This window comes from Heterodontus francisci, chromosome 5, assembly GCF_036365525.1.
Source record: "Heterodontus francisci isolate sHetFra1 chromosome 5, sHetFra1.hap1, whole genome shotgun sequence".
NCBI classification, from domain to species: Eukaryota; Metazoa; Chordata; class Chondrichthyes; order Heterodontiformes; family Heterodontidae; genus Heterodontus; species Heterodontus francisci.
Genome location: NC_090375.1, coordinates 60,479,290 through 60,623,468, shown reverse-complemented (window position 1 = coordinate 60,623,468; position 144,179 = coordinate 60,479,290). Strand labels below are relative to the sequence as shown.

The window sequence follows — 144,179 nt, the reverse complement described above, 5'->3', positions numbered from 1 at the left end:
CTTCCCATGGCACCTTCCCACTCAAGTAAGGAAATTTATTTAAGACAAGGTGCAGGAGGTTTAGAGGGGATTTGACGGAAACAAAATTCACCCAGAGGGTGGTTGGAATTTGGAATACACTGCCTAAAGAGGTGGAGGCAGGAACCATCGCAATGTTTAATAAGTACTTAGATGAGCGCTTGAAACACCATAGCATACAAGGCTATGGGCCAAGTGCTGGAAAATGGGATTAGAATAGTTAGGTGCTTAATGGCCAGCACAGACACGATGGGCCGAAGGGCCCGTTTCTGTGCTGTATAACTCTATGATTCTAAGTGCAGGAGATGCCTTTTTACCTTCACCCTTCCTACCGTCCAGAACTCCAAACACACCGTCCAAGTGAGAATGATTTGCATGAACTTCTTTCGTTTAGTATACTTTATTTGCTGATCACGATGTGGTCTATACACTGGGGAGACCAAACACAGACTAGATGAGGCTTTGCAGAACACCGCCATTCAATTTGCAAGTGTGACTCTGAGCTTCTGGTCACGTGTCATTTTAGTTCTCCAACCTATTCCCACTCTGACCTCTCTGTCCTTGGCCACCTACATTGTTCAAATAAAACTTATTGGATGCTCAAGGAATAAGACCTCATCTTTCAATTCAGTACTTTACAGCCTTCCAGACTCAACATTGAGTTCAACAATTTGTAATGGAATCTGCAGTCTGCAGGACCCTGGGGAGCATTTGTGAACTGACCCTGATTACAATGATTGTTTATTTTTCTTGTAACAGACTGTCCTAACAAAAATTGAAACCCCAAAACTTCAAGTTTCTGGGGGAATTAAAACTAGTTGGAACCAGATAAAAAAGACACAAAGCCATTGAAGCTCAGATGGCAGGAAGGTGCATTTTACAGGCAGGGTGAAGAAAGTGAAGACTGGATCTAGGAGCAGTTTCTTTAATTTAGAGGAACTGATTAACCAGACTTGGCCATACAGTGCACAGGGTTGTCACTGAAGGGCATGGAGAAGGGTAATGCTGGTGGATCCACACCATTAAGCCTGTCGTGAGCAGAACTGAGAAGGTTCTGATTTTAGTGAAGACTCTACCTGTGGAGTTCAGGATTCAAGAGGTACTGCTGTCAGTTGGGAATTGGTGGCTGCATCTTGGAAGATAGAATTTGGAGATCTACCTGAGGAATTTCAGAGTTATGAAGAATGTGTGACTGTAACTTGGTGCCATACATGCTGAGTAAATCTGAGATCCATCTTTGTCGTATCTGATAGCGAATGTGTAATTTGTCATATCTTGACCATGATTTGTCTTGTAATTCATGTTTAATTTACGTTGATTTTGATTTGATAAAGTAAAAGTTATAAAAGTGAAATCTTGTCCATTTTTTTTTATTGGGGGTCATTCGGTAAATTCAGATTTTTTGGTTTGTTGATCTCTACGGGAAGCATAAATTTCAGATCATAACCCTGCTCCCATTTTTCAGATAGCAGCTGTTGATGATCATTCTGCTATTCCCATTTACACCTTCTGTCAACCCATCTTCTTATTTCTTTAAATATTCCATTACCACCCCCTTTTGCCTTGCACCATCATCCCTTTTGTCATTTAATCTCTCCTGCCTTCCACCCCATTACAGGCCTTCTGTTTGTTCTTTCCTCATCTCTCCCCTTTCCCTGCCTTTGTAATCATTTAAAACCTGTTGCATCACTTGACTTTTTCCAGTGCTGGTGAAAGTTAAACAACCTGAAATGTTAACATTGTCTGTTTTTCCAAAGATGCTGCCTCTCATACCTGCTGAGTATTTGCAGCATTTTCTGTTGTTGTTTTGTCCAAATCTGTTGTCAGGTTAAAAGCTAGGCAGGTAGAGTCCTGAGTCCCTGCAATGGGCATATGTGATCAGTGCAGTCATGTTGTGGACGAGCGATGCAGAGGTCATAGAGTCATTATGGCACAGAAGGAGGCCATTCAGCCCATCAAGTCCATGCTGGCTCTCTGTAGAGCATTCCAATCAGTCCCATTCCCCAGCTCTGTCCCTGTAGCGCTGCAAGTTTATTTCTCTCAACTGCCAATCCAATTTCCTTTTAAAATCATTCATCATTTCCACTTCCACCACCCTCGGAGACAGCGAGTTCCAGGTCATTACCACTCACTGCGTAAAAAAGTTCTTCCTCACATCCGACCTGCATCTCTTGCCCAAAACCTTCCCCTAGTCTTTGTACCATCAGCTAATGGGAATAACTTTTCATGGGATTAAATTTCATCCTGTTCAGTTGTGTAGTTGAATTAAATAAATCTGGTCATTTGTGGGCTGATAGGCAAAAAATGAAAACCTGTTGGTTTGTTGCAAAAACCCAACTGAGTCAGAATATAAAAGGAAGGGAACATGACGCCAATAACTGGTCTGGACTACATATGATTCTTGTCCACACTAAACAGTTGATTTGAAGTGGTCCAGCAAGCCACTTTGATATAAACACTTTTTAAACACAGTCGAGAGTCATAGAATGGTGCAGCACAAAAAGAGGTCATTTGGCCCATCATATCCGTGCCAACTCTCTGCGAAAGCAACTCAGCTAGTCCCGCTCCCCCGCCTTTGTTCCATAGCTGTGAAAATCTTTTCTCTTAAGATAAGATGGGAAGGTCGTCCAGACAGGAATTTTCAACTGGGGGTCCATGGCCTCCTTGAAGTCAAGGAGAAGGTTTCAAGGGGTCTGCCATAAATGTATAGAAAAAAATGACTGATGTGATGCTAGAATCATAGAAAGGGTACAGCACAGAAAGAAGCCACTCAGCCCATCATGTCTGCACTGGCTGGAAAATGAGACACCCAGAACAGCATTTGGTCCATAGTCCTGCAGGTGCATAGCCAGACACCTTTTGAATGAGTTGTGAGTTTCTGCCTCCACTGTCCTTTCAGGCAATGAGTCCCAAACCCCCTACCGCCCGCTGAGTTTCCTCATCTCCCCGTTAATCTTTTGCAAGAGGTTCCTGCTCCCGTTGCCCGCCGCGCCCCCCCCCCCCCCCCCCCCCAGCTTACTGATAGTTCTTGACTTTAGGATTTTATAAAGGACAAATTGCACAGACACAGGGTTGGGCTGAACCACAAAATTGTTTATTCAAACCCTCCTAACACCTTGAGATAAAGACCTCTAAACTGATTTAAAGGACATCACACAACACCTTGATTGGTTAGTCCGATTTAAATCCCTCCATGATTTAATCTCAGCTCCCACCCAAACACACAAGTCACCACCACTTTTAAGACGCACCTTTTCCGAAAACCCACAAGCAAAACCCCACACTTCTGCCCCAAACTCACTCAATTCAAAACCCCAAACCCTCCCAGGATTTCTTTGTCACACTTAAAATTGCTTTCAACTCTCAGCCCCAAATACCCCTCACATTTGGCTGATAACTTACAATCCTCCATGAGGTGAGAATTTGTAGGTCCACGAGCCAGGTTGACTCTTCCTGGCCCTCCTTCTTGACTGCAGTGCCAAACTCTTCGATCTTGTCCTTTTCATGATGATCCTTATCGAAATATCATAAACACATCACCTGGAGCCATCCTGCTGGATGGTGAGCGCTTAGCACCTTTTAATCTCTTTCGTCAGTTACCTGCCTGGTCCAGACAGATCCACTTCTGCTGATGTTATTTCCATGACCAAGAACAATAAACTCCACCAGGGTGAGGTATTCCAGGCTCCAGAGCTGATATCCATGAAAAGGTTTCTCTCCTGTCTTGACCAGAGTGAATGCTGTGGTCTGGGGCCGGTTAGTTGTAACAATGGCCTCCCAAATTAGAACAAAGAACAGTACAGCACAGGAACAGGCCATTCGGCCCTCCAAGCCTGCGCCGATCTTGATGCCTGTCTAAACTAAAAACCTTCTGCACTTCCGGGGACCGTATCCCTCTATTCCCATCCTATTCCTGTATTTGTCAAGATGCCTCTTAAACGTCGCTATCGTACCTGCTTCCACCACCTCCCCCGGCAGCAAGTTTCAGGCACTCACCACCCTCTGTGTAAAGAACTTGCGTCGCACATCCCCTCTAAACTTTGCCCCTCGCACCTTAAACCTATGTCCCCTAGTAACCGACTTTTCCACCCTGGGTAAAAGCTTCTGACTATCCACTCTGTCCATGCCACTCATAACTTTGTAAACCTCCATTATGTCGCCCCTCTACCTCCGTCGTTCCAGTGAAAATAATCCGAGTTTATCCAACCTCTCCTCATAGCTAATGTTCTCCAGGCCAGGCAACATCCTGGTAAACCTCTTCTGTACCCTCTCCAAAGCCTCCACGTCCTTCTGGTAGTGTGGCGACCAGAATTGCACGCAATATTCTAAGTGTGGCCTAACTAAGGTTCTGTACAGCTGCAGCATGACTTGCCAATTTTTATACTCCATGCCCCGACCGATGAAGGCAAGCATGCCGTATGCCTTCTTGACTATCTTATCCACCTGCGTTGCCACTTTCAGTGACCTGTGGACCTGTACGCCCAGATCTCTCTGCCTTTCAATACTCCTAAGGGTTCTGCCATTTACTGGATACTTCCCACCTGCATTAGATCTTCCAAAATGCATTACCTCATATTTGTCCGGATTATACTCCATCTGCCATTTCTCCGCCCAAGTCTCCAACCGATCTATATCCTGCTGTATCCTCTGACAATCCTCATCACGATCCGCAACTCCACCAACCTTTGTGTCATCCGCAAACTTACTAATCAGACCAGCTACATTTTCCTCCAAATCATTGAGATATAATACAAACAGCAAAGGTCCCAGCACTAATCCCTGCGGAACACCACTAGTCACAGCCCTCCATTCAGAAAAGCACCCTTCCACTGCTACCCTCTGTCTTCTATGACCGAGCCAGTTCTGTATCCATCTTGCCAGCTCACCTCTGATCCCTAACAATTACTTAATTGTGTTTCATGATGGCAGTTATGCTGTGTCACTGTTCTGATAATGCCCCAAATTCCAGTCCTTTAACAGTATCAGTTCTGTTGTGATGTCGGAATGTTTGAAATTGACCCATTGGAATGCAGCCTGCCTCTGTCTGCTTTGTGTTGTGTTTTGGCTCTCATTCACAGTACTATTGTCCATGAGGGTTGGGGTTTCTTCCCCATACTCCACAAAGTCCAGTTTTAAAGTCTTGTGGGGGAGGAATTCCGATCCCACACTTTCTACCAATCACTTTAAATCTATGCCCCCTTAGTCTCTGCTAAGGTAAATAGGCTCTTCACCTCCACTTTATCCAGACCCCTCACAATTTTGTACATTTCAATCAGATCTCCCCTCAGCCTTCTCTGTTCCAAGGAGAAGAACCCCAGCCTATCCAATCTTTCCTCATAGCTGCATTTTTCCAGTCCCGGCAAAATCCTGGTAAATCTCCTCTGTACCCTCTCTAGTGCAATTACATCCTTTCTGCAATAAGGTGACCAGAATTGCACACAGTACTCAAGTTATGGCCTCACCATTTATTTATACAGTTCCAGCATAATCTCCCTGCTCTTATATTCTATACCTCGGCTAATAAAGGAAAGGATTCCATATGCCTTCTTCACCACCTTATCGAGCTGTTCTGCTACTTTCAGGGATTTGTGGACATTCACTCCAAGGTCCCTCACTTTCTCTACACTTCTCAGTGTTCTCCCATTAATTGTGTATTCCTTTGCCTTGTTTGACCTCCCCAAATGCATCACCTCACACTTCACCGGGTTGTATTCCATTTGCCACTTTTCTGTCCATCTGACCAGTCCATCAATATCTTCCTGCAGCCCACAGCTATCCTCCCCACTATCTACCACACGGCCAATCTTTATGTTGTCTGCAAACTTCTTGATCATGCCCCCTACACTTACATTTAAATCTTTAATATATACCACAAAAAGCAAGGGACCCAATACTCAGCCCTGCAGAATGCCACTGCTAACAGCCCTCCAGTTGCAACAACACCTGTCAACAATTACCCTTTGTTTCCTGCCACTAAGCCAATTTTATATCTACCTTGCTACATTTCCCTGGATCCCATGGGATTTTATATTTTTAACCAGTCTGCCATGTGAGACCTTGTCAAAAGCCTTGCTAAAATCCATGTCGACCACATCAACTGCACTACCCTCATCAAGCTTCCATGTTATTTCTTCAGAATTTCGATCAAGTTTGTCAAACAAGATCTGCCCTTAACAAATCCATACTGACCATCCTTGATTAATCTGTGCCCTTCTAACTGACAGTTTATCCAGTCTCTCAGAATTGATTCCAGTAATTTGCCCAGTACTGACTGACTGGCCTGTAATTATTCGGTCTATCCCTCGCTCCCTTTTTAAACAGAGGTACAACATTAGCAGTCCTCCAATCCTACACCTGGATCCAGTGAGGACTGGAACATGATGGTCAAACCTTCTGCTATTTCCTCTCTTGCTTCTTTTAACAGCCTGGGGTACATTTCATCTGGCCCTCAACTATATCAACTTTCAAGGATGCTAATACTTCCTCTCTCCCGATGTTTATCACATCCAATATTTCACACTCTTCCTCCTTAACTAAAATATCTGCATCATCCCCCTCTTTTATGAAGACAGGCACAAAGTATTCATTAAGAACAACACCAATATCTTCCGCCTCTACATATAGGTTACCTTTTCGGTCTTTTACGGGCCCTACTCTCTCCTTAGTTATCCTCTTACTCTTAATATATTGATAAAACATCTTTGGGTTCACCTTGATTCTTCATGCCCTGTCTTTGCTTTCCTAATTTCCTTTTTGATTTCACCCCTCCACTTCCTCTACTCCTCTCTGCTTTCAGTAGTATTGAATTCTTGGTGTCGGACATAAGCTTTCCTTTTCTGCCTTATCTTATACTGTAGGCTCCTTGACATCTATGTGGATCTACATTTGGCCGACCCACCCTTTTTCTTTGTGGGAATATATTCACTCTGAACCCCATGAATCTCCCCTTTGAATGCTTCTCACTGCTCTGACACTGATTTACCCTCAAGTAGCTGTTTCCAGTCCACTTTCGCTCAATCACTCCTCAGATTAGTAAAATTGGCCTTGCCCCAATTGAGAACTCTAACTCCTGTTCTATCCTTGTCCTTTTCCATATGTCATGCAGGTCCCCACCTGCCAAGAATGAGGCATATTAATTTTGTCATATGAACATTGATTTTAAACTGTTACTGGAGTGAAGGAAGGACTCGTTAAACAAAAATCACCACAGACACTTGGCTGAAAAAACATTTTTGCATACTAACAGACAGTGCTTGGAGGGACAAAGGAGCTATTTCCTGCTCCAATTTAACACACAATGGATTTGGAGCACCAGGTATTGCATGGAAGAAGAGACATTCCAGGGTCGGCTAAGACAAGAGAATCCACAAACAGACATGGTCAGACCAACTAGTCACATGACTAACCTGCTTGGCAACCTCAATTTTTCTGAATTGTACGAAGATATTTTGAACTCAGAAAGACTGTTTGCTCCTGAGTGAGAAGACCTTTCCTGTCTGGTTCCCATCTCTCTCTCATAAGCCTCTAGACCCACTGAGGACACATGAACTTCAAGAGAAAAAAGTCTCCTACATTGAACAAGGTTTAAGAAGAATACTGGGCCCCAACGAAAAGCAAGACCTACCTACAATCAAGGACTTTACAGCGAGCTCGAAGAACAGTAACCAAAACCATCTTCAGACATTGCCTCAAACTTTTCCACTTTATTTCTTGGGCTCTTTTCTATCTCTATCTCCATGTGTGTATCATGTATGCATGCAAGCGTGGGCTCGTCAAGTATCCGTCGGTGTTAACCGAATTAGAGTTTAAGTTTAACCTCTCTTCTTTAAACCTAAGACAACCTGTTTGGCTAGTTTATTTGCCTTATAATTGGAATTTAATGAACAAGAATTCACTAAGGGGGAGCTAAAAAAACGGTGTGTTTAAAATTAAACCCAATTATGGTAAGACCAGGTGAAGGCTGAGACCCCTTTCTCACCTGGCCATAACACATAATTATGTTAAAACTGACTGAATTATGATCACTACTACCTAAATGCTCTCCCACTGCCACTCCTTCCATCTGCCACCTTCATTTCCTAAAACTGTGCCCTCTCTTGTTGGACTTGGTACGTACTGGCCAAAAGAGTTCTCCTGATCACACCTCAAAGAATTCTGCTCCCTCAATTCCTTTCACCCAAAAATATCCCAGTTAATACTGGGGTAGTTAAAATCCCCCTACTATTACTGCCCTATTGTTTTTGCACTGCTCAGAGATTTGGCTACATATCTGCTCTTCTATCTCCCTCTGTTTGGGGGTCTATTGTTCAGTCCCAGCAGTGTGATTGCCCCTTTTTTGTTTCTTAGTTTAATCCATATGGCCTCATTCGATGAATCTTCCAACATATCCTCCCTCCTCACAGCTGTAAATGTTTCTTTGACCAAAATTGCCGCTCCCCTTCCTTTCCTATCCCCCTCCCTATCGCATCTGAAAACCCTGAAATCAGGAATGTTGAGCTGCCATTCCTGTCCTTCCTTAAGCCATGTTTCTGTAATAGCTATGATATCATACTGCCACATGTCTATCTGTGCCTCGGCTCATCTGCTTTATTCGCTATACGCCTTGCATTGAAATAGATATCCTTGAGCACTGCCAAACTCTTTCTTTTATTTTCTAACCTTTGTTTCCTCTGCCTTCCAGACATATCCATTAATTTTCTGCCTTCCATTTTCATTTCTGATGTTGTCCCAATTGAATCTGCCCTCAGGTCCTCATCCCCCTGCCAAACTAGTTTAAAACCTCCCCAACAGCACTAGCAAAACGTCCTGCAAGGAATTCAGTCCCGGCTTAGTTCAGGTGCAACTCATTGGGCCTGTACAGGTCCCATCTCCCCCAGAGCTGGTCCCAATGTCCCAAGAATCTAAAGCCCTCCCTCCTGCACCATCTTTCCAGCCACGCATTCATCTGTCTTAGCCTTCTATTCCTGTACTCACTTGTGCGTGGCACTGGGAGTAATCTGGAGATTACTACTTTTGAGATCCTGCTTGCTAATTTCTTACCTAGCTCAGTAAACTCTTTCTGCAGGACCACATCACTCTTTCTACCTAAGTCGTTGGTACCAATGTGGACCACGACTGCTGGCTGTTCACCCTCCCCACTCAGGATGCTCAGTGACCTGGCACCAGGGAGACAACACATCATCCTGGATTCACGTCTGCGGCCACAGAAACGCCTGTCTGTTCCCCTGACTATTGAATCTCCTTTTACTATTGCTCTTCCAGTCTACCTTGTGCCCTCCTGTGCAGCTGAGCCACCCATGGTGCCATGGCCTTGGCTCTGGCTGCATTCCCCAGATGAACCATCACCTTCCTCAATATTCAGAATTGAATACCTGTTGGAGAGTGAGACACAAGCAGGGGTCTCCTGCACTACCTGCCTGTTTCTTCTAGACTGTCTGGTGGTCACCCATTCCCTCTCTCCTTGCATACTGTTAAGCTGCGGGGTGACCACATCTATAAATGTGCTATCCATGAAGTTCTCATCCTCGTGAATGCGAGTGTCACCACCTGCTGCTCAATTTCCGAAATGAGGAGTTCAGGCTGCTGCAAATGATGGCAATTCCTGCACATCCAGTTATCCAGTCTATGAGAAGCATCCTGGAGATGCCACATAGCACAGGATATGCACTCTAGAGGTTGGAGCGGTCCTGCCATTCCTTTATTTATTAGTTAATTACCTTGCTACTGCTGATAAACCTTTACCAATACTAATAAACCTTACTACTATTCGTAAACCTTACTAATGTTAATAAACTTTATTAATAATTATAAACCTTATTACTCCTTAATAAACCTTATTGGTCGTAATAACCATTACCATTAAAAAACGCTAAGACACACCACTTTATTTTTTAGTTTTGATAACGAGGAAATACTCACCAGCCAATCACCTACCTGCTTCTCTGTGATGTCACACCTCAATTTTTCTCTCCAAGCGCCGGCAGACTGACAGCAGTAACAGCAGCTAGCCTCGCTCCTCCCTTGCTGTTTCCTGCTGTCTTGGTGAACTCTCTTTCTCACTCCTGGGCTCTTTATGCCCCGCTCCTCTCTTGCTGTTTCCCACTCTCTCGGTGAACTCTCTCTCTCTCTCTCTCTCTCTCTCCTGGGCTCTTTATGTCCCACTCCTCTCTCGCTGTTTCCCGCTCTCTTGGTGAACTCTCTCTCTCCTGGGCTCTTTATGCCCCGCTCCTCTCTCGCTGTTTCCCGCTTCCTCGGTGAACTCTCTCTCTCTCTCTCCTGGGCTCTTTATGCCCCGCTCCTCTCTCGCTGTTTCCCGCTCTCTTGGTGAACTCTCTCTCTCTCTCTCCTGGGCTCTTTATGCCCTGCTCCTTTGTCGCTGTTTCCCGCTCTCTCAGTGAACTCTCTCTCTCTCTCTCTCTCTCCTGGGCTCTTTATGCCGCACTCCTCTCTCGCTGTTTCCCACTCTCTCAGTGAACTCTCTCTCTCTCTCTCTCTCTCCTGGGCTCTTTATGGCGCGCTCCTCTCTCAATGTTTTCCACTCTCTCGGTGAACTCTCTCTCTCTCTACGGGGCTCTTTATGTCCCGCTCCCCTCTCGCTGTTTCCCGCTCTCTCGGTGAACTCTCTCTCTCTCTGCTGGGCTCTTTATGTCCCGCTCCTCTCTCGCTGTTTCCCGCTCTCTTGGTGAACTCTCTCTCTCTCCTGGGCTCTTTATGCCCCGCGCCTCTCACGCTGTTTCCCGCTTCCTCGGTGAACTCTCTCTCTCTCTCCTGGGCTCTTTATGCCCTGCTCCTCTCTCGCTGTTTCCCGCTCTCTCGGTGAACTCTCTCTCTCTCTCTCCTGGGCTCTTTATGCCCCGCTCCTCTCTCGCTGTTTCCCGCTTTCTTGGTGAACTCTCTCTCTCCTGGGCTCTTTATGCCCCGCGCCTCTCATGCTGTTTCCCGCTCTCTCGGTGAACTTTCTCTCTCTCTCCTGAACTCTTTATGCCCCACTCCTCTCTCGCTGTTTCCCACTCTCTCAGTGAACTCTCTCTCTCTCTCTCCTGCGCTCGTTATGCCCCACTCCTCTCTCACTGTTTCCCACTCTCTCGGTGAACTCTCTCTCTCTGGGTTCTTTATGCCCCACTCCTCTCTCGCTGTTTCCCACTCTCTCAGTCAATAGACCAAATAGAATTGGAGTCTGGACAAGTGGTAGCAAGATGTCTTGTCAATCAAGGGATGACATTCAATGAGAGTGAATCAGAGCTAGGGTCACTCTGTATTTGAGCAGGTTTTAGTTGAAGTGTGGAAAAGTGTTAAAACTCATTTCCCAATCCCAAAGTATCCCCTTGAAATTATCAATAAACAGCTGCCCTAGTTGATAAAACTTTTATTTTTATGTTATTCATAAAGCAGCAGCTGACAAAGGCTAGATCTGTGCTGGATTGTTACAGCCACTGCACGAAAGCCTAAAGTTTGTAAAGTGTTTATATGTCTTTGGAGTCAGTGTATGCTGGTGCCATTTAAGTGGAAAAACATTGGTCAATATAGGGCTTGCTACAAATGCTGTGCAACTAAACTGTATTAAACTAAATCATTAATGCAGATATTGTATCTGTATATTATGATTTTTGTAATTCCATGAGTGAATTTTCAAGAGTTGGAAAAGTTGCAATTGAGTGACTGTCTACTGTACCACTGGGAATTAGAATTGTTTCCAGAACCATATTTGTACAGTATTTAAAAAAAATGCTTGCTTAGGTGTTATGAATGCTGGACTTTGAAGTATGATAATGTTTTAAAAACTGATTTTAATGCAATGTAAAATGAGGTCAGAGTGACCTCACACCAAGTCTGCCCGGAAACAAGCCAGGGTCTTGCTTACCATGCAAACAAGAAACCCAGATCAAAGACCCTTTTGAAGGCAGTGTACAAAGTTGTAACACCTGATGGACCATGGGTTTTGGTCTCCCAGACTCTCAGATTGTAAAAAGGGAGACAGGGGCTCAAAATGCAGATTCGAGTTGCAATTGCTAACACTTGGAAACAAAGGAAGGCCCAAGTGGTTTTGATATGGCCAGATTTATGGACTCTGAATATTGGAAAAGGAAAGATCATGCTTGACTAATCTAGTTGAACTTTTTGATGAAGTAACAGAGAAGGTTAATGAAGGCAATGCAATGGATATTGTTTATATGGATTTTAAGAAAGCATTCAATCATGTACCACATAAAAGGCTGGTTAACAAAATTGAGGCTCATGGAATAGGAGGATCAGTATCCAATTGGATAAAAATTGGCTTAAGGACAGAAAAACCACAAAACGTAGTAAATGGTTGCTTTTCAGACTGGAGGATGGTAGACAGTGGTGTTCTCCAAGGATCAGTGCTGGGACCATTGCTTTTTGGCTGTATATAAATGACTTAGATCTTGGAATATAGAGTAAAACCTCAAAATTTGCTGATGACACCAAACTTGGAGGTGCGACAAACAGTGAGAAAGATATTAATCGCCTGCAACAGGACATAGATAGGTTAGCGGAGTGGGAAGACAGATTGCAGATGGAATTTAATACTGACCAGTCTGAGGTGATGCATTTTGGGAGAAAGAAGAGGGAGAGGAAATATATACTTAATGGCACTGTTCTAAAGAGTGTGCAGGAACAGAGGGACCTGGGGATGGATGTGCAGCAGAGGGACTTGGGGATGGATGTGCATAGATCTTTGAAGGTGGCAGGATATATTGAGAGAGTGATTAGTAAAGTATATGGGATCTTGGGCTTTATAAACAGAGGCATTGAGTACAAAAGCAGCGAAGTTATGCTGAACCTTTATAAAGCCTGGTTAGGCCCCAACCTGAGTACTTGAGGAAGGATGTGACGGTCCTTGAGAGGATGCAGAGGAGATTTACCAGGGTAGTTCCAGGGATGGTTTTTAGTTACAAGATTAGGTTGGAAAACCTGAGTTTTTTCTCTTTAGAACAAAGGAGATTGAGGAGAGATTTAATAGAACTTGGCAGGGGGTGTGGACATCAGGAAATAATGCAAGAGAGGAACACCAAGGTCCATGGAGAGTTGGAAGTGACAGATAGAACTAGAGTAGGAAACAGCAAAGTATTAGGTGGGGTCAGAGTGAGAGTGTTAGACAGTACTAGAAGAGTTCTGTATTGGATGGGAGTGGACTGAAGGATTACAAGGAATAAAGACAGGAATACTATGCAAGTGTGTAAACGCACTAAGTGTGGTGAACAAGGTTGGTGAGCTACAAACACAAATAGCAGTATGGGAATATGATGTAGTAGAAATAACAGAAACATGCTTAAAAATGGCAAGGACTGGGTACTTAATATAAAGTTTAGTTTTTAGTTTAGTTTAGAGATACAGCACTGAAACAGGCCCTTCGGCCCACCGAGTCTGTGCCGACCATCAACCACCCATTTATACTAATCCTACACTAATCCCATATTCCTACGACATCCCCACCTGCCCCTATATTTCCCTACCACCTACCTAAACTAGGGGCAATTGCTAATGGCCAATTTACCTATCAACCTGCAAGTCTTTTGGCTTGTGGGAGGAAACCGGAGCACCCGGAGAAAACCCACGCAGACACAGGGAGAACTTGCAAACTCCACACAGGCAGTACCCAGAATTGAACCCGGGTCACTGGAGCTGTGAGGCTGCGGTGCTAACCACTGCGCCACTGTGCCGCCCCATAATAAAGTATTCATAAAAGTTAGAGATGGGAAAAAAAGAGGTGGGATGGCAGTCCTGATTAAGGAAGGCATTGCAGTGCTGGAAAGGGAGGATGTCCTTGGAGGGACAAGGACAGAATCCATTCGGTTAAAGTTGAGGAGCAAAAAGGGTATGATCACGCTACTAGGGGTATTCTGTAGGCCTCCAAATAGTGAGAGAGAGATAGAGAAGCAAATCTGCAGGGAAATCACAGAGATGTGCAAGAAATATAGAGTTGTGATATTGGGGGACTTCAATTACCCAAATATCAATTGGGATAACGTTACAGTAAAGGGTTAGGAGGGGGAGGAATTTCTAAAATGTGTTCAGGAAAATTTCATTGATCAGTATGTTCTCAGCCCAACTAGAAAAGAGGCATTGCTGGATCTGGTGCTGGGAAATGAGGTGGGCCAAGGGACCAAGTGTCTGTCGGGGAGCACTTGGGTAAGAATGATCTTCGTATCGTAAGGTTTAGACTATTAATGCACAAAAGCAAGGATCAAAATAAGGTAAATGTCTAGATTCGAAGAGGGCTAATTTCAACACAATGAAAAGGAAACTAGCCAGGGTAGAATGGAACCAAAGACTGACAGGAACAGCTGTATCAGAACAATGGGTTACCTTTAAGGAAGAGATGTTTCACGTACAGACTTGGAACATTCCAACAAGGGTGAAAGGTCGGGGAACCAAGAATCGGGTTCTTTGGTTGACGAGGAAGATAGAGATGATGTTGAAACAAAAAAAGAGGGTGTACGATGCATGTCAGGTGAACTTATCAGGTGAGAACCAGCCATATATAATAGGTTGAGAGGGGAGGTGAAAAGGAAAGTAAGACTGGCAAAGAGAGAATATGAAAATAGAATGGCAGTCAAGATAAAAGGGAATCCAAAGATCTTCTACTGGAATGTAAATAGTAAGCAAGTAGTAAGGGGAGGAGTGGGGCCTATTCGGGACAGAGAGGGTAATATATACTTAGAGGTGCAGGGCAAGGCTAATATACTTAATGAGTATTTGTATCAGTGTTCACTAAGGAAATGGAGGTTGACAAAATATCAGTAGAAGCAGTGAGAGTAGAGGCAATGGACAGGATACAAATTTAGAGGGGGGAGGTATTAAAAAGGTTGGCTATGCCTAGGGTAGATAAGTAACCTGGTCCTGATGGCTTGCAACTTATTCTGAAACTGTGCCCGCTAGTTCTAGATTCCCTCACGAGGGGAAACATCCTCTCAGCATCTACCCTGTGAAACCCCCTCAGAATCTTATATGTTTCAATAAGATCACCTCTCATTCTTCTAAACTCCAATGCAACCCGCTCAACCTTTCCTCATATAAGACAACCCCTTCATCCCAGGCATCAACCTAGTGCCTCTAACATAAGTATATCCCTCCTTAAATAAAGAGACCAAAACTGTACTCAGTACTGTTGGTGTGGTCTCACCAATGCCCTGTACATCTACATCTCAACTGTTATTATTCTGGTATGGTGTGATGTTTATAAGCTTATCTTTCTTCTTTGGCCTCCTTGTCTCGAGAGACAATGGGTAAGCACCTAGAGGTGGTCAGTGGTTTGTGAAGCAGTGCCTGGAGTGGCTATAAAGGCCAATTCTAGAGTGACAGACTCTTCCACAGGCGCTGCAGATAAAATTGGTTGTCGGGGCTGTTACACAGTTGGCTTTCTCCTTGTGCTTCTGTCTTTTTTCCTGCCAACTGCTAAGTCTCTTCGACTCGCCACTCTTTAGCCTCGCTTTTATGGCTGTCCTCCATCTCTGGCGATCACTGGCAACTGACTCCCACAACTTGAGGTCAATGTCACAGGACTTCATGTCGCGTTTGCAGATGTCTTTAAAGCAGAGACATGGACGGCCAGTGGGTCTGATACCAGTGACGAGCTCGCTGTACAATGTGTCCTTGGGGATCTTGCCATCTTCCATGCGGCTCACGTGGTCAAGCCATCTCAAGCACCGCTGGCTCAGTAGGGTGTCTATACTGGGGATGTTGGCCGCCTCGAGGACTTCTGTGTTGGAGATACGGTCCTGCCACCTGATGCCAAGGATACTCCAGAGGCAGCGAAGATGGAATGAATTGAGACGTCGCTCTTGGCTGACATACGTTGTCCAGGCCTCGCTGCCATAGAGCAAGGTACTGAGGACACAGGCTTGATACACTCGGACTTTTGTGTTCCGTGTCAGTGCACCATTTTCCCACACCCTCTTGGTCAGTCTGGACATAGCAGTGGACGCCTTTCCCATGCGCTTGTTGATTTCTGCATCGAGAGACAGGTTACTGGTGATAGTTGAGCCTAGGTAGGTGAACTCTTGAACCACTTCCAGAGCATGGTCGCCGATATTGATGGATGGAGCATTTCTGATGTCCTGTCCCATGATGTTCATTTTCTTGAGGCTGATGGTTAAGCCAAATTCGTTGCAGGCAGCCACATTCCTGTCAATGAGTCTCTGCAGACACTCTTCTGTGTGGGATGTTAATGCAGCATCGTCAGCAAAGAGGAGTTCCCTGATGAGGACCTTCCATACTTTGGTCTTCGCTCTAAGACGGGCAAGGTTGAGCAACCTGCCACCTGATCTTGTGTGGAGGAAAATTCCTTCTTCCTTATAAGCTTAAAAAATTGTGTTATCTTCGATATAACACCCATGTTGCAGTGAGAATAGACTGTATGTGATGTAACATTGCCATCTACTGGTGTAGTTGTATTTGACACAAAGACCACATGCTGGCTCTCTGCAAGTCCCAAGACTGTGCCTTTTCCCCATAGCCCTGCAATTTTTTTTTCTGTTCAGGTAATTATCCAAGTAATAGTCCCTTCCTGGATTATTTGCCCGTCTGCATTTCTCTACATTGAATTATTTTAATGCCTTCTGTCTACCCAATTCGAAAGAAGGTTCAAACCGTCCTGTAGCTTATCCTGTTCAGTTTTGGAGTCCACCACCTTCATTTGCTTTGTAGCATCTGAAAATTTAGCAATGGTGCTTGTGATTCCTCACTCCAAATCATTTATGACAATATTCAACAAAAGTGGTCCCAAAACAGACCTATGTGGGACCTCACTGCTTACATTCTCTCAGGCTGATAATTTCTTTACCACTGTCCTCTGGGTCCTATTGGTCAACCAATTACATATGTATTGTAAACTATGTGCACTAATTCCCACTTATTTATTCTCATTACCGGCCTTTCCTGAGGAGTTGTATCAAAGGCCCTTACCGAAATCCAAGTCCACCACATCCATTGCCTTAAACCTATCAAGCTCCTTTATCATACCCTCAAAGAAATCAGTAAGTTAGATTGTCAAAAAACATTTTGGATATCTTTTACAATTTTATTTCCATCCAAATGCTCCATTATCTTATCTTTCCAAAGGGTTTACATTATTTTCTTTCTATTTAAGTAATAGTCCTTTCCTGGATTATTTACCCACATTTGGTGTTAAATTCACTGGTTCATAGTTTCACAGAAACATAGAAAATTTACAGCCCAGAAGGAGGCCATTCAGCCCATTGTGTCTGTGCCAGCTGAAAGAGTTTGTTTATTCTTTCATGGGATGTGGGTGTTGCTGGCTAGGCCAGCATCTGTTGCCCATCCCTAATTGCCCTTGAGTGGCTTGCTGGGCCATTTCAGAGGGAATTTAAGAGTCAACCACATTGCTGTGGGTCTGGAGTCACATGTAGGCCAGACCAGGTAAGGACAGCAGATTTCCTTCCCTAAAGGACATTAGTGAACCAGATGGGTTGATATGTCAATTGATGATAGTTTCATAGCATCATTACTGAGACTAGCTTACAATTCCAGATTTGTATTAATTAATTGAATTTATTAATTGAGTTTAAATTCCACCAGCTGCCTTGGTGAAATTTGAACTCATGTCCCCAGGGTATTAGCCTGGGCTCATGGATTACCATTACAGTGACATTACCACTGCACCACCTTTTCCCCTCATCCTGCCTTACCGACTCTTGGTCGATAGCCTTATAGGTTACAGTACTTCAGGTGCATATCCACGTGTTTTCTTTAATGCAATGAATATTTCTGCTTCTACCACCCTTTCTGCCAGTGGGTTCCAGACCTTATGGGTGAGATTTTTTTCCCTCAATTCCCCTCTAAGCCTTCGATCAATTATTTTAAATCTATGCCTCCTATTGTCCACTCTGCTAAGGTAAATTCTTCCTACCCACGCTATCTGGGCTCCTCATAATTTTACATCTCAATTAAATCTCCCCTCAGCATCCTTTGCTCCAAAGAAATCAACTGCAGACTATCCAATCTTTCCTCATAGCTAAAATTCTGCATTCCTGATAAAGCCCTTTCTTGTGCAATCACATCCTTCCTATAATGTGGTAGCAAGAACTATATGCAGTACTCTAGCTGTGGCCTAACTAGTGTTTAACAGAGTTCTAGAATAACCTCCCTGCTCTTATACTCTAGACAGGCCTCGGCTGACAAAGGAAAGTATCCAACATGCCTTCTTAACCACCTTATCTACCTATCTTATTACTTTCAGGGATCTGTGGACATGCACTCCAAGGTCCCTCTATTTGTCTACACTTCTCATTGTCTTACTATTCATTGTATATTCCCTTGTCTTGTTTGCCTTCCCTAAATGTATCATACTTCTCCAGATTGAATTGAATTTCAGTGGCCCCACTCCATCCCTTGTCTTTTTTCTCTCCTAGTATAACTAAAAATCTATTTATTAGTATCCTCACTTCTCTTGCCATTTCCACTTTGAAATTTTTCATTGTCATTTTGATCCCCTTTTTACACTCCAGGCATGCCTTTTGGTCTTGACTTGTTTTAATTCTGTGCCAGTGTCCTTCATGGTCATAAATGCTTTTACTGTTTCTTTATGAGTTGGTTGGTTGTCCCATTCAACCAGGCAGGAGTGCCTTTAAACTTGGTACCTTGGCTCTGCATGGGTACACATTGGTCTATTGCATTCAGAATCACCTCCTTGAAGGAACTCCACAGTTCCTGCACTATATTCAATCTTTGCAGGCTCACTTTGAGAAGACTTCTCAAGACTTAAAGTTGGTCCTCTTAAAATTTCCAGTTTTAGTAACCTCTCAGTTCTTGCCATGTCAAAGTGATCACACCACTTGGACATATATCATCAATTGTTCCTCATTGCTAGCTCAATATTCTGGAATGGGAGCATCACTAACAGAATAATTGCAGTGGTTCGAGGAGAAGGCCCATTGCCATCTTCTCAGCCCATGGAGTGATAGACAACAAGCCAATGTCACCACTATACCATGAACAAAAATGTTAAAAAGCTAAAATTAAAAGCCTATGAGCAATACATTTTCCTTCTTGTCTTTGTAACTGTGGGAGATCACAGTATGTGAAGGTTCCAGTCAAACCAGTTTGACTCAACTGAGTTATTTGGACAACTCCAGTTCGTTAAATAGCGTAAAAATAGTAGCCGTGGGTTCCTGGATTTGAATAACTATGAATTAAATTCAAAAGTAACTGCCAGTGGTAAATTAAATCGAACACCTGATTCTGACTGGCTGCTTCTGGCTTCACTCTTCGGTGAAGCTTCAGAGACTGACGAGTTCAGAGACACAATATTTGCATTGAGTTCGGCTGAAGTCAAGATACCGACTGCTGCTGATTTAGGGCGATGAATTTCAATGAGGGTTCTCCTCATCATCCACTGTAGTCTTTGACGGAAGATCAGCGGAAAGACTGCTCAGCAGCGCCTTCTCAAGGGCTATTCGGGATAGGCACAAATGCTGGCCTTGCCAGTGACGCCCACATCCCTTGAAAGAATTAAAAAATAAATGGCCACTTACGGCCTTTCTCCCACGGATTTATGATGAGCGACCGACAGATACCTCCCAGAATTTACTGGTGTTCACCGCCTGTGACTTGAGTGAATAGGACAGCTACCAAATTGAAACTGTACAAAAGTGCTGAATTGTCACATTGCTAAAAAATTATTGTACTAACCAAGTTGTTTATCTTGAATTCTGTATTACTAAAACACATTTCCCTTACTGTTTTCCTATTACTTTCATGCTTTGCCAATTCAGGCAGCATCCCGCGTCAAAACTGAAATCAGACTTTAAATTTGGGTTTGTCAGAATTGTCACACATTTGAATGGGATCAAAGTCATCTGTGATGTCACCCGTGGTTGAATAGTCAATTCACGTTTACTGTCGTGAAGATTGGTCTTTTAGGTGATGCAGTGCAGGATATCCATTCATCTGTAACCCAGTAAGAGTCAGCACCTTCGGGACATGGGGGAAGGGGATAAAATTCCCTCAATGCAAAAATGAATGTGAGACCGTTTTTAAAGGACAGTTCGCACTGAATTGGTCATTTTCTCTCTTAAGTCTTTCTTTGCAGACCAGTCTCCAGGCTATCTCGGGAATGCTGCGGGGCATCATTGTCTCACTTTTCAGTCCTTTCCTCTGGATGATGCTAACTCCACTGGGCTGCCATTCTACAAGCATCACCGCCCCCCACCCTCCCATCAGGTACTTTGCTCAAACTGCCAACTTTGATCGGGAGTTTAGACATTGAGTGTTGTCTGGCCATTTGAGCAGGGGAACCAAGCTGCCTGGCGTTCTGGCGACCTGAGGACCTGCCCAGCTCGTGTCAGAGTCTGCCATCGATTCAGCTGGAGGTTGATGCCTCCAATTTTCCTCCAGAAGACGCTTCACCTCCGCCCCATAGAGAATGATCTGCATAAAGCAGTGAGAGTGAAAAGCATGAAACTGTTTAACAAATAAACGGATGCTGCAATGGGGGGACTTTGTTGTCATTTTGGATAAATTAATTAAGATGGATTGAATAGTCTTCCTTGCTCTAAATTATTGAGTTAGTTTTGTATCTGCACACACTTGAACAATAGTGTGAAGTGATAGAAGGATTCAGAGGCTGATTAACACACCTTCCATTGCAGTACCATTTTCATGCAAGCAAAAAGGTTCTTAATATTATATGACAGGACAAGAGTATCAGAGGTAATTTTTGCAATGACATCCCATTTCATCCCTACCTGGCAGGGGAGAGACCATGATCAGTGGCCTTTGATCCTGTCCCAGGTATTTTTTGAGTAAAATGGCTGTAACCAATTCTAGAGCTTCAGGCCAGGGAGTGCATAACAGCTTTCGGGTGGTGGTGAAGGACAAGGGAGGAGATGCACCGGTCGATCGCACCTTCTTCATCAAGAGAATCCTCATTGATTGCTGCGGATTCCAAGCTATGGACATCTTTTGTCCACAGGACTTCCCCAGCAGTGGATATTTTGATGTGACGTTTAGGAATGTGGCGAGTTCAAGCTCCTGAAGGTGTTCAAGGAGAAAGGGCACCAGGCGCCGCTGTCCATCCTTAAAGCGGAGCCACTCTTCACGCTGCCGTCACAACGTGATCGGGTGGTGACAATTCACCTCTATAATCCCCATTTTCCTGTAGTGGATGTACTCACCTTCCTTACCAGGTACGTCGAGGTGACCGGAAGCAGCACTGATGTTAAGGACCCATTTGGGATTTGGACCAGCAAGCGGCAGGTCAAGGTGACCTTGAAGGTCGATGCCAGTGGAGTCATCAGCCACCCTCCCTCCAGCTTCGCTATTGGGGGAAGTCGAGGCTTCTTGGTCTACGCTGGGCAGCCCAGAGTTTGTCGCACCTGTGGCAAGTCTAATAGGAAGGATGCGGGCATAAGAGGGGTGACAATCCCAGGCAGTGGAGGCACTCAGGTTAGAACCTCCCTGCACATGGATGACGTCGTCGTCTTCTGCTCGGATCCACTCTCTGTGCGCAGACTGATGAGCATCTGCGACCAGTTCGAACTGGCCTTGGGAGCCAAAGTTAACCACGGCAAGAGCGAGGCCATGTTCTTTGGGAACTGGGCTGACCGATCCTTTGTCCCCTTCACCGTCAGGTCAGACTACCTGAAGGTGCTGGGGATATGGTTCGGAAGGGCCGGGGCGTGCACCAAAACCTGGAAGGAGCGAGTAGCCAGGGTACACCATAAGCTGAGCATATGGGAGCAGCAATCTCTCTCCATTGTGAGTAAGAACCTGGTCATCAGGTGCGAAGCGCTCACGTTGCTGTACGTGGCGCAGGTCTGGCCCATACCCCACTCCTGCGCTGTGGCGGTCACCCGAGCCATTTTCCACTTCATCTGGGAATCCAAAATGTACCAGGTCCGGAGGGACACGATGTTCAAACCTCTGGATAAGGGCGGGAAAACTGTACCCAATGTTGCCCACATCCTGATGAACACCTTCGTGTGCAGCTGCATCAAGCTGTGCGTAGATCCCCAGTATGCAAACACCAAGTGTCACTATGTGCTGAGGTTCTATCTGTCCCCGGTGTTGCGAAGGATGGGCCTGGTCACATTGCCACAGAACGCTCCATCCAGTTGGACTGTGCCATACCACCTATCCTTTGTGGAAAGGTTTCTGTGGAAAAACACTTTTGACCACCAATCCATCAGGCCGTGGTCTGCACGGATTGTCCTCAAGGCCCTACGGGAAAAGGAGATGGTGGATCCTGTCGAATGGTTCTCCGAGCAGACTGCCAAAGTCATTTGGCGGAATGCCTCATCACCAGAACTTTCAAACAAGCACCAAGTTGTAGCTTAGCTGGTGGTGAGAAGAGCCCTCCACGTCAGATCCTTCCTGCACGCCCGGAGTCTCACCCCCTCTGCACAATGCCCTCGAGGTGGCTGTGGTGGGGAAGAGACAGTTGCCCACCTCCTTCTGGAATGTGTCTTTGCAAAGCAGGTGTGGAAAGAGATGCAGTGGTTTTTGTCGAGGTTCATCCCAAGCAGCTCTGTAACACAGGAGTCTGTGGTCTACGGGCTGTTCCCAGGGACGCACACCGAGATAAACATCAGCTGCTGCTGGAGGACTATCAATTCAGTGAAAGACGCCCTTTGGTCTGCCCGAAACTTGCTGGTCTTCCAGTGCAAAGAGGTGTCCACGACCGAGTGTTGCAGACTGGCACATTCCAAGGTCCAGGACTACGTGCTGAGAGACACACTGAAGCTTGGGGCAGCTGCGGCAAAGGCTCAATGGGGAAAGACCACCACCAAGGTGAACTGAGGGGCTGGACCCATGGAAAACCCCTCGAACTGTATCCAGCAAATATGGGTTTGCTGCAAAATATACATGGCATGTAAAATGAAATGGAAGGGTTGTGAGGCAACTCACTCCTGTATTGAAGGAAACATCTTTTGCACTCTTTGTATTGTTGATTGGGTACTGTTTTGTAATGTATTTTTTACAGCTTTTCATTAATAAAGTATATTTTAGGAAAAAATGTATTATATGGCAGGAGAATTTATACAGATTCTCATTATCCCACTCGATGTCAACCCAGCATTCAGAGCCGGAGATCCAGAAGCGGGTTTCCATCTCTGCGCCTTCCAACCTCGGCGGGAACTCAGTTCCCGAAGGTGAGTTATTTCATTAAGTTTGAAACTCACTACCTGATTCTGCCAGCAGGGGCTGCTCTGGACTCATTGTCAGATATAATGGTTGTTGGTTTATCTTGTCCGCTGCTCGTCGTCTCTCCGCGAAGTCCTGTAGCCGGCAGTTTATTTTCAAGGTGGCGGCGGTGATGGTTGGTGCTTTGGGCCTCTTGGTGAGGAGGTTTTGCCCGGTCAGATACTCCAGCACTGGGCCATGGAGACGGCCTGCAGCCTTGGAGTGGGACTGCGGCCAGACTGGAGCAATGCGCCGGTCTCGTTACGCAGCGAATCGGCAGCAGCAGCAGCCTGACCCCGGGGGCGAGCAGGAGGAGGCGCAGCGACCGCCGGCAACAGGGCCGAGCAGGCAGCAAGGTGGGAGCTACCGGGACCAAAACCGAGCCTTCAACATCCGCTGTATATACAAGCGGACAGACAGCGACACTGAAATATGATGAAGAAAACATGTTTTAAAATGCAAGCTACTACAGTACTAAACGTCAACTATCAAACACTAAATTATATCCATATAAGGATAAAGCTAAATATGCAAATCAACTTAATTAAAAATTAGAAATCCCATTAATTTCACTTGTATAGTGAATAGGAAATTGAACTTGAGTGTGAAGTGAAGCATTTTCGTAGGAAGAATGAGGAGAGGCAATACAAACTTAGTAACAGTTTTAAAGTAGGTGCAGGCACAGAGACTTGGTGGTTTCCTGTAGTGCACAGATGTTTGAAGTGGCAGGATAAGTTGAGAAGTTGTCTTTCTTTAAAAAAAGCGTATGGGACACTTTATAAACCGAGGTATTGAAAACAACAGCAATAAAGTAATGCAAAACCTTTATAAACCACTGGTTAGGCCTCAGCTGGAGTATTGTGTATTGAGTTTTTGGCTGAGTTGAATGGGCTGCTTTTGTGTTGTATCATTGAGTCATAATGGCATAGAGGGAGGCCATTAGGCCCATAAATCTATGCCAGCTGTCAGTCTGTAGAGCAATCCAATTAGTTCTATTCCCCAGCTTTATTCCCATAGCCTTGGTGCATTGATTTTCCTCAAGTGTCCATCCAGTTTTCTTTTCAAACCATTCATTGTCTCTGCTTCCATCACCCTCTTAAGCAGTGTGTTCCAGGTCATTCCTTGTCTGTTTCCTGTCTGTCAACCAATTCTCAATCCATGCTTGTATATTACCCCAATCCCATGTGCTTCAATTTTGCTCACTAACCTCTTATGTGGGACCTTATCAAAAGCTTTCTGAAAATCCAAATACACCACATCCACTGGTTTCTCCCTTATCTATTCTACTAGTTATATCCTGAAAAAACTCTAGATTTGTTAAGCATGATTTCCCTTTTGTAAACCCATGCTGACTTTGCCGAGTCCCATTTATGCTTTCCAGGTGTTCTGCTATCACATCCTTCATAATAGGCTAGCATTTTCCCCACTACTGATGTAAGGCTCCCTGGTCTGTAGTTCCCTGTTTATTCTCTCCCTCCTTTTTTAAATAGTGGGGTTACATTTGCCACCCTCCAATCTGTAGGAACTGCTCCAGAGTCTATAGAAATTTGGATGATGACCACCAATGCATCTACTATTTCCAGGGCCACTTCCTTTCGCACTCTGGGATAGATTTAGGCCCTGGGGATTTGTCAGCCTTTAACCCCATTAATTTCTCTAGCACTTTTTTTTTGAACTAATACTGATTTCCTTCAGTTCCTCCTTCTCATTAGACCCTAACATTTCTGGGAGGTTATTTGTGTCCTGCTTTGTGAAGACAGAATCGAAGTATGTGTTTAATTGTTCTGTCATTTCTTTGTTCCCCATTATAATTTCCATTTCTGACTGTAAGGGACCTATATTTGTCTTCACTAATCTTTTTCTCTCCACATATTTATAAAAGCTTTTAGTCAGTTTTTATGTTCCCCGCATGTTTACTCACATACTCTATTTCCCCCCACTAATTCACCCTCTTTGACCTCCTTTGTTGAATTCTAAACTGCTCCCAATCCTCAGACTTGCTGCTTTTTCTGGCAATTTTATATGCCTCCTCTTTGGATCTAAAACTATCCCTAATTTCTTTTGTAAGCCATGGTTGAGCCACCTTTCCGGTTTTATTTTTGCGCCAGACAGGAATGAATAACTGTTGTAATTCATGCACATGTTCTTTAAATATTATCCATTGTCTATCCACCGTCGACCCTTTTAGTAAAGTTCCCCAATCTACTATGGCAACTTGGCGCCTTATACCTTCGTAGTTTCCTTTATTTATATTCAGGACCCTAGTTTCGATTCAATTACTTCACACTCCATCTTAATGAAGAATTCTATCATGTTATGGTCGCTCCTCTCCAAGGCACCCCGCATAAGATTGTTAATTAAGCCTTTCTCGTTGCACAATAACCAGTCTAGGATGGCCTGTTCTCTAGTTGGTTCCTCAACATATTGGTCTTAAAAAAGTCACGTACACACTTCAAGAAATCATCCTCCACAGTATTATTGCTAATTTGATTTGACCAATCTATATGTAGATTAAAGTCACCCATGCTTACAGTTGTACCCTTATTGCATGCGGCTCTAATTTCCTGTTTAATGCCATCCCTTACATCTCCGCTACTATTTGGGGGCCTATAGACAACCCCCAACAACTTTTTCTGCCCCTTGGTGTTTCTTAGCTCCACCCATACAGATTCCACATCATGATTTTCCAAGCCAATATCATTCCTCACTCTTGCATTGATTTCCTCCTTTACGAACAGCGCTACCCCTCCTGCTTTCCCTTTTGACTGTCCTTCCTAAATACTGAATACCCCTGGATGTTCAGTTCTCATTCTTGGTCACCTTGCAGCCATGTCTCTAATTGCTGCCAGATGAACCGTTTATATCTATTTGCGTTGTTAATTCATCTACCTTATTGCGAATGCTCTGCGCATTAAGACACAATGCCTTTAGACTTGTCTTTTTAACATTGTTAATCATCCTAGCTTTATTTTGCACTATGGCCCCATTTGTTTCTCGCCCTTGTTTTCTCTGCCTTCCACTTTTGCTTCTTACCTTTTTGTCTTTCATTTCTATCCTTATTTCCCTCTCCACTGTCTCGCTGCTCAGATTCCCATCCCCCTGTCATTCTAGTTTCAACCCTCCCCAACAGCACTAACAAACACTCCCCGAGGAAACTGGTCCCAGTCCTGCCCAGATGCAACCCGTTCAGCTTGTACTGGTCCTGCCTTCCCCATAACTGGTCCCAATGTCCTAGGAATCTGGAACCCTCCCCCCTACACCATTTCTCCAGCCGTGTGTTCATCTGATACATCGTGCTATTTCTGCTCTCGCTAGCACGTGGCACTGGTAGTAATCTGGAGATTACTACCTTTTGAGGTCCTACTTTTTAATTTTCGTCCTAACTCCCTATATTCAGCTTGTAGAACCTCATCCCTTTTTTTTAACCTATGTTGTTGGTACCGATATGTACCACGACAACTAGCTGCTCGCCCTCCCCCCTCAGAATGCCCTGCAGCCGCTCAGAGACATCCTTGACCTTTGCACCAGGGAGGCAACATACCATCCTGGAGTCTCCTTTGCAGCCGCAGAAATGCCTGTCTGTTCCCCTTAAGATTGAATCCCCGATCACTATAGCCCTGCTACTCTTCTTCCTCCTTTCCTGTGCAGCAGAGCCACCCATGGTGCCTTGAACTTGGCTCTTGCTGCTTTCTCCTGAGCCATCTCCCCCAGCAATATCCAAAACGGTATATCTGTTAGAGAGGGGGATGGCCACAGGGGACTCCTGCGTTACCTGCCTTCCTCTACTCTGCCTGGTGGTCACCCATTCCCTTCCTGCCTTTGCAGCATTTGCCTGCGGTGTGACCACCTCACTAAATGTGTTATCCACGACGATCCCAGCATTGTGGATGCTCCAGTGAATCCACCTGCAGCTCCAGCTCCGTAATGCAGGTAGTCAGTAGTTGCAATTGGATACACTTCCTGCACACATGGTCGTCAGGGACACTGGAAGCATCCCTGATTTCCCACATTGCGCAAGAGGAGCATATCACTGGTGTGAGCGCTCCTGCCATAACTTACCTTTAGATTACTTAGTTACTCCCTTTAATTAAAAAATACTAATTACGCTAGGGGCCTTATTCTACTCCAAATACTACCCACTACAATCTAAAGTCCTTAATAAATTACACTAATTAAAAAAAAACACTTTAGTAGTACTAACCTTATCACTTATGTGGTAGGTTTTGAGGTTGTTTTTAAAAAAGAACTTTCCTCTTTTTTTCAAAGCTATTTACTTGAAATAACATCTGTTACGTACCCAACCAATCACCTTGCAGCTTTCCTGTGATGTCACTGTTGACTTTTTCCTTTTTTTCAAAACTCTGGCGCGCCTGGACTCTGCTCCGCTCCCGGAAGGTTCTCCAAGGAGAACAACCCTAGCTTCTCCAACTTAACTTTGTAGCTAAAATTCATCATTCCTGGGACCATTCTAATAAATCTCCTCTGCACCCTCTCATGGACCCTCATATCCTTCCTAAAGAGCAGTGACCAGAACTGGACGCAATACTCTAATTGTGGCCTAACCAGAACTTTATAAAGGCTCAGCGTAACATCCCTGCTTTTGTACCAAATACCTCTATTTATGAAGCCCAAGATACCATATGCTTTGCTAACTACCCTCAATATGTCCTGGCACTTTCAAAGAATGATGCACATGAACTTCCAGGTCCCTTTGTCCCTGTACACTCTTTAGAACTGTGCCATTTGGTCTATATTGCCTCTCCCTATCCCTTCTGCCAAAATGCATCGCCCCACATTTCTCTATTAAATTCCATATACCACTTGTCAGTTCATCTGCTGAAACCCTCATTCTGTGATGCAGCACAGAAGCCACCTCCTTCTGTATCTGCCCCTGGAAAAAACTATCCTCCAATGCACTTACAACTGCACTTTCAAAATCCCAACTATCTAGCCTTTGGCCTTCCGCTCATCACAACATTTCTGCAACTATTTATTTGCTCATCCGTGTCCTCACCTACACCTTTGATGCCCTAGTTCCCAATAAAACTATTACTCTCTCTCACCTCACCTGTCCCTCATCTCTATTCCCTTAAGTCCAAGGGACACAGACTTGAAAGGATATGGTGGAAAAGAATGGCAGCTCAACATTCCCGGTTACAGGGTTTTCAGACGCAATAGGGAGGGGGATAAGAAAGGAGGGGGAGTGGCAATTTTGGTCAAAGAAACTGTTACAGCTGTGAGACGAGATGATGTAGAAACATAGAAAAATAGGAGCAGGAGTAGGCCATTCGGCCCTTCAAGCCTGCTCCGCCATTCCATATGATCATGGCTGATCATCCAAACTCAGTAACCTGTTCCCGCTTTCTCCCCGTATCCCTTAATCCCATTAGCCCTAAGAACGATGTCTAACTCTTTCTTGAATATATTAAATGATTTGGGCTCAATTACTTTCTGTGGTATATAATTCCACAGGTTCTCCACTCTGGGTGAAGAAATCGCTCCTCATCTCAGTTCTAAATGGCTTACCCCTTATCCTCAGACTGTGATCCCTGGTCCTGGAGTCCCCTGCCATCAGGAGTAACCTTCCTGTCCAGTCCTGTTAGAATTTTGTAGGTTTCTATGAGATCCCCTCTCATTCTAAACTCTAGCGATATGTTGGAAGGTTCATCAAATGAGGCCATATGGATTGAGCTAAGGAATAAAATAAGGGGCAATCAGACTGCTGGGACTGAACAATAGACCCCCAAACGTCAGAGGGAGATAGAAGTGCAAGAACAATAGGGCAGTATTAGGGGATTTTAACTACCCCAGTATTAACTGGGATAGTTTTAGTGTGAAAGGAATTGAGGGAGCAGAAATCTTGAGGTGCATTCAGGAGAACTTTTTTGTTCAGCATGCAGCAAGCTTTTTGTGGTATATATTAACGATTTGGACGTAAATGTAGGGGGCATGATCAAGAAGTTTGCAGACAGCACAAAGATTGGTCGTGTGGTGGATAACGAGGAGGATAACTGTAGACTACAGGAAGATATTGATGGTCTGGTCAGATGGGCAGAAAAGTGGCAAATGGAATTCAACCTGGAGAAGTGTGAGGTGATGCATTTGGGGAGGTCAAACAAGGCAAAGGAATACACGGTTAATGGGAAAATACTGAGAAGTGTAGAGGAAGTGAGGGACCTTAGAGTAAATGTCCACAGATCCTTAAAGGTAGTAGGACAGGTCGATAAGATGGTTAAGAACGCATATGGAATCCTTTCCTTTCTTAGCCTAGGTATGGAATATAAGAGCAGGGAGGTTATGCTGGAAGTGTATAAGTCATTGGTTAGACGACAACTTGAGTACTGTGTGCAGTTCTGGTCGCCTCATTACAGAAAGGATGTAATTGCACTCGAGAGGGTACCGAGGAGATTTGCGAGGATGTTGTCAGGACTGGAAAAATGCTGCTATGAGGAAAGATTGGATAGGCTGGGATTGTTCTCCTTGGAACAGAGAAGGCTGAGGGGAGATCTGATTGAAATGTACAAAATTTTGAGGTGCGTGGATAAAGTGGATGTGTAGGGCCCATTTACCTTAGCAGAGAGGTCAGTGACTAGGGGGCATAGATTAAGTGATTTGTAGAAAGATTAAAGGGGAGATGAGAAAAAGTTATTTCATGCAGATGGTGGTGGGGATCTGGAATTCACTGCCTGAAAGGGTAGTTGAGGCAGAAACCCTCAACTCATTCAAAAGAAGTCTGGATGTGCACCTCAAGTGCTGTAATCTGCAAGGCTACAGACCAAATGCTGGAAGGTAGGATTAGGCTTGGTGGCTCGTCTTTTGGCCAGTGTAGACACAATGGGCCAAGTGGCCTCTTTCTGTGCCATAACCTTTCTATGATTCTATGACAAGTGGTTTAGCCATCCACTGCTAAGTCTGGATGGACCATATAAAGCACTGTTAGGTCATGTTCTTGTCTGCTAAAACTGCTCACCATTTCAGGATCATCCTAGAATGGAACGATAACCCTGGCTTTTCTCTTCTGCAAAACGTCATCTTAAACTCCTCTCCACTGTCTCCTCCACCCTCACCTCGACAATAAGTTGGAGAAGCTCATGGACTTCGTTACTCAGCTCAAGACAATCCAATCCGCTGCTTCTGCCACTCTTTTCCCCCCCCCCCCCCCCCCCCACCACCCAATCACCCCCTTCCACTTGCTTTGGACCAAACTTCCCCGAAAGATCTCAACTGCCCTAGCCCTGAACTTGCATCTTTCTCTCGTGTCTCTCCTACCTCCCCTCGTGCCCTCTCAGAACCCACCTTGTCCATGAGATCTGCCTCCTGCTCCCTTGACTCTATTCCTACTAAATTGCTGGCCACCCAACTTTCCCTCTTGGTCCACATGTCAGCTGAATATTGTCCCTTTCTTTTAAATGTGCTGTAATCACCTCTTTCCTCACAAAAACAGCCCTTGACCACGCTGTCCTTGCATTCTACAGCCCCATCTCCAACTTTCCATTTCTCCCAATGCATGCCAATCTTTCCAGGAGCTCAATGTTTGAATCCCTCCAATCAGGTTTTGTCGCCTGACAGGACAAAAATGGTTCTGATCAAAGTCACAGATGAGGTCGTCTGTGACTGTGACAAAGGTAAACTGTTCCTCCTGGTCCTTCTCGACTTGTAGGCAACCTTTGACACACATTGACCACACCATCCTCCTCCAGCACGTCTCCACAGCTGTCCGGTGAGTGGGACTACACTCGCCTGGTTCCATTCTTATCTAATCATAGCCAGAGAATCAATTGCAATGGCTTCTGTTACTGTTCCTGCACTATTACCTCTGGTGTTCCCCCAAGAACCTATCCTTGGCCCCCTCTTATTTCTCATCTACATGCTGCACTTCGACATCATCTGAAAGTGCGGTGTTAGTTTTCACGTGTACGCTGAGGATACCCAGCTCGACCTCACCACTACTTCTCTTGAATCCTCCACTGCTGCTTTATCTGACATCCAGTACTGGGTGAGCAGAAATTTCCTCTAATTAAATATAGGGAAGACTGAAGCCATTGTCTTTGGGCCCTGCTCCATACTCCTTTCCCTATCTGTTGACACCGTCCTGCTCCCAGGCAACTGTTTGAGACTAAACCAGACTGTTCACAACCTTGGTGTCCCTGAGATGAGCTGCCAACAACTTATCTGCACTGTCACGACAACTGCCTATTTCCACCTCCGTAACATCACCTGCCTTCTCCCCTGTCTCAGCTCATCTGCTGAAACCCTCATTCATGCATTTATAGACTTGACTATTCCAACGCACTTATGGCTGGCCTATCACTTCAGCCCTCTGTGCACTTGAAGTGATCCAGAACTCTGCTGCTGATATCCTTTCTCACACCAAGTTCCATTCCCCTCCAGACACACAGCAATGTGGTTGACTCTTAAATGCCCTCTGAAACGGCCTAGCAAGCCACTCAGTTGGATCAAACCGCTACAAAGTCAATAAGCAATGAAACTAGACAGACCATCCGGCGTCGACCTAGGCACCAGAAGTGACAATGGCAAACCCAGCCCTGTCGTCCCTGCAAAGTCCTCCTTACTAACATCTGGGGGCTTGTGCCAAAGTTGGAATATGCTGTCCCACAGACTAGTCAAGCAACAGCCTGACATAATCATACTCGCAGAATCATACCATACAGACAATGTCCCAGACACCACCGTCACTATCCCTGCGTTTGTTCTGTCCCACCGGCAGGACAGACCCAGCAGAGGTGGAGGCACAGTGGTATACAGTCGGGAGGGAGTTGCCCAGGGAGTCCTCAACATTGACTCCAGACCCCATGAAGTCTCATGGCATCAGATTAAACATGGGCGAGGAAACCTCCTGCTGATTACCACCTACTGCCCCCCCTCAGCTGATGAATCAGTACTTCTCCCTGTTGAACACCACTTGGAGGAAGCACTGAGGGTAGCAAGGGCACAGAATATACTCTGGGTGGGGGACTTCAATGTCCGTCACCAAGGGTGGCTTGGTAGCACCACTACTCACTGAGCTGGCTGGATCCTGAAGGACATAGCTGCTAGACTGGGTCTGCGGCAGGTGGTGAGAGAACCAACAAGAGGGAAAAGCATGCTTGACCTCGTCTTCACCAATCTGCCTGCCACAGATGCATCTGTCCATGACAGTATTGGTAGGAGTGACTACCGCACAGTCCTTGTGGAGACCAAGTCCTGTCCACCCTCCATGTTGTGTGGCACGACCACTGTGCTAAATGGGATAGATTTAGCACAGATCTAGCAATGCAAAACTGGGCATTCACGAGGTGCTGTGGGCCATCAGCAGCAGCAGAATTGTATTCAACCACAATCTGTAACCTCATAACTGGGCATATCCCCCACCCTACCATTACCATCAAGCTGGGGGATCAACCCTGGTTCAATGAAGAGTGCAGGAGGGCATGCCAGGAGCAGCACCAGGCATACCTCAAAATGAGGTGTCAACCTGGTGAGACTACAACCCAGGACTACTTGCATGCCAAACAGCGTAAGCAGCATGCGATAGACAGAGCGAAGCGATCCCATAACCAATGGATCTGATCTAAGCTCTGCAGTCCTGCCACATCCAGTCATGGACAATTAAACAACTAACTGGAGGAGGTGCCTCCACAAATATCCCCATCAATGATGGGGGAGCCTAGCACATCAGTGTAAAAGATAAGGCTGAAGCGTTTGCAACAGTTTTCAGCCAGAAGTGCCGAGTGGATGATCCATCTCGGCCTCCCCCTGAAGTCCCCAGCATCACAAGATATCAAGAAACGACTGAAGGCACTGGATACTGCAAAGGCTATGTGTCCTGGCAACATTCCATCAATAGTACTGAAGACGTGCTCCAGAATTGGTTGCGCCCCTAGCCAAGCTGTTCCCGTACAGCTACAACACTGGTATCTACCCTGCAATGTGGAAAATTGCCCAGGTATGTCCTGTACACAAAAAGCAGGACAAATACAACCCGGCCAATTACCGCCCCATCAGTCTACTCTCAATCATCAGTAAAGTGATGGAAGATATTGTCGACAGTGCGATCAAGCGGTATTTACTTAGCCAATAACCTGCTCAGTGATGCTCAGTTTGGGTTCTGCCAGGGCCACTCGGCTCCTGACCTCATGACAGCCTTGGTTCAAATATGGACAAAAGAGCTGAACTCCAGAGGTGAGGTGAGAGTGACTGCCCATGACATCAAGGCAGCATTTGACCGACTATGGCATCAAGGAGCCCTAACATCAAGGAACTGGAGTCAATGGGAATCGGGGGGAAAACTCTTGGCTGATTGGAGTCGTACCTAGCGCAAAGGAAGATAGTTGTGGATGTTGGAGGTCAATCATCTCAGCTCCAGGACATCACTGCAGGAGTTCCTCAGGGTAGTGTGCTCAGCCCAACTATCTTCAGCTGCTTCATCAATGACCTTCCTTCAATCATAAGGTCAGAAGTGGGGATGTTCGCTGATAATTGCACAATGCTCGGCACTATTCGCGACTCTTCATACTGAAGCAGTCCATGTAAAATGCAGCAAGACCTGGACAATATCCAGGCTGGGCTGATAAGTGGCAAGTAACATTCATGCCATGCACATGCCAGGCAATGACCATCTCAGAAATCTAACCATCCCCCCTTGACATTCAATGGCATTACGATCACTGAATCCCCCACTATCAACATCCTGGCGGTCACCATTGAGCAGAAACTGAACTGTTGTAGCCATATAAATACTGTGGCTACAATAGGAGGTCAGAGGCTAGGAATCCTGCGGCGAGTAACTCGCCTCCTGACTCCCCAAAGCCTGTCCACCATCTACAAGGCACAAGTCAGGAGTGTGATGGAATACTCTCCACTTGCCTGGATGAGTGCAGCTCCAACAAACACTCAAGCTCGACACCATCCAGGACAAAGCAGCCTGCTTGATTGGCATGCCATCTACAAACATTCACTGCCTCCACCACCGACGCGCAGTGGGAGCAGTGTGTGCCATCTACAAAATGCACTGCAGCGACTCTCCAAAGCTCCTTTGGCACCTTCCAAACCCGCAACCTCTACCACCTAGAAGGACAAGGGCAGCAGATGTATGGGAACACCACCACCTGCAAGGTCCCATGGCTGATCTGATTGTAACCTCAACTCCACATTACCACCTACCTCCCAATAGTCTTTCACCCCTTGTTTATTAAGAATCTATCTACCTCTGCATTAAAAATATTCAAAGACTCTGCTTCCACCGCCTTTTGAGGAAGAGCGTTCCAAAGACTCATGATCCTCTGTGAGAAAAACTTCCTCCTCATCTCTATCTTAAATGGGCAACCCCTTATTTTTAAACAGTGACCCCTCATTCTAGATTCCCCCACAGGAGGAAACATCCTTTCCAGATCCACTCTGTCAAGGCCCCTCAGGATCTTGTATGTTTTAATCAGGTTGCCTCTTACTCTTCTAAACTCCTGCGGATACAAGCCTAGTCTGTCCAACCTTTCCTCCTAAGACAACCCGCCTATTCCAGTTATTAGTCTGGTAAACGTTCTCTGAACTGCTTCCAATGCATTTATGTCCTTCCTTAAATAAGGAGACCAATACTGTACACAGTACTCCAGATGTGCTCTCACCAATGCCCTGTATAACTGAAGCATAACCTCCCTAATTTTGTATTCAATTCCCCTCGCAATAAATGATAATATTCCATTAGCTTTCCTAATTACTTGTACCTGCATACTAACCTTTTGTGATTCATGCACTTGGACACCCATCTCAGAGCTCTGCAATACCTCACCATTTAGATAATATGCTGTTTTATTCTTCCTGCCAAAATGGACAATTTCACATTTTCCTACATAATACTCCATTTGCTAGATCTTTGCCAACTCACTTAAGCATCACCCCTGTGGTTGCTGACCTATGTTGGCTTCTGGTCAAGCAATGCCTTGATTTTAAAATTCTCATCAACTCCCTCTGGCCTTGACCCTCCCTATCTCTCTAATCTCCTCCAGCTCCACAACCTTCTGAGGTATATATGTTCATCTAATTCTGGCCTCTTGAACATCCCTGATTTTAACTGCTCCACAATTGGTGACCATGCTTTCAGTTGCCTTAGCCCTAAGCTCTGGAATTCCCTCCCTAAACATTTCCGACTCCCTACCTCTCGTTCCTCCTCTAAGATGCTCCTGACAACCTCCCTTTTTGGCCATCTGCCCTGATACTGCCTTAATGTGTCTGTGTCTAATTTTGGAGTATAACACTCCTGTGAAGTGCCCGGGGAATTTTTATTTCGTTAAAGGTGCTATTTAAGTACATGTTGGTGATTGTATCATCATTGAACGTTCAAGTAAATGGTACTATTAAATTCGATTTGAATGTCTGTTTAAAGAAAGTAAATGCTAGTGTTCGTAGAAGAGACTGTGAAGCTGTTGATTTATCTCAAAATATCAGCTGGTTCACTAATGTCTACCAGTGAAGAAAACGTTTTGTCCTTTCTTGGTCTGACCTCGGTGTGACTCCAGTCCCACACGAACTTGGTTGACATTTCACTGCTCTCTGAAGTAGCCGAGCAAGCTGCTCAGTTCTGTCCAGAAGAAGGCCCACCAGCACCACCTCAGAGACAACTGGGGATGGGCAATAAATGCTGGCCTAGCCAGTGATGCCCACATCCTGAGAATTAATTTTTGCTGTTCTGTGTCTGTTGATCTGTACCACAGCAAGTTGGTATCTTTTGGAGAGGGGCGAAAAATTGATTTCTCTAGGCTTTGGGATCCTGATGGCTGGCAACACATACTGAATCTAACTAAAATTGTTGTTTAGATTTGCAGGCTCTGCTCCAGGAGTTTCCACAGCCTAAGGGCCTGCTGGCTCAGGTTATGCAGCGAGCTCTAAAGGTTTCTAATGTGAAGGATCACATTGTCTACAAATCATTTGATGGACGCATTAAAGTAAGGGGTTATGTTGTGTTTATTTTTCAATTAAATTTTGGCAAATTGCATCTGGTTAGTTTGGCCTTGGCACCACTGCTGTGGAGAGAACAAATGGGTAGGCTTCCTGATTCCACAACCCCAACTGTACAACCCTATAACCTGCACCAAAGTTATTAAACTGGTAATCCACAGATGAGCACTAATAATCCAGAGAACTTGAGTTCAAATCCCACCATGGCCAGTTTAAAATTTGAATGCAGTCAAAACAAAATCTGGAAATAAAAACCTGTCAGAATGTTGTAAAAACACAACTGGTTCACTAATGTTCTTTAGTGAAGGGAACCTGCCAACCTTACCTGGTCTGGCCTATATGTGACTGCAGTCCTACACCAATGGGTTGACTTTTAACTGCCTCTGAAATCGCCTAACAAGCTACTCAGTTGTATCTCTAGGGATGGCCAATAAATGCAACTTAAGTATTGCTGAAAATAGAGACATGTTGTCGAAGCTTTTCGTCTTACACTTTTCAGGACAATCCGCAAGCATACCAATGTAAAGGAAAACAACAACTTCATACTGTATGAGAACAGAGTGCTGATTGGTTGGCAAATGTACTCAATAGTAGAGGCGTTGCCATGGAGATTGCACCAGTTTATGGTGACTGACAGTTAACTGCCAAGCTTTGTTTGAAATTTAAACCAGGCAGCTTGACTCTGGTCAAGGCATTGCCTAAGGAATGAACCAGTGAATGGCTGCCACTTATGTTGTTTAGCTGAAAGAGGCTCAATGTTTGTACATGTTCTTTCTGTGTGCAAAGAACAGGGCCCTGTGTATTAATATATGTAGCTTCTAGTACGCGCAAATGTGCCACACTGCGAGCCCTACTGACAGTCAGAGTTCACTTGCCAACCAATCAGCACTCTATTCTCATACAGTATAAAGTTGTTGTTTTCCCTTACATTGGTATTCTTGCGGATTTTCCTGACGAGTGCAAGACGAAAAGCTTCGACAACATGTCTCTATTTTCAGCAATACTCAGGTTCTGTACACCAAATGACCATTAATAAATGCAGTTCTAGCAGCATATGTGGAGAGAGAAGCAGAGTTAACGTTTCAGGTCAGTGACCCTTCTTCAGAACTGACAAATATTAGAAATGTGAAAGATTTTAAGTAAGTAAAGCGGGAGGTGGGGCAAGAGATAACAAAAGAGGTGTTGATAGGACAAGGTCACAGAGAATAACTTACCAGAAGGTCATGGAGCAAAGGCAAATGGTATGTCAATGGTGTGCTGAAAGACAGAGCGTTAGTACAGAGAGGGTGAATAGACTGTAAAGCACAAAGCACTCCAAGCACAAACATTAAAATAAAAAAAAATAGAAGCAGTGGGTAGGCACAGTAGAAACAAACCAAACACTAAAAAAACCTAAAATAAAATAACCAAATAAAAAAGAAAAATAACTAAACATAAAAAGGGGGGGCCCGTCATGCTCTGAAATTATTGAATTGCCAGCATTTTTTGTTTTTATTTCAGATTTTCAGCATCTTCAATATTTTGCTTTTATTAATAAATGCAGCCTTGACAGCAATACCCACATCATGAGAATGACTACTTTTTTAAAAAAAGAAAATGACTCGGGTGATTCTGTCATCTGCCTATCTACATAGCATTTTATAGAAGGAGGCCATTCAGCCCTAGCTGGCTGTTTGACAGTTCTCCAATTATTCCAACTCCCCTACTCTTTCCTGCTAGTGCTACAAAATTTTTCTCTTCAAGTTAACTTTGAATTCCCTTTTGAAAGTTAATACTGAATCTACTTCCACCACAATCCTATGAGCAGTGGTTCATCACATCCTCGGTTGGTGAGATTGAAATTGGGGATTGAGTGGCATGTGTATTGATGTCTGCAGAGTTCTTGAGTGTTGATGCTGTAGCATTTGGTGCATCTCTGCATTTGCCCCTCCTCCCCAGATCCTCCTGGACAGATTATGTTGCAGATTGAATAAACTGGGCTCTCAAAGAAGCCTGTCACTGTTTATGGATAGTGGAATATGGGCAGGCACAAAGCAACCTGTCCTATTTGTCAGCTCTTCAAAGCAAAGATGATCACTGCCATGCACTAGCTGATGCCTGCAGCTTGGGGTGAATTGTTGAGTAGGACCTAATGGTCTAGAATGCTATCCGTTAATTGACCTCATCCATTTTTATGATGCTTTCTAAGGCTGTGGCATATTCTGGAAACAATCCCACAGATACTGCTTACACTGGTGCCTTGCCCAAGTGGCTGCTCTTGTGTGAACCAAAAATTGAGTTGTTGGCATGGTGTATTACATTGTATTTCGATTACAGAAATAGGCCCAACAGGTCTACACTGTTTATGCTTCACCACCTGCAAGTTCCCCTCCAAGCCACGCGCCATCCTGAATTGGATCTATATCGCCGATCCTTCACTGTCACTGGATCAAAAACCTGGAACTCCCTTCCTAACAGCACTGTAGGTGTACCTACACCAGATGGACTGCAGCGATTCAAGAAGGTGGCTCACCACCACCTTCTTGAGGGCAATTAGGGATGGGCAACAAATGCTGCCCTTGCCAACTACGCTCCCATCCCATGAAAGAAAAAAAAGAGCATCGTCCCACACTTTATATTACCCCATCAACATATCCTTCTATTCCTTTCTCCCTCATGTGTTTATCTAACTTCTCCTGAAATGCATGTATGCTATTAACCATAAATATTCCTTGTGGTAACAAGTTCCATATTCAAACTAGTCTCTAGGTAAAGAAGTCCTCCTGAATTTCCTGTTGGATTTAGTAGTGATTATTTGTTGTCCCCTGCAAGTGGAAACATCATCTCTACGTCTACCCTATCAAACCCATTAATAACATTAATGACCTCTATCAGGTCACCCTTCAGTCTTTTCTTGAGAAAAAAGACCTAGGTTGTTCAATTTTTCCTGATAGGTATAACCTCTCAGTTCTGTTATCATTTTAGCAAATCTGTGTTACACCTTTTGCAGTGCCTCTATTTTCTTATATTATGGAGATCAGAACTGTTCACACTGATTACAGCACAGAAGGAGGCCATTCAGCGCTCTGTCCATTCCGGCTCTCTGCAAGAGCAACTCAGCTAGTTCCACTCCCCTGCCTTTTCCCCGTAGCCCTGCAATTTTTTTCTGTTCAGCTCGTTATCCAAAATGCTTTTGAAAGCCACAATTGAACTTGCCTCCACCACACTCTCAGGCAGTGAATTCTAGATCTTAACTACTCACGGCGTAAAAAGGTTTTTCCTCATGTTGCCTTTGGTTCTTTTGCCATTCACCTTAAATCAGTGTCCTCTGCTTCTTGACCCTTCTGCCAACGGGAACAGTTTCTCCCTATCTCTCCAGAGCTCTCATGATTTTGAAGACCTCAATCAAATCTCTCAAACATCTCTTCTCGAAGGAGAACAGCCCCACCTTCTCCAATATACTGTCATAGCTGAAGTCCCTTATCCCTGGAATCATTCTTGTAAATTTTACTGCACCCTCTCTAATGCCTTCACATACTTTCTAAAGTGTGGTGCCCAGAATTGGACACAATACTCCAATTGAGGCCGAACCAATGTTTTACAAAGGTCCACCATAATCCCCTTGCTTTTGTATTCTCTGCCTCTATTTATAAAGCCGAGGATCCCTAATGCCTTATTAACAGCTTTCTCAACCTGCCCTGGAATTCACAATTTGTGCACATATATCCTCAGGTCTCTTTGTTTCTGCAGCCCCTTTAGAATTGTATCCTTTATTTTATATTGCCTCTCCACACTCTTGATCCCAAAAATGTATCATTTCACAATTCGTTGCATTAAATTTCATCTGCCACATGTCAGCACATTTACAATACTCCAGTCCTCACCCCTGTATCTAAGGGCGATTAGAACATTATGGCCAGTGCCTTCGCAACTTCCCCCCCCCCCCCCCCCCCCCTTAGTTCCCTCAGCATCCTTGGATGCATCTCGTCTGGTCCTGGTGACTTATCAACTTTAAGTACAGCCAGCCTTTCTAATACATCCTCTTTATCTCTCCTCTTTGTCTCATCTACCTCCTCTTTCACTATGACTTCGGTAGCATCTTTCTCCTTGGTAAAGACAGATGCAAAGTGCACATTTAGTACCTCAGCCGTGCCCTCTGCCTCCATGTGTAAATATCCTTTTTCGGTCCCTAATCAGTCCCACTCCTTTTACCAACCTTCTACTATTTATATTTCCATAGAAAACTTTTGGATTTCCTTTTATGTTAGCTGCCAGTTTCTTCTCATGCTCTCTCTTTTGCTTCTCATTCCTTTTTTCACTTCCCCTCTGAACCTTCTGTATTTTGCCTGGCTATTACTTGGATTATTAACCTGACATCTGTCATATACACCCTTTTTCTTAGTCTCTATCTCTTTCATCATCCAGGGAGCTATGGTTTTGTTTGTCCTACCTTTCCCCTTCTTGGGAATGTACCTCAACTGTACCCGAACCATCTCCTCCTTAAATGCAGCCTGTTGTTTTATGATAGTTTTGCCTGGCAATCCCTAATTTCCAATTTACCTGAACTCTTTTCACCCCATGGAAATTGCCCTCCTCCATTTAATTGTTTTTACTCTGAATTGCTCCTTGTCCTTTTCCATAGCTGATTTAATGGGGCGTAATGGGGCGGCACAGTGGCGCAGTGGTTAGCACTGCAGCCTCACAGCTCCAGCGACCCGGGTTCGATTCTGGGTACTGCCTGTGTGGAGTTTGCAAGTTCTCCCTGTGTCTGCGTGGGTTTCCTCCGGGTGCACCGGTTTCCTCCCACAAGCCAAAAGACTTGCAGGTTGGTAGGTAAATTGGCCATTATAAATTTCCCCTAGTATAGGTAGGTAGTAGGGAAATATAGGGACAGGTGGGGATGTGGTAGGAATATGGGATTAGTGTAGGATTAGTATAAATGTGTGGTTGATGGTCGGCACAGACTCGGTGGGCCGAAGGGCCTGTTTCAGTGCTGTATCTCTAAACTAAACTAAACTAAACCTTATGGTACCTTCATCACTGTCTCCTAAATGTTCCTCTATGCTACTTGACCCACCTCATTGCCTAGAACCAGTTCCAACAATGTCGTCTCCTTCGTTGGGCTGGCAACATGCTGATCTAGAAAATTCACCTGGACACACTTCAGAAGCTTTTTACATTATTACTATCCCAGTCTGTATTAGACTAATTAGCATCCCCCATTATAACTACTTTGTCATGTTTGCACCTCTCTGTAATTCACTCGCAAATTTGTTCCTCTATATCTTTCCCACTAGTTGGAGGCCTATAGAATACACCCAGTAGTGTAATGGTACCTCTATTGTTACTTAGCTCTAACCAAATAGATTCTAATCTTGACCCCTCTAGGACATCCTCTCTCTCCAGCACTGTAATATTCTCCTTAATCAATATTGCTGCGCCTTCTCCTTTTCTTTCCTATCTTTTCTGAACACTTTGTATCCAGGAATATTTAGTACCCAGTCCTATCCTTTTTTGAACCAGGTTCCCCTAAGAGTGCTCTTCAGCAGCTCAGTGACATCCTTGACCTTGGCACCAGGGAGGCAACATACCGTCTTGTAATCATGTCAGCGGCTGCAGAAATGCCTGTCTGTTCTCCTAACTGTAGAATCCTCTATCACTATTGCTTTCCCAATTAGTCTTCCTCAATTTTCCTCCTGCCCTCCTCCTACTCCTGTACAACTGAGCCAGCCCTGGTTTTGTGGACTTGACTGGTTGCACTCCCCAGAGGAACCATCACTTAGCTAGCAGTGTTCAGATTTGAGTAGCAGTTAGTGAGCAAGATACATTCTGAAGACTCCACAACTTGCCTGGTCCTCCTTGACTACCTGGCAGTCAACCATTCCCTCTCTGCCTGCATGACCTTAAGCTGCAGTGTGACCACATCCAGAAACGTGTTATCCATTAAACACTCAGCTTTATGGATCTCTTCAACTTTAACGTAACATCTCTGCTTTTCAATTCTATCCTTCAAGAAACGAATTCAAGTGCTTTTCTTTTTTTATGGCCTAATTAACCTGTGTCAGTACTTTTAATGATATAGCCCCAGATCCCTCTGCTCCTCTACCCTATTTAGATGCTTATTTTCCATATGCTGATGACACCCAGCTCGACCTCACCACCACCTCTCTCGACTCCTCCACTAATGCTAAATTATCCAACTGTTTGTCCAACACCCAGTACTGGATGACCAAAAATTTCCTCCAATTAAACAGTGGGGAGACTGAAGCCATTGTTTTAAGTTCCCGCTACAAACTCCATTCCCTAGCTACTGACTCCATCCTTCTACCTGGCAACTGTCTGGGGCTAAACTGGATTGCTTGCAACCTTGGTCTCATATTTGACCCCAAGATGAGCTTCCGACCACATCCGCACCATCGCTAAGAGCATCTATTTCCACCTCCGTAGCATTTTGCAACTTCGTCACTGCCTCAGCTCATCTGCAGAATCCTGCAATCAAGCCTTTGTTACCTCTAGACTTGATTATTGCAACCCACTCCTGGCTTGCCTCCCACATTTTACACTCCGTAAACTTGAGGTCACCCAAAACTCTGCTTCCTGTGGCCTTACTCGCACCAAGTCCCATTCACCTGTCACTTCTGTGCTTGCTGACCTCCATTGGCCCCCAGTCAAGCAGTGTCTTGATTTTAAAATTTCTCATCCTTGTTTTCAAATGCCTCCATGGCCTCGCCCGTCCCTATCTGTAATCTCCTCCAGCCCCACAACCCTCCCAGCTAGCTGTGCTCCTCTGATCCTGACCTCTTGAGCATCCCTGATTTTAATTGCTCCACCATTGGTGGCTGTGCCTTCAGATGCCTATGCCCTAAGCTCTGGAATTCCTTCCCTAAACCTTTCTGATTCTCTATCACTCTCTTTCCTCCTTTAAGACGTTCCTTATAACCTATCTCTTTGACCAAGCTTTTGACCATCTGCCCTAATATTGCTTTATGTGGCTCGGTGTCTAATTTTGCTCTATAATGCTCCTGTGAAATGTCTTGGCACATTTTGTCAGGTTAAAGGCACTATATAACTATAAGATGTTGTTGAAGATGTGGCCCACTTAATCTTACCATCAGAAATGTACCACCTCACACTTGTCTATATTGAGGTTCACTTGCCATTTGCACACTCATTTTGCAGATTTATTATTGTCGTCCTATATTTTGTCACAATCCTCTTTTCTATTAACTACCTCTGATTTGGTGTTGCCTGAAAATTTTAAGATTCCTGAGTCCAAATCTTTATTGTAAATGGTGAACAACAGTGGTCCCAGCACTGATCCTTGTGGACTGTGCAGCCAGTTTTGATTACGTTATCACCTGTAGCAATCTGTGACTTATCCCATGAGCGGGCACTGGGGTTTGTTCCTTGGGCTGGGCCTTGTCCCATCAACTGAACCTGGGCTTGCTCTCAGCAACCCTAACCTTCTGGCCTTACATACAGGAGCAGGAGTAGGCCATTTGGCCCCTTCAAGCTTGCTGTTCCATTTAATAAGATCATGGCTGATCTGATTGTGGCCTTGACTCCACTTTCCTGCCTACCTCCAATACCCTTTGACTCCCTTCTTAGTCAAGAATTTATCTACCTCTGCCTTAAAAATATTCAATGACCCTGCCTCCACCGTTCTTTGGTGAAAAGAGTTCCAAAACTCACAAACCTCAGAGAAAAAAATTCTCCTCATCTCTGTCTTTAATGGGCGACCCCTTATTTTTAAACAGTGTCCTCTCGTTCTAGTCTCTCCCACAAGGGGAAACATCCTTTCAGTATCCATCCTGTCAAGTCCCCTCAGGATCTTATGTGTTTCAATAAGATCACCTCTCATTCTTCTGAACCCCAATGGATACAGACCTAACCTGTCCAACCTTTCTTCATAAGATAACCTCACCGCCCCCCCACCCCCATCCCAGGTATCAGTCGAGAGAACTTGCTCTGAACTGCCTCTAACGCATTTATATCCTTTCTTAAATAAGACCAAAACTGTACACAGTACTCCAGATGTGGTCTCACCAGTACCTATACAGCTATAGCAAAACAGTTGGCCTTGTTTTATCCTTAATATATTTCAGTAATTGTTTTATTTTACAGTGTTATTATGCAGTGTGTTGGGATGTTACTGGTATGTTATTTCTGGCTGGATCATATGCTTTGTTCGCAATTAACAACAATTTTCTTTTATGAAGAAAACCGTCCTGTACGTCAGTTGGCCGAGAAAACTGATAGTGGAAGGCTTTGGCAATAAGAAAATTGTTGCAGAGAAACATGCTGCAGCAGCTGCCTGCAGAATATTCAAGGTATGATTGCACTACATACTGAACACTGGACCGTCGCATTTGGGGCTGAGTCGCACAGTAATTCCATTTGTTCTCCTTGGGTTCCCAGGATATTTTGGCTGTGGGGCTCTTGCAAGTTTCCTTCTGTGCTGCGATGAGAGGTATTGCTAGAGCTTGTGATTAGGCTTCTTGCTGCCCTTTCATCTGTAGGAGGTAGGAATCAAGTGCAATGTGGTATCTGATTCCAGGGTAAGATCACTAGGGCTTTCTGGGTGTATTTCAGCTTCTATTTTTAGCATCAAAAGCTCGGAGAAAGTCAATCCCCAAACGTTGGATGGACTCTGTTGTGACACCATTCGTGGTCAAATTTCCTTGCCATCTTTGCTCATGGATGGTTAATGCATGTAAGGGTCACAAGTACCCATTAGAATGTTTACTGACAAATGGGCAGCGTCATTGGGCACTGGGAACAAAGCTGCTGTCTCGGATGTGCCCTGGGACCTTTCTTGTCTAACCTGGTATTGTAGATGTGATGCTGTAAGCCACTCTGTTTCAGGACAGATATATATGTTCCAAAATCATATCACTTTTATGTTGGAAACAGTGTACCATTGACTGATCTGCAAGTTTGTTGACCATGTTTGTTTTTAAGACTGTACCCTGTTGATTGTGTTTGACAGCAATGGGGTCTACTGGGACCAAAGAACCAGCTGTTCCAAGCTCAAGAGTACCAGCATTTGGCTGCGAAATTTGCTGCTTTAGCTGTTGAAGAGCCACACTTGGTGATGGGAAACACACACAACAATGCTGGTATGATAGCATTCAGGAAGGAGAGTTTTGGGAAAGAAGCATCTCAACCAAGCGAAGTGGGTCTGCTGGAGGAAAATGAGGTGGATGAGGAGGTGGAGGAAGGGATAATGGATTGTACAGAGTTTCTCTCTCTCTCAGCCAAAGCATCTCAGTACAAGCCCATGTCAAGGTAATCCCAATGGTTGTTTAATCTTCCTTTGTAATGAAGTGTATTACTATTGGTGAGGTTGTTACTACTATTGTCAGCGTTTTAGTATTGGTAGGGTATATTAATAGTGGTAAAGTAGATTGGTATTGGTAAAGTTTAGTTTTAGCAGTAGTAAGGTTATTAATACTATTGGTAGGGGTATTAGTAGTAGCAGGGTTTATTAGTAGCATGGTTTATTTGTAGTACCAAAATTTAATATCAATAAATAGAGGAATGGCAGTGCTGCTCCAGCCTCAGAAGTGCACATCCTGTGCTATGTGGAAACTCCAGGATGCTCCTTGGGTCCTGGATAACCATATGTGCAGGAAGTGTTGTCAGTTGTAGCAGCTTGAACTCTGGGTTGCGGAACTTGAGCAGCATCTGGCGTCACTGCGGCGCATCTGTGAGGATGAGAGCTTTGTGGCTAGCAAGTTTATAAATGTGGTCACCCCACAGCTAAGTATTCAGGCAGAGAGGGAATGGGTGGCCACCACACAGTTAAGAAGAAACAGGCAGGTAGTGCAGGAGACCCCCGAGTGCATCTCTCTCTCCAATAGGTATTCAGTTCTGGATTCTGAGGAAAGTGATGGTTCATCTGGAGAGTGCGGCAAAGGCCATGGAACCATGGTTGGCTCAGTTGCACATGGCACAAGGAAGACTGGAAGAGCGATAGTGATAGGAGATTCGATAGGGGAACAGACAAGCGTTTCTGTGGCTGCACACTTGATTCAAGGATGATATGTTGCCTTCCTGGTGCCAGAGTCAAGGATGTCGCTGAGCAGCTGCAGAGCACTCTGAGAAGGGGAGGGCGAACAGTCAGCAGTCGTGGTCCACATTGGTACCAATGATATAGGTAGGAAGATGGATCTGGTCCTGCAGAAAGAGTTTAGTGAGCTAGGTAAGATAGTAGCAAGCAGGACCTCAAAAGTAGTAATCTCTGAATTATTCCCAGTACCACGTGCAGGTGAGTATAGAAATTGGACGATAGTGCAGATAAATACGTGGCTGGAAAGATGGTGCAGGAAGGAGGGCTTTACATTTCAGTGACACTGGGACCAGTTCTGGAGAAAGTGGAACCTGTACAGGCTGGACGGGTTGCATCTGAACAGAGCTGGGACAAATTTCCTTACGGGGCGATTTGTTAGTGCTATTGGGGAGGGTTTAAACTAAGTTGGTAAGGATGTGGGAACCAGGAGAAATAGAGAGAGGAATACCAAGGTGTACAGAATACTGGGAGAGATGGATTGCACTAGGGTAGAGAATAGTAAGTTATTAGGTGGGGTCAGAGTAAGGGAGAAAGTAATGAAGTCAAAACAGGGTTAATGTGCATGTATGTGAATGCACAGAGTATTGTTATTAAGATTGGTGAGTTACTGGTGCCGATTGACGTGTGGAAATATGATGTTGCGGCTATAACAGAGACTTGGCTCAAAGAAGGGCAAGACTGGGTATTGAACTTTCCTGGTGTAAAGGTGAGGGCTTGCCCTGGTACTCAAAAACGCCTCAAGAGGTGGATGTCTTGTACAAACGAGCAAATTTTTATTACGAGCATGCAAGAAGTCCTGCTCTCTCAAATGATTGCAGAGGTTCTGTTAGTACATTGTGCCAGTAGTCATTTTGCATAGTTTTACAGGAGGTTTACTTGATAAACTGTTAATTACATCATCTCCCATCTATTGCCTTCCCTGATCTCATCTATTGCCTGCCCTGATCGCAATTTGCCTTGGTTATATTATTCACCTTGTTGACCTCTTGATTACCCTTTTCATAGGATTCTAAGGCTATTCATAGGATTCGGGTGTCTCTCTCCTGAGCTCGTTACCTTCTGATTAGGTATTCATACAATTTGTGTGTCTAGCAGGCAAGCTTTCTCAAGTTACAGGGGCCTAAGTTACGCCAAGTATCCCATGGTTCCCTATGCCAGTCTCCCCTTCAGACGCCCATTTTGGCCCTTGGCCAGCACCTGGCTCAAGGTAGCCATTACCCTAGGATCCTCTGCCCGTCAAATAATCCGGGGATCCTACCGGTTTTGATGAGCTTTGGATCCTTCCCTAGAATCCTCTTACAACCTCACCTGTGTCCTTCTGTGTCCAGACAGCATTTGATAAGATGCCGCACAAAAGGTTATTACACAAGGTAAGATCACATGGGGTTAGGGGCAATTTATTAGCTTGTTAACCAACAGAAAACAGAGAGTCGGGATAAATGGGTCCTTTTCTGGTTGGCAAGATGTAACTAGTGGGGTGCCACAGGGTTTGGTCCTCGGGCCCCAACTATTTACAATCTATATTACTGACTTGGATGAAGGTATAGAAGGTACTGTAGCCAAATTTGCAGATGACACTAAAATAGGTGGCATAGTAAGTTGCAATAAAGAAATAAGAAATTTACAAATGGATATAGATCGCTTAGGTGAATGGGCCAAAATTTGGCAGATGGAGTTCAACGTGGATAAGTGTGAGGTTATCCATTTTGGTCGGAAGAATAGAAAGGCAAATTATTATCTAAATGGAGAGAAACTTCAGAGTGCTTTGGTGCAGAGGGATCTGGGTGTCCTCGTCTATGATTCGCAGAAAGCTAGTAGGCAGGTAATAGGGAAGGCAAATGGAATTTTGCCATTTATTGCCAATAGAGTTTAAAAGTTGGGAAGTGTTGCAAGGCATTAGTGAGATCGCAGCTGGAGTATTGCGTACAGTTTTGGTCTCCTTACTTGAGGAGGGATGTAGCGCATTGGAGGCAGTTCAGAGGAGGTTCATTAGATTGATTCCAGAGACGAGGGGTTTGTCTTATGAAGAGAGATTGAGCAGTTTAGGCGTTTACTCTCAAGTTTAGAAGAATGAGAGGAGATCTAATTGAGGTATATAAGATGATTAAGGGGATTGACAAAGTAGATGTAGAGAGGCTGTTTCCTCTGGTGGGGCAATCTAGAACAAGAGGTTTAGGATAATGGGTAGCAGATTTAAAACCGAGATGAGGAGAAATTGCTTCTCTCAAAGGGTGGTGAGTCTGGAATTCACTACCTCAGAGTGCGGTAGATGCCGGGACATTGAGTAAATTTAAGGATTTTTAATTAGTAATGGGTTGAAGGGTTATGGAGAATGGGCAGGAAAGTGGAGTTGAGGCTGAGATGAGATCAGCCAAGATAGTATTGAATGGCGGAGCAGGCGCGAGGGGCTGAATTGCCTACTCCTGCTCCTAGTTCTTATGTCCTAGTGACCAGACTTAGTCTGGGATTGATACTTTGTATTATTCAACATAAATTACAGCAATTTTTGTCAAGCCTGCAGTACTTCCGGGGTACACCACTTCAGTCCCCCCTTTTGACCCTAGGCTACTAGCAAGATGGCCAACTAACCCTAAGTGCCCCTTGCTCCATCACTGTTGGCCAGACTGGTGGTTAGATTTGCATGGTTACATTTTCTAAATTATGTCTAACATCTCAATTTAGGTGCCAGGTACAACATTCAACCATAAGTTTGATAACAATTAGCAACTGCACCGCTACCGGTGCATGGGAATCAATTCTAATCTAGGGGTGAACATCCATCCTAATACTCCAGTCTCAAACCATCACCCACCACGGTGCATCCTCCAGTTCGGCTACCACATCCTCGCCCAGTTGCTTGACCTGCTGTTGGATTCGGTGATACTGCTTTATTGCTGTCCGGACCTCTTCCCTCACTTTGAGTGGATGTTCCAGCAGTTTGGGCATTCACTTCCCCTTGGGAAGCAGGTATCTGAACAAGTCCTCCGTTAGATCATCGGTTATGCTTGACCACTCCCTATGAGGAGGCTGGACGTGAGTTATCGCTGAATGTCCAATTGTCGTTGGGGTCTGGGGGTGGAAGCAGCAGAAACTCAAGTTGATCACTGGGCAGTGGATGTTACAGTACTGGTATTGAGGTTTGCTGGTGGTCACGCAGTATTCCCCTTCTCCATGGTATGCCACCTGCATCCGTTCATGGTAGGCGCTGGAAATTTAAAGGGTACAGTTTAGGATGGTATTAAAACCATGCGCAGCTCTCATCCCTATCCCTATGGGATCTGGACAGATAACATTATTCCCTACACACAACCAGCGAGATCCCCCAAAGGAGGGAATCTCTCTGGGTCGCGTATTTGGGTGCGAAGTAGTAGCCAATTACTATCTCCCATGATCCCTGTATTTTCGACCCTGAGAAGGGTTTGGATGCCTCTGGTTCTTTAGTGTTTTGCGAGCATGTTGATTAAATCAAATCTGACTTAAAATTCCATTTAAACAGTGCTTTGCTCAATATGATTTAGATGTCAGCAAGCTTGTTATAGCTAACTGTCGTAATTCATTAGTAAATACCGACTGGCTCTACACAATTGTCCGAGCAATTCAATTTTTTAAAATTAAGATTACAGCAATTTTAGTCAAGCCTGCAGTATTCCTGGGGTACACCACTTCAGTACCAACTGCTCTGTGTACTTCTGGGTAGGGGGGAATGTCGTTAGATTTCCACCCATCCTTTTTCATTTTACTGCTCCAGTTCTCATCTGCTGTAAACCTGCTAAGGAACCCCTCCGGTCCCCAATCTAGACCTCCTGCGCTATTGGTCATTCTGTCAGGGTGTGGTCTGCCCGAGTGGCATTGACCTGCAGGATGCCCTTTAAATTCCCTGGGTGGAATTGATCTGCGGGATGCCCTTTAAATCCCCTGCGTGATATGTGGACCTACGGGATACCCTTTAAATCCCCAGCGCAGCTCGACCTCTTGTGACGGTCTGCTTTCTCTCTCAGCGCGGTCTCCTGTGTGGTAACGGCCTTCGGAATACCTCTAAACCCCCTGCGTGGCTTCACCTACTGTGTGGCTCTGCGTTGTGGCTTTCTCAGCGCAGCTCTCTGCCCGGTGCTCTCAACTCGCGACCTATTACCCTGGCGTGCGCTTTGCTTGCTCGGCACTTGAGTCTCCAGGTGTTGGTTCTTTGGTACCCACTTCAAGTACCAGCCCCGTGACTGTGAGGTAGACCTTTTCCTAATTATGGGTGGTAAAATAAAAGGTACTCATCCCTTGATTGGTCTCCTCACTGTTGCGGTCCTGATGTGGTGTATCCTGCTGGCTATGCAAATGTAAGTGTGAAGGCTTGCCCTGGCACGCAAAAAAGCCTTGAGAGTCAGATGTCTTGTACAAACGGGCAATCTTTATTTATGAGCATGCAAGGAGAAGTTCTACTCTCACGACTGGTTGTAGGGGTTCTGCTAGTACATAGTTCCAGTAGTAATTTTATACAGTTTTACAGGAGGTTTGCGTGATGAACTGTTTCTTAATTACATTCCCATCTACTGCCTTCCCTGATCTCATCCTGCCTTGGTTATATTATTCCCCTTGTCAACCTCTTGATTACCCTATTCATAGGATTCTTAGGCTATTCATAGGATTCGGGTGTCTTTCTCCTGAGCTCGTTACCTTCTGATTAGGTATTCATATAATTTATGTGTCTAGCAGGCAAGCTTTCTCAAGTTACAGAGACCTAAGTTATGTCAAGTATCCCATGATCCCTATGCCAGTCTCCGCTACACTGGATACAAGGTGTTCAGGAAAGATAGGAAAGGGCAAAAAGGGGGAGGGGTGGCAGTATTGATCGAGGAGAGCATTGTGGTGCTGGAGAAAAAGGTTGTCCCAGAGGGGTCGACGACAGCATCAATTTGGCTAGAGCCAAGGAACAAAAAAGGTGCAGTTACATTACTTGGTGTTCTCTATAGGCCACCAGCTCGTGGGAAGGACATGGAGGAACAAATGTGCAAGGAAATTACAGAGGTGCAAAAATTATAGGAGTAGTTATAATGGGGGACTTTATCCAAACATAGACTGGGATACTAGTAATATAAAGGACAGTGAGGGGCAAGGGTTTCTAGAGTGTGTTCAGGAAAATTTTCTACAGTATGTTGCAAGTCCAATGAGAAAAGAGGCACTGCTAGACCTGGTTCTTGGGAATGAGGTGGGCCAAGTAGATCAAGTATCAATAGGAGAGCATTTAGGGAACAGTGATCATTGTATCATAAGGTTTAGACTGACTATGGAAAAGGACAAAGAGCAATCCAGGGTAAGAAGAATTGACTGGGGGAAAGCCAACTTCAATGGGGTAAGAATGGAGCTGGGGCGAAAAAATTGGAGTCAAAGGTTGGCAGGAAAAACGGTTGCTGAACAATGGGCTAATTTCAAAGAAGAGATAGTTTGTGCACAGTCAAGGTATGTTCCCTCGAAGTGGAAAGGTAGGGTAAACAAATCGAGCTCCCTGAATGACAAAAGAGATAGAAATTAAGATAAGATAAAGACTGTGCTTCCGACAGATGCCAGGTAGAAAATACGAGCGAGAACCAGGCTGAATATAGAAATTTCAGAGGGGAAGTGAAAAAGCAAATAAGAGAAGCAAAGAGAGAGAATGAAAAGAGACTGGCAGCTAACATTAATGGGAATCCCAAAGTTTTCTATAGGCATATAAATAGTAAAAGGAGGAGTGGGGCCGATTAGGGACCAAAAAGGGGATTGACGCATAGAGGCAGAGGGCAAAGCTGAGGTATTAAATGAATACTTTGCATTTGTCTTTGCCTGGGTTGCATCTTCTTCCTTGCTAATGGTGAAAGAGGAGGTAATTCAGACACTAGAAGAGCTTAAAATTGATTCTGAGGACATATTAGATAGGCTATCTGTACTTAAAGTGGATAAAGCACCAGAACCGGATGATGCATCCAAGGATACTAAAGGAAGTGAGGGTGGAAATCACGAAGGCACTGGCTATAATTTTCCCGTCTTCCTTAGACTCGAGGGTGGTGCCAGAGGACTGGAGAATTGCAAATATTACATGCTTGTTCAAAAAAGGGTGTAAGGATAAGGCCAACAACTACAGACCAGTCAGTTTAAATTCGGTGGTGGGGTAACTTCTAGAAAGAATCATTCAGGACAAAATTAATAGCCACATTGACACATGCGAGTGAATTAAGGAAAGCCAGCATGGATTTCTTAAGGGAAAATCACATTTAACTAACTTGCTGGAGTTTTTTGAGGAGGTAACAGAGAGGGTTGATGAGGGCAATGCTGTTGATGTGGTGTACATGGACTTTTAAAAGGCCACACAACAGACTTGTGAGCACAGTTATAACTCATGGAATGAAAGGGATGGTAGCAACATAGCTACAGAATTGACTGAGTGACAGGAGACAAAGAGTAGTGATTAATGGATGTTTTTCGGGCTGGAGGAATGTTTGTAGTGTAGTTCTCCAAGGATCAGTAGGGAGACCCTTGCTTTTCCTAATATATATTAATGACCAAGACCTTGATATACAGGGCACAATTTCAAAGGTTGCGAATGATACAAAACTTGGAAGCATTGTGAACTGTGAGGCTAGTGTGGAACTGCAAAAGGACATAGACAAGTTAATGGAATCGGTGGATAGGTGGCAGATGAAGGTCAATGCAGAGAAATGTGAAGTGATTCATTTTGGTAGGAAGAACATGGAGAGACAATATAGAATAAAGGGTACAATTCTAAAGGGGGTGCAGGAGCAGAGGGACATAAGTCATTGAAGGTGGCAGGACAGGTTGAGAGAGAGGTTAATAAAGCATACAGTATTCTGGGCTTTATTAATAGGGGAATAGAGTACAAGAGCAAAGACGTTATGTTGAACGTATATAAGATTATAGTTTGGCCTCAGCTGGTGTATTCTGCCCAGTTCTGTGTGCTGCACTTTGGAAAGATGAGGGCATTGGAAAGATTCAAGAGAATGGTTCCAGAGATGAGGAATTTCAGTTATGAAGATAGATTGGAGAAGTTAAGACTGTTTTCCTTGGAGAAGAGAAGGCTGAGAGCTGATTTGATAGAGATATTAAAAATTATGAGAGGTCTGGACAGAATAGATAGGGAGAAAGTGTTCCCACTCGTGAAAGGATCGAGAATGAGAGGGCACAGATTTCAAGAAATGGCTAAGAGAAGCAAAGTGCAGACACGATGGACCAAATTGCTGCCTCCTGCGCTGTAACAATTCTGTGATTCTCTGAAGTGTTCGCTGGATGCAGAGCATCTAACAACATTGTGACTGATGCTTTAACTCTGATACTTGTGATTGCCTGATTTGTTTCATGCTCCTGACCTCAATCTGATGTAACACTTGGGTCAGTCATGTCGAAGAGTTTATAAAATGGCATTCAGTCTTAACAATGGCCTTTGGGTAGCTTTCGCATTGCAGCTACATTTCATCAGAATGTAAGGTACGCAGTGAATGTCATGCTTGTCAGCTTAGGCTCAGTGGTACTACTCTTGCCTCTGAGTCAGAAGGTCATGGGTTCAAGTTCTACTGCAGCAATTGAGCACAGAATTTAGGCTAACACCTAGCATGAGTGCATAAAGGATGCACCAGCGCAAGTACTTAAATTGATAAAGGAAAGGACTTGCATTTATCTAGCATCTGTTACGACCTCAGGACATCTCAAAGAGCTTTATAGTTGTGTATTTTTAAAATGTAGACCCGGTGTAGGAAACGCAGTGGTCAGTTTGCACAGCAAGTTCACACAAATAGCAATGAGATAGATCACTAGATTGTCATTAGTAATGTTGATCAAGGGATAACAATTGACTAGAATACTGGGAGAACTCCCCCACTCCTCTTTGAAATAGTGGGATCTTTTACGTCCACCTGAGAGCATAGGTAAAACCTTTCTTTAATATTTCGTCCCAAGGACAGTGCCTGACCTTCTCAGTACTGCACTGACGTATCAGCCTAGAAGTGCTCGGGTTTCTGTAGTGGAACCTGAACCCATGACCTTCTGATTCAGGTGAGAGTGCTACCAGTGAGCCAAGGAGGAAGGAAGTCAGGGGCAGTCCTCAGGCCCTTGCAATCCATTTCCCAAAATCCAGGTAACTCTGATGTGCTTGCACTTGCCCTTTCTATTTCTGTTTGTCCTGTTTGAGTTTTGTTGGCTAGAAGGCTTGGAACGGGTTACTGTCTTTGATGAATCCTAAATGGGAACACCAAATCTGTCATTGTCAGCAACTTGAGATAGATAGAAATTAATGGGAACTTGGATCCAATACATCTGGCCCGTAGGCTCCATGTACATGCTATGGGGTCTCTGAAGAAACAAAGGCATGTATCTTCTGATCTTGGTGGTTGCTGGGAGGGGTGGGGGCGAAATTGTTCAAATGGACCCCGCTGTCTTTTCATAATAAATGCTGAGAGAATTATTTTCCAGTTTGTCGGATTTTTTGTTTGAGTATTAATGATGTTGGCTGCAGTCCACTGCAGGTTTTGGAGTTGCATGGTGGGAGGGAAAAAGAAATGCAGGGAACATTGAACCCTGGACTATTGGAGTTGCAGGCCATGATTTAAGATTGGCCTGGGCGTCAATCTGAATAGACTACTAGCTGGGTCTTCTGCAGATTGATAATCTTGTGCCCTGTCCCCAACTTTTCCTTCCCTTTTAACCACACTGTATGATGTCATAAGTGTTGTGATATCAGAACTGCTACTGTGAACTCACAAAGTAACAGTTTCATCATCATCTTGTAGTGTCACTCTAGAACAAGATTTACTTTTGAACGCATTCCGTACGCAATCTTTTCGTGGCATTGTATAACCAACATATGGTAGTGTGCTTCCCCTTTCAGATACTCACATTTGTGGGTCAGTGTTGGCACTGATTTTTCACTCTCTGTTCTGGCAGAGCAGTGCGGGATACCATGACCGATGAGACCAGCGCGATGAGGGCCCTCACCCAGTTCCCTGAGCCAAAGAACCTCCTGTCGAAGGTTATACAGATAGCAACCACCTCCTCTACAGTCACAGTGAGTAAAAGTGAGCGACACGGAGATAATTTGATCACTATCCCTTTCAATAAGGAGGTTAGCAAGCATCAGGTCTGACAAGGCCTGGTTTGGGGTTGAGAGAAAGTGGAAGGAAGGAAATGTTGGCTGTGGATGGCAGGTCAGGATTGAGTGGTTGAGTTGCGAGGACAGGTGAATATTCTGGAGTTTTGCTTAATTACAGTTGGGAACCAAGAGATTAAATTAGTAGGTAGAGTTTAATACAGGGTAGTTAGTACATGGTTTGTGGATGGGAATTAAATGGGTGGGTAGAGTCCTTGATGGTCAGAGATCTACTCTTGCGGCCTGTCCACCAACAAACTCTTCGTCCTCCTCTTCAAATCCCTCTATGGCCTTAGTTCACCCCAGCTCTACAACCTGCTCCAGACTAATGGCACTCTTGCAGGTGGTGTTCCATTGACTGTTCGCTGCATTTTCTCTCTTCTAACCCCACCATTGGTTGCAAAGCTTTCAGGCACCTTGGACCTTCTATTGGGAACTTCTTCCCCAAAATACTCCACCTCTGTAACCCGTTGCTCCTCCTTTAAAAATGTTCTTAAAACTCATCCTTTTGATTAATGTTTGTCACCTCTCCTGACTCCCACTGTGGCATGAAATCTGATGAAGGGTCACTGACCGAAACATTAACTCTGCTTCTCTCTCCACAGATGCTGCCAGACCTGCTCAGTTTTTCCAGCAATTTTTGTTTTTATTTCAGATTTCCAGCATCTGCAGTATTTTGCTTTTATTTAGTGACATGAAGTCTGTTGCTTTTTATTTAACAGAAAGTTGCTCTGTAAATCCCTGTTGGATAATTTTCTCTGTTGAATGCAAGTTATTGCAACTAAGATGTGGTCAGCAATTTGGACACTGCAATTGGTGTTGGTGCTTCTGGGCTAGGAGAAGAGGGAGAAAAAATCATCTGGTGTTTCACTCTTGCTTGCTGGTCACTTGTGGGCATTAAATTTGATATGGATTGTGCACGGCTGTGACTCCCCTCTTGAACAGCCTACCAACACTCACAGTCGAGGCTCCCATGTGAAGAATGGCCACTTATTTGAGGTAGCAATGGTCTGCTGGTGACTGGAACTTGATCTCAGCAGAGGTTTGGCCCTGCAAAATGCATTTTAATATTTGCCTTCATTTCTGATTTCAATAAATTTGCATTTATGTAAGGCCCTCCACCTCCTTATTCTTCTGTTTGGTTGCTGCTGCACCAAGCATTAACACATGGTTAAATAGCGCTCCTTATCTTTAGTTTTCTGCAAAATTAAATAGTGACATAAAGAAGCCAATGAGAAATTTAAGACATTTGCTCCAACATTTGGTGCTGATCCTCCACAAGAGCAGTAGACCTAAGCCTCTGTGCCTGCTCTGTTCCCCTGTCCTTATCCCCCTTTTGTTCAACCACCTATCTAACTTATTTTTAAATGTGACAAGGTCTCTGCTTCAATCACTAACTCTGGAAATGTATTTCACAGTTGATGTATAAAAAGGTTTCTCCTGCTCATTGTCCTAAGTCTCATATATTTAATCTGGTATCTAAATCTCCTCATTCTAGATCACTCATCACTGGCGAATGTTTATATCTACTTTGTCCTATCCTTTTCAAAATTTTAAACACCTCTGTCAAATCACCCGATAATCTATGCTGTTTTAAAGCCATGGTATAATTTGGCTCGTTACGTTTTATTAAGAACTAGCTCTTGAACAAGCCTTGCTCAGTGGTTATAATAAACAGAGAGTTACTGCTTTATACTGGTTAAAATTTTACTCTGAGCTGATGTCCAGTTCGACTGGACAGTACTGTCCACTAGGGTTAAAAAATGTGAGAGAGAAAAAAAGTGTTTCATTTATATAGCACTTTCCATATCCTCAGGGTGTCCCAAAGCTAAGTTGTTAGTTTCATGAACTGAACCCCTGATATGAGTAACCGGATGCCCATCCAGTATTTTTGCTTTATATTATTATATAGATCGCTGGACATCCTGTTTGATGCACTCTAATGTAAATTTGCCATACATTTTAAAGAATAAGTATAAAGAAACAAAAGCAGCCATTGCAATGAACAGAAAATGCCAGAGCTACACTATCTGCAACTTCTTAACTGATCTTTCCATTAACAAAGTCAGTGTTCTGATATCCAGCCTATCCATTGGACTTGCCCAATGTTTATTCACCATCAGTTAGTTTGTAGCCTTAAAAGGACTGCAGCTTCAGAAATGTACAGAGTGTTCCACATGGTGTAATTCCAATATTGTTGTATCACAACTGCCAGGATGGTAGCAGGTGAACTCTATCGACTGTGCTCTTGTTTTTGGTCAAGCAATTCCTATATTCCTGCTCATATATGTGCTACTCCATCAGGATTATCTCAAATACACCACTGAAGGTGGTTCATTGAAGATCTGTCGGCTTGAGGTGCAGTGGCCGACTCCGATGACCTTCATTGCAAGTGGTCGACGGAAAACAGAGGCAGAAAGAAGAGCTGCAGCTTTAGCCTGCAAGAAACTGAAGGTGACTGCAATTTGTTGAGCTGGGTGTTGCGGCTGTAGTTATCAAAAGTGTCTTTATCTTCCATGTGGTGTATCAGCTGAGTGATTGGCAGGAAAAAAGACAGAGGCGCAAGGGGAGAGCCAACTGTGCAACAGCCCCAACAAACAAATTTCTCTGCAGCACCTGTGGAAGAGCCTGTCACTCCAGAATTGGCCTCTATAGCCACTCCAGGCGCTGCTTCACAAACCACTGACCACCTCCAGGCACGTATCCATTGTCTCTCGAGATAAGGAGGCCCAAAAGGCAAAGGTGTATCAGCTGAGTGATTACATAGCTGATGGTCAGCTGCCAGACCTCTTATTGCTCTTCAGCTAGTTGATGGAATTTTAAATTCGCCAACTGAGCTATCAGGCGAGCTGATGTGTTTTGACTCCATCAATAATTTAAAAGAAATTTTGAGTGTTCCTGATGCCTCAAGTGTGTAAGTGCAGCACTATGATGTGGTATGGAGCCTACCGAGTTGGTTCAGACCCTGGTCTGCTAATTTAACAGCTATCAGCTGGGGCATTGCTTAGGGCTGCTGCAGTTTTGGAAGCACCATCACCACACGGACGTCAGCGGTTCAAGATGGCCCACCTCCTCGGGGCAACTAGGGAGGCTTTTGAATGTGGCCTGACCAGCAGCATCCCGAGGAAAATTTGCCCTCAGTGCTGGTGCAGGGAAGGAAAGAGATATCAGACATAGTTCGCGCTCTTGATTGATAGAGTAAAGGTTTCTGTACACTGTCCCATCAAACACTCCAAGGGCAACTGCAGCACAGGTTCGATGCAGAGTAAAACTCGCTCCAAATTATCCCATCAAACACTCCAAGGGCAGCCACAGTACAAGTTATATACAGTAGAGCTCCCTCTATGCAGTTCCAACTCTGTGCCTCAGCCTGTTACTGCACCAGTTTCCTATTTCTCACACCAGTAGCCTTTATGAGTGAGATTGTCAATCAGAGCTCATTTAAGAGGCACCTTTCATACTGTGCGTGCATACCCACCAGGAATTGAAATAGAACCTTCTCATGCAGCTGTCAGTGAGAGACTCTTATTTCTTCAGTTCGAGCTGGAACTGACATAATCCCAATGATGTGAAAGTGGCTTTTTAAAACACTGCACCATACCATCTACAATAATTGTGAACTTATGATCCATTTGTCTGATATGCCCCTTTTCACTATGTTGTACTTGCTGGGCAAAATATTCCAGAGAAGTAAAGGTAAACTTGTGTCTGTTCGTGTCTGCTTGGCAGGATCTGGGCTTGCTTAACCAGAAGAATCATCCACTGACCCATGCCATGTACAACCTGACTGCGATAAAAGAGTTGAGTGAAAAGGAACGGAGGCCAACCAGGCTAGAAATTCCTGAGAGCCTCCAGCAACAAATCCAGCAATTTTTGGACCAGGTCAGTTGCAGCCTAGGGGTGTTCCTTAAATTAAGGTCCGATTTGCTTGCCAGTTCAAAATATCTTGTTTCATCTTATGATCTTATAACTTATCGAATCTGTGATTTGTGCTATTCTTTTCAACTTTTAATGAACTTTTAAACTGTGGAGAGACCAAAGAAGCTGTAATTGTTCCCCTTAGAGAAGGTATGGGGAGATTTAATAGACCTGTCCAAAAATTGAGTGGTTTTGAAAGAATAGTTAAGGAAAAACTGTTGCCACTGGCAGGAGGATTGGTAACCAGAGGTCACAGGTTTAAGATAACTGGTAAAAACACTAGAGGGTAGTGAGAAGAAATGTTTTTACACAGCGAGTTATGATGATTTGGAATGCATTGCTGGAAAGGATGGTAGAAGCGGATCCAATAGTAACCTTCAAAAGGGAATTGGAAGCATACTTGAACAGGAAAAATTTGCAGGGTTATCAGGAAACAGCAATGGAATGGGGCTAATTAGATAGCTGTTTCAAAGGGACGGCGCAAACACGATGGACCAAATAGCCACCGGTGCGGAAAGATGCTCATTTTATTAACAGTTCTCTTCTGAAGGCCCTGATTGTTGCTGTTGTCGAATCGTACCAGCACTGAGTCCTCTGGCACCATAGCCGAATGCTATTTCTCAAGTGCAAGTCTAGTCACTGAGTGCCTGCCTGCTTTCTGATTTTGGAGATGATGATTGATGGGGAGGGAGGGCGTGGAGGTAGCACAACAGCAAAATCTGATTCCTTTCCCATCTGACCTCTCCAAACACATGTTCCAACAGTTTGCTGAATCCTGGAACAGAAATCCTGGTGGATCTTCCCCTCCCTCCCTTTCTTGTAGCCCAGTGACTCCAGGAACGGCTGCACATAGCAACTCACACAAACAGCAATGTGATAAATGATCAGATAATCTATTTTAATTATGTTGACTGAGGGACAAATATTGGTCAGGACTCCTCCGCTCCTCTTCAAAATAGTGCCATGGGATCTTTTATGTCCACCTGAGAGTCAGATGGAGCCTTGGTTTAACTTCTCATCCAAAAGACGGCATACAGTGCAGCACTCCCTAAGTATTGCACTGGAATGTCAGCCTTGATTTTGTGCTCCAGTGTCTGGAGTGGGATGTGAACCTTCTTACCTGAAGTGCTACCAGCTGAGCCATAGCTGACACATAAATGAACAAAGGCCCCTTGAAGGCAATGTTATCGCTTGACCATTTGATATGCAGATGTGGGCTGTGGAGGAGCTAAAAGCCCCTGGAATAGATTTCTGTCCCATTTGAATGTTAAACCTCAGGAGTCAATTGAAATTAGAACTTCTTAAATTGTTGGTCAATATGCATCTTCACTCATTGTGTATGGCTGGACTGCCATAAAGATGTAATCGTCTGTTCCCTCTAAAGCTGAAAGCTATATGGAGGTGCAGGCCGCCATGCTATCTCTATCTCTCAAAGCTTGAGCAAATGAAGGAAGCTTGTTTATCTGCTGCTGAAGCTCTTAGCAACTAAAAGTTCTTCGAAAGCCACTTTAAATTCTCACTATCTAAATTGAAACATTGGTAAGATGCGCATTTATCCTTAATAAAACAAACCTGTCCTTTTGATTAAATTTTTATTCTTCTAGCAGAAATTCATTTAACAAGCAAAACCCAGAAGTTACTGCAGTATAAAGAGATCACAGCAGTTTAATAACCCTTTCCTTACATGATTGGGCGACCAGAAAAACTGACCTTGAAAGCTGTTGGATTGGTCGAACAACCCGATGAGTTCACCTGCCATTCCTCCCCATTGTTGCCCATGATTGACTCCAGTCCCACACTACTTAGTTGACTCTTACTGTCTTCTGGACAGGCTTAGAAAGCTGCTTTGTTGTGCAAAAAAATTGCTACTCAAGCAAGCCTACCACCACAACCATCTCTGGGGTAACTGGAGATGGTCAATAAATATGGCCCTACCAGTGTTGCGCACATCCAGAGAATAAATAAAAACCTCCAATGCTGAGGGCTGTGGGAAAGAGGATGGGAGTGGGACTAATTGGATCACTCTTTCAAAGAGTCAGCACAGGCACAATGGGCTGACTGGTTTTCTATGATTCTACAAATTACCTACTGAATTCCTACATGGGCAGCACAGTGGCGCAGTGGTTAGCACCGCAGCCTCACAGCTCCAGCGAACCGGGTTCAATTCTGGGTACTGCCTGTGTGGAGTTTGCAAGTTCTCCCTGTGACTGCGTGGGTTTTCGCCGGGTGCTCCGGTTTCCTCCCGAGCCTTGCAGGTTGATAGGTAAATTGGCCATTATAAATTGCCCCTAGTATAGGTAGGTGGTAGGGGAATTGAGGGAAGGTGGAGATGTGGTAGGAATATGGGATTAATGTAGGATTAGTATAAATGGGTGGTAGATGGTCGGCACAGACTCGGTGGGCCGAAGGGCCTGTTTCAGTGCTGTATCTCTAAATAAATGAGTTATGTCTAATTGAGTAAGGAACCAGAGGGCAACTGGGAATTTAAGAGCTTGCATTTCTATGGAGTCCTTGTGTGCCTCTCAAACACCCAGTATTCATTCCATTACTTGGAACAAAACTGTAGCCAAGAGCTGATAGCTTTAGGAGAAGGGGAGAAATTTGGGAAATTATTTTTCAGGATGTTCACCATTATGTTTTTGTGGAATGTTTTCAACATTTACTCATTAAACAAAGTAATGCAGCTAATCCTTTTATTCTTTCTCCACCTACCACTCCCACCTCCACCTATCTCTCAGTACATGGTAGAGACTGCCCCTGAACACTATGACTGTGAGTCCAAGTCTGTCAGCCCCAGCCCAGAGATTGTGGATTCAACGTCTAGTAGTGGTTTGATTAGTGATGCCATCACAGGAGAAATGTACGTCCCAATGTCGCATGGAGAGGCAGAGCGCATCAGTCAGAAACTGCTCTGGCTTTGGCGGAGATCCAGGCCTGGGAAGGTTAAGTCATTGCCCGTGGACTCTCACAAGGAAGCAATCATCTCTGCCATTGAAGAAAATCGGGTCGTGGTCATAGCCGGAGCGACTGGATGTGGAAAGACTACCAGGATCCCACAGTTCATACTGGAGAAGTTCATAACCGACAACCGAGGAGCGCACTGTAACATTTTAATAACACAGCCCCGACGGATCAGTGCTGTGTCGGTGGGTCAACGGGTGGGCTATGAGATGGGGCCGAGCTTGAAGAAAAATGTGGGATACCAGGTGAGGCTGGAGAGCATGTTGCCCCCTAGAGGAGGAGCCCTGCTCTTCTGCACAGTTGGCATCCTCCTGAAGAAAATGCAAGGGAATGCCTTGCTAGAAGGTATCAGTCATGTCATCGTGGATGAAGTTCATGAACGTGACGTCAACACGGACTTCCTCCTCATCTTACTGAAGAACGTGATGGAGGCCAACCCAGATCTGAAGATCATCCTAATGAGTGCCACCAGCGACACTGAGCGGATATCGGAGTATTATGGGAATTGTCCCGTAGTGACTGTGCCAGGGTTCATGTATCCAGTGAAGGATTATTACCTAGATGACATCCTGCCAATGCTGGGGCGAAGGAAGACCACCCGGCTCAATCAAGTAAGTGGTTGGGTAAAGTAAGAGCTCGCATTGATGAAGCTTCTTTCCTGTCTCCAGATGTCCTAAAGCACTACACAGCCAATTAATAACTTTTGAATTGTGTCATTTGTTTTGTAAGCAAGTGTTAGTCAATTTGCACAAGTCCGATCATCAACCATTTAATCTGATTTTGGTGCTATTGATTGAGAGATAAATGTTCGCCAGGATATTGCGAGAACTCCACTCCTTTTCAATTGGTGGCTTGATTCATGTAGGTGTTTCAAGGTTCTATCGATTATGTGCTCAATTCCTGGAATGGGGCTTGAGCCTACAACCTTCTAACTCACTGGCAAGAGGGCTACCACCTGAGCCAAGCTGACACACGCAATGTAGGAAAGCAGTAGAAGAATGTGATGTGTGCTGACATGCATTGTGTTAATGATCAGGGGAATGTCTTTGCTACTGCAGACAGCAATAAATTTAATTAAATAAATCTGGAATAAAAAGCTAGTATTAGCAATTGTGACCTTGAAACTATTTGTTCAAAAAACCCAACTGGTTGTTAGGGAAGGAAACCTGTTGTTTTTACTTCGTCTGGTCTATATGTGACTCCAGCCCCACAGCAATGTGGTTGACTCCTGACTGCCCTCTGAAATGGCCTAGCAAGCCACTCAGTTGTACAGATCCAGTACAAAAAAGTACATTAAGAATAAAACTGCATGGATTACCCAGTATCAACCTAGCTATTGGATTTGAACATGACAAAGGCACGCCCAGTCCATTAGGCCTTGCAAAGTCCTCCCCACTAGTGTAGAGTCATATACGGCACACAGGAGGCCATTCAGCCCATTGAGTCCATGCCAGGAACATCTGCGAATTTGTGCCAGAATTGGGAAAGCTGTCCCACACACTAGTCATAGTCTGACGTAGTCATACTCAGAATCATAGCTGTCATCCAATGTCCCAGACTCCCCTATCACTGTCCCTGGGTCTATCCTTTCCCACCAGCAGGATAGACCCACCAAAATAAGCAGTGTGTCAGGGAGGGACAGTGAGAGTAGCAAAGCTAATATGGCGTTCTGGTGAATGAGGTGAGTCAAGTGGATCAAGTGGCAGTAGGGGAACATTTAGGGGACAGTGATCATAGTATCATAAGTTGTAGGTTAACGATGGAAAAGGACAAGGAGCAATCCAGAATGAAAATAATTAATTGGGGGAGGGCCAGTTTCAGTGGGGTAGGAATGGATCTGGCCCAGGTAACTTGGAATCAAAGACTGGCAGGCAAACCTGTAATGGAACAATGGACTGCCTTTAAAGAGGCGATAATTTGAGTACAGTCAAGGTAAAGGCCGGCTCGGGTCTGCAAATGAAACCAGACTTGAGCCTGATGGAGCCACATCTGACCCCGAGCCCGACCTGAGTCCTTCCATTTTTTTCCCGTGCCCGACCCGACCATCAGTTAACCTACCTTCCGTTTCTCACTTTGTTGCTGATCTGCACAAGCTTAAAATAACTGACAAAACCATCTTTCTAGTCCAAAAATTACATTAACATTGGAACCTTAGGTTGTGATAGAGTGTGTCTGAACCCCGCCCGATCTGAGCCAGAATGCCTGACCCGGAAGCACGACCTGACCCAACCCGAACCCGACACACGTTGTCGGGTCCTATCTGGTTCGGGTTGGGTAGCTGGCCTTTAAGTCAAGGTACATTTCCATGAGGGGGAAAGGTAAAGCAACCAAATTCAGTGCTCCCAGGAAGACAAAAAAGATAGAGAGTAAGATGAAGCTGTAAAAGGGTGCATATGACAGATGTGAGGTGGATAATACAATTGAAAACCAGGTTGCCTATAGAAGGTTCAGAAGGGAAGGGAAAAAAGTAAGCAAAGAGAGAATATGAAAAGAGACTGGCAACCAACATAAAAGGGAATCTAAAAGTCTTCTGTAGGCATATAAATAGTAAAAGGGTGGTAAAAGGAGGAGTGGGACCGATTAGGTACCTAAAAGGGGATTTACGTATGGAGGCGGTGGCTTGGTGGTATTGTCACCTGACCCAGGGTATTGCTCTGGGGACATGGGTTCGAAGCCCACCACAGCAGAAGGTGGAATTTGAATTCAATTAATAAATCTGGGATTTAAAGCTAGTCTATTGATGGCCATGAAACCATTGTTGATTGTTGTAAAAACCCATCTGGTTCACTAATGTCCTGAGAGAGATACAGCACTGAAACAGGCCCTTCGGCCCACCGAGTCTGTGCCAACCATCAACCACCCATTTATACTAAACGTTCATTAATCCCATATTCCCTACCACATCCCCACCTTCCCTCAATTCTCCTATCACCTACCTACACTAGGGGCAATTTACAATGGACAATTTACCTATCAACCTGCAAGTCTTTGGCTGTCTGGCCTACTTGTGACTCCAGATCCACAACAATGTGGTTGACTCTTAAGTGGCCTAGCAAGCCACTCAGTTGAATCTAACCGCTACAAAGTCAATAAAAAGGAATGAAACTGGACAGACCGCCCGACATTGACCTAGGCATTGGAAACAACAATGGCAAACTCAGCCCCGTCGACCCTGCAAAGTCCTTCTTACTAACATCTGGGGGCTTGTGCCAAATTTAGGAGAGCTGTCCCACAGGCTAGTCAAGCAACAGCCTGACATAGTCAGAATCAAACCTTACAGGCAATGTCCCAGACACTGTCATCACCATCCCTGGCTATGTCCTGTCCCACCAGCAGGACAGACCCAGCAAAGGTGGAGGCACACCGGTATACAGTTGGGAGGGAATTGCCTTGGGAGTCGTCAGCATTGACTCTGGACCCCATGAAGTCTCATGGCTTCAGGTCAAACATGAGCAAGGAAACTTCCTGCTGATTACCACTGACTGCCTTCCTTCAGCTGATGAATCAATGCTCCTCCATGTTGAACACCACTTGGAGGAAGCACTGAGGGTGGCAAGGGCGCAGTATGTACTCTGGGTGGGGGACTTCAATGTCCATCACCAAGAGTGGCTCGGTAGCACCACTACTGACTGAGCTGGCCGAGTCCTAAAGGACATAGCTGCTCGACTGTGTATGCGGCAGGTGATGAGGGAACCAACAAGAGGGAGAAACATACTTGACCTCGTCCTCACCAGTCTGCCTGCCGCAGATGCATCTGTCCATGTCAGTATTGGTAGGAGTGACCATTGCACAGTCCTTGTGGAGACGAAGCCCCGCCTTCACATTGAGGATGTCCTCCATCGTGTTGTGTGGCACTACCACCGTGCTAAATGGGATAGATTTCGAACAGATCTAGCAGTGCAAAACTGGGCATGAGGCGCTGTGGACCATCAGCAGCAGCAGAATTGTACTCAACCACAATCTGTAACCTCATGGCCTGGCGTATCCCCCACTCTGCCATTACCATCAAGCGGGGGGATCAACCCTGGTTCAATTAAGAGTGCAGGTGGGCATGCCAGGAACAGCACCAGACATACCTCAAAATGAGGTGTCAACCTGGTGAAGCGACAACCCAGGACTATCTGCGTGCCAAACTGTGTAAGCAGCATGCGATAGACAGAGCTAAGCGATCCCATAACCAACGGATGAGATCTAAGCTCTGCAGTCCTGCCACATGCAGCCTTGAATGGTGGTGGACAATTAAACAACTAACTGGAGGAGGTGGCTGCACAAATATCCCCATCCTCAATGATGGGGGAGCCCAGCATACAGACTGAAAGATAAGGCTGAAACATTTGCAACAATCTTCAGCCAGAAGTGCCGAGTTGATGATCCATTTCAGCCTCCTCCTGAAGTCCCTAGCATCACAAATGCCAGACTTCAGCCAATTCGATTCATTCCGCATTATATCAAGAAACGACCGAAGGCACTGGATACTGCATAGGCTATGGGCCCTGACAATATTCCGGCAATAGTACTGAAGACCTGTGCTCCAGAACTTGCTGCGCCCCTAGCCAAGCTGTTCCAGTACAGCTACAACACTGGCATCTACCTGGCAATGTGGAAAATTGCCCAGGTATGTCCTGACATAAAAAGCAGGACAAGTCCAACCTAGCCAATTACCGCTTCATCAGTCTACTCTCAATCATCAGTAAAGTGATGGAAGGTATCATCAACAGTACCATCAAGCGGCACTTGCTTAGCAATAACCTGCTTAGTGACGCTCAGTTTGGGTTCTGCCAGGGCCACTCGGCTCCTGACCTCATTACAGTCTTGGTTCAAACATGGACAAAAGAGCTGAACTCCAGAGGTGAGGTGGGAGTGACTGCCCTTGACATCAAGGCAGCATTTGGCTGAGTATGACATCAAGGAGCCCTAGCAAAACTGAAGTCAATGGGAATCGGGGGGGAAATCTCACCGCTGGTTGGAGTCATACCTAGCACAAAGGAAGATGGTTGAGGTTGTTGGAGGTCAATCATCTGAGCTCCAGGACATCACTGCAGGAGTTCCTCAGGGTAATGTCCTAGGCTCAACCATCTTCAGCTGCTTCATCAATGACCTTCCTTCAATCAGAAGGTCAGATGTGGGATGTTCGCTGAAGATTGCACAATGTTCAGCACCATTCGCGACTCCTCATATACTGAAGCAGTCCATGTAGAAATGCAGCAAGACCTGGACAATATCCAGGCTTGGGCTGCTAAATGGCAAGTAACATTTGTGCCATATAAGTGCCAGGCAACGACCATCTCCAACAAGAGAGAATCTAACCATCTCCCCTTGATGTTTAGTGGCATTACTGTCGCTGAATCCCCTACTATCAACATCCTAGGGGCTACCATTGACCAGAAACTGAACTGGAGTAGCCATGTAAATACCGTGGCTACAAGAGCAGGTCAGAGTCTACGAGTCCTGCGGCGAGTAATTCGCCTCCTGACTCCCCAAAGCCTGTCCACCATCTACATGGCACAAGTCAAGAGTGTGATGGAATACTCTCCATGTGCAGCTCCAACAACACTCAAGAAGCTCGACACCATCCAGGACAAAGCAGCCCGCTTGATTGGCACCCCATCTACAAACATTCACTCCTTCCACCAACGGCGCACAGTGGCAGCAGTGTGTACCATCTACAGGATGCACTGCAGAAATGCACCAAGGCTCTTTAGACAGCACCTTCCAGACCCGCGACCTCTACTAACTAAGATTTACTAAATTGGTCCCTGCGATTGTCCGATGATGAGAGGCTGAGTAAATTGGGCCTATATTCTCTGGAGTTTAGAAGAATGAGAGGCGATTTAATAGAGACTTACAAGTTTCTGAAAGGGTTTGATAGGGTCGAAGCTGAAAGATTGTTCCCGCTGGCCAGGAAATCTAGAACACGGGGACATAGTCTCAGGATAAGGGGCCAATGATTCAGGACTGAGATGAGAAGAAATTACTACACTCAAAGGGTTGCGAATCTTTGGAATTCTCTACCCCAGACAGTTGTGGATGCTCCATCATTGAATACATTTAAGGCTGGGATAGATAGATTTTTGGTCTTGCAGGAATCAAGGGAATGGAGCGGGCAGGGAAGTGGAATTGAAACCCAAGATCAGCCATGATTGTATTGAATGACTGAGCAGGCTCGATGGGCCAAACGGTCTACTTCTGCTCCTATTTCTTGTGTTCTTGTATTATGATCACTGAATCCTCCACTATCAACATCCTGGGGGTTACCATTGACCAGAAACGGAATTGGAGTAGCCATACAAATACCGTGGCTACAAGAGCGGGTCAGAGGCTAGGAATCCTGTGGTGAGTAACTCACCACCTCACTCCCCAAAGCCTGTCCACCATCTATAAGGCACAAGTCAGGAGTGCGATAGAATACTCTCCACTTGCCTGGATGGGTGCAGCTCCAACAACACCCAAGAAGCTCGACACCATCCAGGACAAAGCAGCCTGCTTGATTGTTTGTGAATGGGGTGCCATTCAGTCATTCCACCACTGACCCACAGTGGCAACAGTGTGTACCATCTACAAGATGCACTGCAGCAACGAACCAAGGCTCCTTCGAAAGCACCTTCCAAACCTGTGACCTCTACCACCTTGAATGACAAGGGCAGCAAATGCATGGGAACACCACCACCTACAAGTTCCCCTCCAAGCCACACACCATCCTGCTCTAGCAACACTCAGGAAGCTCGACACTAGCTAAGACAAAGCAGCCTGCTTGATCGGCAGTCCCTTTACCACTGGTGCACAGTGGCAGCAGTACCATACACAAGATGCACTGCAGCAACTCGTCAAGTCTCCTTGGACAGCACCATCCAAACCCGTGACCGCTACCACCTAGAAGGACAAAGGCAGTCGACGCATGGGGACACCACCACCTGGAAGCATCCCTCCTCCGTACTAGCTTGGAACTATATTGTTGTTCGTTCACTTTCGCTGGGTCAAAATTCTGGAACTCCCTTCCTAACGGCACTGTTGGTGTACCTACCACACATGGACAGCAAAGGTTCAAGAAGGCAGCTCACCACCACCACCACCTCGAGGCAATTCGGGAGGAGCAATAAATGCTGGCCTATCCAGCGATGCCCACATGAATGAATTTTTTAGAAAAAGGCAGGGGCATAACTGAGTTACTAAATGAGTACTTTGCATCTGTCTTTATTAAGAAGAAGATGCTGCTGAAGTCATAGTGAGCGCAGAGTCACTGGATGGGCTAAAAATTGATGAGCGGAGGTCTTGGAAAGGCTGGAGTCACCTAAACTTGATAAGTCACCAGGACCAGATGAGATGCATTCAAGGATACTGAGGGAAGTAAGGGTGGATATTGTGGAGGCACTGGCCATAATCTTCCAATCCTCCTTAGATACAGGTGTGGTGCCAGAGGACTGGAGAATTGCAGATGTTCCACCCTTGTCCAAAAAAAAAAGGGTGTAAGGATAAACCCAGCAACTATAGGCCAGTCAGTTTAACCTCGGTGGTAGGAAAGCTTATCCCTTGAGGAATATAAAGACAGTAGGAAGAAACTTAAGCAAGGAGTCAGGAGGTCTAAAAGGGGTCATGAAAAGTCATTGGCAAACAGGATTAAGGAAAATCCCAAGGCTTTTTATCCGTATATAAAGAGCAAGAGGGTAACTAGGGAAAGGGTTGGCCCACTCAAGGGCAGAGAAGGGAATCTATGTGTGGAGCCAGAGGAAATGGGCGAGGTACTAAATGAGTACTTTGCATCAGTATTCACCAAAGAAAAGGACTTGGTGGATGATGAGTCTAGGGAAGGGAGTGTAGATAGTCTGGGTCATGTCGTTATCAAAAAGGAGGAGGTGTTGGGTGTCTTGCAAAGCATTAAGGAAGATAAGTCCCCAGGGCCTGATGGGATCTACCCCAGAATACTGAGGGACGCAAGGGAAGAAATTGCTGGGGCCTTGACAGAAATCTTTGCATCCTCATTGGCTACAGGTGAGGTCCCAGAGGACTGGAGAATAGCCAATGTTGTTCCTTTGTTTAAGAAGGGTAGCAAGGATAATCCAGGAAATTATAGGTCGGTGAGCCTCACGTCAGTGGTAGGGAAATTATTAGAGAGGATTCTTCGTGTCAGGATTTACTCCCATTTGGAAACAAACAAACTTATTAGCGAGGGGCAGCATGGTTTTGTGAAGGGGAGGTCGTGTCTCACTAATTTAATTGAGTTTATTGAGGAAGTGACGAAGACGATTGATGAAGGAAGGGCAGTGGATGTTATCTATATGGACTTCAGTAAAGCCTTTGACGAGGTCCCTCATGGCAGACTGGTACAAAAGGTGAAGTCACATGGGATCAGAGGTGAGCTGGCAAGATGGATACAGAACTGGCTTAGTCATAGAAGACAGAGGGTAGCAGTGGAAGGGAGCTTTTCTGAATGGAGGGATGTGACTAGTGGTGTTCCACAGGGATCAGTGCTGGGATCTTTACTGTTTGTAGTATATATAAATGATTTGGAGGAAAATGTAGCTGGTCTGATTAGTAAGTTTGTGGACGACACAAAGGTTGGTGGAGTTGCGGATAGTGATGAGGATTGTAAGAGGATACAGCAGGATATAGATCGGTTGGAGACTTGGGCGGAGAAATGGCAGATGGAGTTTAATCCGCACAAATGTGAGGTAATGCATTTTGGAAGGTCTAATGCAGGTGGGAGGTATATGGATGACAGGTGAAATTGTGAGACTAGCTAAGAGGAAAAAGGAAGCATACATAAGGTCTAGGCGGCTGAAGAAAGACGAAGCTTTGAAAGAATATCGGGATTGTAGGCGCAATCTGAAACGAGGAATTAAGAGCGCTAAAAGGGGTCATGAAATATCTTTAGCAAACCGGGTTAAGGAAAATCCCAAAGCCTTTTATTCATATATAAGGAGCAAGAGGGTAACTAGAGAAAGGATTGGCCCACTCAAGGACAAAGGAGGAAAGTTATGCATGGAGTCAGAAAATGGGTGAGATTCTAAACGAGTACTTTGCATCGGTATTCACCGAGGAGAGGGACATGATGGATGTTGAGGTTAGGGACAGATGTTTGATTACTCTAGGTCAAGTCGGCATAAGGAGGGAGGAAGTGTTGGGTATTCTAAAAGGCATTAAGGTGGGCAAGTCCCCAGGTCCGGATGGGATCTATCCCAGGTTACTGTGGGAAGCGAGAGAGGAAATAGCTGGGGCCTTAACAGATATCTTTGCAACATCCTTAAACACGGGTGAGGTCCCGGAGGACTGGAGAATTGCTAATGTTGTCCCCTTGTTTAAGAAGGGTAGCAGGGATAATCCAGGGAATTATAGCCTGACGTCAGTGGTAGGGAAGCTGCTGGACAAGATACTGAGGGATAGGATCTATTCCCATTTGGAAGAAAATGGGCTTATCAGTGATAGGCAACATGGTTTTGTGCAGGGAAGGTCATGTCTTACCAACTTAATAGAATTCTTTGAGGAAGTGACAAACTTGATTGATGAGGGAAGGGCTGTAGATGTCATATACATGGACTTCAGTAAGGCGTTTGATAAGGTTCCCCGTGGTAGGCTGATGGAGAAAGTGAAGGCGCATGGGGTCCAGGGTGTACTAGCTAGATGGATAAAGAACTGGCTGGGCAACAGGAGACAGAGAGTAGCAGTGGAAGGGAGTTTCTCAAAATGGAGACGTGTGACCAGTGGTGTTCCACAGGGATCCGTGCTGGGACCACTGTTGTTTGTGATATACATAAATGATTTGGAGGAAAGTATAGGTGGTCTGATTAGCAAGTTTGCAGACGACACTAAGATTGGTGGAGTAGCAGATAGTGAAGGGGACTGTCGGAGAATACAGCAGAATATAGATAGATTGGAGAGTTGGGCAGAGAAATGGCAGATGGAGTTCAATCAGGGCAAATGCGAGGTGATGCATTTTGGAAGATCCAATTCAAGAGTGAACTATACAGTAAATGGAAAAGTCCTGGGGAAAATTGATGTACAGAGAGATTTGGGTGTTCAGGTCCATTGTTCCCTGAAGGTGGCAACGCAGGTAAATAGAGTGGTCAAGAAGGCATACGGCATGCTTTCCTTCATCGGACGGGGTATTGAGTACAAGAGTTGGCAGGTCGTGTTACAGTTGTATAGGACTTTGGTTCGGCCACATTTGGAATACTGCGTGCAGTTCTGGTCGCCACATTACCAAAAGGATGTGGATGCTTTGGAGAGGGTGCAGAGGAGGTTCACCAGGATGTTGCCTGGTATGGAGGGCGCTAGCTATGAAGAGAGGTTGAGTAGATTGGGATTATTTTCATTAGAAAGACGGAGGTTGAGGGGGGACCTGATTGAGGTGTACAAAATCATGAGAGGTATAGACAGGTTGGATAGCAAGAAGCTTTTTCCCAGAGTGGGGGATTCAATTACTAGGGGACACGAGTTCAAAGTGAGAGGGGAAAAGTTTAGGGGGGATATGCGTGGAAAGTTCTTTACGCAGAGGGTGGTGGGTGCCTGGAACGCGTTGCCAGCGGAGGTGGTAGACGCGGGCACGATAGCGTCTTTTAAGATGTATCTAGACAGATACATGAATGGGCAGGAAGTAAAGAGATACAGACCCTTAGAAAATAGGCGACAGGTTTAGATAGAGGATCTGGATCGGCGTAGGCTTGGAGGGCCGAAGGGCCTGTTCCTGTGCTGTAATTTTCTTTGTTTTTTTTTATATACAGTAAATGGCAGAACCCTTAGGAGTATTGACAGGCAGAGAGATCTGTGCGTACAGGTCCACAGGTCACTGAAAGTGGCAACGCAGGTGGATAAGGTAGTCAAGAAGGCATATGGCATGCTTGCCTTCATCGGTCGGGACATAGAGTATAAAAATTGGCAAGTCATGCTGCAGCTGTACAGAACTTTAGTTAGGCCACACTTAGAATATTGCGTGCCATTCTGGTCGCCACACTACCAGAAGGACGTGGAGGCTTTGGAGAGGGTACAGAAGAGGTTTACCAGGATGGTGCCTGGTCTGGAGGGCATTAGCTATGAGGAGAGGTTGGATAAACTCGGATTGTTTTCACTGGAACAACGGAGGTGGAGGGGCGACATGATAGAGGTTTACAAAGTTATGAGCGGCATGGACAGAGTGGATAGTCAGAAGCTTTTTCCCAGGGTGGAAGAGTCAGTTACTAGGGGAACGTAGGTTTAAGGTGAGAGGGGCAAAGTTTAGAGGGGATCTGCGAGGCAAGTTCTTTACAGAGGGTGGTGAGTACCTGGAACTTGCTGCCGGGGGAGGTGGTGGAAGCAGGTACGATAGCGACGTTTAAGAGGGATCTTGACAAATACATGAATAGGATGGGAATAGAGGGATACGGTCCCCGGAAGTGCAGAAGGTTTTAGTTTAGGCAGGCATCAAGATCGGCGCAGGCTTGGAGGGCCAAATGGCCTGTTCCTGTGCTGTACTGCTCTTTGTTCTTTTTAATATGAATGAGGAGCAGGAGTAGGCCACTCGGCCCCTTGAGACTACTCTCATTCAACAAGATCATGGCTATTCTGATTGTAACCTCAACTCCACATTCCCGCCTACCCCCGATAGCCTTTCACCCCCTTGCTTATCAAGAATCTATCTACCTCTGCCTTTAGAAATATTCAAAGACTCTGCTTCCACTTCCTTCTGAGGAAGAGAGTTCCAAAGACTCACAACCCTGAAAGAAAAAGTTTCTCCTCATCTTAAATGGGCGGCCCCTTATTGTTAAACAGTGACCCCTAGCTCTAGATTCTCCCACAAGAGGAAACATCCATTCCACATCCACCCTGTTAAGACCCTTCAGGATCTTGTATGTTATCAAAGATATGTTATATGTATGTTATAAGGGAGAGTGTGTACAATTTGAAGAATTTCCTTAGCCTACAATGTGTGCGCCACTGTCAGTTCAAGAGCGTGTCCCCTCTTCATGAGGAATTGAGAGTTTCTATATTTTCCTAAAAGATTTTGGAAGAAGCTGGAGATGGAAATCTTTGAGCATTTATTTCAGGCAAGTGATGAAGTTGTATAAACATATTAAAATCTTTCCTTTTTTATTACAAACTTTTCACAGAAAAATACAAACAGCACATGTGAACAGCTGTTGACCGTGAGATACAGCAGCAAGAAAATGACAGTTGTATGTGTGATTTTTGTTGCTGGTTAGAAAATTGTTACAGGGATTTAAATTTATTTCAAATTTTGATTCTTTATGTTCAGTTTAAAATTGGCACTTGAGCTAATTTTGAAACTTAATTTTTTTCAAATTTTGCAAATTGCAAAGTACTTAAATGATGTTCCTAAAGTTGATTTTAGTTTGTTCATGGAATTTCTGACAAGTGAATCAGTTGGCCAACTCACTGCATTCCTGGGATGCAGTTAGGAAATTGCAACTCCATCTTAAACCTATTATTCTTTGTCCATTCATTTTAACTGGGAGAAAATTTCTGCTTAAATTTTTGAAGGCAGGAACATAAAGGTGGGAATCGGCTGAGGATGGGGAAAATGGTGATGGGAGTATCTAACTTGGTGGTTGAAGGTCCGATGTTTGGAAGAGGACGCTTGTCTTTCACCAAGGGACCGTGCTCCACCTGAGGCTGCCAGATTGCAGCAACTCCCAATGCTGTTCCTAAACGTCTCCCTCCTCATACTGCTCAGTGCTCACCAACCCCTGTATTCCCATAGTTCCACATATCGTGTAACTACTTTCAATGCTCCAAGTTCCTTTCCAATGCCCCTCAGTCCCAGGAGTCACCAATTTTCCTTTTTTTTTCCCATTCCCCAGATATATAGGACGTCACTGGCAAAGTTGGCATTCATTGCTCATCCCCAGATGCCGTGAAATGATTTTGATACAAAGGAGTGGCTTTTTAGATCACATCAGAGGGCCGTTAAGAGTCAGCCGCATAGATGTGGGACTGCAGTCACATATAGGCCAGAAGGCACAGTGGTTAGCACCGCAGCCTCACAGCTCCAGCGACCCAGGTTCAATTCCGGGTACTGCCTGTGTGGAGTTTGCAAGTTCTCCCTGTGTCTGCGTGGGTTTCCTCCGGGTGCTCCGGTTTCCTGCCACATGCCAAAGACTTGCAGGTTGATAGGTAAATTGGCCATTATAAATTGCCCCTAGTATAGGTAGGTGGTAGGGAAAATATAGGGACAGGTGGGGATGTAGTAGGAATATGGGATTAGTGTAGGATTAGTATAAATGGGTGGTTGATGGTCGGCACAGACTCGGTGGGCCGAAGGGCCTGTTTCAGTGCTGTATCTCTATAAAAAAAAAAGGCAGGTCTTATTCCCTAAAGAGTTTGAGTTAACTTGCAAGCTCACATTCTCTGGGTTACTAATTCACTATCATAACTCTTATTCTGCTGCAGCCATGAATCCCAGAGACCCCTTCCTGACTCTGGGACCCCACCTCAAATTCCTTCTAAAGCCTTGGATTCCAACTGCAGTAGTACCAGATCCCATGACCAGCCTCAAAGCCAACAAGTGTTCCCTATTTTCAAAATTTCTGCATCATCATGAACTATGGGAGATTGCTGGTATATTACAAGACTTCCTGTGTGTGTCACATATAACTCCCATAACTTTCCCTTTCCCTGTCACACCTTATGCACAAAGCAGCATATCCTCCCAAGTTGCCGTGAATAGCACTACAGGAGGTCTGCTAAATGTTGCTTCCACCCTTATCCATCCCCTTACTAAAGCCAGTCGTTGTTCCCCAGCTACAATCAGCGAGTTCAGCACAGACTGAGAATCAAATTCGTGATCTGTCGTGCATTATACAGTTCAATTGAGCCATCAGGGATCTCTGAATTACTGATGGGCTCTTTGAGGGTGTGTAGGACCCTGCAGGTGTGACATGTGACTTATAGTGCTAGTCCAGCAGTCAATTACTATGTAATTTTTCTTCCACAGAAGAATCACTCACCAAGCTCTCAAGGGATTTAAATATATTGGTGAAAAACTATCTTGATTGATAAATCTGTTTGACTTACTGGTGATATTAATTGCCTCTTGGTTTTCTGACAGGATGAGGAGGACCCTGTCCCTGATCTTGACCTGGTCACCGACACTATTTTGCATATTGATGCTCACAGTGAGTCGGGTAAGGGAAATCTGAATTATCACTGGGGTTTGCTGCTAAGAGTAGGAGAGGGATATTTTTAACTCTTTCTCTTTCTGGTTTAGTGGGTGACTTTACTGCCTGGTTTAGTCCTCAAATATGCAGACCAAGAAGGCCCCAAGTTTGATTCCTAATCCATCCTTAGTTATTGATCTCGGCCAGAGTAACAGCCACAGTACAGAAATGGCTTTTGCCAAAGTCACAAATGACATCCTGTGTGATTGCAACAAAGGTAAATTATCCCTCCTCATGCTTCTTAGAAAACATAGAATGTTTTCGTGATAGTTTCTTCCTCAAAAGGCTGTGGAAGCAGAGTCTTTGAATATTTTTAAGGCAGAGGTGGATAGATTCTTGATGGGCAAGGAGGTGAAAAGTTATTGAGGGTCGGCGGGAATGTGGAGTTGAGGTTACAATCAGATCAGCCATGATCTTATTGAATGGCGCAGCAGGTTCAAGGGGCTGAGTGGCCTACTCTTGCTCCTAATTCATATGTTCGTATGTAACAGCGTGTTCTGGAGCCAGAGAGTAGGCTATACTAGGGCTGGTATTGTGCATCGAGATAGGATTAATGAATGACCTCCTAGTTAAGGTGTCATAGCTGGCAGCGACCATAATATGATTGAATTTTACTTTCAGTTTGAGGGAGAGAAGAGTGGGTCCAAGAATAGTATTTTAAACTTAAATAAGGGCAATTATGATGGCATGAAAACAGAGCTAGCGAAAGTGAACTGGCAATTTTTAAAAAATTTGTTTTGTGGGATGTGTGTGTCCCTGACCAGGCCAGCATTTATTGTCCATCCCTAATTGCCCTTCAACTGAGTGGCATGGTAGGCCATTTCAGACGTCCTTTAAGAGTCAACCACACTGCTGTGGGTCTGGAGTCACATGTCGGCCAGACCAGGTAAGAATGTCCTTCCTAAAGGACATTAGTGAACCAGATGGGTTTTTACAACAATCAACAACGGTTTCTTGGTCACCATTAGACGAGCTTTTAATTCCCGATTTATTAATTGAATTCAAATTTCACCATCTGCCATGGTGGGATTCGAGCCCATGCCCCCAAAACATTAGCCTGAATGAGTAATTAGTAATCCAGAGACTTTACCACTACGTTACTGCCTCCCCTAAGGTTAAGGGATATGTCAAACAAAGAACAGCACAGGAACAGGCCATTCGGCCCTCCAAGCCTGCGCCGATCTTGATGCCTGCCTAAACTAAAACCTTCTGCACTTCTGGGGTCCGTATCCCTCTATTTCCATCCTATTCATGTATTTGTCAAGATGCCTCTTAAATGTCGCTATCGTACCTGCTTCCACCACCTCCCCCGGCAGCAGGTTCCAGGTACTCACCACCCTCTGTAAAGAACTTGCCTCGCACATCCCCTCTAAACTTTGCCCCTCTCACCTTAAACCTACGTTCCCCTAGTAACTGACTCTTCCACCCTGGGAAAAAGCTTCTGACTATCCACTCTGTCCATGCCGCTCATAACTTTGTAAACCTCTATCATGTCGCCCCTCCACCTCCGTTGTTCCAGTGAAAACAATCCGAGTTTATCCAACCTCTCCTCATAGCTAATGCTCTCCAGACCAGGCACCATCCTGGTAAACCTCTTCTGTACCCTCTCCAAAGCCTCCACGTCCTTCTGGTAGTGTGGCGACCAGAATGGCACGCAATATTCTAAGTGTGGCCTAACTAAAGTTCTGTACAGCTGCAGCATGACTTGCCTATTTTTATACTCTATGCCCCGACCAATGAAGGCAAGCATGCCGTATGCCTTCTTGACTACCTTATCCACCTGCATTGCCACTTTCAGTGACCTGTGGACCTGTACGCCCAGATCTCTCTGCCTGTCAATAGTCCTAAGGGTTCTGTCATTTACTGTATACTTCCCACCTGCATTAGACCTTCCAAAATGCATTACCTCACATCTGCCATTTCTCCGCCCAAGTCTCCAACCGATCTATATCCTGCTGTACCCTCTGACAATCCTCATCACTGTCCGCAACTCCACCAACCTTTGTGTCGTCCGCAAACTTACTAATTAGACCAACTACATTTTCCTCCAAAACGTTTATATATACTACAAACAGCAAAGGTCCCAGCACTGATCCCTGCGGAACACCACTAGTCACAGCCCTCCATTCAGAAAAGCACCCTTCCACTGCTCCCCTCTGTCTTCTATGACCGAGCCAGTTCTGTATCCATCTTGCCAGCTCCCCTCTGATCCCATGTGACTTCACCTTTTGTATCAGTCTGCCATGAGGGACCTTGTCAAAGGCTTTACTGAAGTCCATATAGATAACATCCACTGCCCTTCCTTCATCAATCATCTTTGTCACTTCCTCAAAAAACCCAAATTAGTGAGACACGACCTCCCCTTCACAAAACCATGCTGCCCCTCGCTAATAAGTCCATTTGTTTCCAAATGGGAGTAAATCCTGTCACGAAGAATCCTCTCTAATAATTTCTCTACCACTGACGTAAGGCTCACCGGCCTATAATTTCCTGGATTATCCTTGCTACCCTTCTTAAACAAAGGAACAACATTGGCTTTTCTCCAGTCCTCTGGGACCTCACCTGTAGCCAATGAGGATGCAACGATTTCTGTCAAGGTCCCAGCAATTTCTTCACTTGCCTCCCTCAGTATTCTGGGGTAGATCCCATCAGGCCCTGGGGACTTATCTACCTTAATGCTTTGCAAGACACCCAACACCACCTCCTTTTTGATAATGAGATGACTGAGACTATCTACACTCCCATCCCTAGGCTCATCATCCACCAAGTCCTTCTCCTTGGTGAATACTGATGCAAAGTACTCATTTAGTCAATGGAGATGCAGTGGCAGACATTTAAGGGGATATTTCAGAATACACAGAAGAAATACATTCCAACAAGAAAGAAAAATTCCAAGGGGAGGACCCACCATTCGTGGTGAACTAAAAAAGTTAAAGATAGTATCAAACTTCAAGAAAAAACATATAATTGCGCAAAGGTGGGTGGAAAGTCAGAAGATTGGACAGAATATAAAGAACAGCAAATAATTACTAAAAGATTGATAAGGAAAAATTAAAGTATGAGAGAAAGCTAGCTAGAAATATAAAGACAGATAGTAAGTTTCTATAGGTATTTATAAATAAAAGAGTTAAAGTGAGCGTTGGTCCTTTAGAAAGTGAGTCTAGAGAATTAATAATGGATAATAAGGAGATGGCAGATGAATTGAACATGTATTTGCATCGATCTTCATTGTAGAGGATACAAGTAACATCCCAGAATTAGCTGTAAGTCAGGAAATGGAAGGGAGGGAGGAACTCAAGAAAAGGTTATTGCAAAAAATAAAAGCACATGGTAACACATTGGCATGGATAGAAGATTGGCTAGCTAACAGGAAAAAAAGAGTAGGCATAAATGGACCATTTTCTGGCTGGCAAGATGTTACGAGTGGTGCACTGCAGAGATCAGTGCTGAGCAATCAACTTTTTACAATGTATATAAATGATGTGGGTGAAGGGACTGAAGGTATGGTTGCTAAATTTGCTGATGACGCAAAAATAGGTCGGAAAGTAGTTTGTGAAGAGGACATGAGGCTACAAAGGTATATAGATAGGTTAAGTGAGTGGGCAAAGATCTAGCAAATGGAGTATAATGTGGGAGAATGTGAAATTGTCCATTTTGGCAGGCAGAATAAAAAAGAAGCATATTATCTAAATGCTGAGAGATTGCAGAGCTCTGAGATGCAGAGGGATCTGGGTGTCCTGGTGCATGAATCGCAAAAGGTTAGTATGCAGGTACAGCAAGTCATTAGGAAAGCTAATAGAATGTTATTGTTTATTGTGAGGGGAAATGAATACAAAGGAAGATTATGCTTCAGCTATACAGGACATTGGTGAGACCACATCTGGAGTACTGTGTACAGTATTGGTCTCCTTGTTTAAGGCAGGATGTAAATGCGTTGGAAGCAGTTCAGAGAAGATTTACTGGACTAATACCTGGAACGGCAGGTTGCTTTATGAGGAAAGGTTGGATAGACTAGGCTTGTATCCACTGGAGTTTAGAAGAGTAAGAGGTGACTTGATTGAAACATACAAGATCCTGAGGGATCTTGACAGAGTGGATGTGGAAAGGATGTTTCCCCTTGTGGGAGAATCTAGAACTAGGGGTCACTATTTAAAAATAAGGGGTCACCCATTTAAGACAGAGATGAGGAGAAATTTTTTTGAGAGGGTCGTGAGTCTTTGGAACTCTGTTCCTCAAAAGGCAGTAGAAGCAGAGTCTTTGAATATTTTTAAGGCAGAGATAGATTCTTGATAAGCAAGGGGGTGAAAGGTTATTGGGGTGTAGGTGGGAATGTGGAGTAATCAGATCAGCCATGAACTTTTTGAATAGTGGAGCAGGCTCGAGGGGCCACTTCTCCTAATTCATATATTTGTATATTCCTGACCTGACTGCAGCCTTTAACATGGTTGACCACATTATCCTGCTCCAATGCCTCTCCATCATCCTGCTGAGTGGGTCTTTATCAGCCTTCTGTCTTGTGAGATGATGGTTTGCGCCTTGGTGGTCAACTCTGTTAAACAGCATCTGGTATGGCTCAGGAGCCCCACTCTGGCATGGTAGTCTCTGCTGCACTTGCAACAGATGATGACAGTGGGCTGATAAGGTGCAAGGTTCACTGGCCTCTTTTCTCTGGGCCCTTGTCTCAGCCAGCTGAGCTTTCCGTTTCTCCTCACCTCTTCCAATGTCCTTCCAGTCAGCCTTCACAGGTCACCGCCATCAGCAACTGTCTCCCAGTTGTTTGTGTCGATGATAATATCTCACTTGCAGTTGTCCTTGTAGCGGAGGTATGGACATGCAGCAGGTTGTGACCCAGTGGCCAGTTCACCGTACAGAAGGTCTTTGGGTATATGGCCATCATCCATCCGATAAATGTGGCTGAGCCAGCTTGGACATCATTGGCTTCGTAATGAGTGTAAGCTGACGAAATTAGTGTGCTCCAGGACCTCTGAGTTGGTGACCTTGTCCTGCCAAGAGATGCCGAGGATGCATCTGAGACAGCGACGGTGGAAACTGTTCAGTCTTTTCTCCTGGCTAGCATTTGTTTTCCAGGCCTCACTACTGTAGAGGATTGCACTGAGGACACAGGCTGGGTAGACTTGCAGTTTGGTGTTCTCCGTCAGGTTACTGTTCCACACTCTTACTCAGCTTGGATATAACAGCTGCAGCTTTTGCAATGTGCGTGTTGATTTCAGTATCAAGTGCCAGATTGCTGGTGATTATGCAGCATAGATATGTGTAGCTATTAATAACCTCCAGTGTCACATTGTCCATTTTAATTGATGGCAGTATGGCAATGTCCTGGACCATGACATTTGTTGTCTTGATGCTGATCGTCAAACTAAACTCTTTACAGGCATGAGAGAGTCTGTCCATTTGCTGCTGAAGATGTTCCTCAGTATGGCATGCAAGTGCGGCACCATCAGCATAGAGCAACTCTCTGATGAGGACTTGGCGCACTTTTGTCTTGGATCTCAGGAGGGCAAGGCAGAACAGCTTTCTGTCAGTTCTGGTTTGAAAATAGATACCCTCTAGATGCACTGAAGGCATATGACAGGAGCAAAGAGAAGAATACGCCTAAGAATGTCAGCGCCTGAATGCAACCCTGTTTGACCCCACCGCAGATCTCAAAGGGTTCCAATGTTGCCCCATCAGAGCTGACTTTACCCATCATTTTGTCGTGGAAAGTGACGATCACACTGAGCAGCTTCGGCAGGCAGCCAGTTTTCTTCAATTTAAATGAACCACCTCTGCTGACATGGTTGATGAAGGCAATATATTGTGGTCTCCTTTGTTCACGGCATTTCTCTTGCAGCTACTGGACTGAGAAGATCATGTCGGTTGTGGATCTTCCAGTTCTGAAACCACACTGGGATTCAGGATAGATACGTTCAGCCAAGATCTGCAGCCTGACGAGGACAAGGGCAAATACATTTTCCACGATGCTCAGCAGGGAGCTGCTCGCTTGGTTCCATTCCTATTTATCGAATGATAGCCAGAGAATCATCTGCAACGTCTTCTGTTCCCACTACTGCATGGTGTCCTCTAAGAATCTAAGCTTTGTCCCCTTCTAATCTCATTTACATGCTGCCTCATGGCAACAGCATCCGAAAACACAGTGTCGGTTTTCAAATGTGTGCTGACGACTCCCCACTCTCCCTCACCACCACCTCTCTCAACTCCTAGCCTGCTGCTAAATTTATTAGATTACTTGTCTGATATCCAGTACTGGATAAGCAGAAACTTCCTCCTCCTAAAGATTGGGAAGACTGAAGCCATTGCTTTGGTCCCTGATACAAACTCCATTCCCAAAACACTGACTCTATCCCTTTTCCTGACAGTTGTCTGAGGATGAACACGGCTTTTCACAACCTTGGTGTCATACTGGACCCCAAGCTGAGCTTCCTACCACACGTCTGCGACATCATTTAGACCACCTATTTCCCGTTCTAATATTGACTGACTCTGCCCCGCCTCAGCTCATCTACTGCTGAAAGTCTCATCCTGTTAGCTCTAGACTTGATTATTCCAACGTGCCCCTGGACGGCATCCCACATTCTACCCTCTGTAAACTTGAGGCCATCCAAAAACTCTACTGTCCTTACTCACCCCAAGTCTCTTTCACCCATCACCCCTGTGGTCGCAGACCAACACTGGCTCCTGGTTAAGCAATGCCTCAATTTTAAAATTCTCATCTTTGTTTTCAAATACCTCTGTGGCCCTCCTCATCTCTAATTTCCTTCAGGCCCTCAACCCTCAGATACCTGCAGTCCTCTAATTCTGGCCTCTTGAGCATCCCAGATTTTAATCACTCCACCTTGGTAGCCTTCAGCTACCAAGGCCCTAAGCTCTGCAGTTCCCTCCCTAAACCTCTCCATCTCTCTATTTGTCTTGCCTCTTTTAAGATGCTCCTTAAAACCTACCTCTGATCAAGCTTTTGTTCATCTGCCCGTATATGTCCTTGCGTGGCTTGGTGTCAAATTTTGTTTTATAATGCTCTCCTGTGACGCACCTCAATGTTTTATTATGTTAAAGGTGCTTTATAAATATGAGCTGCTGCTGTTAATGTGTAGCTATTGCCTCTGCCGCTTGTGCACTAGTGAAGAGCAATGAATCAGTTTAGGTTGTGCGGGTCCTCATCCGGTAGATGTCAATATCTTATGTAGACAGGGTTGGATTAGGCTGCAATCATTATAGTTATGAGACATGACATATGCTAAATGTAGCATGCTTGGGAGGAACACCTGACATTGGAACTATGGTTCCCAAAACTTTCCACCACTGAGGTGTTCCTCGCCTGAAGTCTGGGTTTGTTGTAGTCTGATTGAGAAGAGATTGATTTTTATGGTAAGTAAACAACTCTATTATCATTGTATCATGCAATTACCAGAATGTAAAAGGCAAACTAGATGAACCTTGGTGTTTTTCTGTCTAGCGATTCCTATGTTACCTCACGCTGACACTCAGCTTCTGGGCTCATGTTAAGAATTTTGGGCAGGATCCCAGCATGAGTCATGCCTTCAGCATGCCGGGGCTGCTCAGCCAAAGCCAGTACAGAGACCCAGTTTCCACTTTAGTGCTGTAAATGGATGTGTTTAAAGCTTTACCCAGCAGCTGGTTGAATGCCTTGTTTAGTGTGGTTTTAAAATGTGGGAAATACATAGACGTTACAATATGGAAACAGGTTATCCAGCCCAACAGTCCATGTTGGTATTTGCCCTTCAGGTGAATAAATGGTTCTACCCACATTTACCCACCCTGTTCCCATATCCACTTAACCCCTTGTCCTTCATCCACCTATCCAATTTAATCTTGAATGTTGACATATGCTTTTATTATCCTTGTCTGTGCCAGCACTGGGTTTTAGTAAAGTGTATTGATGTGTGTGAAATGTCCATACATGTCCACATGCACTGTGCAAAACTCTCAGCAGTGCAGTTATAGTTTCTGTCTGAGAGTGAGTTGTGTGTTGAGGAAACTGAGCTGTGCAACATAGGTGGGAGCAAGTACAGCCAGCTACAGCTTTGTCACTGGAGGTGGGAACACTGTGTGATGTGTACTGTCTTCTGGCTCAGGATGTGAGAGCACGACCTGATTTTGTCCTGAACTTTACAGGTACCCCATTGTGTTCCTAGCTTGTGCTGCATTGACTGATCCCAGTCAGCACTGTACAATTGACTTCAACATCTGTAGGCTTTAGGATGGGGAAAAAAATCAACCAATACCTCATCCAAATCAAGTGACTCTGCCTTGGTGGAATGCACTATGTGGGTGAAAGCTTTGGACCTGGCTATGATGCACTTCATGATTGAATATTCAACCAACTCTTGCTGTTAAAGAATCACCACTTGGAAACAGTACAGAAAAGCTCTCTGCACTCAGCAACAGTTGCTACTTTTAATAGAGAAGAGGAGACAGTGGGAGTGGGTGGTGCTGGGGAAGTGATGTGATAGAAACCAGACTGTTTCTCACTCAGCCATTAGTTAACCTCCTGTCATACATTTGTGTTGCAGGTGGAATCTTGTGCTTCTTGCCAGGGTGGCAGGAGATGCGAGGGGTTCAGCAGAAACTCGAGGAACGCCTTTCAACTAGGAAAGAAAACTACATCATTTTACCCGGTGAGTGTCTATGTAAACTCCGTGCATTAAGGAAACAAGTGAATCTCCTGTGGGTGTCCTCCCAGTTAATCAGAGGAAATGTTGTGTTTTCTTCTGACCAAAATGACAGATAAAAGTGGATGACTGGAACCACAGCATCACCAGTGATGGGAAGACTGAACATCATATCCTTGCCGATTAGAATGATAGGAGCCAGTTTTCGCAATATACTTGAGGCATTTTGTCTGTGTTACTAATGTCATTATTGTGACAAACAGGAAATCTCAACCATTTTGTGTACTTTTATAGGTATCTACCTCTGGCTGTGAGGGATTGTGTGACTGTTTCTGAGCCATGTAACCAGGAAGGTCCAATGTAAAATAGCTAGGAACAATAGTAGAGGCATTATAGATGACTGCAGTGCGTCAGGAAAGTGAAAACTTGCCGCCAGTTCTCCTACTGATCACTGTTTAGTGACTCCTACTGGAAAGTGTGTGCACCCCTGTTGAGGCTTATCTGTGATGGCACCCACAGTCAAATAACCTGTCAGTATTTGGCTTGCAGTTGGTATGTGAAGAATGGCCACTTGTGCAAAGTAGTGAAAGGTGGCCAGTGCTTGTGGAGCTGGAGTCCCGCAAGAGTCAACCCCTTTGGGAAAAGAGGTGTAGCGGGGGAAAAGGGACAAGAAATTACAGCCGAGATTGAGACAGTAAATTAAACCAGGCCAGTCTTTGACATGGAAAACCAAATGAGTGTGTTAGCATTGCTCGCAGCAGTAAACTCATCCATATTGGAGTAAGTTTTACTTGTATCCCCTTATCATTCACAAAGTATCTCTGCAGTCATTTGCGGGAGTTTGAGTTTTCTTTTTCCACCACCCGTGCCAGTAATCTGTTCCACATAATTACCACTCTTTCAGTAAAGAAAGTTCCTTCTGCATTTCCTATTTTTATTTGTTTGTAAATATAACCCTTCGTGCTTAAATTCTGTACACAGCCGAAAAGCTTATTTGGATCCAATTTGTCCAAATGTTTCACAATTTTAAGTACTTACACTGTATCCCCTCAGTCTCTCTTCAAGAGAAAAAAGACCCAGATTGTCAATATTTTGCTGCTGTTTTTCCAGATGTTAGTGTGCAAATTCTCAGTGGACTTTGTCTACATGACAGCAGTCACTGCCTGTCAGAGCAAATCATTATATCTGAAGCACGATGAGATGTTTACAAGAGGTGGTATAAGGCATTGTTTAAGTATATGTCATCTCTTCTCACAGTTCACTCCAACATCCCTGTGATGGATCAGCAAGAGATCTTCCATCAGCCGCCCCCTGGGATGAGGAAAATTGTCCTAGCCACAAACATTGCAGAGACCTCAATAACTATTGATGATATCACACATGTCGTCGACACAGGGTGTCACAAGGAGCAGCGCTACGATCTGAGGACAAAGGTAACCTGGGTTGTTTAAAATTATTTTGCGAGAGTAGAGGACAGCTGTTCAAATTAAAAGATGACAAATTTAGAATTGATAGGAAAATCATCATCTCACAAAGTGGTCAATACTTGGAATGGACTTAAGTAATTGAAACAGGAACCTGCATGCAAATTGTCTGCTGCGTTTGTCAACATAATAGTTGTCATAGATCATAGAATATTGCTGCATAGCAGGAGGCCATTAAGCTAATTGTGCCTGTGCCAGCTCTTTGAAAGATCTATCCAACTAGTCCCAGTTTAGTTTCCTCCATTACCCTGCAAATTTTTCTGATTCAAGTAAACAGCCAACTCAAAACTGGGCATCCATGAGACGCTGTGGGCCTTCAGCAGCCGCAGAATTGTACTCGACCACAATCTGTAACCTCATGGCCCGGCATATTCCCCCATGCTACCATTACCATCAAGCCAGGGAATCAATCCTGGTTCAATGAAGAGTGCCGGAGAACATGCCGAGACAGCACCAGGCATACCTCAAAATGAGGTGTCAACCTGGTGAAGCTACAACCCAGGACTATTTGCGTGCCAAACAGCGGAAGCAGCATGCGATAGAGTGACGTGATCCCACAACCAATGGATCAGATCTAAGGTCTGCAGTCCTGCCACATCCAGCAGGAGGAGGAGGCTCCACAAATATTCCCATTCTCAATGATGGGGGGAGCCCAGCACATCAGTGCAAAAGTTAAGGCTGAAGCATTTGCAACAATCTGGGAGAGTCAACGTGGTTTTGTGAAAGGGAAATCATGTTTGAGTAATTTATTGGAGTTCTTTGACGAAGTAACAAACAACGTGGATAAAGGAGATGTGGTGTACTTGGATTTCCAAAAGGCATTTGACAAGGTGCCACATCAAAGGTTACGAAGCAAAATAAGAAATCATGGTGTAGGGAGTGACATATTGGCATGGATTAAGGACTGGTTGGCAAACAGGAAACAGAGTGGGGCATTTTCGGGTTTGTAACTAGTGGAGTGTCAAAGGGATGACTTGGATGAAGAGACAGAATGTAATCGTTGCTAAATTTACTGATGGCACATAGATAGGTAGGAAGGTAAGTTGTGAAGAGGACATAAGGAGTCTGCAAAGGGATATAGATAGCTTAAGTGAGTGGACAAAATTTGACAAATGGAATATAATGTGGGAAAATACGAATTATCCACTTTGGCATGGCAGGAAGTATAGTGAAGTGGCACGGTATACAGATACAGCAAATAATTAGGAAGACAAATAGAATGTTGTTGTTTATTGCAAGGGGAATGGAATATAAAAGTAGGGATGTTTTGCTACTGTTGTATAGGGTATTCGTGAGACCACATCTGGAGTACTGTGTGCAGTTTTGGTCTCCTTATTTGAGAAAGAGTATAAATGCTAGAGGCAGTGCAGAGAATGTTCGCTCAACTGATACCTGGGATGAGGGGTGGTTACCTTATGAGGAGTGGTTGGACAAGTTGGATCTATCCATTGGAGTTTAGACGAACGAGAGGTCATCTTATTGAAACATGTAAAATCCTGAGGGGACTTGACAGGGTGGATGCTGAAAGGATGTTTCCCCATGTAGGAGTCTAGAACTAGGGGACACAGCTTAAAAATAAGGGGTCGCCCATTTAAGACGGAGTTTAGAAGAAATTCTTTTCTCTGAGGGTTGGTGAGAGTCTCTGGAACTCTCTTTCCCCAGAGACTGGTAGAGGCAGGGTTATTGAATGTTTTTAAGGCAGAGGTAGATAAATTCCTGACTCCCAAGCGAGTCAAAGGGTATTGGGGGTAGGTAGGAAAGTGGAGTCGAGGCCACAATCAGATCAGCCATGATCTTATTAAATGGCAGAGCAGGCTCGAAGGGGCCGAATGGCCTACTGCTCTTTATTCGTATGTTTGTATACATGTTCTGTCGTGAGTGCAGCCAGAGCCAGGCCCATGGCACCATGGCTGGCTCAGCTGCACAGGGGCACACAAAGAAGACTGGAAGAAAAATAATGATAGGAGATTCGATAGTTAGGGGAATAGACAACTGTTTCTCTGGCCGCAGATGCAAATCCAGGTTGTTGTGTTGCCTACCTGGTGCCACGGTCAAAGATGTCACTGACCTGCTGCAAAGCACCCTGTGGGGGAAGAGTGAACAGCCAGCAATCGTGGTCCATATTGGTACCAACGACATAAGTAGGAATCATAGAAGGTTTACGGCACAGAAAGAGGCCACAGCCCATTTTGTTTGCGAGGGGTGTGGTCTTGCAGGCAGAGTTTAGGGAGCTCGGTAAGAAATTAGCAAGCAGGACCTCAAAAGTAGTAATCTACAGATTACTCCCGTATATCATGTGCAAATGAGTATAGCAATAGGAGGGTAGAACCAATGAATGCATGGCCGGAAAGATGGTGCAGGAGGGAGGGGTTTAGATTCCTTGGACACTGGGACCAGTTCTGGAGAAGATGGGACCTGTACAGACCGGAGGGGGTTGCACCTGAACAGAGCTTGGACAAATTTCCTTGTAAGTGATTTGCTCATGCTGTTGGGGAGGTTTTAAACTAACTTGGCAGGGGTGTGGGAACCAGGAGATAATACAGGAGAGGAATACCAAGGTACATAGAAAATTGGGAGAGACAGATTGCACTAGCATAGGAAATAGTAAGTTATTAGGTGTGGTCAGAGTAAGAGGGGAAGTAATGAAGTGTGAATTAGGGTTACTATGCATATATGTGAATGTGGAGTAAAGTGATACCCTTTGGTAGGAAGAACGAAGGTTGAGAGTCTTTGGAACTCTCTTCCCCAGAGGCAGGGTCACTCTAAACTAAAGGATACAATTCTAAAGGGGGTGCAGGAACAGAGACCTGGGAAGTTATGTGCACAAATTGTTGAAGGTGGCAGGGCTGATTGAGAAAGTGGTTAAAAAGACCTACAGGATTCTGGGCTTTATGGATAGAAGCATAAAGTACAAAAGCAAGGAAGTTATGATGACCTTTATAAAACGCTGGTTTGGCTTCAACTGGAGTATTGTATACAATTCTGGGCACCACACTTTAGGAAAAATGTGAAGACTTTAGAGAGGGTACAGAATGGTTCCAGCGATGAGGGACTTCAGTTACATGGGTAGATTGGAGAAGGTGGGTTTGTTCGCCTTAGAAAAGAGAAGGTTGAGAAGAGATTTTATAGGGATGTAAAAAATTGTGAGGAGTGTAGACATAGTAGATAAAGAGAAACTGTTCCCATTGGCGGAAGGGCCGAGAACCAGAGAACACATCTTTAAGGTGCTTGGTAAAAGAACCATCGATGACTTGAAAAGCTTTTTTATGCAGCAGATTGTTAGGATCTGGAATGCACTGCCTGACAGTGTGGTGGAGGCAGGTTGAACTGTGGCTTACAAAAGGGAATTGGATAAGTACCTGAAGAGAGAAGATTTGCAGGGCTATGGGGAAAGGGCATGGGATTAGCTGAGTTGCTCTTGCAGAGAGCTGGCATGGACACAATGGGCCAAATGTTATGCTTCTGTGCTGTAATCAATCTATGAAAACAGCCATAGTCGACAACGGAGGTGGGGGATAACTTAAAACTGAAGATAAGAGCATACGAAAGTATAAAGAATAGTGTAGACCCAGGGAAATGAGAGAGAGAGATGAATACAGCAAATATGAAGAGAAACTTTCAAGGTATATCAAGACTAACACAATTTTCTGCAATTATATTAGAAGAAAAAGGGTCGTCAAGGATAAAATAGGCCTTTTAAAAACATTGCTGATAATGCAATTTAAAATAAAGAAATAGCAGACTTGTTAATAATTACTTTGTGTCCCTCTTCACAGTAGAGGAAGAGGAAAATATGTCTGTTATTCCAGGGAAACTACTAATGAATCTCGGACTGAAACTCATTAAAGTAACATAAAGAAAACAGTATTAGAAAAAATAATCGTATTAAACATTGACAAATTCTCAGGACCTAATGGTTTCCAGCCCTAGGGTTTTAAAGGACCTAGGTGAGGAAATTACAGATGCTTTAGCCATAATCTTCCAAAGCGTGCTCGATTCCAGAATCATCTCTTGATTGGAAAATTGCAAATGTTAACTCCATTATTTAAAAAAGGTGTGAGAGAAAAAAAAGTCTAACATCTATAAATGTCGAAGATCTGTTGTGGAAAGTTATTGGAATCAGTAATTAAGGATAGTGTATCTGAGCACTTGAAACAATTTGAGCTGATTAGAGAGAGTCAACATAGATTTGTGAAGGGTAGGTCATGTCTAATGAACCTAATTAAATTTTTTGAGGGAATAATTATTGTAAGGTAATGTCTACGGATGTTTAAATGGACTTCCAGGGGGCACTGGATAAGGTTCCACCTAAGAAACTACTGGCTAAAATTTACATTCATGGATTTGAATACAAGCTATTGATATGGTTAGGAGATTGGTTAGGCAGTAAAAGTCAAAAATAGGGATGATGGGATATGTTTTTGAATTGGAATGAAGTGATTAGTGGTGTCCCACAAGCTCTCTGCTGGGGCCTCATCTATTCACTATATTAATAACTTAGATAATATAGAGAGCCATATTTTCAAGTTTGCCGGTAACACGCAGATTGGTGGCATAGTAAGTTGTGTAGACGAAATGACAAAGCGACATTAATAGATTAGGTGAGTGGACAAAACTATAGCAGATGGATTTCGACACAGCTAAGTGTGAGGTCATCCATCTTTTAAATGGTAAGCTGGGCACAGTGGAGGTCCAAGGAGATTTAAGGGATCATGTTCAGAGATCAGTAAAACATAGTAGTCAGGTACAAAAATTAATCAAACAGGTTAATGAAATGTTAGTCTTTATAACAAGAAAGCTAGAATATAAAGGGAAGGAAGTTTTGCTGCAACTGTGCAAAGCACTGGATAGATCACATCTGGGGTACCATGTATTCCCTGGAATGTAGAATGTTCTTAGTTATAAATGACATCCTATGAGACTGTGACGACAAGAAACTATCTCTCCTTGTCCTTTTCGACCCCTCTGCAGTCTTTAACATGGTAACCACACCATCTTCCTGCAAAACCTGTCAACCATTGTCTGGCTGGGTGGAACCGCACTCGCCTGGTTCCATTCATATCTATCTAATAGCCATAGAGTTACCTGCAATAGCTTCTCTTCCCACTCCTGCACAGTTACCTCTGGTATACCCCTAAGGACCTATCCTTGGCCCCCTCCTATTTCTCACCTTGGGGGAGACGGTGGTGTAGTGGGACTGTCACTGAACTAGTAATCCAGAGGCCCAGGCTAATGCCCTGGGGACAGTGGTTCAAATCCCACCACAGCAGCTGGTGGAATTTAAATTCAGTTAATTGATAAAAATCTGCAATTGAAAGCTAGTCTCAGTAATGGAGTCATGAAACTATCAGTTGTTGTAAAAACCCTTCCGGTTCACTAATGTCCTTCAGGGAAGGAAATCTGTCTACTTTACCTGGTCTGGTACATGTGACTCCAGACCCACAGCAATGTGGTTGACTTTTAACTGCCCTCTAAAATGGCCTAGCAAGCCACTCAGTTGTCCAGGGTAATTAGGGGTGGGCAACAAATGCTGGCAGCAATATGCAGTAATAAACTCACTATACAGAATAAAAATTGAGAATGGTTCTCAAATTGACAGTAATATAGCATCAAAGTCTAAGACAAAAAAGGTAAAAATAAACAAGTTAATTTCTACGCACACAGTCAAGTTGGGCTCTATTTAAACATAAACTCTTGTTAAAGATTCAAGTGATAATTTTGACTTACATTGCACAGGTTTTGCAAAACAAAGAATAAAAAAATATATAGGTCAGTGAGCATAGGGGTGATAGGGGAACAGGACTTGGTGCAAGTCAGGGAAGAGTTTTGGATGAACTTAAGTTTATGAAGGGTAGAACACGGGAGTGCCTTTGCATAGTCAAGTCTAGAGGTAAGAAAGGCATAGGTGAAGGTTTTAGCAGCAGAAGAGCTGAGGCAGGAGCAGAGTCGTGTGATGTGTTGGAGATGGAATTAAGCAGTTCTTGGTGGTGTGAATATTTGTTTGGAAGCTCATCTTGGGGTCATATATGAAATCAAGGTTGCGAGCAGTCTGGTTCGGCCTCAGACAATTACGAGGGTGAGGGATGGAGTCGATGGCTAGGGAACAGAGTTTGTGGCGGGCACCAAAGACTATGGCTTTAGTCTTTCCAATATTTGATTGGAGGAAATTTCTGCTCATCCAGTACTGGGTGTTGGACAAGTAGTCTGATAATTTAGAGATGATAGTGAGGTAGAACTGATTGTCGTCAATGTACATGTGGAAACAGATGCTGTGTATTCAGATGATGTCATCGAGGGGCATCATGTAGATAAGGAAGAGGAGGGGGCCGAGGATAGATCTAAGAGGTAACGTTGCTAGAGCATGAAGAGTACATAGGAACAGGAGTAGGCCATTCAGCCCATCGAGCCTGCCCCGCCATTCAATGCGATCATGGCTGATCTTCCATTTCAGTGCTTTTGTCCCACACTATCCATAGGAACACAATGGCTACATAGTAGCCATGGCTATGACTGGATAGATAAGAATGAAACTAGGTGACTACAGTTCCACCCAGCTGGGCGTTGGTGGAGAGGCGTTGGAGGAGGATGGCGTAGTCTGCAGTGATGCTCTCGGCTGCAGGCAGGTTGGAAAGGACATGAACGAATAGTTTACCTTTGTCGCAGTCACATAGGATATCATTTGTTACTTTGATGAGAGATTTACATGCGAACATACAAATTAGGAGCAGAAGTAGGCCATTCGGCCCCTTGAGCCTGCTTTGCCATTCAGTAAGATCATGGCTGATCTGTTTGTGTTAAGAATTTCACACTCCCATCTACCCCGATAACCCTTGATTCCCTTGCCTAACAAGAATCTGTCTACCTCTGCCTTAAAAATATTCAATGACCCTGCCTCCACCACCTTCTGAGGCACAGAGTTCCAAAGTTGCACAACCCTCAGAGAAAACAATTCTCCTTATCTCTGTCCTAAAAGGGCAACCCCTAATTTTAAAACAGTGCCCTTTAGTCTGGACTCACCCACAAGAGGAAACATTCTTTCCACATCCAACTTGTCTAGACCCCAGGGCCTGACCAGGTGTATCCTAGGATGCTATGGCAAGCAAGGGAGGAGATTGCTGGGGCCCTGGCAGAGATTTTTGTAACATCGTTAGCCCCGGGTGATGTACTGGAAGACTGGAGGATAGCTAATGTGCCTTTATTTAAGGAAGGCAGCAGGGATATGCCAGGGAACGACAGGCCAGTGAGCCTTACATCAGTGGTGGGAAAGTTATTGGAAGGGATTCTGACAGACAGGATTTATATGCATCTGGAAAGGCATGGTCTGATTAGGGAGAGTCAGTGTGGCTTTGTGCATGGGAAATCATGTCTCACGAATTTGATAGAGTTTTTCGAGGAGGTGACCAAGAGGATTTACGAGGGCAAGGTGATGGACGTTGTCTACATGGACTTCAGCGAGGCCTTTGACAAGGTCCCGCATGGTAGGCTGGTCCAGAAGATTCGAACACATGGGATCCAGGATGAGCTAGCAAATTGGATACAAAGTTGGCTTGGTGATAGGAGACAGAGGGTGGTAGTGGAGGGTTGTTTTTCAGATTGGAGGCCGGTGACCAGTAGTGTGCTGCAGGGATCGGTGCTGGGCCCTCTGTTGTTTGTCATATATATTAATGACTTAGATGTGAATGTTGGGGGCATGATTAGTAAGTTTGCAGATGACACCAAAATTGGTGGTATAGTGGACAGTGAAGAAGGTTGTCTAAGGTTCTGGTCACCGCACTACAGGAAAGATGTGATTAAGCTAGAGAGGGTGCAGAAAAGATTCACAAGGATGTTGCCTGGTTTGGAGGGCTTGAGTTATAAAGAGAGATTGGATAGGCTGGGTCTGTTTTCCCTGGAGCAAAGGAGGCTGAGAGGGGACATGATAGAGGTATATAAAATTATGAGAGGCATAGATAGGGTAGATAGCCAGAGTTTGTTTCCCACGGTAGGGGTGACTAAAACTAGAGGGCATAGATTTAAGGTGAGAGGGAGGAGGTTTAAAGGGGATCAAAGGGGTAAATTTTTCACACAAAGAATAGTGGGTATCTGGAATGAGCTGCCAGAGGAAGTGGTGGAGGCAGGAACAGTAGCAACATTTAAGAGACATCTGGACAGGTATTGAATGAGCAAGGCATAGAGGGATATGTAATTAATGCAGGCATGTGGGATTAGTATAGATAGGCATTATGGTCGGCATGGACGCGGTGGGCCGAAGGGCCTGTTTCTGTGCTGTATGACTCTGACTCGATGACCGTTCAGGATCTTATAAACGTCAATCAAGTCTCCCCTCAGTCTTCCAAACTCCACTGAAAACAAGCCCAGTCTGTCCAACCATTCCTCATAAGAGACCTCGCTCATTCCAAGTATCAATTTAGTAAACCTCCTCTGAACTGCCTCCAACGAATTTACATCCTTCCTTCAATAAGGAGACCAGAACTACACACCGTATTCGAGATGTTGCCTCACCAATGCCCTGTATAACCTAAGCATGACATCCTTGTTTTATTTTCATTTCCTCTCGTAATAATTGAAAGCATTCCATTAGCCTTCTTTATTACCTGCTGTACCTGCAAACTAACTTTTTGTGACTCCTGCACTAGAACACCTGGATCCCTCTGCACTTCGGAATTCTGCAGTTGTTCTCCGTTTAAGTAATACTCTGCTTTTTTTATTCTTCCCGCCAAAGTGAACAACTTTGCATTTTCCCACATTATACCTCATCTGCCAGATTTTTGCCCACTCACTCACCTATCTATATTGGTCTGCAACCTCTTTAGGTCCTCTTCACAACATAATTTCCTACCTATCTTTGTGTCATCTGCAAACTTATCTTCCATGCCATTGCTCCCTCATCTAAGTCATTGATATAAATTGTAAAAAGTTGAGACCCCAGCACAGACCCCTGTGGGACTCCACTCGTCACATCCTGCCAGTCAGAAAAGGACCTATTTATGCATACTCTTTGTTTTCTGCCAGCCAGCCAATCTTCTATCCATGCCAGTATGTTACCCCCTACACCATGAGCAAAATTCTTTGCGCAATAACCTTTTTATGTGGCACTTTGTCAAATGCCTTCTGGAAATCCAAGTACAGTATGTCAACAAGCTCCCCTTTATCCACACGCCTTCCAAGGACTCCAACAAATTGGTTAAACATGATTTCCCTTTCACAAAACCATGCTGACTATTCCTGATTACCGTGAGTTTTTCTAAGTGTCAGATACAACTTCCTTAATGAGGTTGACCTTAATGAGGTCAAGGATGTCTCAGAGCGGTTACAGGACATTCTGAAGGGGGAGGGTGAACATGGTACACATTGGTGCAAACGACATAGGTTTAAAAAAAAAGATGAGGTCCTAAAAGCAGAATCTAGGGAGTTAGGAAGTAATTTGAAAAGTAGGACCTCAAAGCTAGTGATCTCAGGATTACTTACCAGTGCCACGTGCTAGTCAGAGTAGACATAGCAGGATATATCAGATGAATACGTGGCTGAAGAGATGGTGTGAGGGGGGAGGGTTTTAGATTCCTGGGACATTGGGACCAGTTCTGGGGGAGGTGGGACCAGTCCCAACTGGATGGGTTGCACCTGGGCAGGACCGGGACTGATGTCCTCGGGGGAGTATTTGCTAGAGTGGTTGGGGAGGGTTTAAACTGAAATGACAAGGGGGTGGGAACGTTTGCAAGGAGTCAGAGGAGATGGGGGTCGGGGGGGGGTGGTGGAGATCAAGGACAAGAACAAAAGACAGGGGAATAAGAAAAGTGATTGGCAGAGAACTCAAGGGCCAGAATCAAACAGGGCCACAGTGAAAAATAGTGGGAAGGGGACAAGTAATGTTAAAAAGACAAGCCTTAAGGCTTTGTGCCTCAACACGCGGAGCATTCGCAATAAAGTGAATGAATTAATCACGCAAATAGATATCAACGGGAATGATATAGTCGGGATTACGGAGACATGGCTGCAGGGTGACCAGGGATGGGAAATGAACACCCAGGGGTATTCAATATTTAGGAAGGACAGACAAAAAGTAAAAGGCGGTGGAGGTGCATTGCTGGTTAAAGAGGAAATTAGTACAATAGTGAGGAAGGATATTAGCTGTAACAATGTGGAATCTGTATGGGTAGAGCTGTGAAACAAAGGGGCAAAAAATGTTAGTGGGGGTTGTACATAGACCCCCAAACTGTAGTGGTGATGTTGGGAATGGCATTAAACAGGAAATTAGAGACACATGCAATAAAGGAATCTGTAATTGTGGGTGACTTTCATCTGCATGTAGATTGGGCAAATCAAATTAGTCACAATACCGTAGAGGAGGAATTCATGGAGTGTATACGGGATGGTTTTCTGGACCAATATGTTGATGAACCAACTAGAGAACAGGCCGTCCTAGACTGGTTATTGTGTAATGAGAAAGGAATAATTGACAATTTAGTTGTGCGAGACCCCTTGGGGATGAGCGACCATAATATAATAGAATTCTTCATCAAGATGGAGAGTGACATAGTTGATTCTGAGACTAGGGTCCTGAATCTTAATAAAGGAAACTGCGAAGGTATGAGGTGCCAGTTGGCTATGATGGATTGGGAGACGTTACTTAAAGGGATGACGGTGGATAGGCAATGGCAAACATTCAACGAGCGCATGGATGAACTGCAACAATTGTTTATTCCTATCTGGCGCAAAAGTAAAATGGGAAAAGTAGCCAAGCCATGGCTGACCAGGGAAGTTGGAGATAGCATTAGATTTAGGGAAGAGGCAAACAAATTCGCCAGAAAAAACAACAGACCTGAGGATTGGGAGCAGTTTAGAATTCAGCAAAGGAGGACCAAGGGATTGATTAAGAAGGGGAAAATAGAGTACGAGAGTAAGCTTGCGGGGAACATAAAAAACTGACTGTAAAAGTTTCTATCGGTATGTGAAGAGAAAAAGATTGGTGAAGACAAATATAGGTCCCTTACAGTCAGAAGCAAGGGAATTTATTATGGGGAACAAAGAAATGGCTGACGAGCTAAATGCATACTTTGGTTCTGTCTTCACAAAGGAGGACACAAATAACATACCAGAAATGTTGGGGAACACAGGGCTTAGTGAGAGGGAGGAACTGAAGGAAATCAGTATTAGTAGAGAAATGGTGTTGGGGAAATTGATGGGATTGAAGGCCGATAAATCCCCAGGGCCTGATGGTCTGCATCCCAGAGTACTTAAGGAAGTGGCCCTAGAAATAGTGGATGCATTGGTGGTCATCTTTCAAGATTCTATAGACTCTGGAACAGTTCCTACAGATTGGAGGGTAGCTAATGTAACCCCACTATTTAAAAAGGGAGGTAGAGAGAAAGCAGGGAATTATAGACCAGTCAGCTGACGTCAGTGGGGAAAATTCTACAGTCCATGTTGGATCTCATTAGTTGCACAAAGAGAGACGAAGTCCAACTGTAGCTTTAAGAAACTTTATTGCAGTACTTAATTGTTACATCTTCAGAAAACTTAACACTAAACTGCACTAAACTAAAACTAAAAGCAACACACAGACTGAACGAACACTGAACTAACCAACCTTTCGCACCAAATCAAGCCTTACTATAGTTATTCATACAAATCAGTAACACCTACTCTTTGTTCCCATTTGGTTTACTGACCCCTGCAGTTTCATCTGGTCAAAGCCTGATTGGTGTCCTGTCTTAGCAATTTGTTTTGACTTCTTGCTCCAGTTTTCCATCCCCTTACCTCCTTGTGAACCGTTAGGCTGATTGTTATACAAAAGGTTATTATTAAGCAGTATACAGCTGTCCTGATAGTTTATGTTTGTTAGTCTGCTTTTGCTGATAAGCTGCCTCTGCAGCTCACTTTAAATGTTCCCATTGTTCTATCCCCATAGTTCTGTTCCCACAGTCCATTATCAAAGATTTTATAGCAGAGCACATAGAGAACAGTGATAGAATCGGACAGAGTCAGCATGGATTTACAAAAGGGAAATCATACTTGACATATCTACTAGAATTCTTCGAGCATGTAACTAGTAGAGTTGATGAGGGGGAGCCAGTAGATGTGGTTTATTTGGACTTTCAGAAGGCTTTTGTCAAAGTCCCACATTAGAGTCTAGCGTGTAAAATTAAAGTGCATGGGATTGGGGGTAGTGTATTGCGATGGATAGAAAATTGGTTGGCAGACAGGAAACAAAGAGTAGGGATAAATGGGTCTTTTTCCAAATGGCAGGCAGTGACTAGTCGGGTACTGCAGGGATCTGTGCTAGGACTCCAGCTATTCACAATATATATTAATGATTTAGATGAGGGAACTAAATGTAATATCTCCAAATTTGCAGATGACACAAAACTGGGAGGGAGGGTGAGTTGTGAGGAGGATGCAGAGAGGCTTCAGGGTGATTTGGACAAGTTGTGTGAGTGGGCTAATGCATGGCAGATGTAGTATAATGTGGATAAATGTGAGGTTATTCACTTTGGTAGCAAAAACAGGAAGGCAGATTATTATCTGAGTGGCTATAAATTGGGAGAGGGGAATATGCAGCGAGACCTGGGTGTTCTCGTACACCAGTCGCTGAAGGTAAACACGCAGGTGCAAATGGTATGTTGGCCTTCATAAGCAAGAGGATTCGAGTACAGGAGCAGGGATGTCTTGCTGCAATTATACAGGGCCTTGGTGAGGCCACATCTGGAATATTGTGTGCAGTTTTGGTCTCCTTATCTGAGGAAGGATGTTCTTGCTAAAGAGGGAGTGCAGTGAAGGTTTACCAGACTGATTCCTGGGATGGTGGGATTGAGGTCTGAGGAGAGATTGAGTCGGTTAGGATTATATTCGCTGGAGTTCAGAAGAGTGAGGGCGGATCTCATAGAAACCTATAAAATTCTATCAGGAATTGACAGGGTAGATGCAGGAAGGATGTTCCCGATGGTGGGGCGAGTCCAGAACCAGAGGTCATAGTCTAAGGATACGGGATAAACCTTTCAGACTGAGATGAGGAGAAATTTCTTCACCCAGAGAGTGGTGAGCCTGTGGAATTTGCTACCACAGAAAGCAGTTGAGGCCAAAACATTGTATGTTTTCAAGGAGTTAGATGTAGCTCTTGGGGCGAAAGGGATCAAAGGGTATGGGGGGAAAGCGGGAACAGGCTACTGAGTTGGATGATCAGCCATGATCATAATGAATGGCGGAGCAGGCTTGAAGGGCCGAATGGCCGCCTCCTATTTTCTATGTTTCTAAGATCAATTCTAACACTTACCCCACGACAGACATCAAGCCCACTGGCCTTTAGTTACCTGTTTTCTCCCTCCCCGCTGCCCGCTTCTTGAATAGAGGGGTTATATTTGCTACTTTCCATTCTGATGGAACCATACCAGAATCTAACAGATTTTGAAAAATTAACACCAACTCATCGACTACCTCATTAGCCACTTCTTTTAAGACCCTTGGATGAAGTCCACCAGGACCTGGGGACTTGTCAGCCAGTAGCTTCGTCAGTTTGGTTAGTACTGCTTTCCTAGTGATTGTAATTTCCACTTCCTGATTTACAGCTATTGCCGGAATGTTTTTGTATCCCCTGTAGTGAAGACAAAAGCAACATATTTGTTCATTGCATCCGCCATTTCCTTATTATCTACCATTAACTCCCCATTCTCACATTCTTGAGGACCAAAACTCACTTTTTTCCTTTTTAAATACCTATGGAAACTGTTGCTATCCGTTTTTACATTTCTAGCTAGCTTCATCTCATACTCTAATTTCTTCCTCCTGATTAACCTTTTAGTCATTTGCTGCCGTTGTTTATATTCTGATCAGTCATCTGAACTGCCACTCATCTTTGCACAATTATATGCCTTTTCCTTAAGTTTGATGCTTTCCTTAACTTTATTTATTTATTTAGAGATACAGCACTGAAACAGGCCCCTCAGCCCCCAAGTCTGTGCTGACCAACAACCACCCATTTATACTAATCCTACATTAATCCCATATTCCCTACCACATCCCCACCATTCTCCTACCACCTATCTACACGAGGGGCAATTTACAATGGCTAATTTACCTATCAACTGCAAGTCTTTGGCTGTGGGAGGAAACCGGAGCACCCGGCGGAAACCCACGCAGTCACAGGGAGAACATAGAACAGTACAGCACAGTACAGGCCCTTCAGCCCACGATGTTGTGCGGACCCTTTAACCTACTCTAAGATCAAACTACCTACATACCCTTCAGTCTACTATCATCCATGTACCTATCCAAGAGTCGCTTAAATGTCCCTCATGTATCTGCTTCTACTACCACCGCTGGCAGTGCATTCCACGCACCCACCACTCTGTGTGAAGAACCTACCTCTGACATCTCCCCTAAACCTTCCTCCAATCACCTTAAAATTATGCCCCCTGGTGATAGCCCTTTCCGCCCTGGGAAAAAGTCTCTGGCTATCCACTCTATCTATGCCTCTCATCATCTTGTACACCTCTATCAAGTCACCTCTCATCCTTCTTCGCTCCAATGAGAAAAGCCCTAGCTCCCTCAACCTTTCTTCACAAGACATGCCCTCCAGTCCAGGCAGCATCCTGGTAAATCTCCTCTGCACCCTCTCTAAAGCTTCCACATCCTTCCTATAATGAGGCGACCAGAACTGAACACAATATTCCAAGTGTGGTCTAATCAGGGCTTTATAGAGCTGCAGCATAACCTCGCGGCTCTTAAACTCAATCCCCCTGTTAATGAAAGCCAACACCCCATACGCCTTCTTAACAACCCTATCAACTTGGGTGGCAACTTTGAGGGATCTATGGACGTGGACCCCAAGGTCCCTCTGTTCCTCCACACTGCCAAGAATCCTGTCTTTAAGCCTGTATTCTGCATTCAAATTCGACCTTCCAAAATGAATCACTTCACACTTTTCCAGGTTGAACTCCATCTGCCACTTCTCAGCCCAGCTCTGCATCCTGTCAATGTCCCGTTGCAACCTACAACAGCCCTCCACACTATCCACAACTCCAGCAACCTTTGTGTCATCGGCAAACTTACTAACCCAGCCTTCCACTTCCTCATCCAAGTCATTTATAAAAATCACAAAGAGCAGAGGTCCCAGAACAGGTCCCTGCGGAACACCACTGGTCACCGAGCTCCAGGCTGAATACTTTCCATCTACTACCACCCTCTGTCTTCTATGGGCCAGCCAATTCTGTATCCAGACAGCCAAATTTCCCTGAATCCCATGCCTCCTTACTTTCTGAATGAGCCTACCATGGGGAACCTTATCAAACACCTTGCTAAAATCCATATACACCACATCCACTGCTCTTCCTTCATCAATGTGTTTTGTCACATCTTCAAAGACTTCAATAAGGCTTGTGAGGCATGAGCTGCCCCTCACAAAGCCATGCTGACTGTCTCTAATCAAACCATGCTTTTCCAAATAATCATAAATCCTGTCTCTCAGAATCCTCTCCAATAATTTGCCCACCACCGATGTAAGACTGACTGGTCTGTAATTCCCAGGGTTATCCCTATTCCCTTTCTTCAACAAGGGAATAACATTTGCCACCCTCCAATCATCTGGTACTACTCCAGTGGACAGTGAAGACACAAAGATCATCGCCAAAGGCACGGCAATCTCTTCCCGTAATAACCTTAGGTATATCCCGACTGGCCCCGGGGACTTATCTATCCTCATGTCTTTCAAAATTTCCAGCACATCCTCCCTCTTAACATCAACCTGTTTGAGCATATCAGCCTGTTTCACTCTGTCCTCACAAACGACCAGGTCCCCCTCACTAGTGAATACTGAAGCAAAGTATTCATTAAGGACCTCCCCTACCTCCTCCGACTCCAGGCACAAGTTCCCTCCACTATTCCTGATCGGCCCTCCCCTCACTCTGGCCATCCTCTTGTTCCTCACATAAGTGTAGAACGCCTTGGGATTTTCCTTAATCCTACCCGCCAAGACTTTTTCATGTCCCCTTCTAGCTCTCCTAAGTCCATTTTTCAGTTCCTTCCTGGCTACCTTGTAACCCTGTAGAGCCCTTTCTGATCCTTGCTTCCTGAACCTTAAGTAAGCTTCCTTCTTCCTCTTGACTAGCTGTTCCACATCTCTTGTCATCCAAGGTTCCTTCACCCTACCATCCCTTCCTTGCCTCATCAGGACAAACCTATCCAGCAGTCGCAGCAAGTGCTCCCTAAACAACCTCCACATTTCTGTCGTACATTTCCCTGAGAACATCTGTTCCCAATTTAAGCTCCCCAGTTCCTGCCTAATAGTATTGTAATTCCCCCTCCCCCAATTACATATTTTCCCATCCCATCTGCTCCTATCCCTCTCCATGACTATAGTAAAGGTCAGGGAATTGTGATCACTATCACCGAAATGCTCTCCCACCGAGAGATCTGCCACCTGGCCTGGTTCGTTGCCAAGCACCAAATCCAACATAGCCTCCCCTCTATTCGTCCTATTTACATTGCAAACCCCGCACAGGCAGTACCCAGAACTGAACCCGGATCGCTGGAGCTGTGAGGCTGCAGTGCTCACCACTGTGCCGCCCACTTCTTTAGTTAACCACGGATAGTGGGTCCTCCCTCCCCTTAGAATTTTTCTTTAGAGAAGGAATATACATATTCTGAGTATTCTGAAATATCCTGTTAAATGTCTGCCACTGCTTCTCTATTGATCTATCTCCAAGCCTAGTAACCCAGTTCACTTCAGCTAGCTTAGCTTTCATGCCCACATAGTTACCCTTATTCAAGTTCAAAATACTGCTCTTAGACCCACTCTTCTTTCTTTCAAACTGGATGTCAAATGCAATCATATTGTGGTCGCTGCTACCTAGAGGTGCCTTAACTATGAGGTCATTAATTAATCATGTCACATTGCACAATACCAAGTCTAATATAACTTGCAGTCAGTTGTTTCCAGAACATGCTGCTGTAAGGAATTGTCTCGAAAGCATTCTATGAACTCCTCATCCAGGCTACTATTGCAATTTGACTTTTCCAGTTTAAATGTAGATTAAAATCACCCATGATTATTGCTATCCCTTTTATCACAAGCACCCAATATTTCTTCTTGTATACTTTGTCCTACATTGTGATTACTGTTTGGGGGCATGTAGACCACTTCCACTGGTGACTTCTTTCCCCTACTATTCCTCATTCCCACCCAAACCGATTCTACATCCTGATCTCCCGAACCAATGCCATTCTTGATTAATAGTGCTACCGGTCCACTTTTTCCTAGCTTCATATTCATGAATGTCACATACCCCTCAATAATCAGGACCCAATCCTTTGTCATTCTTCAGCCATGTCTCCATATTGGCTCTCAGATCATATTTATTTACTTCCATGTGCGCTATCAGTTCGTCTACTTTGTTCTGAATGCTACATGCATTCAGATACAGAACCTTCAGTTTTGTCTTTTTGTTATCTTTGTAACATCTAGTCTTGACTGTTGGTGTGTTCTTAGGTTTTTTCTCTCTGTCCCTTCCTGCCATTGTCTGACCTTCATTTCCCAGTGCACAGTGACTAGCACCGCAGCCTCACAGCTTCAGCGACCCGGATTCGGTTCTGGGTACTGTCTGTGCGGAGTTTGCAAGTTCTTCTTCAACCGTGTGGGTTTCCTCTGGGTGCTCCAGTTTCCTCCTACATGCCAAAGACTTGCGAGTTGATAGATAAATTGGTCATTGTCAAAATTGCCCCTAGTTTAGGTAGCTGGTAGGAGAATTGAGGGAAGGTGGGGATGTGAGAGGGTGAAAATGGGATTAATGTAGGATTGGTATAAATGGGTGGTTGATGTTCGGCATGGATTCGGTGGGCCGAAGGGCCTGTTTCGGTGCTGTATCTCTCCGACTATGACTCTAAATTACTAATCCGTTCTCCTGCCTTGACTCTACCCCTTGATTTGGTACATCTATTCAAGCTTGATCCCTACCACCTCCCCTAACCACACGCCCCCTTGTTTAATTTAAAGCCCTCTCTACTTCCCTAGTTATACGGTTTGCTAGAACATTGGTCCTGGCACAGTTTGAAGCAGAGCTGGGGCAGTACCTGAGGAGACAGAATCGTTAACAATATCAGCTAACATGGAAGCCAATAAGGGAAACTGGGTGGTCAGCAATTTAGTGGGAAGAGGATTGAGGGAGCAGGAGGTGGGTCTCATGGACAAGATGAGCTTGGAGAGGGCATGAGGGGAAATAGGAGAGAAACGATAGAAAGGTGCAAGTTCAGGGCTACTGCAGGGAGGAAGCTTAGAGGAAGTTTGACCCGGTTGGCTAGGGTAAGGGAGGGAAGTGGTCGAGGCAGCTGGTCTCGATCTTAGTGGCAAAGAAGTCCTTTAGCTCCTCACGCTTGTTGGACTTGTGGAGACGGTATGTAGTAGAGAAAAGTCGGGTGTTATCTTTGCATACCAGGAAGATCCTGGAATCGTGAGCAGTTTTGGCAGATGTGGGCTGGATCCAGTCGTACTTTGTGAAATAAAAACAGAAATGCTGGAAATACTCAGGACTGGCAGCATCTGTGGAGAGAGAAACAGTTCGTGTTTCAGGTCTGTGACTTATCAGAACTACAGCAAAGTGAGACAGTGCCAGAATCAGAAAGACTGAGGAAAACTGGGAGCTGGCAAAGCATTTACAGCATGAAAAGGAAGCTGCTAATGTATACAGTTAAGGTGCTCCATCACTCACTTTTCCTAAATTTGAGTAGAAAATAAGAAATGAACCCTTTGGCCTTGCACCATGCAAACTTCTGTCATTTAATCAATCCTGCCCTCCACCCTATCACAGACCTTCCCTTTTCTTCTTTTTCCCCACCCTCCCCCTTCCAGTTGCTCAAAACCGATTACATTTCTGAATTTTCCCAATTCTGATGAAAGATCACAGACCTGAAACTTCAGCTGTTTATTTCTGTGCAGATGCTGCCAGTCCTGCTGAGTATTTCCAGCATTTTCTGTTTTTATTTCAGAGTTTTATTTCAAAAAAAATTCCAGCATCTGTAGCATTTTGCTTTTCTTGCAGTACTTTGTGATCCAGCTAGATCTGGCAGTGATGATGAGGGTTTTTTTGGGGGGGGAATAGCCAGGATATGAGAGAGTAATGATTTTATGGGGTACTATAGCATCAAAGGTGAAGGTGAGGGCAATGCATGGGTAATCCTCTTACATAATAAAAGCAAAATACTGCAGAAAGAGGAAATCTGAAATAAAACTAAGTACAGGAAATACTCAGCTGGTCAGGCAGTATCTGTGGAAAGAGAAGCAGAGTTAATGTTTCAGGTCTGTGACCTTTCATCAGAATTAGCAAAGGTTAGAAAAGAATTCAGTTTTAAGCAAGTGAAGGGAGTTGGTGGGGTGGAGAACAAAATGGAAGATGTGTGATAGGGCAGAGGGCAATCCTCTTAATGGGTTATTACATGAAATGATGGAGCTTAATTCTTTATATTGCAGGTTTCATGTCTCAACACTGTTTGGATCTCCAAGTCGAACGTGAAGCAGCGGCGTGGGCGGGCGGGCCGCTGTCAGCCGGGTAACGCCTACCACCTGTTCGGCAAGGAGAGGTTGGAGAAAATGGATGATTTTCCAATCCCAGAAATCCTTCGCACCCCTCTAGAGAACATTGTGGTCCAGTCTAAAGTCCACATTCCTGATATTACGGTGTGTGGTGGTTTCTTATTCTTGGTGGATCCCTTCCTCTTTCCTCTACAGAATTATAGCAGCGATGGAGGCTGTTTAATCTATTGTCGCTTGTGTTTGGTCTCTGATGGAGCTCTCTGTTTTGTCCCATTTCCTGTCTTTTCCTCATTCAGCCCATCTTACCTATGCTGATTCTCTGAGTTCTGCCCGTAGTCTAATCCCCCTGAACTTTGCCCATACCTTTTAATTTTTCCTTTTTCTAATATTTATTCACTTCCCTTTTAGAAGTTATTATGGATTCTAATTCCACCATTATTTCTGGTCAGGCAATCTATGTCTTAACCTTCTGTGTGACAAAAAAGATTCTCCTAACCTTTCTCTTTGTTCCTTTGGTGATTATTTTAAATTTATGCCCTCTAGTTCTTGATCCACTGACTAGTGGATATAATACTTTCCATTAAAAGCTCTAATAATTTTCAGCACCTCTATCAGGTTTCCTCATAATCTCTGTGTTCTAACAAAGAGTCACAGTGTGTCTAGCTTTTCATAGCTGAAGTCTTTCCTCCCATTTACATCTTGGTAAATCTCATCTCCATGGTATGCTGCTTAAAAACTGGACATGCTATCTAAAAGGTAGTGGAAATGTAGAACTCTCTATTTCAAAAAGCTGTAGATGCTGGGGCAATTGAAATTTTCAAGACTGAGATCAGGGTATCAATGGATCTGTGTCACAGATCAGCTGTGATCTCATGAAATAGTGGATAGGCTCATGGGGCTGAAGGGCCTACCCCTGTTCCTATATCTGCACATCATGACCCCAACCCATTCAGCACCCAGCCACATGACTAGCCACATGATCTCCTTGGAGAAGCAGAAAACCCAAGGAAAGAAATTTTAGGCCAATTTAGGACAAAAACTTACTTCTGACCCTCAAAAGTGTTCACCTTCCAGGACACCTGAGTGACTGGAAACAGGTGCTCCATCTCTCACTTTCCTTCTGTATGAAGTTCTGTTAGTCAGACTCAGGGACTCGTTCCCTCCCCTTTGAATACTTTCTGCGAATTTGCACTTGCTGTTTGTGCTGCTAGCTCATTCTAGGGATCGATAGCTGTGAGACAGCATGCCTCTAACCTTGTTCCACGTTTAATTTATACCCATATACCTGAGCATCCGCAAGCTATCTAGCATGACTATGTATGTGGAGTGAATCAAATCCTTTATTACTTTAAAAAGCTCAATAAAATTTCCTCAAAGTCACTGCTTTTCTACAGTAAAAAGCCTCAGCTCTCTAGGCCTATCGTGGTAACTGAAGGCAAGTGGCCCTCCACTACATCTTTTCCAAGGCCTCCAAATTATTCACGGACAGTGGACCAAAGGGTTACTGTTACGAAGGATTACAAAAGGGTGATGTTACTGGACTAGTTACTCAGAGGCCCCGACACATGCTTTGGCGACACGAGTTCAGATCCCAGTATGGCGGCTGGTGGAATTTAAATGAAATTAATTAATAAATCTGGCATTAAAAGCTGAACTCAGTAATGGTGACCATGAAACTACGGCATTGTCGTAAAAACCCATCAGGTTCACTAATGTTCTTTAGGGAAGGAAATCTGTCGTCTTTACCCGGTCTGGCCTGCGTGTGACTCCAGACCTAAAGCAATGTGCATGACTCTGAACTGCCCTCTTGAAATGACTGAGCAAGCCACTCAGTTGCATCAAACTGCTACAGCAAAGATGAATAAGAATATTTGACCTAGGCACTGGAAATGACAACGGCACACCCTGCCCAGTCGACCCTGCCAAGTCCTTGTGTGACAATTGGGAGAGCTGCCCCAGAGACTAGTCAAGGAACACCCTGACATCATCATACTCAACGAATCATACCTTACAGCCAACGTCCCAGACTCCTCCTGTCACTGTCCCTGGGTATGTCCAGAGGTGGCGGCACAGTCCTACTCAGGCCCAACTCTTTTTCCAGTACATTGATGATTGTATCAGTGCCGTTTCCTGCTCCTGCCCCGAATGAGAAAACTTTATCAACTTTGCTTCCAGTTTCCACACTTCTCTCACCTTTACATGGTCCAACTCTGACACTTCCCTTCCCTTCCTCGACTTCTCTGTCTCCATCCCTGGGGATAGACTGTCTACTAATATTCATGAGAAGCCCACCGACTCCCACAGCTACCTCGACTACACTTCTACATACCCTGCCTCCTATAAGGGCTCCATTCTATTCTCCCAGTTTCTCCGTCTCCGACGCATCTGCTCTGATGATGCAACCTTCCAGAATAGCGCTTCTGATGTGTCTTCCTTTTTCCTCAACCGAGGATTCCCCCCACTGTGGTTGACAGGGCCCTCGACCGTGTCCGGCCCATTTCCCGCACCTCTACCCTTAGCCCTTCCCCTTCCACCCAGAACCGCGGCAGGATTCCCCTTGTCCTCATTTTCCACCCCACCAGCCTCCACATCCAAAGGATCATCCTCCGCTATTTCCGCTACGTCCAGCGTGATGCCACTACCAAATGCATCTTCCCCTGCCAGCATTCTGAAGGGATCGTTCCCTCTGCGACACCTTGGTCAACTCCTCCATTGCCCTCGACACTTCGTCCCCTTCCCACGGCACCTTTCCATGCAATCGCAGGAGGTGTAATATCTCACCTTTTACCTCCTTTCTCCTCACTATCCAAGGCCTCAAACACTCCTTTCAGGTGAAGCAGCAATTTACTTGTACTTCTTTCAATTTAGTATACTCTATTTGCTGCTCACGATGCGGTCTCCTCTACACTGGGGAGACCAGGCACAGATTGGGTGAACACTTTGTGGAACACCTCCGCTCAGTCCGAAAGCATGACCCCGAGCTTTTGGTTGCTGGCCATTTCAACACACCTCTCTGCTCTCATGCCCACATATCTGTCCTGGGCTTACTACAGTGTTCCAGTGAACATCAACGCAAGTTTGAGGAACAGCATCTCATTTACTGATTAGGCACACTACAGCCCACCGATCTGAACATTGAGTTCAATAATTTCAGAGCATGTCGGACCCCCCTTTTTTATTTTTAGTTATATTTTTTGTTTTTATTTTATTTTAGTTTCATCATTCTTTTTTATTACAATGTGCCTGCCCACTTTTTTTCATGTTTGTGTTTTTGGCTAGGGCTGTTCATTTTTCTGTCAATTAACACACTCTCTGCACTAACGCTTTGTCTTTCAGCACACTATTAAAACACCCTTTTCCTTTGCTCCATGACCTTGTCAATTATTCTCTGTGACCCTCTGTCCTATCAACACCTTCCCTTTTGTTATCTCTTGCCCCACCCCTGCTTTATTTGCTTAAAACCTATTACATTTCTAACCTTTGCCAGTTCTGATGAAAGGTCACTGACCTGAAACATTAACTCTGCTTCTCTCTCCACAGATGCTGCCAGACCTGCTGAGTATTTCCAGCATTTCTTGTTTTTATTTCAGATTTCCAGCATCTGCAGTATTTCACTTTTACTAACACACCTGCTCACTGCTCAGTTTGGGTTCTGCCAGGGCCACTTGGTCCCAGACCTCATTAGAGCTTTGGTTCAAACATGGACAAAAGAGTTGAATTTCAGAGGTGAGTTGTGAATTACTGCCCTTGACGTTAAGGCAGCATTTGACCCAGTGTGGCATCAAGGAGCCCGAGCAAAATTGAAGTCAGTGGGAACTGGGGAAAATTCTCCACTGGTTGGAATCATACCTAGCACAAAGGAAGCTGGTTGTGGTTGTTGGAGGACAAATATCTAAGCCCCAGGACATCACTGCAGGAGTTCCTCAAGATAGTATCCTAAGCCCAACAATCTTCTGCTTCATCAATGACCTTCCCTTCATCAAAAGGTCAGAATTGAGGATGTTCGCTGACTATTGCAGTGTTCAGTACCATTCATGATTCCTCAGATACTGAAGCAGTCCGTATCCACGTGCAGCAAGACCTGGACAACATTCAGGCTTGTGCTGATAAATGGCAAGTGATATTCTTGCCACACACATGCTAGGCAATGACCAACTTCAACAAGAGAGAATCTAACCACCTCCCCATGACATTTAATGGCATTACCACTGCTGAATTCCTCACCATCAACATCTTGCGGGGTTAACATTGACCAGAAACTTAACTGGGCCAGCCGTATAAATAAACTGTGGCTACAAGAGCAGGTCAGAGGCTGGAAATTCTGTGACGAGTAACTCGCGTCCTGACTTCTCCAAAGCCTGTCCACCATCTACAGGCACAAGTCAGCAGCATGATGGAATACTTTCCTTGCCTGGCTGAGTGCAGCTCTAGCAACACTCAGGAAGCTCGACACCAGCTAAGACAAAGCAGCCTGCTTGATCGGCAGTCCCTTTACCACTGGTGCACAGTGGCAGCAGTGTGTACCATACACAAGATGGATTGCAGCAACTCGTCAAGTCTCCTTGGACAGCACCATCCAAACCCGTGACCGCTGCCACCTAGAAGGACAAAGGCAGTAGACGCATGCGAACACCACCACCTGGAAGCACCCCTCCTCCATACTAGCTTGGAACTATATTGTTGTTCCTTCACTGTCGCTGGGTCAAAATCCTGGAATTCCCTTCCTAACGGCACTTTGGGTGTACCTAACCAGATGGACTGCAGCAGTTTAAGAAGGCAGCTTGCTGTCACCTCCTTGAGGGCAGTTCGGGATGGGCAACAAAGGCTGGCCTTAACAGCGACGCTCACATCCCGTGAAAAACTGGACACAGTATTCCAGAGGAGGCCTAACCAAGGACTTGAACAGTATTTCATGTTTTGCGTTTAATCCTGATGGTGATCTTGAGAGGGAATCATGGCTGATTTTCCAGGCCACAACTAGGTGTTCTAAACTTGAGTGTAGCAACCGTAACCCTCCCATTCTGACCTGGATCAGATATTTCAGTACAGTCCAGTGAACCTCCTGGCCTGCATGGCTGAGGTACTTGTTAGCCATAGCTCAGTGGGTAGCACTCTTGCCTCTTGAGTCAAAAGGTTGTGGGTTCAAGTTCCACTCAGGACTTGAGCACAACAATTTAGGATGACACTCCAGTGCAGGACTAAGGGAGTGCTGCACTCTGAGACGTTAAACCAAGGCCCTGTCTGCTTTCTCAGGTGGGCGTAAAAGATTCCATGGCACCAATTTGAAGAAGTGCTGGGGAGGTATCCCTGGTCCATATTTGACCCTCAATTAACAGCCCAAAAACAGCTTATCTAGTCACATTGCTGTTTGTGGAAATTTGTTGTGCATAAATTGGCTGCTGCACTTCCTACATTACAACAGTGACCGCACTTCAAAAGAACTTCATTGGCTATAAAGCACTTTGGGATGTCTGCTGGTCGTGAAAGGTGCTATATAAATGCAAGTCTTTTTGCTCAGGAAAAATGTAAGTGAAGTCTTGAATGTCTTTTTTTTTTGTTTTTACCCCCCTTCATTTTATTTTTCAGGCTTCTGATTTTCTTTCTAAAGCATTGAATAGTCCGGACCTTAAGGCTGTGAATGAGGCTGTGGGAATACTACAGGAGATAGGTGAGTGCGAGGGGATTGGAAATTTGTTGAAGGGTGCTGCAAGTGATTTTCACAGCTGCCTTGATAAGAATTTGCATAAGGAGGCCTCTGCATTGATCCTCAATAGCTCAGTAAGTTTATCTGATGAGATGTTGAGCCATACAGACCAGAAAGTTCCCTGATTTAATTCCCATTCTGTGCTAAACTGTTTCAGTGGTAAAGTTGACCAGGGTTCCCATTCATAGACCCACCCTGTGCATGTGTATGCAGGATGGGACCTGGCTGTGCTTTCTCAACCCATTCTGGGGTCATAGATTCATGAAGAATAGATTCTGCTGCAATAACAGTAGTTGAGGATACCACAATGGCCTCAGCACCACAGGGATTCCTATTCAATTCCTGTAAAACTAAATATCTACCAGAGGCAACACTTTCAGGAGTATTTAAAATAAAAACCTCTGCTGCTAACTCCTCGCTGTTTGTTGACTGAAATTGGGAGTCTGATGAGCCCTGGCGGATTGTGCCACTGCCATGTTAGCATGATGTTCCTGAACTCCTGCAGCCCCACGATTGCAAGTAATGGAGCTATTCCTTGATGCTTTATGGTCTTTTTCCTTTGGTTTTGTAATAATGAAGGGGGATTTATACCACAACATGCTTGGAGTATACTCCTCAACTGTAACTCGGTTTTCACCTGTAGATTAATGAATCATTTTTATTGAGTTATTTGGTAAATACAGTTGCCTTCCTCAGCTGTACTGAACAAAAAGACAAACGTTTAATCTGAGTCTGGATTCTGCCAGAACTGGGGTGCTGCAATTGGAATCAGTGAAGGGGGGAAAAAAAATCAAGCCTTCAAGAGGGTTTGGATGTCAGGTGTGTACAAGATTGGCTGGAAATTTCCTGTATGATGTAGGGTAATGTGAGGAACAGCCACTTGCATGGTGAAACTTACGGAAACAAACTCCAGTTCTGTGTCATTGAGTTCCAAAGAGGAGAATGGAGAAAATTCTAGCTGGAGATTTTAATTCTGTTGCTGCAAATGTAAGTAGCTTTGGTTACTATAATCCCACCCCCCACACTTCTATGTCATCTAGTTTTAGTTGTAGTACCAAGACTGACGCTTGAGGAGAATTCACCAACATTTCTCCCCTTTTGCTCCACTACAGGAGTGCTCGATGAAGATGAATCTCTCACTTTTCTTGGGCAGCGTCTGGCCCACATCTCCACAGACCCGCGGCTGGCAAAGGCGATCATCATGGCCTCCATTTTCCGCTGTCTGTCCCCTGTACTGATGGTTGTTGCATGTCTGACTCGAGATCCATTTGTAAACAGCTTGCTGAACAGGGCTGAGGTTATGAAGGTAAGAAAAGAGATCAGGTGATTGGGCAAATATACCTGGGTTTTTTTTTAATTTTTGTGCTCAGGTTGTGAGATGCAGCATATTTCCCTAATCAAACTGGAATCTGGGTTTGAGCCTGGGTCAGAGGACTGGTTTGGGGGCTGGTGAAGGAGAGCCTTTTTTACTGTCTTTGCTCTCCATCTGTCTGCACAACCCTGAATGAGGTCAACAGCACTTCCCCCGGCAGCCCCCCCCCGCACCTCGCCCCCCCCAACCTTTCCTCAACATGCACAGGATTGAATTCGTGCCTCTCTATTTCCCTAATTCTAATTTATATAAAAAATCTCTTAAGATTAACCAAAGGATTATTTTTTGGGGTGGAAGTGCTCTGATTCCAAAATGCAAACTCCACCTTCCTCACCTCTTTTAAGACTTCTTAAAGCTTACGTCTTTGACAAAGCTTTTGGTCACCTCTCCTGATGTCATTGTCTTTAGCTCAGTATCAATTCTTCTATCACTATGCTCCTTTGAAGTGCTTTGGAGCATTTTGTTTAAAAAAAAACTAATGTTTTTGGCACTGTGCAGAGATTCAGATGTCTGCTGGCAGGAGCTGCATGGTTTCCCATCATCCTCTAGTATCCTGTCAATCACACCTTCCTCATCAAGGCAGCTGTTTGATTTGGCTGCTCCGTGCTGCCAGATCAGAAGAGACTTGCTGAAGTTTCTTTGAATAAAAGATGAATCTGGTTATTTTTGGACTGTGGGGGAGGGTATTTCTACACAAGCAAATGCTACTTTTCATGAAATGTTAATGTTTAGGGTAAAAATAAATCTTTGCAATTTATCAATGCAGGAAAAGATATGATATTGTACCCAGGCTTTTGTAACATCATTACTGGAGCTGTTCAGATCTCCCTCGTACTTTGTTCTGCTGTGAGGCAGTTTTGTTTTAAGTGTTTGATTTGTTTAATTTGGGACATGTGTGTATGTATATATGCTGTGTGTTTGCACATGTGGCCGGCTGTGTGTGTGTTTGCACATGTGTCCGGCTGTGTGTGTGTTTGCACATGTGTCCGGCTGTGTGTGTGTTTGCACATGTGTCCGGCTGTGTGTGTTTGCACATGTGGCCGGCTGTGTGTGTGTTTGCACATGTGTCCGGCTGTGTGTGTGTTTGCACATGTGTCCGGCTGTGTGTGCATTTGCATACACATGTGGGCGAGCGTGTGTAAAGGCCTGCTCAAGTCACAAAAGAAAACCTGACCCGTACCCCATCGAATCCGATCCTGACCCGGCCCGAGTCCCTCCATTTTCCCCCTGAGCCCGACCCGACCAACGCAATGTCCCCTTTGTTTACCTTCCGACTCCAAATCTTCAGGAAGCTGCAGCATGAGCGTGATGACGTCATAGAGACACTCACACGCTCACTGCGCAGACTCAGAATTTCCCTGCTTTACGTCCCGGACTCTCAGCTCAGGTAAGTTTTAACTTTTAACACTTAGCTGTATTTCTTGCTGTGTGTGTCCGACCTGAGCCTCAAAGCCGGACCCGGAAGAGCGGCCTGACCCAATCCAAACCCAACATGTGTTGGGTCGGGTACCAGGCCTTTAAGTGTGTGTGTTTATGGACATGTGGGTTTGTGTGTGTGTTTATGGACATGTGGGTTTGTGTGTGTGTTTATGGACATGTGGGTTTGTGTGTGTGTTTATGGACATGTGGGTTTGTGTGTGTGTTTATGGACATGTGGGTTTGTGTGTGTGTTTATGGACATGTGGGTTTGTGTGTGTGTTTATGCACATGTTGGTTTGTGTGTGTGTGCGCGTGTGTGTTTATGCACATGTGGGTTTGTGTGTGTGTGCGCGTGTGTGTTTATGCACATGTGGGTTTGTGTGTGTGTGCGTGTGTTTATGCACATGTGGGTTTGTGTGTGTGTTTATGCACATGTTGGTTTGTGTGTGTGTGCGTGTGTGTTTATGCACATGTGGGTTTGTGCGTGTGTGTTTATGCATGTGTGTTTATGCACATGTGGGTTTGTGCGTGTGCGTGTGTGTTTATGCACATGTGGGTTTCTGCGTGTGTGTTTATGGACATGTGGGTTTCTGCGTGTGTGTTTATGGACATGTGGGTTTCTGCGTGTGTGTTGATGGACACGGTGGGTTTCTGCGTGTGTGTTGATGGACACGGTGGGTTTCTGCGTGTGTGTTGATGGACACGGTGGATTTCTGCGTGTGTGTTGATGGACACGGTGGGTTTCTGCGTGTGTGTTGATGGACACGGTGGATTTCTGCGTGTGTGTTGATGGACACGGTGGGTTTCTGCGTGTGTGTTGATGGACACGGTGGGTTTCTGCGTGTGTGTTGATGGACACGGTGGGTTTCTGCGTGTGTGTTGATGGACACGGTGGGTTTCTGCGTGTGTGTTGATGGACACGGTGGATTTCTGCGTGTGTGTTGATGGACACGGTGGGTTTCTGCGTGTGTGTTGATGCACGTGAGGGGGTGTGTGCACGTCTGTGCATATGTCTATATACGTGTATTTGCATAGTTTGGTTCAACGTTTATCTAATATTTTCCCCCACACTCTGCTAAATCCCTAAACTTATCGGCTTGGGCACTGAGCAGCTAGCATTAGAAGACTTGCCCCTAAAAGCAAGATTTTCCTAAAAACTAGCTGGTTCCCTAATTTCCTTCAGGGAAGGGAAACCTCCACCCCTACCTGGTGTGGCCTGCACAGAGCTCACATAGCCTCTGAGTCCCTCCCAGTGACCTCAGTGAGTCTCTTCCTGATTTGACAATGTTGAGCAGCCAAATTAAATGGCTTCCTTGATGAGAAGGGGTTGATTGACAGGAGACCAGAGGATATTGAGAAAACTGCATTGCCACCAATACATGTTTAGGTCTGTGCACTGTTAACCCCTCATATGCCAAGAGGACAACTACTTGTATTCATATAGTGCTTTTAACGTAGGAAGACATCCCCTGTGCTTAACAGAAATGTAATCATGCTAAAAAGAACTTATTGGGGCAGATGACTAAGCTTGGTCGGAGTGGTGATGATTAGAGATGGACAAGAAATACTGATTAATCACAATTACCTGCATCCTAACAACAAAAAAAATCCAAATCAATTGAACAATAATCTAGTATTTCTGCTTCTACCCCACAATGTTCTGAGAACAATCTGCAAGATGGCTTTTGGGCAGTCTTCTCCCTAGGGAGCTCCTCACTGTGCATCTTTATTCCTGGTCATCTGTTCTTTCTCTCTCTAAATCCTCTCTTCTGTTTAAGTTCCACTGATTCTAACAGAGGGTGCATTTTATCCCAAACTTAAAGTTCGCTATTAGTTTAAATTACCTCTGTCTTTTAGTTCAAACTCCATCCCCTAACCTTGCCTTGTGAGCTCTGGTAAAGATCTGGAAAAGACCTGCGTGTGACTTTTCTTTAAGCTTGGCTTCAAATTCCTAGACTTCTCTGGACATCAAGACCATGCTTCTGTGCCAGACAACACTGACATAAACCATAAGACACTACTTCTGTCTTTAATGTGCTGCATTTTGCTCTGTGAGCTGTGGAAAAGAACTCTGATGACAGTTCATTAAAGCTTCATGTTGACTCAATCCTACCTACATCGATATCCTACGACGGGACTTCCGACTTTAACTCTAGACCCCTTACTATCTCCTATTTATTTCCCATATGTCGTTAATGTCAAGTTTTTATGTATCCTAATTTTTATGTAACCAGGCCTACGTAATTTGAGCTTTCCCTGAATCAATTTTGCGTGTCCGTTTTGACTGCCGCTCCAGACCCGAGGCTATCACTTTTTACACTTTTGCAATTTTTTCAAACTTATTTTCTCCTTACCCCTCAGAGGGAGGTTAGAGGAGGCTGTGGCATAATGTTACTGGACTAGTAATCCAGAGGCCCAGGCTGATGCTCTGGGGGCACAGATTCAAGTCCTACCATGGCAGCTGGTGGAATTTAATAATACAGTTAATAAATATGGAATTAAAAAAAAGCTAGTGACAATGAAACCATTGTTAATTGTCTTAAAAACCCATCTGGTTCACTCATGTCCTTTAGAGAAGGAAATCTGCCGTCCATACCTGGCCTAGCCTACATGTGACTCCAGACCCACTGCAATGTGGTTGACTCTTAAATGCCCTCTGCCGAGCCAGCCACTCAGTAGTATCAAACTGCTAGAGAAAAGTCTAAAAGGAATGAAACTGGACAGACCACATTCTACCCACGGTGAACTTGAGGCTATCCAAAACTTGGCTGCCTGTGTCCTATCACACACCAAGTTCTGTTCACCTATCACGCCTTTGCTCGCTGGCTACATTGGCTCCCAGTCTAGCAAAGTCTTGATTTTAAAATTTTCATCCTTGTTTTCAAGGCTCTCTGTGCCCTCGTCCCTTGCTTTCTCTGTAATCTCCTCTAGCCCCGCAACCTTCTGAGATATCTACGCTCCTCTAATTCTGACCTCTTGTGCATCCCTGATTTTAATCGCTCCACTTTTGGTGCCTAGGCCCCAAGCTCTGCCATACCCTCCCTACACTTCGTCGCCTCTCTACCTCACTTTTCTCCTTTAAGACACTCCTTAAAATCTATCTTTTAGACCAAGCTTTTGGTCATCTGACTTAATATCTCTTTATGTGGCTCGTTTGTAGTATATATAAATGATTTGGAGGAAAATGTAGCTGGTCTGATTAGTAAGTTTGCGGACGACACAAAGGTTGGTGGAGTTGCGGATATTTATTTTATTTTATTTTATTTAGAGATACAGCACTGAAACAAGCCCTTCGGCCCACCAAGTCTGTGCCGACCAAGAACCACCCATTTATACTAACCCTACAGTAATCCCATATTCCCTACCATCTACCTACACTAGAGGCAATTTACAATGGCCAATTTACCTATCACCTACAAGTCTTTGGCGGTGGGAGGAAACCGGAGTACCCGGCGAAAACCCACACAGACACAGGGAGAACTTGCAAACTCTGCACAGGCAGTACCCAGAATTGAACCCGGGTCCCTGGAGCTGTGAGGCTGCGGTGCTAACCACTGCGCCGGATTGTCAGAGGATACAGCAGGATATAGATCGGTTGGGGACTTGGGCGGAGAAATGGCAGATGGAGTTTAAGCTGGACAAATGTGAGGTAATGCATTTTGGAAGATCGAATACAGGTGGGAAGTATACAGTAAATGGCAGAACCCTTCGCAGTATTGACAGGCAGAGAGATCTGGGCATACAGGTCCACAGGTCACTGAAAGTGGCAACGCAGGTGGATAAGGTAGTCAAGAAGGCATACGGCATGCTTGCCTTTATCAGTCGGGGCATAGAGTATAAAAATTGGCAAGTCATGCTGCAGCTGTACAGAACTTTAGTTAGGCCACACTTAGAATATTGTGTGCAATTCTGGTCGCCACACTACCAGAAGGACGTGGAGGCTTTGGAGAGGGTACAGAAGAGGTTTACCAGGATGTTGCCTGGTCTGGAGGGCACTAGCTATGAGGAGAGGTTGGATAAACTTGGATTGTTTTCACTGGAACGACGGAGGTGGAGGGGCGACATGATTGAGGTTTACAAAGTTATCAGTGGCATGGACAGAGTGGATAGTCAGAAGCTTTTTCCCAGGGTGGAAGAGTCAGTTACTAGGGGACATAGGTTTAAGGTGCGAGGGGCAAAGTTTAGAGGGGATGTGCGAGGCAAGTTCATTTACACAGAGGGTGGCGAGTGCCTGGAACTTGCTGCCGGGGGAGGTGGTGGAAGCAGGTACGATAGCGACGTTTAAGAGGCATCTTGACAAATACATGAATAGGAAGGGAATAGAGGGATATGGTCCCCGGAAGTGCAGAAGGTTTTTAGTTTAGACAGGCATCAAGATCGGCGCAGGAGGGTCGAATGGCCTGTTCCTGTGCTGTACTGTTCTTTGTTGTCATGTTTTGTTTTATATTGCTCATGTGAAGCACCCTATGGTTTTTTATTGCATTAGAGGTGCTATATAAATACAAGTTGTTGATGTAACATCTGCACCATTCAGAGGTATTTTATGTGATGCTCTCTTACCCAAACTAAGTTCCTAAACTCCTCAGCTGAGCTGTTGAAGTGGGGGTGGGTGTAGGTACATTGGAGGGGTTGTTGCACTCTTTCTTGTGGAGCACATTGCCAGAGGGATCAGGTCAGCTGTGTGTTCTGGCAAGACCTATATGGAGGGAATCATGTCCTCAAATTTCAAGCTCTGTATTTCCTATAAATATAGTGGATTACATACAAGGCCATTTTTGAGCAGGCCTTTGGGTTTTTTAGTGATACCAAAAAATTAATTTATTATCTTGAAAGTTAGGGGTCTGCAGTGAATGAAGTTTAATCTTTAACATCCATTCCTGTGTATCGCCTAGACCAGCCCCTCCCTCCACCACTCACCCTGTGGTTGATAATGGTGGCAACGAACTACGCAGGAAGATCAAAGGCTCATTTCATGCTCTGTTGTGACTTAGCTGGTCTCAGTGGGGGCACTAGTACAGTAGAAACAGTTAGCTTCAATGTTGTTGGGAAAGGGAGGGAAAAAAAAAACACAACGTCCAATTATTCTCAGGTCACCCATGGTGAAATGTGGATATCGGATGAGGACGTAATGAGGATTGACTGCAACGCCCCTTGTTTCGAAAGTGCCGACTGGACTCTGGAACTGCTAAGTATTGGTTAGGAACATAAGAGCAGGAGTAGGCCACTCAGCCCTTCAAGCCTGCTCCGCCATTCTAGATCATGGCTGATAGTCTACCTCAACGCCATATTCTCGCACTAGCCCCAAATCCCTTGATAGGGACTTGACTTGAGCAACTAGAAATCTATTGATCTCTGTCTTGAACTTACTCAGTGACTGAGCTTCCACCACCCTTTGCGGCAGATAATTCCAAACAGAAACATAGGAACTTTGGTGGAGCTAAGTGGCTTACTCGGCCACTTCCGAAGCCAGTTTAGATTTAACCATGCTGGTGTGGTACTGTAGTCACATACAGGCCAGAATGGACTAAGAACGGGAGATTTCTTTCCCTAAAAGATATTAATGAATCAGTTAGGCTTTTATTTTCAGTTTTTTATTTAAACTGAATTCAAATTCTCAGACTGTAATGGTGGAATTGGCACTCGCGTTCCCTGGAATATTAGGTCAGCAACATTTCCAATACGCTACATTTCTTATGCCAAGCACTATGGTATGTTTTTGAGAGACACTATAATCTATCCAGCACAGAAGGAGGCTGATCAGCCCAAGGTTCCTGTGTCGGCTGATTGAAACAGCACACCAATTAGTTCTGTTCCCCTACTCTTTACCTATAGACCTGCATCTTTTTTTCTTGTATATAAATAACTCTCTGTTGAATATTGCTCTTGAATCTGCTTCCACCACCGTTTCAGTGTATTCCAGATCGTAACTCACTGCACTTAATAAAAACTTTCATTACCCTTCATTTGCCAATTATCTCAACATCGGTATCTTCCTGTTACCAATCATCTTGCCAGTGGAAACCGAGTAGTTGGGCGAAACTATCAAAATCCTTCATAATGTTAAACAGCTGTTAAATCTCCCTTTAACCTTCTCTGCTCTGAGGAGAATAATCCCATCTTTTCTAGTCTTTCCAAGTTGTTGTCTTGCTCTGTAGGCTAAAGCAAACCTGAGTGGGGAGAGCCGAAGTGATCACATGGCATTTATTAAAGCTGTTGAAGGCTGGAAGAAAGTCCTGCAGGAGCGGGACGCAGACTCCAAGAAGGAGTACTTGGAAGAGAACATGCTGTACGCTCCAAGCCTCCGCTTCATTCACGGTAGGTTGGACAGTCTGCAGTAAAGAGTTTAGAGTTGGAGGAATTAGACTCATAGCATAAGAAATAGGAGATGGAATGTGCAGTGTAAGTGTGCAAGGACATTTCCCAGTCTGTCAATCTGAAAATGACCCATTTATTCATACTCTGTTTTCTGTACGTTAACCAATCCTTAATCCATAATATTACACCCAATTCCATGAGTTCTAATTCTGTGCACTAAATTTGTGTGGCACCTTATTGAATGCTTTTTGAAAATCCAAATACACTGATTCACTGGTTGCCCCCTTATCTGTCCCACTATTTACATCCTGAAAAAAATTCTCCCAGATTTGTAAAACACTATTTCCCTTTCAGAAATCCATATTCATTGCTTAGTCATATTATGACTTTCTAAGTGCTGTATTACCACATCCCTAATAATAGATTCTAGCATTTTTGTTAGGCCATAGTTCCCCGTTTTCTCTCTTCCTCCTTTTTTAAATAGTGAGGTTATGTTTGCTACCTTCCAATCTTTGGGAACTGTTCTAAGCTCTAAGGAATTCTCGAAGATCAAAACCAATGAATGCATCTACTATCTCTCAGCTATCTCTTTTCAAACCCTAGGATGCAGGTCATCAGGTCCGGGAATTTGTTGTCACTTAGGACCGTTAATTTCTCCAGTATATTTATTTTACTTGTAATGATTTCTTTAAGTTCCTCATTCTTGCTCTATCCTTGGTTCCCCATTATTTCTGGGATTTTTTGTGTCTTCTATCATGAAGATGGATACAAAGTATTTTGTTTATAATCTCTGTCATTTTGTTATTCCCGATTATAATTTCACCAGTCTTTGCCTCTAATGGACGCACGTTTACTTTCACTCATCTCTTCCTATTTACATACCTATAGAAACATTTGCAGTCTGTTTTTATGTCTTTTGCTAGTTTACTGTCATAATCTCGCTGGACGCTGTGCTTCAGCAGGCCCTTTATTGCAACCCTGTCTGCTCTACTGGACGACTTTTGAAATTGAAACTGGTTAAACAAGTCCCAGTTATGATTCTAGACACAGTTTTTTGTTATAGGAAATGTTGCACATTGCCCGTAATAATAAAATGCATCTCCAGTAGCCACTGGCACTGCTTAATCAGTTTCAATCTCCAAAGTCTTCCAAAAGTTCCAGAGTGCTGGTTGGACTTCCTTAGGAGTGCTTGCTCAGCTATGTACATCCCACCTTAGAGTGAGGATTCTAATCTTGGAGGAAGTCCAGCCATGTTTTACCAGGGATAAAGGGACTGATCTCCAATGTCTGGTAAAGTTGAGGAGAGTGGCAAAAGAGGTGTTTAAAATAATTAAAGTACCTGAACAAGGGGAATCCAGAACAATGAAGACATAGTCTGAGAATTTGAGCTGAACCGGCTAAAATGAGAGTTGTGTGAATTTGGAATAAAAGTGTTTTTGTCGAGGTTCATCCTGAGCAGCTCTGTAACACAGGATTCTGTGCTCTATGGGCTATTCCCAGGGACGCACACCAAGATAAACATCAACTGCTGCTGGAGGACCATTAGCTTGGTGAAAGATGCTCTTTGGTTTGCCTGAAACTTGCTGGTCTTCCAGCGGAAAGAGTTGTCTGCAACCGAGTGTTGCAGACTGGCACATTCCAAAGTCCAGGACTAAGTGCTGAGGGACGCACTAAAGCTTGGGGCAGCCGCAGCAAAGGCTCAAAGGGGAAAGGCCACTGTGTAAGGCCCTCCCGCCATAGTATACTGAGTGGCTGGAATCCGTGTAAAACCCCTCGGGTTTATGCACCAAAAGTGTTTTTGCAACTGTATGTTGCATGTAAAATGAAATGGAAAGAGTTGTGAGGCACCTCATGTCTGTATCAAAGGAATCTGATCTCTATTTCTGAAATGTCAGATTTGAACTGTTTTGTTATGTATTTCTTTTACAAATTTTTATGAATAAAGTATATTTTTTGGAAAAAAAGACTGAACAGGCCAATTCTCGACTCGCAGATCTTTGACACATGAGGCAGGATGTCCCACAAGGTAGTGGGATCTGGAGTACAGGATATGCTTCCTTTCCTTCTCTGCCGCCGCTCTGCCTCATCAAGGCATTTGCTCAAAGCATGATGCAGCTTGATGGACAAGTTGTCGCCATTTTGAACGATTGGTAGCAAGCTCCTCCCAGTCATCAATGTCAATGCTGCCGTGCTTCAAAGAGAGCTTCAAAGTGTCTTTGAAGCATTTGCCTTGTCCTCCCCTGGAACGTGGCCATTTGAGAGTTGAGAAACCAGGACCTGGTGGGGGAGACGGTTTCCGGCCATCCGGACATCGTGTCCAGTCCATTAGAGTTGGTTTTGCAGGGGTTTTGCCTGAAAGCTTGTGGAACTGGCTTCAAAAAGGACATTAGCGTTTGTTCAATGGTCCTCCCATTGAATCTGGAGGATGTGACGGAGGCATTGCTGATTACATTTCTCTAGCGCTCTTGCATGTCGGTGGTACACAGTCCAGGTCTCACTGCAGTACAGGAGTGTGGTGTCTAAACTGCTCTATACACTAGGACTTTTGTTGACTTGCAGAGGTCTTAGTTGTCAAACACATGCTGCTGTAGTTTGTAGAAAGCTGAGCTGGCGCAGCTGATCCGGTGTTGGATCTCCTCATCAATGGTGGCTTTTTGAGAGAGGTGGCTACCAAGGTATGGGAAGTACTCAACATATTGCAAAGTCTCTCCTTCACATAAATGGGAGGTGGAACACTCGGCTGACCAGGCGTGGGCTGATATGAGTTTTATTTTGGCAACATTTAAGAACAGGCCGAGTCTCTTGTATGCAGAATTGAAGAGATCGAGTGTGGCTTGCACATCTGGTGCAGCGTTGGCAACGGTGCTGCAGTCATCTGTAAACTGTAGGTATGTATGTCTATGGTAGCCAGTTTAGTTTTGGGACAGAGGCGACTGAGATGAAAAAGTTTTCCATATAGGCAATATTTAATATTCACACCAGAGGGCAGCTGATCTTTCATGAGGTGAATAGCCACTGTCAGGTAGATTGTAAATAATATTGGGGTTATCACACAGCCTTGCTTGACACAGGGCTGGAATTTGAAGGCATCTGTTTCAGATCTTCCATTCAAGACAGTTGCAATCATATCATCATGGGGCATTTGCAGGATTGCAGTGACGTTTCTTGGACATCCAGATCTTTGGAGCACAATCCACAGAGCCTCGTGGTTTACTGAGTCGAATGCTTTGGTCAGGTCAACGAAAGCAATGAAGAGTTCCTGTTGTCTCAACATACGATATGAGTTTGGTGAGTGGGGAGATCAGTGAAGTGGGGAGGACGTGCTCCTTTTTTCTACTTTTTTCATACTCCAGTATTTGGTTGTAACTTCAGTACAGTGGAAGGAGCTGGTTGGTGAGTAACTGGTAAACTATTCTACTTATAAATAGTCTGTAAAGTTAAGGTATGGCAGGGCAACTCAGCCGAATGGAATGTACAGCCTGTGGCGTGTGGGAAGTCATGGATGCACCATGTGTCCTAGACAAACACATCTGCAGGAAATTTCAACGGCTGCACAAGCTTGGGCTCTAGGTTTCGGAACTCTAGCAGAGGCTGGAGACACTGGTGCATGCACGAGGCAGAGAACTATGCAGATAGCACGTTTAGGGAGGTGGTCGCACCGCAGAGTAGGAGCATGAAGGCGGATAGGGAATGGGTGACCAGGCAGTCTGACAGAACCAGGCAGGTCGTGCAGAAGTTCCCCGAGACGATCTCGCTTGCTAATCAGTTTTCCATTTTGGATACTGGTGAGAGCAATGGTTCCTCAGAGGATTGCGGTCAGAGCCGAGCCCATGGCGCCGCAAGTGGCTCAGCTGTACAGGAGGGGAGGAAGAAGAGTGGAAAGACAGTAGTGAAAGGGGATTGGTTAGTTAGGGGAACAGACAGGCATTTCTGTGACTGAAGGCATGACTCCAGGATGGTATGTTGCCTCCCTGGTGCCAGGGTCAAGGATGTTGTGGAGTGGCTACAGGACATTGTTCTGGGGGAGGGTGAACAGCCAGAGGTAGTGGTGCATGTTGGTACCAATGGCATAGGTAGGAAGGGCAATGAGGTCCTGAAAGCAGATTTTAGGGAGCTAGGAAGGAGATTAAAAAGCAGGACCTCAAAAGCAGTAATCTCAGAAGTACTCCCAGTCCCACGTGCTAGTGAGCATAGGAATAGGAGGATTGAGCAATTGAACACGTGGCTGGAGAACTGGTGTAGGAGGGAGGGCATCAGATTTCTTGGACAGGTGGGACCTGTACAAAATGGATGGATTGCATCTTACCAGGACTGGGACTAATATCCTCGCAGTTAGATTTGCTACTGCTGTTGGGGAGGGTTTAAAATGGATTGGCAGGAGGATGGGAACCCGAGAGAGAGCTCAGACTGGAGGGAAGCAAAACTGGTAACTGGAAGTAGAAAAGTAGTAAGTGAAATTAGAAGATAGGTGAAGCAAAGGCAAGCATCAAATAGGATCAGAATGCAGAATAATGTTATAAAGGCAGAATTAAAGGCACTCTTATCTGAATGCACACAGCATTCGCAAAAAGGTAGATGATTTGAAGGCACAAATTGAGGTAAATGGGTTTGATTGTCATTACAGAGACATGGCTACAGGGTAACCAAGATTGGGAACTGAATATCCAAGGATATTCTTCATTTAAGAAGGATAGGCAAAAAGGAAAAGGAGGTGGGGTCGTGCTCTTACTAAGGGACGAGATCAGTACATTAGTGAAAGAGGATCTTCGATTGAAGGATCAAGATGTAGAATCAGTTTGGGTGGAGCTAAGAAAGAGCAAGGGGCAGCAAACATTGGTGGGAATTGTTTATAAGCTATCAAACAGTAGTGGTAATGTAGGGCACAGTATAAATCTGGAAATTAGAGATGCATGTAATGTGGGTAATACAGTAATAATGGGCCACTTCAATTTACATATTGACCAGGTAAACCTAATTAGCCCTAACGCTGTGGAGGATAATTCTTGGAGTGTGTATGAGATGGTTGCTGGATCAGTACATTGAAGAACCAACTGGGGATCAGGCTATTTTAGATTTAGTATTATGTAATGAGAAAGGGCTAATTAATAACCTTGCTGTAAAGGAGCCTTTGGGGAATTGACCATAATATTATGGAATTTCACATTAAGTTTGAATGTGATGAATCTGAAGCTAGGGTCTTAAATCTGAACAAGGGAAACTATGGAAGTATGAAGGAAGACTGAGTTCCTTGCAAGACGTTTTGCTAGTGCTGTTGGGGAGGAATTAAACTAGTTTGGCAGGGGGTTGGGGCCAGATGAAATGTGCCCCAGGCTGTTAAAAGAAGCCAGAGAGGAAATAGTGGAAGGTCTGACCGTCATTTTCCAGTCCTCACTGGATACAGGTGTGGTGCCGGAGGATTGGAGGACTGCTAACGTTGTACCGCTGTTTAAAAAGGGAGCGAGGAACAGACCAAATAATTACAGGTAGTCAGTCTAACCTCAGTAGTGGGTAAATTATTGGAATCAATTCTGAGAGACAGGATAAACTGTCACTTAGAAAGGCACAGGTTAATCAAGGATAGTCAGCATGGATTTGTTAAGGGAAGATCTTCTCTGACCAACTTGATTAAATTTTTTGAAGAAGTAACAAGGAAGATAGATGAGGGTAGTGCAGTTGATGTGGTCTACATGGAATTTAGCAAGGCTTTTGACAAGGTCCCACATGGCAGCCTGGTTTAAAAAAAAAAGTCCCATGGGATCCAGGGAAATGCAGCAAGGTGGATACAAAATTGACTCAGTGACAGGAAGCAAAGGGTAATTGTTGACTGGTGTTTTAGCGACTGGAGGGCTGTTTCCAGTACTGGGTCCCCTGCTTTTTGTGGTATATATTAACAATTCGGACGTAAATGTGGGCATGACCAAGAAGTTTGCAAACGACACAAAGATTGGCCGTGTGGTAGATAGCGAGGAGGATAGCTGTAGACTGCAGGAAGATATTGATGGTCTGGTCAGATGGGCAGAAAAGTGGTAAATGGAATTCAGCCTGGAGAAGTGTGAGGTGATGCATTTGGGGAGGTCAAACAAGGCAAAGGAGTACATAATTAATGGGAAAATACTGAAGTATAGAGGAGTGAGGGACCTTGGAGTGAATATCCACAGATCCTTGAAGGTAGCAGGACAGGTCGATAAGGTGGTTAAGAAGGCATATGGAATCCTTTCTTTTCTTAGCCGAGGTGTAGAATATAACAGCAGGGAAGTTATGCTGGAACTGTATAACTCATTGGTTAGGCCACAACTTGCATACTGTGAGCAGTTCTGGTCATCTCATTACAGAAAGCATGTAATTGCACTCGAGAGGGTACCGAGGAGATGTACGAGGATGTTGCCAGGACTGGAAAAATGCAGCTAAGGAAAGATTGGATAGGCTGGGGTTGTTCTGTTTGGAACAGAGAAGGCTGAGGGGAGATCTGATTGAAATGTACAACATTTTGAGGGGTCTAGATAGAGTGGAGGTCAAGGGCCTATTTACCTTAGCAGAGAGGTCAGTGACTAGGTGGCATAGATATAAAGTGATTTGTAGAAAGATTAGAGGGGAGATGAGGAAAAAAAATGTCACCCAGAAGGTGGCGGCGGGGGTCTGGAACTCACTGACTGAAAGGATAGTTGAGGCAGAAACCCTCAAAGCATTCAAAAAGAGTCTGGATATACACCTCAAGTGCCGTAATCTGCAGGGCTACAGACTAAATGCCAGAAGGTGGGATTAGACTGTGTGGATCGTTTTTCGGCCGGCACAGACACGATAGACCAAGTGGTCTCTTTCTACGTCATAAACCTTCTATGATTTCGATGAGGGGCAAGTTGGCAATGGTGGATTGGGAAAATAAACTAAAAACTTTGACAGTAGGCAGGCAATGGCTTGTATTTCAAGAAGTACTACATGTTCTGCAACAGATATATATTCCTCTAAGGCACAAACACCCAATGGGAAAGGTGCATGAACCGTGGCTAACAAAAGAAGTTAAAGATTGCAATAGATCAAAGGAAGTGACTTATGCTGCCAGAAAACATGGTAAGCCTGAGGATTGGGAGCAATTTAGAACCCAGCAAAGGATGACCAAGAAACTAATAAATGGAAAAGAGAACATGAATGCAAGCTAGCGAGAAACATAAAGGCGGACTGTAAAAGCTTCTTTAGGAATGTGAAAAGGAAAAGATTAGCTAGGGCAAATGTAGGCCCAATACAGGTGGAGACAGGAGACTATATAGCGGAAAACAGGGCAATGGCAGAGAAACTAAACAAATTACTTTGTGTCTGTCTTCATGGAAGATACAGAAAATCTCCCAGAAATGCTTGGCAACCAAGGGACTTGTGAAACTGAGGAACTGAAAGAAATTAGTACTAGTAAAGTGGTAGTACTTGAAAAGTTAACTGGATTGATGGTTGAAAATCCCCTGGACCAGATGAGCTACAGCCCAGAGTGTTGAAGGAGGTGGCAATTGAGATAGTGGATTTATTGGTGGTTATCTTTCAAAATTCTATAGATTCTGGAAAGGTTCCTGCAGACTGGAAAGTAGCAAATTTAACCCCACTATTTAAGAAGGGAGGGAGAATGGAGAACTACAGACCTGTTAGCTTGACATCAATAGTAGGGAAAATGTTAGCATCTATTATAAAGGATGTGATAACTGAACACTTTATAAAAAAAAAAATAATGGTAAAATTGTGCAGAGTCTTCATGGATTTATGAAAGGGAAATCATGTTTGACAAACCTGTTGGAGTTTTTTGAGGATGTTAGTTGTGGCATAGATAAAGGAGAACCAGTGGATGTGGTATATTTGGATTTTCAGAAGGCTTTTGATAATTCCCACACAAGAGGTTAGTAAACAAAATTAGAGCTCATGGGGTTGGGCTAATATACTAGTATGGATTGAAAATTGATTGACAGACGAAAAAGCAGAGAGTAGGAATAAAAGGGTCATTCTCAGGATAGCAGTCTGTTACTAGTGGGGAACCACAAGGATCAGTGTTAGGGCCACAGCTGTTCACAATCTATATAAATGATTTGGATTTGGGGACCAATTGTAATATTGCCAATTTTGCTTATGACACAAAACTAGGTGGGAATGTAAGTTGTGAGGAAGATGCAAGGACGTTTCAAGCGGACCTAGACAGGCTAAGTGAATGGGCAAGAATATGGCAGATGGAATATAATGTGAATAAGTGTGAAGTTATCCACTTTGGTAGAAAAAAAGACAAAATATTTCTTGCTTGGTGAGAGGTTGGGAAGTGTTGGTGTCCAAAAGGACCTGTTCATGGGTCACCAAAAGCTAGCATGCAGGTGAAACAATCAATAAAAAGGCAAATAGTATGTTGGCCGTCTTCGCAAGGGGATTTAAGTACAGAAGTAAAGTAATTGCTGCAATTGTATAGAACTTTGGTGAGACCACATCTGGAGTATTGTATACAATTTTGGTCTCCTTATCTAAGGAAGGATATACTTGCCATAGAGGGAGTGCAACGGACGTTCACCAGACTAATCCCTGGGATGGCGAGGTTGTCTTATAAGGAGAGATTGAGGAAACTTGGCCTGTATTCTCTAGAGTTTGGAAGAATGAGAAGTGATTTCATTGAAACTTACAAAATTCTTACAGGGCGTGACAGGATAGATGTGGATGGGATGTTTCCTCTGGCTGGTGAGTCCAGAACAAGGGGACACCATCTCAGAATAAAGGATAGATCATTTAAGACTGACATGAGGAGGAATTTCTTTACTCAGAGGGTGGTGAATTTGTGGAATTCTCTACCCCAGAGGGCTGTGGAAGCTCAATCATTGAGCATGTTCAAGACAGAAATTGATGGATATCTGGATATTAATAACATCAAGGGATATGGGAATAGTGCGGGAAAGTGGCGTTGAGGTAGACGATCAGCCATGATGTGATTGAATGGCAGAACCGTCTCGATGGGTGAAAAGGAACATAAGAGCAGGAGTTGGCCTATGTTCCTAAACTAGGTGGACCTTCAGTGCATGGAGTCCTGATGTGAGGAAAAACCCACCAGCTTTGAAGACCTCAGCTGGAATACCATCGGGGCTGCAGGCTTTGTTGTTGTTCATCCATTCAATGACAAGTAAACGGAGAAGTGAAGAGGCGGGAGTATGGGGTTAAAAAGATAGGTTACCACAGCAGCCTTCGTCTACCCAATGGCTGCCTCCCCTTCCTATGTTTGGAATATTTGTAATAGATTAGCTTTTATTTTTATTGTCTTTTTATCTCACTCTTAGTAAGGAGCTTAATTCTGATTTTAATTCTGTGATGTGAATGTAATGATTGTATTTGATTAGTTTTTTTAAAATGAGAAAACTAATGTGAGCCTGTGCTCTGTTGGTCCAGGATTGATTCTGCAATTCTCTGAAAATGTTTACAATGCTTTCCTGGTGTCGAATCCTTTGGACTGCACACGTTCCTACGCCTTGTGTAACCAGTACAGCGGGGAGGAGGAGCTGATTAAAGGTGTGCTACTGGCTGGCCTATACCCCAACCTCATTCAGGTGAGAAAGAGAAGTCCCAAACCTCGGGCTTGTATTATCTTGATGCTATAATAATGTTACATTTGTGTAACACCTTTTAACATAAAGAAAAATCACACATTTGTATAAGGGGATGGATGCTAAGCCAGGAAATGAGAGAGATAGATAGGGATAGTAACAGTGTAAATAGCAGAGAGGGCAAAGAGCTTCTGACGTGTGTTCAGGAGAATTTTCTATGTCGGTATGTTTCTGGCCCTATTAAGGAGGCATTGCTGGATCTGGACCTGGGGAATTTTAAAAAAATTCATTCCTGGGATGTGGGCGTCGCTGGCTGGGCCAGTATTTATTGCCCATCCCTAATTGCCTTTGAGAAGGTGGTAGTGCCTTCTTGAACTGCTGCAGTCCACGTGGGGTAGGTACACCTACAGTGCTGTTAGGAAGGGAGTTCCAGGATTTTGACCCAGCGACAGTGAAGTAACGGCAATATAGTTCCAAGTCAGGATGGTGTGTGGCTTGGAGGGGAGCTTGCAGGTGGTGGTGTTCCTATGCATCTGCTGCCCTTGTCCTTCTAGGTGGTAGAGGTTGAGAGTTTGGAAGGTGCTCTCAAAGGAGCTTGGTGCGTTGCTGCAGTGCATCTTGTTGATGGTGCACACTGCTGCCACTGTGCGTCGGTGGTGGAGGGAGTGAATGATTGTGAATGGGGTGCCAATCAAGCAGGCTGTTTTGTCCTGGATCGTGTTGAGCTTCTTGAGTGTTGTTGGAGCTGCACCCATCCAGGCAAGTGGAGACTATTCCATCACACTCCTGACTTGTGCCTTGTAGATGGTGGACAGGCATCGGGGAGTCGGGAGGTGAGTTACTTGCTGCAGGATACCTAGCCTCTGGAGAGGTTGATAATGCAAGTGAGAACCAGGCTGAATATAGAAAGTTTAGAGAGGAAGTGAAAAAAGTAATAAGCAAAGAGAGTATGAGAAGATACTGGCTAACATAAAGCGGAATCCAAAAGTCTTCTATAGGTATATAAATAGTAAAAGGAGGGGTGTGGCCAATTGGGGACCAAAAAGGAGATATATGCATGGAAGCAGAGGGCATGGCTGAGTTACTAAATGTTTACTTTGCACCTGTCTTTACCATGGAAGAGGAAATAGTTGAGACACCGGTCTAAAAATTGATAAAGAGGAGGTTTTAGGCTGGGTGCACTTAAAGTTGATAGGTCACCAGGACCGGATGAGATGCATCAAGGGGATACTGAGGGAAGTAAGGATGGAAATTGCTAGAATTTTCCAATCCTCCTCAGATACAGAGAATTGCAAATGTTACACACGTGTTCATAAAAGGGTGTAAGGATAAGCCCAGCAAATACAGGTTAGTCAATAACCTCAGTGGTGGGAAAGCTTTTAGAAACCTTAATCCGGGACAAAATTAACAATCATTTGGGCACGAGTGGATAAACTAAGGAAAGTCAGTATGGATTTGTTAAAGGCAAATTGTGTTTAACTAACTTGCTTGCATTTTTTGATGAGGTAATAGAAAAGGATGATGAGGGTAATACGGTTGATGTGGTGTACTTGGACTTCCAGAAGGCATATGATACAGTGGCATATAACAGGCATGTCAGCAAAGTTAAATCCCATGGAATAAAAGGGACAGTGGCAGCATTGATGCAAAGTTGGCTGAGTAACAGGAAACAGAGAGTAGTTGTTTTTCAGACTGGAGGAAGAAATATAGTGGAGTTCCTCAGGGGTCAGTACTAGAACCACAACTTTTTTGATCTGTATTAATGACCTAGACTTGGGTGCACAGGGCACAATTTCAAAGTTTGCAGATGACACAAAACTGAGAAGTAATGTGAACTGTGAGGAGGATAATAGACTGCAAGAGGATATGGACAGGCTGGTGGAAAATGCAGACACGAGGCAGGTGAAATTTGATACAGCGAAGTGTGAAGTGATATATTTTGGGAGGAAGAACGAGGAAAGGCAAAATAAAATGAAGGATATGATTGTAAAAGGTGTGCAGGAGCAAAGAAACTTAGGGAGCTGTATGTGCACAAATCGTTGAAGGTGGCGAAGCTGTTTGAGAAAGTGGTTAATAAGGCATGTGGGATCCTATTTTCTATGTTTCTATGATCCTGGACTTTATAAATAGAGGCACAGAGTGCAAAAGTAAGGAGGTTATGGTGAACCTTTATAAAACACTGGTTCGGCCTCAATTGGAGTATTGTGTCCAATTCTGGGAACCACACTTTAGGAAGGATGTGAAGGCATTAGAGAGGGTGCATAAAAGATTTACAAGAATGCTTCCAGGAAGGAGGGATTTTAGTTATGTGGATAGATTGGAAAAGCTGGGGCTGTCCTCCTTAGAGAAGGTTGAGAGGAGATTTGATAGAGGTGTTCAAAATCATGAGAGGTCTGAATAGAGCAGATGGGGGAAACTATTCCCATTGGCAGAAGGGTCGAGAACCAGAGGGCACTGACTTGAGGTGAATGGCAAAAGAACCAAAGGTGCCATGAGGAAAAAGTTTTTTATGCAGCGAGTGGTTAAGATCTGGAATGCACTGCCTAAGGATGTGGTGGAGGCAGATACATTCTGGGCTTTCAAAAACAAATTGGATAATACTTTGAAGAGAAAAAATTTGCAGGGCTATGGAGAAAGGGTGGGGGAATGGGACTCGCTGAGTTGCTCTTGCTGAGGGCTGGCATGGATACAAAGGGCCAAATGGCCTCCCTCAGTGCTGTAACCATTCTATATTATATTAGGAGTGGTGACTGGAACCCAGAGAGAGCGGTTTTGAGGAATGTTTAGAGGAGGAGAACTTTAGTGAGGAAATTCTGGACAGTACTTGAGTAGCTCAAGATTGTGCCTCCAATGGTGGGTTGAAGAATGGACATGGTTTACTGAGTGAAGGAGGTATAGGGCTGGAGGAGATTAGAGATGGGATGAGACCATGGGGGACTTGTTGGCCCCCCCCATTCGCATTATGTGCAAGGAGAGTATTTGAGTAGTGGAGTTTGGAAGTGTTGGAGGCAAATGTAAATTTTTCAGCAATGGAAGGTGCAATGTTATGGAGGGGGAAGTGATCAGTCTTGGTGATGGAGAGGATGTGGGGTTTGAAACTTGGCTCGTGGTCGTAGGTTGCAAGCGGTTTGGTTCAGTGTGTGGCTGGGAAGTAGGATGGTGTCATTGACTGGAGTTTATAGCTGGAACTGAAAAGTGAGTGCCTTTGGTCTTCCTAACTTTGAGCTCATTGAAGTTGTGCCTCATCCAAAACTTGACACCAGAAGTAATCTGCAACCAACTTTTTAATTACTTTGTGTGTGAGTATATTTAAGTTCACTGGCTAACTGAAGCTCCTTTCATCACTGTGAGGTGCAGTACAGCCTGGGAAAGCTTGGTTCATGCTGAGAGTGTTCTTTGATTATGGAAGAAGGAAATTAGCTGGGGTTCCTGATCATTCTTCAGTTATACTGGATTTGAGGATAGGTTCAGGCTTGGCTGTGCTTTTGAGGAGGAGAGAGACTGGTGTAGGTATAGATCAGGCAAAAACCAGTGCCGATTCACCAGAATGATACAGGGCTTAAAGGGGTAAATTATGAGGACAGGTTGCATAAACTTGACCCATTCTCTTGAGTTTAGAAGGTTGAGGGATATTCTAATTGAGATGATTAAAATGATAAAGGTGTTTGATGGGGTACAGAGAGAATCAAGAATGAGGGGGCACAATTTTAGAATTAGAGCTACATCTTTTGCAAGTGAACTTTTGTTGCAAGTGAAGCATCTTTTTCACACAGAGGAAATCTGAAACCCTCCCCAAAGGGCCGTGGATGCTGGGTCAAGTGAAATTTTCAAGACTCAGGTTGATAGCTGTTTAAGTAAGGTTATCAAGGGGGACATGAAAGAAAGACTGTTAAGTGGAGTTGAGGTACTGATTGAGTCATGATCCAATTGGAAGGTGGAACAGGCTTAAGGGTCTGAGTGGCCAGCTCCTGTTCCTATGTTTTGGACTGCAGGCTGGCTACCTGTTTAAAAAGGCTGTTTCTTTTTCTCTTGTTTGCTTTGTAGCTGAGACATGGGAAAGTCACCAAAGAGGGAAAGTTCAAACCCAACAGCCTGGTCTACCGTACTAAGACCGGCCAGGTATTGCTCCACAGATCTACTGTCAACAGGCAAGTTATTATGTGTGATTGTGTTTGGGCGGGGAGGGGGTGGATAGGGGTGGAAGAGGAGTGATTAGGGTCTATAATACTAAACGATCTCTTGTGGCATTGCTCACTGAGGCGGATGCATAGTTTTATAACAGCACGGGTGTTGCATCATCTAATGCAAGTTATTGGAAAGCACATTACATTTTCCCCACTCACCAAAATGCTCAATCTCAACTGTGCTGAGCAGAAGCACTGGCACTGGGGATCTTCGCTGTCCCACTACCAAGCCTCAGACGGGTGTGAGAAGGGGAGTGGGTGAATGCAATTGCATGACCTGAAAAATAAATAACACTCTAGCTTTGCTCAGTTATGTTGGTAATGCCTCTCAGTCTGTAGATCAAAAGAGATTGGTACAGCAGAGTATTGATTGTTATTGAACTGGTGATTCAGAGAACGTGAGTTCCAATCCCACTATGAGTTTGAGAATTTGAATTCAATTTCAAAAATCTGGAAATAAAAAGCTGGTATTGGTAAAAGTGGTGACGAAGCTGTCAAATTGGTTTACTAATGTCCTTCAGGGAAGGATCTAATCTTACACGTTGTGGCTATAAGTGATTGCAGTCCCACACCAAAGTGGTTTACTCCTAACTGGCCTCTGAAGTGACCTAGCAAACTACTCATTTGTAGAAACTGCTAGGAACATTCCCACATCATCAGAATTGCTATCATTTGCTAAAGCTCCATCCATCTGCTCAGAGGATGTCAAAGATTGAATATTAGAGGATGTCAAAGATTGAATATTGCAATTCAAAGAGGAGCTGGGAGTTCTCCTTTGCCCCTTTTCTCGAGCCCCATCTCCATGTCGGCAACAGTTGGAAACTGTATTCGTCTCTCTGTGCTAATGATGTTTGTAATCCCCTCTCAGGAATGAGGAATCTTTTAAGAGCCGTTGGCTGACCTATTTTACGGCTGTGAAATCCAATGGGAATGTTTTTGTCCGTGATTCCTCCATGGTCCATCCGCTGGCTCTGCTGATGATTCCAGATTGTGACATCCATATCAAGGGTAAGTACTGTGGGGGGGGGGGTACCTTTTCCACATTTTCTATAAAGTAACACATGATTTAGCTGTAGGCTGTAAACAGAGACCCCAGGCTGCTTACCAGTAGATGATTCTATTCATGGCTTTAAAGAACAAAATTTCCATGCTTTCTGGAATTTTGATTCAGATGCCCCCCACAGTCAAATATTTACAAGAACTTGTTCCACTGTGGAAAACGGCCCAAGGTGCTTCACGGGTGTAATCAGACAAAAATGGATGCTGAGCCAAAGATGAAGCTATCAGAACCTGCCAGCGCTTGCTGTCTATGGTCATGGCCATATGGATGAGGTATCAAAGAGCTACCTACACATGGAAATTTATCCCTGTACAAGTTGTAGCCTACAGGAGAAGATGGGGGAAGAGGGAAATATACCTGTGGGCCTCTGTCATGAGAGAATAAGTGATAGGGACAGGGTGCTCAGCCACAAGAAAAGTGCACTTGGGTTTTTAAATCCACTTATACATTTTAAGTAATTTACCTGAAGTTCATTGACTTGAAGCCAGTTATTGGGCCTGCTGTCTGGGCAGCAACACAGATGTTGTGGCCAATAATTTCCTTTCCTCTACAGCTGGTCAAAAATAATCTGCAACCAGAATCTGCTAGTCAAGAAACAAACGGAATGGGAAATAGTTAACCATGCATAAGCCTTTAGAAAGGACCATAAGGAAAGCTCAAAGGACCAGCAGCATAATGTTTGTTGTGAGGTTAATGAAACACAGATATGTATGAGACAGAAAGAGGGAGTCTGTGTGGATTTATGGGAGAGAAGTATTACCAAACAAATTTGATTGAGTTCTTTGAGGAACTGACAGACCTTGTTAAAATGGATGTTCTGTGGATGTGATACATTTAGATGTTCGAACTGCTTTTGATACCATGATACAGGCTGTTAAGGCCATAATGTGTGGAGCAGAAGACAAGCTTCTGTGTGTAGAGAAAGAGTGGCTGTGTATTGGAACAGCATCAGCATAGCAAGGAGTCAGTAGCCAGAAATTCCTCTCCAATTCCCGATGAAGCAAGGCTCCATCCCTTAAAATAGGCTCAATCAGATTCTCAGATAAGCCACAGCTGTACACAGGGCAGAAAATGTTGGATGGGCTGATTGCTGATTTTAGAACTAGGCAGTGCAAAGTTGGATGTAACAAATTAAAAAAGTCCCTGTGGATTCTGTACTTCCAAACTTCCCTCCTTGACCTCGCCCTCACCAATCGACCAATCGCAGGTGCATCTGTCCACGACAGTATTGGTTGACGTAACCACCGCACAGTTCTTGTGGCAATGAAAACCCGTCTTCACACTGAGGATACCCTCCATCATGTTGTGTGGTACTACCACTATGCTAAGTGGGATAGATTCAGATCGGATGTAGTAGCTCAATACTGTGCATCCATGAGGCACTGTGGGCCATCAGCAGCAGCAGAATTGTTTTCAACCACAATCTGTAACCTCATAGCCTGGCATAACCCTCACTCTACCATTACCATCAAGCCAGGGGATCAACCCTGGTTCAATGAAGAGGGCAGGAGAGCATGACAGGGGCAGCACCAGGCATACCCAAAAATGAGGTAGTGACCTGATGAAGCTACAACACAAGACTTGCATGCATTCTAAACCGAAGAAGCAACGTGCTTTAGGCAGAACGAAGCAGTCCCAGGACCAACGGATCAGATCAAAGCTCTGCAGTTCTGCCATATGCTGTCGTGAATAGTGGTGGACAATTAAACAACTGAGAGGAGGAGGAGGAGGCTCCACAATCCATCCTTAATGGGGGAACGCAGCACATCAATGCAAAAGACCAGGCTCAAGCATTTGCAGTCATCTTCAGCCAGAGGTGCCGAGTGAATGATCCATTTCTGCCTCCTCCTGCGGTCCCCAGCATCACAGATGCCAGTCTTCAGCCAATTCGATTGGCTCCTCGTGATATCAAGAAATGACTGAAGGCACTGGATATTGCAAAGGTTATGGGCCCTGACAACATTCCGGTTGCAGTAGTGAAGACTTGTCCTCCAGAACTGCACCCCTAACCAAGCTGTTCCAGTACAGTTACAACACTGGCATCCACCCGACAATGTGGAAAATTGCCCAAATATGTCCTGCACACAAAAAGCAGGACAAATCCAATCCAGCCTATTACTGTCCCATCAGTCTATTCTCAATCATCAGCAGAGTGATGGAAGGTGTCGTCGACAGTGCTATCGGGCAGCACTTACTCAGCAATAACCTGCTCACCGATGCCCAGTTTGGATTCTGCCAGGACCATTGGCTCCAGACCTCATTACAGCCTTGGTCTAAACATGGACAAAGAGCTGAATTCCAGCGGTGAGGTGAGAGTTACTGCCCTTGACATCAGGCAGCATTTGACCGAGTGTGGCATCAAGGAGCCCCAGCAAAATTGAAGTCAGTGGGAATCGGGGAAAACTCTCCACTGGTTGGAGTCACACCAAGCACAAAGGAAGATGGTTATGCTTGTTGGAGACCAATCATCTCAGCCCAGGACATCGCTGCAGGAGTTCCTCAGGGTAGTGTCCTAGGCTCAACCATCTTTAGCTGCTGCATCAATAACCTTCCCCTTCATCATAAGGTCAGAAGTGGGGATGTTCACTGATGATTGCACAGTGTTCGGTACCATTCACAGCTCCTCAGATACTGAAGCAGTCCGTGGCTGAATGCAGCAAGACCTGGACAGCATTGAGGCATGGGCTGATAAGTGGCAAGTAACATCTGTACCACATAAGTGACAGGCAATGAATATCTCCAACAAGAGAGAATCTAACCATCTCTCCATGACATTGAAGGGCATTATCATCATTGAATTCCCCCACCATCAACATCCTGGGGAGTAGCATTGACCAGAAACTGAACTGGAACAGCCGTATAAATACTGTGGCTACAAGAGCAAGTCAGAGGCTGGGAATTCTGCAGCGAGTAACTCGCCTCTTAACTCCCCAGAGCCTGTCCACCATCTATAAGGTACAAGTCAGGAGTGTGATGGAGTACTGTCCACTTGCTTGGATGAGTGCAGCTCCAGCAACACTTGAAGCTCAACACCATCCAGGACAAAGCAGCCCATTTGATCACCTCATCCACCATGTTAGACATTTACTCTCTCCACCACCAGTGCACAGTGGCAGCAATGTGTACCATCTACAAGATGCACTGCAGCAACCTACCAAGCCTCCTTTGACAGCACCTTCCAAACCTGTGACCTCTACTACCAAGGACAAGGGCAGCAGATGCATGGGAACACCACCACTTGCAAATTCTCCTCCCAGCCACACACTGTCCTGACTTCAAACTATACTGCCATGCCTTCATTGTCACAGGGTCAAAGTCCTGGAACTCCCTTCCTAACAGCACTGTGGGTACACCTACATCACATGGACTGCAGCAGTTGAAAAAGGCAGTTCACCACCACCTTCTCAAGGACAAATGGGTACGCAACAAATGCTGGCCTGGCCAGTGAGGCTCACATCCTCTGAATGAATAATTTAAAAAAAAACTCAGGCTGTGTTTGGAGAGAGGAGCTTGATCCATACAGGGTAATGGGATTAGGGAGCTCTTCACAAGGAGTGATCAAAACATGGAATAGACTCCAGGATGGAGCATGGGTCATTCTGCATAGATAAACTAAGATAGGCTGAATGGCCTCCCTAATCTGTAAGTGTCTCGAGGGTAAAGTACTTGCAAATACAAGTTAGACTGATGAGGGTACCAACTTGATTTGATGAGTTTACCAGGGAATCAATGCATATTTGTTTTGGCTGTTTTACAGTTTTTGAGAGGTTATGGGCCAAAACAGTCCAGTGGCAACACTGCACTGTGGAGGATGAATCTCTTAAAGAATTAACTTCTGCAGTCCTTTTATTTAAATTTATCCGTAATTCTTTTTCAGAGGATGGTGACTCTGTGCTGCTCACTTTGGCTGACTCTAGCCTCTTGCAACTCAAACTGGACTCGAAGACCGCCTGCTTGCTGTACAGTTTCCGCAAAGTAGTGCGCAAGATGGTGGAAAATTGCCTGCGTCATGAGCTCCCAGAAATCTCATCCGATCTGCGGAAGGAGCATGGGAAAGTGCTGTCATTGCTTGTGGAGCTCTTGAACTGCTGGCCAACAGAATGAAAGGTTCACTAGGAGGAGGGGAGGTGGGCGGGCAGGTGAATTTGTATTGTATTCTGTATCAGAATTGCCTGACACAATGTACAAAAAATGAGATTATAGTTGCTGTTTTTAATGTTTTGTGCTCTCACCTCTCTGCAAAATTACTTGAAACTGATGGGCTGAACAGTCTATCATCTCAGATAATTTATAACTGTTTATAACGGATTGTGTGTAAAACTGTAATCGGAATAATCTTGAGTGAGGGACCAAAAAAATGGGTGAATATATTTCTGCATGGATAGTATTGTCTGATCTCCATGATTTAAAAATTTATTTAACAATATACTTTTGTCAACATGTTTTTGTTGTCGTCTTGGAAAAAAAAGTTGCTTCTCCATGTGAGCCGTGGGTCAGTGGTAGCACCCTGGCCTCTGAATCAGAGCTTTGAGGCTTCAAGCCACACTCCAGCATTAGAGCTCGATTGATGATATCCTGGCCAACATTCCTCCCTCAATTGACATCACCACCAAAAAACTTGGTCATTCATCTAATTGCTTTTTGTGGTATACTGCTCATTTTGGCTGCCATGTTTGCCTACATAACAAGTGACTGCACTTCAAAAGTAATTAATTGGCTATAAAATCCTGAGGCTGTAGACTGTGCTGTATAAATGCAAGTTATTTCATTCACACTGTGCAGATGGAGCTTAGTATGCTGCATGTATCACCTGAAGACAGGAGCGATTGCGGCTGGCAGACCTGCTCTCTCGGTGCGCGCTGAGACTCGAAAAAAAAACTTAGTGACATCACGGGAAATCTGCAAGGTGATTGGTTGGGTGAGTAGCAGCTGTTAGTGCATTTAAATAGCTTAAAAAATAAGGGGAAAGTTTTTTTTTGTTGGAAAAAACCTCTAGTGATAAGGTGAGTACGGCTAAAGTGGTTTTTTAAATTCATTGTAACTTATTAAGGACTTTAGATTGTAGTGGGTAGAACTAGGCCCCTAGTGTAATTAGTATTTTTTAATTAAGGGAGTAACTAATTCATCTAAAGGTAAGTCATGGCAGGAGAGCTCAGCCCCGTGATGTGCTCCTCCTGCGCTATGTGGGAAATCATGGACGCTTCCAGTGTCCCTGGAAACCATGTGTGCAGGAAGTGTATCCATCTGCAGCTACTGGCTATCCGCATTACGGAGCTGGAGCTGCGGGTGGATTCACTGTGGAGCATCCGCAATACTGAGAACATCATGGATAGCACGTTTAGCGAGGTGGTCACACCTCGGTTCTGCATGGGCAGAAAAAGGATGGGTGACCACCAGGTGGAGTAATAGGTGCAGGCAGGTAGTGCAGGAGTCCCCCATCCCCCCTCAAACAGATATACCGCTTTGGATACTGTTGTGGGGGGGGGGGGGGGGGGGCGGCGGAATGACCTCCCAGGGGAAAGCAGCAACAGCCAAGTTCGTGGCACCACGGAGGGCTCTGCTGCACAGCATGGGAGGAAAAGGGGTGGAAGAGCTATAGTGATAGGGGATTCTATCATAAGGGATGCAAATAGGCGTTTATGTGACTGCAAACGAGACTCCCTGGTGCTAGGGTCAAGGATGTCACGGAGCGGCTGCAGGACATTCTGAAGGGGGAGGGTGAGCAGTCAGAGGTCGTGATACACATTGGTACCAACAACATAGGTCGAAAGAGGGATGAGGTCCTGCAAGAAGAATTTAGAGAACTTAGTAGCAGATTAAAAAGCAGGACCACAAAGGTTGTAATCTCTGGATTACTTCCGGTGCCACGTGCTAGCGAGTATAGGAATAGGAGGATAGAGCAGATGAATGCGTGGCTGAGGAGATGGTGCAGGAAGGAGGGCTTTAGTTTCCTGGATCACCGGGTCTGTTTCTGGCAAAGGTGGGACCTGTACAAGTTGGACAGGTTGCACCTGAACCGGAACCGGACCAACATCATTGCTGGGAGGTTTGCTAGTGCTGTTGTGGGGGGGGTGGGTTTAAACTAATTTGGCAGGGGGATGGGATACAGAGTGGAGGTACAGTAGGGGGTGAGGCACAGCCAAATATAGAAGAGAAACTGAGTCAGTCTGGAAGGCAGAGCAAATATAACTTGTTAAGGCACAAGTGAAAAATGCAAGGCTGGATTGCATATACTTTAATGCAAGGAGTCTACTAATAAGGCAGATGAATTGAGGGAATTGATTAGCACATGGGAATATATTATTGCTATCACAAAGACATGGCTGAGGGAGGGGCAGGACTGGCAACTCCATATTCCAGGGTATAGAATCTTCAGGTCTGATAGGAGAGGGGATAAAAGAGGAGGTGGCATTGCACTGTTGATCAAGGAGTCAATTACTGCAGTAAGGAGGGATGATATCTTAGAAGGTTCCTCAAATGAGGCCATATGGGTAGAAGTTAAGAACAAAAGGGGGCAATCACTTGGCTGGGAGTGTACCACAGGCCTCCAAACAGTCAGGGAGAGATAGAGGAACAGATATGTTGGCAAATCTCAGAGAGGTGTAAAATAAAAGGGTAATAGTAGGGGATTTCAACTTGCCTAGTATCAACTGGGATAGTCTTAGTGCAAAAGGCTTCAAGGGGGCAAAATTCTTAAAATGCATACAGGAGAGCTTTTTGAGCCAGTATGTAGAAAGTCCTACAAGAGAAGGGGCAGTACTGGACCTAATCCTAGGGAATGAAGCTGGACAAGTGGTAGAAGTATCAGTGGGGGAGCATTTCGGGGATAGTGACCATAACTCTAAGATTTAAGGTAGTTATGGAAAAGGACAAAGACGGACCAGAAATAAAGGTAATGAATTGGCGGAAGGCTGATTTCAATATGATAAAACAGGATCTGGCCAAAGTGGACTGGGAGCAGCTACTTGTAGGAAAGTCCATATCAGACCAGTGGAAGTCATTCAAAGAGGAAATAGTGAGGGTTCAGAGCCAACATGTACCTGTTAAGGCGAAGGGTGGGACCATCAAGTCCAGGGAACCCTGGATGTCAAGGGATATAGAGTATTAGATCAGGAAAAAAGGAGGCTTATGGCAGATTCGGAGCACTGAAAACAGCGGAGGCATTAGAGGAGTACAGTAAGTGTAAAAAAGTAATTAGGAGAGCAAAGAGCGGTCAATATACAAGAAAATCCTACGGCATTTTATAAGTATATTAAGGGCAAGAGGATAACCAGGGAAAGAGTAGGGCCCATTAGGGACCAAAGTGGCAATCTGTGTGGAGCTGGAGGACATAGGTGAGGTTTCAAATGATTACTTTCCATCTGTTTTCACTGTGGAGAAAGACGATGTAGGTGCAGAGATCAGGGAGGGGGATTGCGATATACTTCAACAAATTAACATTGAAAGGGAGAAAATATTAGATGTTTTAGCGGGCTTAAAAGTGGATAATTCCCAGGCCCAGATGAAATGTATCCCAGGCTGTTGTGTGAGGCAAGGGAATTAGCAGGGACTTTGACACAAATTTTCAGATCCTCTCTGGCCACGGAGAGGTGCCAGAGGACTGGAGGACAGCGAATCTGGTACCATTATTCAGGAAGGGTAGCAGGGATAGACCAGGTAATTACAGGCCGGTGAGTCTCGCATCAGTGATTGGAAAACTATTGGAAAAAATTCTGAGGATTAATCTCCACTTGGAGAAGCAGGGAATAATCAGGGATAGTCAGCATGGATTTGTCAGGGGGAGATCGTGTCTAACAAACTTGATTGAATTTTTCGAGGAGGTGACTAGATTGTAGATGAGGGTAAAGCAGTTGATGTAGTCTACATGGACTTCAGTAAGGCTTTTGATAAGGTCCCGCATGCGAGATTGGTTAAGAAGGTAAGAGCCCATGGGATCCAGGGCAATTTGGCAAATTAGATCCAAAATTGGCTTGGTGGCAGGAAACAGAGGGTAATGGTCGAGGGTTGTTTTTGCGAGTGGAAGCCTGTGACCAGTGGTGTACCACAGGGATCGGTGCTGGGACCCTTGCTGTTTATAGCGTACATTAATGATTTAGACTTGAATATAGGAGGTATGATAAGTAAGTTCGCAGATGACATAAAAATTGGTGGTGTCGTAAATAGTGAGGAGAAAAGCCTTAGATTACAGGACGATATAGATGGGCTGGTAAGATGGGCAGAGCTGTGGCAAATGGAAATTAATCCTGAGAAGTGTGAGGTGATGCATTTTGGGAGGACTAACAAAGCAAGGAAATATACAATGGGACCCATTGTCCATAGATCACTGAAGGCAGCAGCACAGGTAGATAAGGTGGTTAGGAAGGCATATGGGATACTTGCCTTTATTAGCTGAGGCATAGAATATAACAGCAGGGAGGTTATGCTGGAGCTGTATAAAATGATAGGCCACAGCTGGAATACTGTGTACAGTTCTGGTCACCACACAGTGGGAAGGATGTGATTGCACTGGAGAGGGTGCAGAGGAGATTCGCCAGGATGTTGCCTGGGCTGGAGCATTTTCGCTATTTATTTATTTTATTTAGCAATACAGCACAAACCCTTTTTC

At 44.6% G+C, this 144,179-nt stretch overlaps 1 protein-coding gene across 1 annotated transcript; it reads left to right on the top strand.

Annotated features, from left to right (window-relative positions):
• Positions 1 to 23,284: 23,284 nt before the first annotated feature.
• On the top strand, positions 23,285 to 139,998 carry dhx30 (DEAH (Asp-Glu-Ala-His) box helicase 30). The gene is made up of 19 exons (XM_068031534.1): positions 23,285 to 23,537; positions 35,992 to 36,119; positions 44,331 to 44,441; positions 45,101 to 45,399; positions 55,100 to 55,220; positions 57,606 to 57,755; positions 59,031 to 59,183; positions 61,958 to 62,791; positions 76,216 to 76,291; positions 84,874 to 84,978; positions 86,230 to 86,405; positions 105,910 to 106,116; positions 111,559 to 111,640; positions 112,789 to 112,982; positions 120,623 to 120,782; positions 130,176 to 130,333; positions 134,375 to 134,478; positions 135,383 to 135,522; positions 139,452 to 139,998. Exons 1-19 carry the CDS (start codon positions 23,315 to 23,317, stop codon positions 139,676 to 139,678), a joined length of 3,648 nt encoding a protein of 1,215 aa, XP_067887635.1. The 5' UTR covers positions 23,285 to 23,314; the 3' UTR covers positions 139,679 to 139,998.
• Positions 139,999 to 144,179: the final 4,181 nt, after the last annotated feature.

Bases quoted from the DNA above. Each gene is read 5' to 3' on its own strand.
- dhx30 (XM_068031534.1), top strand. From the start codon at position 23,315: ATGGTTGGTGCTTTGGGCCTCTTGGTGAGGAGGTTTTGCCCGGTCAGA. The intron at 57,756-59,030 runs GTGACTGCAATT...TCTGCTTGGCAG, and splicing joins TAGCCTGCAAGAAACTGAAG to GATCTGGGCTTGCTTAACCA. The intron at 62,792-76,215 runs GTAAGTGGTTGG...GTTTTCTGACAG, and splicing joins AGACCACCCGGCTCAATCAA to GATGAGGAGGACCCTGTCCC.